Source organism: Calonectris borealis, chromosome 15 (genome assembly GCF_964195595.1).
Source record: "Calonectris borealis chromosome 15, bCalBor7.hap1.2, whole genome shotgun sequence".
Classification (NCBI taxonomy): domain Eukaryota; kingdom Metazoa; phylum Chordata; class Aves; order Procellariiformes; family Procellariidae; genus Calonectris; species Calonectris borealis.
Window position 1 is genome coordinate 16,327,257 of NC_134326.1, and position 144,179 is coordinate 16,471,435.

The 144,179-nt window shown below is 45.8% G+C and overlaps 1 protein-coding gene across 1 annotated transcript; it reads right to left on the reverse strand.

Annotated features, from left to right (window-relative positions):
• Nucleotides 1–1,917: 1,917 nt before the first annotated feature.
• On the reverse strand, nt 1,918–62,732 carry UBTD2 (ubiquitin domain containing 2). The gene is made up of 3 exons (XM_075164409.1): nt 62,624–62,732; nt 32,410–32,646; nt 1,918–8,687 (listed from the first exon to the last, which is right to left on the reverse strand). The coding sequence occupies exons 1-3, from the start codon at nt 62,691–62,693 to the stop codon at nt 8,290–8,292; spliced, it is 705 nt and encodes a 234-aa protein (XP_075020510.1). The 5' UTR covers nt 62,694–62,732; the 3' UTR covers nt 1,918–8,289.
• Nucleotides 62,733–144,179: the final 81,447 nt, after the last annotated feature.

Sequence of the window (144,179 nt, forward strand, 5' to 3'; positions counted from 1 at the left end):
AACACAACGAACCACTCTTTGCAAAGCTCAGTACCTTTTCCATAAGTTACCTTGATATTTTTAGCCCAGATTTGGAGGGACCAGCCACCCCGAGCTTTCAGCCAGATGCTCCCTACAGCATCCCCAGTGACTCTGGAGTTTCTGCACTGACCAGGGCTGTTATCCCAGTATAAGAAGCAGCAAAATCAGGTCTGCCATTAAAGACCATTTCCCTTAGTGCTGTCTCTGGAGCTCAGCACCAGGCATTAACACAGCACCGGTCCGGCAGGGGCACAGACCGAGCGGGTCGGGTGTGTTGAACAAACTGGGATGCAGCTTTAGCCAGCAGAAAGCAACCAGAGTCTGGCACGGGGCCAGGAGCAAGGGTGCAACATCCACCACAGGGCAGAAACCCCACGCTAGTCATAGCACGTTATGCAACGTCATATAGTGAGCTATAGGTCAATGGAATGTAAATATACGCACAATATAAACATTAATTATGTTATATGTTAATTAGGAATACGTAATATACGTAGCTCTGTAAATCATAGAGTCTTCTCCCCTAAGCTCTAGACTAGACTATTTCGGTTGGAAGGGACCTACAACGATCATCCAGTCCACCTGCCTGACCACTTCAGGGCTGACCAAAAGTTAAAGCAAATTATGAGGGGCATTGTCCAAATGCCTCTTAAACACTGACAGGCTTGGGCCATCGACCACCTCTCTAGGAAGCCTGTTCTAGTGTTTGACCACCCTCATGTAAAGAAATGCTTCCTCATGTCCAGTCTAAACCTCCCCTGGCGCAGCTTTGAACCATTCCCACACATCCATCACTGGATACCAGGGAGATGAGCACCTCCCTCTCCACCCTACAGCTCGTGGGCTGTGAAGCAGCACTCGATTTCACTGCTTGCAGCAGCGACTGAGCAAATTTCAACTCTTGTGCGCTTTTGACCTAGAATCCACGTCCTTTTGGGGTTTTGCTTAGGTCAACAGTCAGCCCAGAGTTCCCCAGTCCACTTCATACACCAGAACGTGCTACAGCTGCAGACCAAAGACAGCTCGGTGTGGGTATGCACACATGCGACAACACGAGACGGACGTCCCTCTTACTTCTTGACCAGGGACCACACTTTGGTCACCTAGAAGGTGGGTAAAGAAAGATCACACGTAGTTTTATAATCCTGGTGGTTGAGGACACCAGCTCTGAGAACTTCTCTGTCGATGCTGGGGAGGTGGAAGCAGGGTTGTCTCATGGGTCAGAACAAATGGCTACAAACAAGCCTTTGTACCTCTTATTTTACATATATATACACACACACAGAAGGGAGTATGTATATATAAAAGAGATTATATATACTCACACATATAAAAGGAATATATACATGTATATGAGAAAAAGTTCCAGGAAAATCACCTGCTTCTTTGTTTATAACTCACATCATAAATTCTACCATGAAATTACCCTAAGATAAAAAGAAAAAAAATTGAAATGTTTAGCTGTGATAACATTAGATCAAAGTGGCCTACAGAAAAATTATTCCTACTCCTCTGATACATGAGGTAGTTAATCAAGACTATAAAAGTGGTGACCTGAATTAAGACACGTCAGTTAATGTAATTATAAGACAATTACACAGATCCATTATTTTGCACTGTTCACCAAGGAGCCAGAAGCACATCTGCAGACGCGGGAGCCGGGAGCAGAGGAGGCTGACGCTGGATGTCTGAGCACATCTCCAGGCGCTGCATTCTCCACGGACTGCACACTTTATTTGCAACATAAAACATTGTCACACACCAAAATTATTACCAAAACATGTCTCTAGGGTATCAGGCAGGTAATGAAAAAGTTGTAGAGCTCCAGCTCAGAATTAAAAGCCCTATTGAAGAAATTTAAAAAGAAAAACAACACTGAGTTTATGTCTTAAGGCATGGCATTTCCAGGATTACTTTTATTTTTTCAATGCAGGGGAAAAAAAAGTTTCTCTTTTTTGTTTTAAATACAGGAAATTTTGTACAGCATTTCCAATAGAAATTCATGATGGTTTGCTCTCAATGGTTAAAAGATCTTCCCTAGGTTAAAAAAAAATAATCACATAATTTAACAGTCTAAAGACAACCTACTTGTGCTTTGCAGTTGATTAAAAAATATGTGCACACACTACTGCGATATGTCAACCAAGAAACAGAGGTACAACATAAAAAAATACATAATGCATTTTAAAAGTTACCTGATGTTCACAGCATCTTTATATTGGCCTAGAATTCTTCACTGACTGGAGGAGCCAGGGAGGGGAAAAAAGTTAAAAAGCATGTTTTACACAACTGGTATATTTGTTTCTAAAAGATTTTATAGAAGTTACAGGGGAAAAAAAAAGGTCACGTCACTGGAATCCCCTCGTCCTTGTTTCACTGTGCGCTGGAGCTGTGTATTTTCTGTGTCAGTACCAAATCTAGCACCGTACCCTACGTAACACGAATGTTTGTTACATGGCACACACAAACAAACCGCATACAAAAAGTTTTACCATAAAAATGAAGATATTTATTCAAGAAGTACAAATTTGATGGTACCAGCCATCTTTGAAAGCCATTACCATGAGGCAGAGAGGACACAAACCAAAGTCTCTTGCTCAGAGCATATGAAAGCAAGTGTCTCACAAATTGCCAGCTAATGCAGTCATTTCAATCATTGCTCAAAAGCCACCTCCACTTGTTAAACATTCCCTGGACTTAAGAGAGGCACAAACAGGGTTTTTAATACAAGACCAGTTAGTTATTTTAATAAAGCCATCAGCTAAAATTTATTTTATTTTAAATTTCCTTAAATTGTCTCCAGCCTTTGACTGGATTCAAATTTCCTAAAGAAAAAAAGGGACTTGGGAACGAGCAGGTGCAGAATTTTTGGAGCTCAAGATGAACTAAAAGTTTTAAGGCAGGAGTCAGGATTTTAAGTTCTCTATTTGCCCCATGGCTCTGATCAAATGGTCTTCATCTGTAAAATATACAAATACAGAGTTCTGCCGGATAAAAACCCAACAAGTGGTCCTGCTTGGAGGGCAGGAACGTTACTTCTTCAGAGAGTCCAGTGGACACGTTTATTAATAGTCTCAAAATCCACGGTAAGAAGCCCGCTGGTTGAAACATCTCATCTTCCAACAATTTGACTTTTGTAGGCTCAGTGGCATGTATCTCCCTTGGAAGGAGAGCTATAGCTCCATCTCCTATGAACAAGAGCAAGACACACGTGGCTACGGAGTATCTAAGCGGATGAAATATGGAAGAGGAGAGCCATTTGCAGAACAGAGCAATCAAAACCACTTTATGAGAAGGAAAAGTCTTAAAGCAGGCAGACTTGTATATACAGTCATTAACCAACAGAAGTGTTTGTAGCTGCAGATATAATAGCAGGACATTCATCTTCTTTGGGAGAAGACAGAAGCACGGTTGCTGGAGAGTTTAACTCAAAGGCTTCCTAGATCTGTTCACTTGCAAGGCAGACCACCAACATCTAGTGGGTTTGAAGCAGATTTTTTTTCTTTTTCCAAGAAAGTTGCAGAGCATACGAAGCTCATCCCCCCACCCAAAGCAAGTTTTCAAAAACGACTTTCTCAAATACCTCTACATCCTACTGCAGGAGGGTGCAAGCTGTCCAAGAGCTGCCAGCCATCATCCAGGAGGGAGTCAGAATCACAAGGGAAGTGGTGAAGGGCAAAGGAAAAAAAGCCCCTTTTTCTAACAGAGACTACTTTCATTTCAACGTAACAGGATCTGAGCAGCGCAGCATAAAAGCCAACAAAAATCTTTTTTTTTTTTTTTAAAATGTAAACATTCTCTGCATAAGGTGCAGGGTCTTGGATGTATTTACAGTGATACAGAAAAGAGTTTGTAAAATAGAGATCAAGAGTCAGAAATGTAGCTACCACTTACGCTTCTGAAGAAGATAGAAATGGAGAAACGTACAGCATTCAATTCCTCAACACTTAAACGGCTAAAATGCTTTCAAAACTCCATGGCGAAAAGCATCCCACCATTGTAACAAACTAAGGGTTTTTTTTAATAGTTTTTCAAAAGTTCTTACATTATTTACTAACAACAGATATATATGCAGAAGCATGTCATACTACAGCAATATTTTATCAATCGGCCATCTGCGTTACCAAAGGTTATGCACATTGCCATGTGTTGCCTTGTTGCTTCAATGAACCCCTCTTTCCTCTCCTCCCCAAAGCAACTTAGGAACTTTCTGTGAAAGGCAAAGAGGAGCTGGGGTTTTGTTTGGTTGCTCCTGGGGTGAGTTTTTTTTTGTTGTTGTTTTTACTACTACTTTTAGCATTTTAGCATAGTATTAAAAAACCCAACTTACTACACTGCTGACTCGCATCATTTAGTTTTCCAAAATATTTCCCAGATTCAGAGAAGTAAAGGCTTTCAGAAAACAAAAAAAAGTTTTCGCAGTGCAGCTATTCCAAGCTGTGTTTTCTGCAGAGGACACCGATAAACCGTGATGCACAAAGGGTCAAGGTGGTCAATGAAAACCTGTGGGAGCCGGGTGCTCACTTGGTTGTGGAAGACGACCCTGAGCATCCTTCTGCAGGGCACCGAGCAACGTACCTACAGCATCTGCGGCTCTTCTGGAGCTCCCTCGCCCCAGCAGACCACGTGTGTTCATGCCTCTCTGCCTTTCAAGCTGTTCAGGAGTGTGGATTTTCACTAGGTTATTACTTCTGGGTCAGGCAGAAGCAACAATAGAGAGTATAAAAATTTGAATCACGTCAAACAGTCCTGTCACTAACATGGTAAAAAATGTCATCTACTGGCATCAGTTCATAGCCAGAGCTAATCAGGAATGACACAAAGGGCTGATGGGTCTAACAAATAAAAAATATCCTATTACTCCTCACTTGTCTGCGCTTGGCATTGCACTTCACGGCTGCATGCATTACAAAAGCCATTGCATTACTTTGTTTCTAACCAAGCCACCGCAGAGCGTGGGCAGCACGCCAACCAGCACGCCAAAACCCAGCCCAGGCCCTGTTGCCAGGGACGTGCAGCTCAACGTGCACCCACGCTGCAAAATGAAGGTGCGCACACCAGCGGGCTGCTTCTATCTATCCCCCCCCCGTGAGCAGCCACTTGCGTCGGCCACACAGACCTGCACCGGTCCTGCCTTCTCCCCGGGGCGGCCAGCTGAACAGCGCTTTGGTACTTTGTTAGTCTCACTTCAGCCATGCCTACTCTGCTCTGCAATTAAACCAGCCTTACCTCCCTCCCTCCTCCAGGCACCCGGGGAGCCCTGCTCTGCCCTGGGAACCCGCACGGGAGCCCCAGCCTGGTGTCCTGCACTGGCGTTTGCACCACAGACCATCTCGTAGGACAAAACCAAGGCATTTCGGAAACAGAAACGACTGTTCTCTCAATGGGTATTGCAACTCTAGTTATATACATGGGATATGTTAGTCAACATGCTGTATGCCTGTATGCCTTCATTACCGATTTTTTTTTAATATATATATTTTTTTTTTTTTTGAAACTTAGAATTCTTTCCTAATACAAATCTTGTAAAATTTGTTTCCAGCAGGGTATGTGCTTAGCACATCTGTCATTTTATACAGAAGAGGTTGAAAAATCTTCACTTTCACCTAGAAAAGCATTTTACTATTGAATTTTTTCAGTTTTAGGTATGTGCTTAAGGGACAGGAGAGGAGAAGAGGCTGTTAGAGAACAGAGTATTTTCATGAACCAATTCTCTGTTCTACTCAAAGCCCACTGGCAACATGGCCTTCAGATCATCACCTTGCTCCCCGACATAAAAACAATTAATATAGAAGATGGTAATCTATTATGGCATAATAAAACTGAATCTTTTCCAACTAAGAGGAGGGAGAGGGAAAGAAGGAGCTCTCCCAGCCCCTACACGCGGTAATCTCAAAAACAGGACATGGTGACAATTGCCCAAATGAAAATAGGAAAAGGAAACAAAAATCAACAAAATGTTCCTACAAAAAAAAGTAGTGTTTTAGTGTTCACAGTTACAGAACTGTCACCCTGGTTTGCTCCTCCTTAATCTATCACAATTTCCTCCCTTCCAGAAGGGACTGCAGGGAAATTACGTCTTAAAGACCATTTATGCAGAGATGTAAGTTATGCCTTACAAGACAAGTGGTGTCTTCCTGGCATGAAACCATCCATTGCCCAGCGAAAATCCAAGAGATTTTTGAATTGTTTATAGATCAAATATTTTTTTCCCCTCTGGAATGCAAAAGTTCTGGCTACAAAAACCCAGTATAGTAAATCATATTTGTCTTAAAAAACCTCCACAATAGAAAACTTTTGTTATAGATTAGTATTTATCAGCTTTGATTTCATCTTTAAAAAAAAAAAAGAAAAAAGAAAACCAAGTCACTTTGGTGTTTATGAGAACAGGGAACTAATTTTTCTTTGCACAGGGGCTAAAGGAGCTGTCAGAAAACCATAGGCTTAATACAACAGGGACAATACAATATGGGGACCAAAAAGAAAGCTATATTTATTTGGGGTAGGGTGGGAAATGCATATAAAATGTGGATCTGTTTTCCAACCATCAATGTAAATTCTGCACCTGCTTCCACCTGCTGGGAAAAACTCGATGTTGTACAAGCGACCTCTGCTCATTCTGGCTCTATGCTGACACTCGCGGAGCAAGAACTTCCTTTGAGTCCGAGAAACTGGGTTCTATGGAATTAATGAAGGAGCAAAAGTAATAAGTTTAAAATTGTCAATGTAACCCACCAGTTTCACTGGTAGATGAGAAAGAGCTGGGACAACTGTAGCTTTAGACCATTGATTCAGAGAGGGAAGACGGAAACCAATAAAAATATACTATTCATACCCAAATAGCACATTTGACTTTGGAAGAAATGAAGTCATTTCAATGATGGCTGAAAAAACAAGCAAACTAGAAGTCATGTTTGAAAGGAACAGGGCATTTGATCTCGACCAAAGGCATTACCAGACAGGGGTGCAGAGCAGCCAAAGGAACACAGAGAGCATCGCTAACTCAGGGAACAAGCAATTAGATTCCCACCCCCCACCCCCAAAATACGCTCCGATTCAGATTTTTGAGACTACAAAAGGATTTGTCATTTGCCAAAAGGGCTCCTCTTACATTCTGAAGGGAAAGCACTGGCTCTGCAACTCCACTGTCACCGCTCTGGGCCGTGGGTGCGTGTCGGTGAGGATACCTCCAGTTGTCCTGGCTGGAGAGTCACCAGAGCTAGCTTCAAATGACACTCACATCAAAAGCTGAAAATCGTGTGCTGTCGTGTCCTCCTTACCATTTTCCATGCTTTGTGCCCTCTAGAAACCGAGCAGGGGAAGTTGCAATCCATTGCATCTGGGTGTAACTGCAGTTTAACCTGCACCTATAACACCGGTGCCATTTGACCTAGGTGAGGCACTAACGCTTCAGCGCAGACCAGCGCATCACTCAGCTAGCCTGATAAAAATTTGTTTTAATGTTCTGAGTGAGATACAGTAATTTGGCAGGCACGTACTCAGGTGCCGGTGAGCCAGTAAACTTCAGGCTAAGTCAGTCTTGTAGCAAGTAAGTTTACAGTACAGTACGTGAGAGTATATATTGACTAAGTTATTGCCTAAGGTTCCCAGCTCGGGAGCCAGCAATGGCACAGGACTGCGTTGCCATCTTGGAATGTACAATTGCTTGGTCTGAGCATCGCCAGGAGCCACCCGCGCAGGACTGAGACCGAGCCCCCAGCCCAGCTCCGCAGTGCCTGGGCAAAGCAGGCAAGTTAGGTCAAACCAGAAAGGATCCCCGTCAACACGCAGCGCGGGACCTACCCAGAGTAGCTGCGATTCTTGCATGAACTGTATGTGGTGCTGATACGAAATTTTACAAATTGATTAATTTTTTAATTTTTGTTTTTTTAAATAAAAGTGCTCTCTGTTGCTCTGGCTCCATGGATAACGACACCACCTACAGTTTCAAGAATCATTACCTTTTTTTATTAAGTGTACTACAATCTCTTCCCTCCTTCCTTGTACCTTCTCCCTTCCCCTTCCTGCTCCTTCCTTTACCCTTGCCCTGTCTTGCTTGCTGTTGTGTTAAATATGAGATCAGGCAACCCCCAAAGGCCAGTTTACATTTTTATGTTTTGTTTTTGCAGATCTCCATCACAGATGGAATTTTTGCTGGTCATTTCTTGGAACCAATCCATTAGCAGGACAAACCAAAAGAAGAGAGGGCAGTGAAAACAAACCCCATGACAGAGACGGAGGAAAGAAGAATCAATAAACAAGCAGAAATCAGTTTTCCACCGGGGTGGGATTTGCTAAGGGCTGGCTCACGATGACTTGCACCACGTAGTCTTTTGGGATTTTCAGCTCCTCCAGTTTCATTTTGTCTGCCAGCGGCCTGCCCGAGAAGAACCAGCGCTGGCTGCCCGGCTCCACTCCCTCCACTGCGTGCAGCCGCCTCTTCATGTGGTACACCGTGTCCATGCTGCGGACCATCAGTTTGAGGTCTTTGCCTGTGGACAGGCGCAAACGAAGCTGGCATTCGTGCCCTGAATTGGGTGGGGGATCAGGAATATCCAGAGTCTCCAGGTCACCCTTCTCCTCTATCATGTTGATAGGTGGGGCGAGGCAGTAGACGGGAAGCTGGTACCGGTTGCCCAGTTCATCGTAACACTCTGTAAGAGCACCTTTAGGAGATAAGAGGGAAAAAAAATGAATACGAATGCATTTCACATTTAACATTGAAGCGGTCACGCTCAGAAGAGCTGACCCCGCTGTTAAACCACCTGAACAATGAGGTCGATTCAGGCTTTAAAGGATTGATACAAAAAATCTGAAGTTTTCATTAAAAATTGCTTCACCTTGTTTTCATATGGAAACTTGGGGTTGACTTAAAAGCCCCCCCTAAAAGTCAAACGCACCTCTCCCTCCAGATAAACCAGGATAAACTTCAAAAGCAGCAGGAAGGAAGAGACGAGGGAGGACGATGTTCTCCCCATGTCTTGTTTAAAAGAGGAGCATTTCACCAGCAGCACGGCCTGAGGTTCAGGGCACGCGTGCACCCAGAAAATGCCACTTGGAGGAATTACACGATCCTGAACGTGAGCTCTGAAAAGCCAAAATGGCAAAGTCCAAAGGCCTTTGAAAGAAAGATTTTGTAACTTCTCAAACATTCAAAAATTGCTGAAACGGTTTCATATAGGACTCATGTTTTAGCAAGCACTGCCAGAACAAACACGACCACCCAAGTCAGACAACTCTGCGGCTCCGTATGGAGCACGGTGTCACCGCCACAGCAACGATACCCAGCACAGACTTTACATTTGCACAGCGTCTGTAACTCCCATATTCAAAGCCCTGAAGTTTCAGGAGGGATTTTTATTTCCCTAGACTCCCAAGAGGTTCCTTGGGATAATCTGGATGTTCGTGTTAAAGCGGACCGGGCAGCGGTGTGTGTACGGCATTCCTTCTTATCAAAATGGTACAACGCGCACAGAACAGCTCAAGAATTGTAACACTGAACTTACAAATGCAAGCTGACTTTTTCACAGTATGAGACATGCTTTATAAAGGTATTTCAAGAACTACCCTGGAAAAACAGCAGCACATTTTTCATAATGTTTTAAGAGTTAAAGTAAGAGAAGGCTGAAAGCAGAGTCCTGCTGCATACAGCGCACGTCACCCCTTGCAGCAAGCCAGGGAGCCAAGATGCAGAGGAAGCTGCATCCTAAATCGCAGCCGAAATCCCTTCCCACTGTGGTTAAAAAACCCCAGATATTCACACTCCAAGCAAACGCTTCTCCCCTGTTTTGAATTTACCTGCTACAACAAATTTCCACATTTTTGCCCCTAGAGGGGGTACATTCACTTGCAAGATTACCCATCCTTTTGTAGTTGGAAATGTTTGAAGAAGAGCCAAGTCCTTGAGCTACAGAATATTTAAAAAACTCTTTGACTCGGCAGTTCTGCACACAACACCCAACTGCTCCTTGTTAGAAACTAAAGGTGGTTTTTTTAGTTGGAGGTTTTTTCATGCTGACAGTGAGTTGTCTTAAACTTTGCTGTTTGATCAGCAAAATTACTGCAATATAAAATTATAATTTGGGGACATACTGTGTCACTCAGCCCACTGTGACAGCAGCATCTTGTGCTGGAAATCTTTCTTTTAGACAGAAGGCCCCCTTTTTTAAGGATAATTTGTGTTGATGAAAACACACAGAGGAAATCTTTGGCTAAAAGATCAATGTTTAGGTGCAGTTGCTTTTGAGACTTTTCTGTTTGTAGGCTGCTATGCCCTGAGATTTATTGAGAAAACAAAACAAAAAGGGGAAATCCAGAAAATATAGTTATTCAACTCATTACAGTCTTGTATCGTTTATGAATCCCAGAGCAAACCAGCTTTTATCAAAACTGTATTGGATCCATACCTTTCACGGTACTTTGTCTGTGATTTACAGAGCAAGGCCTGAAGCTCCCGTACTTCAGTTTTGTTTTACAATGTTCATTTCATTCTGTACGCCTGATCTATTTAGTAAATGTCACAGTACTAAATTCTGGATCACAGTTCATAGAAACAAGTAGATGTAGTTTGCTGCTAAAAAAAAGAAAAATCCAAACTTCAACAGCCTTTAAATTCAGCAAGAGCAACTAAACTTGTATCTTTCTTTAAAAGCTCCTATTTTAGAATAGCATATCAAAGAGTTAATTTTAAATACAATGGGGTAAGCTTGCTAAAGAATTTCTTTATCATTTATATCCTTGCCCAGCTGAACTAACATCAAGGTCAAAGCATATGCTATAAACACCAACTTGCTTAATCATAATCAGATAAGCAATATTAAAAAAATCCTCTGAAACACCAGCTAACTTGGAGGTCTGTGTTTAAAAAAAAAAAAAAAGAAAAAAAAGAAAAAAGACACAGTAGAGGAAACCTCTTGCTGATAGAAACTGCACAGTCCCATCCCAGACTGAGAAACTCTTTATGACAAATTGTTAATATAACAACAGGTTACCATAAACCTCACCGGTAATCCCATTCTTCCACTTGTACTGGTAAAAACATCTCTAAGACTCTCAAGTCCTATTACGTACCACTCAATGACTCTCAAGACTGGATATATTGATTAAAGCACAGAAGACGACTATTGTGAGCAGAAGAGACTTTACGACGGCACCACCTCCTCACCAGCACACCGCGCCTGCCGAAGGCCAAGCCGGAGCTCCAGGGAGGAGACGGGGAGGTGTTGGTCCTCACCTCCAAAGAGACATGGAGCTGTGCACACACAGCCTGGTCCTCTTCAGCCAGCTAATTCCCGCTGGGCTTTACGAGGCTTTCAGTGAAGTGATCTTTGGAGAGGGTCAGGCTCTGCTACAAGCTTCAAGATGTCATAAGCAGCAACAAACTCAAAGGCAGAGCGTGAAGGGCTGTCAGGTTGGTGGGAGCTCAGAAGTGAAACGATGGCTGAATGCGTTAACCAAAGGCGCGGTGAGTTTGGAGCTGTTTTAAGCGATGCCGAAAAACACAAGTTAATCAGAGAGGAAGACAGAAAGTGGTTGAATTACCCGCAGCCACCACGGCAAGGCCTATCTCACCAGCCAGATGGCAGCTCTTCACCGAGGCACTCGCTGCAGCGTCCCTTACGCAGCGCAAAGCACGCAGGAAATTAAACACCCGAACTACAAAGCCCTTCGTCATTTTGCTGTTATAATTGAAAACCATGTTTCTGATCCTTCCTGCAAGATACATTGGGCCACAGAAGTTATTCAGCAGGAAGAGGCATTAAAAGAATGTCAAAAACACAGAGAAAAAAAAAAATAATTCTGGGGGGGTGTTTCCCCGTTACCTAGGCAACAAGCGTCCTCACCAGCCAGTTACGGCATAGGAAGGATGCAGCCCCCCGTAAACCGGAGAAGGAAAAAGCAACGCAAAGAGAGGTTTCGCCGTTCAGGCAGGCAGCCCTGCGCCCTCCCGGCCAGCGCCGCACTCCACCAGCGGGCAGGTGCTCGGAGCCGCGCGAGGACAGGCTTCCCCTTCCCTGCTTCCCCTTCCTTCCCCAGACGCTGCAGCTGGATGCTGCATCCGGCAACCAGACCAGGTTCAGACGCCAAAGCCTAGGGGGTGAGTCAGTACTTTGAATTTTCACTGCTGGATCATACAAAGAAACCACGTAGAAGGGGCAGATTTCAGGAAGAAAGCAGCAGAGAGGACGGGTGGCAGGCGTGCAGGTCTAGGCGAAGGATTCTGAACTGGACATGAAAGACCAAGATATTATAAAAAGATCTTACAACAACATTGAGGAGAGGACAAATTAAGCTTATGAATACTTCATATACTTGAGTATTCTTTCTGTATTTAAATACTCCTTTAGATGTTGACATGACTTTAATAAACTCAGACACAAAACATCCTGGTAGCAACCTGAAGAACTGCCTTTGAGTAAAGCCAATGACTGAACCAACAAACCCACCCACCCAAACCTTAATCCTCTCCGACTTTCTATCATTCAGAATTAAGGTGCCATGGCACGTGATCTAAGGAGTGCTTTGAGGATCTCATTGACCAATTCATTACTCTGAGATTCCCCGTTAAAGACTTACACTGTCAAGCAAGCTCTAGAGTCATTCAGTATCGATGCTCCAACACAGTTATGGAGTTAACCTTATAGGCTTGATTCAAGTCAGACGGAACAGAAGATTCAATGCTAGAACCACAGCGGATGGGATTATTTTAATATTTCAAAAGTAGTATCAATGTGAAGACTAGAGAATTCTGGAAGGAGCTGCGAGGCAGAGCTTCTTGTTGGTCGTTATCCAGGTGGGAGACAGCTTGAGAGTTTTGGGCAGAAAAATAAGCAGATGTGATCATCAAGCATACAGAATTGAAACATATTGAAATGAATTGCCCTAATAGCCCTGCAGGCCACAAAACTTTGTTTTATTGAGATTATTAGGATGAAGATATTTCTGTGGATTGGTAAGGGAAAACACTAAAAAAGAACTAGTTGAGATACTGCTTCCACCCCTAAGCAGTTCAGAGTTTGGACTTGCTTGTCCTTCCACACATGAAAGGACGAACAATTTATGAGACCTAAATGACACAACGGTAAACTTTTGCAATCAGGCGTATATGACCACACTCATCCGAAAACATAAAAAGTTTTAATGCATTTTGGCATTTCTTTAAAGCTGCATACCATTCTCTTCAGAAAAAGCAGCAAATTTCTTGTTTTCTGTTCATGACGTGCCTTCTATTTCTTTAAGATTTCGAGCAGCTTTGAGGAGGATTGCTCATTAACGCCCAGAACTTAAAAACCGAGCAGATTTCCATCTCTTCTTCCCTTCCCCCAGACAGACTTGCTGCAGGAAAAAAAATTAAGACGACACAAACCAAAATCTAGCATTGCAATGAGACTAGCTAATTTAAGGAGCTCAAGTGTCTGTGTATAACACATTTGCCCAAGGAACAGCTGGTTCATTTGTTTTTCTTACTGAAAAGCTCCATTCCAAACCCAAGCTGAGCCTGGATTGCTGAATAAATTGGCAATAGTAGAGCTTTTACCTGTAGACTATTGGTTCGAATCCAATATAGGTCACTAATGCCTGAAACTCATTATGAGCATCAGAAAACAAGTGGGTCTTCTTCTGGGTCCTACAGTACAACAATTCCTAGAGAGCAATGACTGAGGCAGAAAAGCTGAACTATCTCTTCATCTTTATTAGTCGCTGATTCCAGGTCATGGCTGGGAAACACAGGATCTTATACGAAAAAAAAATGTGTACTGACGTCAACGGCATGCGAGAGTGGTGAAGGGTGACTTTGCTCAGTACATGAACAGGATTGAGACAAACAAGTGAAAACATGCAGTGCTTGTTCCAGTTCACCTACATCCATCACAAACTGGGAGGAGTTAAAAGAAAAAAAAGCTCTTTCACATTAAACCCTATATAACTTAATAACGACTGAAACGGCTTAATGCTGCAGTTAACAACTGTAGCTCTCCCATTTTCTGGAGGGCAATGCGTGGGAGTACTCATGCAAGCCTGTGCCTTGCACCACATAGGGAAAACAATAAACTGGCTATAATCATTAATGGTGTGGATGAAGCACTTGATAATAAACCACATATATAAGCCCCCTCCCATGCTTCTTCCACACTAAACTTCCATGGGCTATGCAAATTTAAACTACCATAAAGCTACTGTACAAAGCCTTTATAAAGGTACAAGTTTGTCTCCTAAGCCACAGCACAACTGCTCACACAACACAGCTCTGCTTTCATCCTCAGCCTCCCTTTATAATAAAGAACTTACTCCAGCTCCTTAAAGAATGGGTTTTGTAGATAATAAGTGTTACACATTTAATAATTCTCATTTTAAATTCACTGAAAAACAGCTCTTCCATTATGGGAACATTATCGGTCTGGCTCTTCCCCACAACGGAGAACGACTCCCAGAGCCAGCAGGAGATCCCAGTGCTTCAGGAGCTGCTTGGTGAGCAGGGACCAGCTCACTCCCGCCTGCGGCAACTGGCACAAGACAGGCTGGAATTGTGCTTAGTGCATTACAACAAGGGAAAGGAAGAGAAAATTAAGACACTCTGCTACTGCCTTTGTAATCCTCCCACCCCGTTCTTTGGCAGGAGAACTAGCTCATAGCTGGTTCACTGAATGAGCTATCGCACTGCTCATGCTCATCTCCTAGCTTGGATGTTCTTCAGAAAACCCGGCTCACCCGGGCTCCAAGATTGCCGATAAAATAACGTACACTCAGCTGTCTGAAAAGGCTCTGCAAGGCAATAACCTGAGACACACTTGCAGCAGAAGGTTGGACTAGACAGCCTCTTGAGGCCCCTTCCAACCTGAATGATCCTAACTGGCTGCTTTTGCTGTAGTAATACTCTGAAGAGCAGATCTCAGTATCTAGCCAAAGATCCCCCATGTGTATCTAAGTCACCCTGCTTCAAACTAAGCACACCTTACCCTAGTGCGGGGCAGGTTTGCGAATCAGGCTGGCGATCTCATGCGTAAACCATTCTTAAAACCAGTTTTGCAACTCACGCCTGCACAGGGGAGGAAAACCCAAACCGCTATCACCGAATCAGCGGCGCCTGGTACCTACTGAAACCACAGGGCAGCAGTACTGCAGAGAGCGAAGCTTGCGCTCTGGGATGGCATCGCCTGAACGCTCACCTGCCAAAGAAACCGAGATGCATCTGAACAGCGAAGCGAGACAAGGGGTTTGTGCAGCTCCTTCTGCACTGATTGCTGGCTAAGAGGGACGTGCCATCATCACCCAGCCTGAGGTATGTCTCGTCCATGTGTTGTAACTGAAAGCCAATCTGCCTGCATGCCATTGCTACCTATGTTTGTTAGAAAGCTTTGGTTTGGGTTGGAATTTGGCGAGGGGGGGGGCAGGGAAGCAGCAGGGGGGGTTTATTTTGGGAAAAGGCTGGTGCAGATATGCAAGGTGCATCGCTGGGCACGGTGATCCTCTCCCTTTATCACAGCAGAGCACCAGCATCAGTTAATTCATTAGCACTAATTAACTAGGCTGAAGGTGAAAGATAATTAAGATTAACAGAGTCTTCTGAAAGACAGAAATTTCTGCACTAGATAAGCAAGCCACTTTTCTTCGAATTTTAGCCGCAGTTAGTTGGTGTGCATCCCTTACTGTCCCCCTGTGCTGGAGGGGGGGAGAGCAGGGCAGGGAGAAGAGAGGGATTAGCTGCCCTGGGAGGATGGACAAGTAGGGAGAGAATGATTTGGGAAGGAGAATGCTTGTGGGAAAGGGGGGCTCAAGGCCCTGAACCAAGTCCCGCAAAATTCCTCTTAAAAATCCTCACTAATGCCAACAGCAGCAGTGGCAATCCTGTCAGAAGAACTGGGATCTGCAGCTCCACTGTGCTCGTCTGCCAGAGAAAGAGGGGAAGCCAGGGAAGAGGGGACCTATGCCAGAATGCTCAAAACTTGACAGCGGTGTAACTTACTGAACAGAGCTAATTCTTCCTTAATCCTGTTTTACAAGAGCACAAATACCTACAGTCTATGCAGTTCATTGGCTTTTCATCTGCTCTGGTTGTGGCAGACAACCAGACACCCATCAGGCTGGTACACACCTGTAATCCACAGCATGGCTAAGGACTGCCAGTTACTAGACCAGGATATGAATAACATCTATGAACTAAACAATGCAAGAACATAGTGAATTTTAACCACAACCATGGGTTCAGATGCTGGTTAACCAATCACCCAGTCATGGCAGCCTTTATGACAAGTTTCCCCTTCCCTCTCCTTACAGGCTTTTGTCATGATAAAAACTCTAGAACAATCCGATTCATCAGTGAGTTGTTCTTTACCCAAACGAGGTTTGATAGAGAAAGTCAATTATGTATCAATGCTCGGTAGTTGTCGTGTTAGCAATACCATATGTACTGCCACTTCTATATCACTCTGTAAAACTTGGATCTAATATTGCAAGAAGGTAACAGCTTCCAAGAAACATTACATCAGGGTTCAAAGATGACAAGTCTTTTCACTAATGAAGTATTCATGTACTATTCTGCTTCGCATGTCATTAAAATAGATGCCTGTCTAGACAGTCTTCTTAGATAAAAATAAAAAAAAAAATCTGGTTGGTGAAAGAGGTTTTCGGTATACCCTCTTCATTTACATTTGCTGTTCTCCATTATCCATCTTCTCAAAGGGGGAGGGGGGATTTGGAGAAAAAAAAGAAAGCATAGTACCACAATCCTCTGAGCCTGCACCATATCCCTCCATGGATGGCTAACTTGGCAATGTTTAAAGTGACCAGGTTATCTGTTCAGTGTGAGGATGCACAGAAGCTGAACTCAGACTTATAGAAGTTGTCACTGCCTTTGTTACCACTGAATTTTTAACTAGTCTGTTGTTCCCGTGAACCCAGAGTGAATACCTACCACTCAGCATCCAAAATCCTATGACTCACACGGTTAAAATGGAAAACCAAATGAGAGGTTAACAATAGCATTTTATACAACTGATAGAGATTTTCCTTTTTCTTGCCAACCACAAAAACTTAAGCGGTTTTTGCTTTCTTTGGAGGTCTACAGAGCTTTTCCTCTGCTCTCCTAAAACAGACTTGTAAAAGTCTCCTTCTGATGCAGAAGTCATGAATGTTTGACTATGATGTTGCAGAAAGGCCACCATAAAACATAGCATACTGGCTCTTGAGGTACAAACGCTTTATTCTTTCACAAAACAGGAGACGAGAAGATGCCATTTGGACTGCAGAAGTTCCGTTAATCCTAAAGTAGACCCCTACGTTTACAAAGACTCCATCACCCTATGAAACGCAACAGGCTTTGCGAGCACTGTTTTTGGTGAGCAGAGAAAAAAGTCTTCATCCATTACAGTGGGACTTTTTATGTAATAACCATATACAAAACATAACTATTCAGTCTCACTTTCCTAATATGACAGACTACTTTGCTATTTCCAGTTACTTTTGGAAGACAAAGTAACTACTATGCTATTTGCATTTTACTTTAAGAGGATTATCCTTTAGCTAAGATCAGCAGGACACTAGTGATCAACACTGTGGACCACTACATCATCCAACAAATACGCCAGAGCCTGCTGCACTCCTTTCCAAATAGGACAAAAGACAAAGATAAAGTTATCTTTGCTCGAGATTAATCTCATTAAGTACAATCCACTTGTCCTTAACCGCTTGTTCTACCTTGGACTGACTCTTGTAGCCACCCCAAGAAAAAGCATGTCCTTTTGCTTCTCAGGTGGCGAAGGCACGGTCTGACCACGCTAAGAAGTCCTGCCCTACGCAGGGAGGTTCAGTTAGCAACCAGTGACTGCAGTCGCTGCAGTGCTCCATCTCCATTGCATGACCAGTGCGCTTAACCTTCGAACAATCCCCTGCCCACCACAATGCCCTCTCTGGGCAGCAAAATGGTGTTTGAGACTCAGTTTAATCCAAGCTAGAACTGGATATGGGTAGAAATTCAGCTCAAGACAGCACTTATAGCTTCAGTTAACACAGCAGTGGAGACAACCCCTTAGACCGAACACAAAAGCCAATGTTGGCTTTTATGGAGTGCGGAGAAGTCCCACATCAGTTTGCAATGAGAAAAGGATGTGGAAAACTCCTACCTTCTATGAGGGAACAACAACCCTCCCCTCGACCTACCTATATACAAGAGGGGATAGAAACAAAGCACAGAATGACCTAGACAAAAGTTTGCCCTGATCATTTTTCTCTTACTGCTCCCAAACTTGCTTGTATCCCTGTGTTGACATTCAAAGACCTGTTAATGAGCATGGAAGTCATTCATTTGCATGTTCAGTCTCCAAGGATAACCAGCAAAAATGTTAAAGGCTCCAGGGAGGTCAAGCAAACTGACACAATCCCACATTAATACCTACGTCCTAAAATAAAACTACGACACAAGGCTGTTTAAAAAGGTGGGGGCGGAGAGGATTACAGAAGGTTGCAGGAAAGATGTGAAGCAACAGGAGCCTGCAGTATTGCTTTATCCCATGTAGTGTGCTCTTCACCTCTAGGATGCTGTTCCTTCAGAGTTACCTTATTTATAATAACAAAGAAAAAAATGTATTGATTAAGCATAAACGTAGAAGATTGCATGTTAGTCAGAGCTACATCGCGCCCTAAACGTGCACCTAGCAGAGGCTTTGGGGATCTGCACAGACGGTGAGAACCCAGACAGGTTAAAAATTCAAGGCCTTGCTGCAGCTATGACCTTCCACAAAAAACTTGCGTGATCGCTATGGAACAAATAAAGGCAGCTCTGAGATTTCATGATTTCTGTATAACGACTAATAGTCAAAATGTGTATGGAAAGACACACTTTATTTTGTTGCAAGTTTTTTTTGCAATAACACTACAAAACAAACATTGCTTACTCCATACTAGGCTTTGCATTAGGCTCAGACGTATATCAGCAAAAAAGGAAAGCCCACTCCGCCTCTCAGTGATAACTGTCAGCAAAAAGCAACTACCAGCTCTAGGTCTGAACAAACTCAGCCTCTTTCAAGTTATGATTTAGAAGTCCCTTCTTATTTTAACCTTTTCAAGCTATACTATCACAAGGCACTCTAGTGCTAAGGAAAAAAAATGAATTTCTTAGAAATTAGTATTTTTCCCCTTACTGGCAAATCTGGATTTCACCAGATGAAGCCAGTGTCTATCACATGCTTTCATCAGGCTCCAATGCACCCTTAGCAGCCTGCTAAGTCTGCTAAGTGCTGAAGATATTCAGGAGTTTTCTCCTCCATTTCCAGAGGTGAATCTGTTCTGTAACACATTCACTGAAGTCCAGTAATGACTTGAAGTTACCATCCCAAGGTATTTATTGAAAGAGGTTGTGGAGGATTTAAAAGTACTACAATACCTCCTTTTGGCTCACTACCAGGCTAGCGAGTACTGCCCGGGCTCTCTGTAACGCACCCAGGTACGACCTTCCTCAGCCATTACCTGGTCCTGAAAAGTTGCGCTAGGGAGAAGCCTTCTCCTGCGACTATCTTGCCTTGGTCTTGCAGAAGTTACCATCTTCCTATTATTTAAATACCTGAAGCCAAAACAGGGAATAACGACAAATGTCATGGCCGCTGTCAACTGGAGATCGTGGAGGAGGAGCAGGGTGCATCCATGGGCAAGGAGCAAGCGAGACACCCAGGTCTAGCTGAGCTCCTCATTTACCGAACCAAGGCACTCTGAAGGACACCAGTTCCTTCAGGAACACCAATTTTAGGGCAAAACACTCTGTGTCAATTACAGAAGCAAGCAATACCACCTCTGCAGATCACCTTTTCACACAGAAGGCAGCGTCTAGGACGCTCTCATTGGCTTACACTGAAATTTTCAATAAGGAATACATTTTAAACACTTCATATTTCTTTTTCTCATTTTACTAGCAGACAGCAAGGCAGATGAAGCAGATACCCAGTTTCACCGCTGTAAGCAGCCAATGATGGAATAAATGTCCACTCCTGTGAAGTATCTAATAAACTAGACATCATGTCCTGACCACTATCAGATACCAGAGGAATATTATTCACTTAAAACAGACATACTCCCGTCTGGAAGATCTGCAACATGCTGATCAACAAGCAGTCTGCCGCTTCTTATATGAAGAATTTGAGATGTTCTTTTGTCATGAGTCCGGGTTTATTTTGAGCATTTAATGGCCATCATGTAGAGTCAGTCTTGGTTTGTGGTGGGGTTTTTTTATTTGTTTGTTTTTGGGTTTCGTTTTGTTTTTTCCCCTTAAAGGAGTTAGCTGCACCCTCTTGGTCACACATTAATGGTTAAAAAAAACCCCTGCAGTTCTGAAAACAGTGTTGTACAGTCGTCCTCATCGCACCAGAAAAGGCAAATTGAAACCAAAGACAGGAAACAGACGGGCATATGCTACCAGGGGAAGAGACTTGAGAACGAGTCCAAGCAATTATGTTGATGAAGCTCCTCAAAATACCTTTAAAAAAAAGAGCAGCCGTTAAAAATATTTAAGGAAAACAACTGTAGGATGTAGCCATAAGTGGGTTTTTATTTGAAGGGTTGATAGTTTCTAACCTGCACTTAGATATATAAATATTTCAGCCAGCCATAACTGCTTTACACCCTGATGATTTGATTCAACACTCCATTTGAAGAAAACATGGAAATCCAGCGTCCCTCAGAAAGGATGTTGTGCATCTATTTTAAAAATATTAATCACAGCAGAAATGACGGAGAGCATCATCTTAATTGCAGCTCCGGACTGAAGAGGTTTTTGAGAAAATAGACTCTGTTTCAAGGTTAAGAGGAGTCCAGTGAAGCACAACAGTGTAAGGCGTCCTTCGCTAGCGCCAACGTGCTGCACCCCGGACGGCAGAGAGAGCTTGTACCATTCCCACGGAAAACACCCGACACGAGCCAGCAGCCACAGAATCACACACGTCCCAGTGCTGCAAGCACTAATGAAGGCTACAAGGGGGTAAGGAAATTAAAGCAATTCCCAAATACGGATGGGTCTTCTCACCATCTTCCACAATAGCCCTTTGCTTTAAAGCAGCACAAAGTGCATTTTATATTGTGAATACTTGTACTTACTCCTCTAGAGTCTGTGTACTGGCCCAAGCATGTTCACTTTAAGCGAACGTGAGGACGGAGTAACAGATCCCACATAATGATCTGGAATTTTCAACAGGACGGAAAACAAAATTAAAACAACAGAAAGGGGTGCACCATTAGAATAAAAGCACCTCCAGGAGTGATACGCTAACCCAATTCCAACAATTATCTTTAATGGCCTCACTGATTAGCTATTGTCATTTTCCCTTCATGCTCTCCTCAGAAATCTCTGTGCTCAGCTTTCCAACACACACTATGCACAGTGGTTGCAATGCAGAAAGAACACGAATATTGGCCAAATGTTAGCCTGGCTGTTATTTCCCTCCTTGAAAACAAGAGAAACACCAACTCTGTGGAGCCCTGCCTGGTAGGCGCTGCAGACGCAGCCTTCTCGCATGGAATTCACCAATTACAGAGGAATTTATTGGCATTTCTCTAATTTTCAGTCAGGGGATCTCTTCAACAGCTCCCTTTTACAAGAAGCATTTCTCTAATGAAAAATACCATACAAACCACACAGTTTTAATTCAGCCACAAGCTGCATGGTGACAGCCTAGCAATGGATGATACTCCAAGCACCTCCACCTCTCACTTCTAACCACATCCCAGTGGAGCACAGTCCTCCCAGGATGCAAGGGCTACACCCCAGTGCTCTTCAGAAACCTGGAGTCACTCTCAGCCTAGGGGACGGATATGAATAACCCATTTAATGGTGCTGTTAAGAGTCACTTTACTACGTGGTAGACGAGGGTCCCTCTGCAGTGCATTGCATTTTAAAATCACTGCTGGTTTACATCCTTCTCTTTCTAAAATGCATCCTAGCCACTGGTTGTGAAAGTAAAGCCCATTCATAAACGGTCCCTTCCCACCACTTCTGAGGCTGTGGATACATGGATGTTTTTCTGAGCAGCAAAACGATCCCAGCAGTTGCCCGAATCTCAGCTCCTGCTTGTTCCTGCTGTTGCAATACCCATCGAGTCGCCCTGCTATAGGTGCTTGCAGCTGTCCTATAAACTGGACGGGGGAAATGATGACTGTCAAAAGCAACCCAACGTTGTTGCAAAGGACATTTTAAACTTAGATGTGTTCACTGACCCTGCTCAGCATCCTGCTGCCCCGTGAAGAGATATGGAGGGGGAACAAGGAGGTTGTGTAAAGAGAAGCAGGCAACCTGCCCATCTTGCTCTGCTGCTTAAAGCATTCAGGGTCCACAGTCCTAGTCAGTATGGGGAAGCCAATTACCAAATTGAAAATACGCATTCTGCTTTTTTCCATGCTGTGCATCATATCTGAACGAAATGCTGAACACACCCACACACTCCAAAGTCACTAGTTCTCAGTACTTCTCCTGCGAGGATGCACACTCTCCCCTCCAAAGTGCCAACAGCTCTAAACAAGGGACTTGGCAAAGCGGGAGCCCCATCCTGCTGTACAGCATTGCCTCCCTGCTCCCTTGCATCCTGCCTCTGACTCAAGCAAAAACAATCCAAGGCATTACATCAAATGAAAGAAACCAGCAACAGCTAGCTTTGCTATTTAGGAAAGCAATCGTTTACACCACTTCACATAAAAACAAGGGTTTTCTTCCTCTGTTTATTTTGTGCTTTATGGGCACTTTCACAGTAACACTCCGCTTTGCATGGGTCCTTTCAGAGTAAAAACCAGAGCAAAGACAGGAGAAAACACCACTGAAGAGCAAAAACAACTGGCTGTGAGACTCCAGGTCAATGCAGGATGGGGTTATTCGCATTAATTCCCTGCCCCTCTCCCCTAGAAGTCTTTCAAAAGGGAAATGGGAAAAGTACTCAAGAGCGTCAGCATTCACAACTCCACTTAAACATAAAAATCAAATCAAAGGTTTCTCCAAAGCTTTCAACTCCCAACTCTGAAGTGGTGACTATGAGAGAAGGTGTTTCTACTGCACTACGGTCTATAAATTAATGCTGCAAACTTGCCCTTTTTCAGTGTGAAGGTAAACAAATGGATTGCTTTCAGCATCCAGGAACTGAAACGCTGTATTTTCATCCGGGAAGAGCTGTTTTCTCACTCATATTTATAAACTGAGTATCTCCTCGTTGAAGTTCCAGTTTAAAAAGAAAAATGCAGCTAAAGCTGCCAATTGTGCAACAGTCATGTGATGAGGCTTTACGGACTCGACAGCGCTGTTAAACCAAACGACAACAGAAAGTGGTAAAAGAGAACGTGAAACAAGGCTTTAGAAAAGATTTAAATATTTTGCAGTTCGCATCTACATTTTGAATCCTCAGTTCCTTTTCCAAATGGAAAACGGGAAAGTAAACGTTGAAGTAATTGGTGTAATAATTGACTTTTGTCTTTTTAAATTTCACATGGATCAAATGCAAAAATGAAACAATTCTCTTCCTTTTACCAGACAACTTGCTAGACCTTCTAAGTATCTGGCCAGTCTTCAGCTGCGACAGCTACAGAGCAAAGGGACCTCTCTTGATTTGAGTGTAACGTCTGTAAGGACTTTGCTCATGCAGCAGGGCAGCACTGCATCTGCCCTTCCCCAGCACTGTGCGTGCGTGCCCCCCGGGAAAAAGGCAATTCCCAAGAGCAATAAGCCATCCTTCCAGGCGTGCCAGCTCAACTACGGACAGAGAAAACACCAACAAACACAGAGGCAAGAGACAGCAGAGGAAGAGAAGCTGCCACCAGGAAGCCACCGGGAAGCGGGTTGGAGCAGGCTGAATTCGGTGTCCGAGCAGGGAGCGCACAGCCTGGAGGCCGCTGGTTGAAGATGCCTAATTTAGATGAAGTCTTCTAATGAAAATGCAATTACTGTGCTTGAGCAGAAGCAAAACAGCCAGAGCATTTCCGAGATTTCTCATCAGCAGGAGGTACTTTCTGAGGACAGAGAGGACAGAAGGAGCATGCACAAAGTTGCTCCATGAAATGTATTTTGAAGATGAGTTGGTCTCCCTCAACGCTTTGCGGGAATTTCCTTAACTTTTACGGCCTGCATGCTCACCTCAGTACTACTGCTGATCATATTGACAGATACGCTTTGATAGTCAGACCTCCCAAAGCTTTCATAACTCTGCTGAAATCTTAAATGAGACAGCCACAGTCACCAAAATACCATTCACTATAACTTTTAAAGAGACATCAGAAAAACCTGACCGAGCATTCTGTATCCACATACAAAAACACATTGTTCAACAACGTGTTGTTTCACGTGTGTGTAGACAATGTAATACTCTACAGAAAAAATATTTTATCAATGACAATTAAAAAGTCTCTTCAGACAAATGAGCCACTGAGAAAGCAATTCCTACAGCCTTAACCCTCTAGAACAAAGGCTAAGCAATGGTAGCTTGCAGGCAAGGGTAGGAGAAAAAACACAAGGATCTTGTGGCTTAACGGGCAGCAGTTTACAAAAGCAGATTCAATTTAAAATGCTAAACATACCATGGCGAAGTTTACTGTACAGACTCTCTCAACCACAGATTCATCAATACAACAGTTAAGTCCAATATAGCCATCACACAAAAAGCACTGCAAAAATTACAGAGTTCCACTTCTGGAGCTACTTATTTTAAGGGAGATGTATATTAAATGGTCAGTGTTAAACATCTACTATATAATTTTGTTGTAGATATTTCCGAATTATTGTACAAATTTAAAGACTAACTCCTGAAAGCCTGTCGACTACCTTCCACTGCTTCCTTTCCCATCTACGTCTGGCATTTAGTGATTACCGTTTTGGGAGCCTGGAAAATCAGTATACGAGATGGATACACAGGGCCCATTGCAGAAAGTTCACTTGCAGTAGCATCCACATGCAGCACCTCCTGGATGTTAACAGAAGTCAGGCATGTGACATGAGGAGCCTTAACAGTCACGAAGGAGCAGGGTTTGGCAGATATTCCCATTTAATAGGTAAAAACACTGCAACAGATGTATTTTCTAAAAGGTGATACACAAAGCCTGCAACAGAATAAAATTCATACCTAATCATTTGAATTAGAGACCATACTTCAACTTCACTTAGAAAGAGTAAGTCTGATATCACTCCTGGATGGTATAAAGAAACCGTCTTCTGATATAGGATCTGGCTTTAATACAAACCAGTTTATATGTTTGTGATATATAAGACCTTTTATTAAATTCATACAAAGTGGCACAGCCACTAATGGCCGATACAGACTGCTGGCACTTGGCTGCTAACTCTCCCTCTCCAGGACAGAGAACTGTCTGGTTCCTTTTCAGTAAAAGCATTGAATGCTATTTTCATCCTTAGTTACTGTTTCCACAAAAATAAGCTACCGTGATCACTCTTCCCTTCCCTCACTTCAAGTCATATGCAACCTTGGGCAGTTTTGTCGTGCAAAGGAGGGTCTGTACACCCTCTTCTCTCCTTATAAGCAAGGATGAGGCTGGTTGGGATGACTAACTTACATCGATGGCATATACTGCTCAGCTTTTCCATCATTATTGTGCTCCTCAGCCCTGCAAGGAAGAAGAAAATGGTATTTTGCTTATGGTTTGCCCCTACCACCAGTACAGACTATGTTGTCCATCCCACCTCAAACTGGGGAAAACTGCTTTAGGCAAATCCTGTTTTTCTTGCACCAGCATGATCTTGCTATGTAAACTTTTCATAAAACTATTGCAGAAAAGAAGTTAGAGAAAGGCAAAACCTGGCAGCCTGAAATTTCCCCAAACATCAGAATAAACTCAAAAAGGATGGAAACAAGGTAATACCATCCACTGAACGAAGTTAATAAAACACCATCCTAATAAAGGTAATATATGAACAGTCCATCAGTGCTAGGCAGCAATAAAGCACACTGATGCCCACCATCAATAACTCATGTGCCCGTCCAACACTTCTGAGCACAGACACAGCTTTCACTTCCAAAAAAACTTGAATAATTCTTCTGATTTACTTCGAGACCAACAAGAGAAGGTGAAATACCAGATGCAGCAGGGAGCAGAAATTTTCCAACGCTCCCAGTGATTTACCTAAGCACTGTAAAAACCTCCTCGGGACTTCTTGCACAATGAATGCAATCAACGCTAAAAGCAACACTGACATCTTGCCAAATCCACCCGTGCTATGGGCTGCTCTCCCGTTTACCCTAAATCATACTGTTCGGTCAGCTGTAGCTATTGCCTTCTCTCCCCTTCCCCTTGCACTCCCAAGCTCTTGAGCAACAGTGCTAAATCCTTCATTTACAAAGAAAAATGGAGTTTTCAACATAGCAGGGGGTAACTTTCTTTATCAAGTACAACTAATAAGTGCTCATATAGTACTGGCTAAGTACTAAAAAAAAAAAAAAAAACCAAACCCAACCCAACCCCAACCTGATCACTCAGGAGTCTTGACGGGTCTATTGAACTGCAGTACCGCACCGAGACGCGGGTGAGCACTAAAGGACGGCAGGAACCTGAAGCGATGTAACGTGTCCTCTCAGACGGCGAGAGTCTCCTGAACCCCAGCACACACACGGGGAGGCAGCACAGAGGGATGCCGGACTGCAGGCACCGCCGTTAAAAGCTGCTCTTTAGCGCAGGGAAACATCAGGCCCAAAGGCAGCAAATATCACAGTATGATGCATGGTTACAGCTCAATAGGGAAAAAAGGGTTTTGCTGGAATTAGGAATTTGTGTTGGGCTGGGATGGGGTAAACAGTGGAGGCGAAGCGTGCTTTCCTCTACGCCGCTGCTGTTGGCTTTGCGTTTTTTTTGGTTTGGGTTTTTTTTATGGTTTTCTGTTGAATAGTTCACTCAAAGGGGAAGAAAACGCTCTATTCACGGCGAGAACATTTCAGTAATTTCACCTACTTTTCCCCAGCATTTAAGTTAAATACTCACATCCCCACTTTTCATGATCTCAAGTGTTACACACAGTAAATGTGACAGTTCTGCTTGCACACAAAGAGCCAGCACTGCAAGACTGCTCATGGAAAAAGCATGCTGCGAGCTACAGGAGCTGTATTTTAAGGCACAGAGAAGTTGACTGCTCCTGAGTATAAAGCCACTGGGCTTAACAGGGAGGCCGTTTTATTGTTCAAATAGTATTAAAGGAGTTAAATTCAATATACTGGTAACTATGCTACAGTGGATTAAGTGTCCATCCTGAAATTTAAAAACTCCACTTAACCCCAGACAGATTCCAATTAATATTAACTACTTTCAGGACAAGTTCAGCTCAACACTAACATTTGGTGCAGACCCTAATAAAATACTACACTCTCCAACATTTCCTTTTTGATAGCTGAGAAGTAGTAAAAGTGTTCTTCATTAAATTTAAATGGACTCATTAATAAAATATTGAGGATGTACTACTTTAAGACATCAGAAAAAAAAATGTATAAATTGGCAATAATGTTATTTCTATTTTTAAATACATCCCACAGAGGCACCCAAGATAGATGAGAAGTGCTAAGCCCATCCCACAAGCTTATTTATTTATTTAATACTTCGTACGTGCTATTTTTAACCGCAGAAGACAGCAAAAGGCATCCATTAGAAAAATTATATTGGTTAGAGTTTTCCTCACACAGGTTAGACAAGTGAAATATCTGGCTGAACGCAGCATTAAGAAGAGGTGAGTTTTTTCCTCACTTTCTTATAGGTTTCTGGAATAAAAAAGCAATTTTATTTTTGCAGCATCAGCTAGGCCAGAATTTGTATCTGCAAACCTCAGTCAGTCCCTACTCCCTCCCCAGCCCCCTCTTTCCACTCCTCCACTTCCCACAAGGTTTAATTTTGTAACTAATACAGGGTTTTGAATACGTACACAACAGGCTTACCACACAGGGGCAGTTAAAATGGAGATGTATGGGTTTGGTTTGGTTTTTTTAAGCCTCAGTTGTGCACATAGAAAAGAAGTGAGAGGAAATGCCATAGTCTCATAGTATTGCATCATTTTGCAGAAGACCTATTCCTTCAGGAGAAGAAAAAAATTTAAAGTTTTCCATATTTTCAACAGAGTTAAAGGAACTTATCTTAGTTAATGTTGGTTTTCCTTAGGGTTCAAGATTCCTTGGCCAGCTAAGAAATCAAAGGAAGAATGTCCCATCCTTGTCTGTCCCATCACAAATACAAGTTTTCACGTACCAAAATGCCAGAGCTACACTGTCAAATTATTTACTTAGGGGAAAAAAAAAAATCTTGACTTGATTTCTGCATGTCATCTTCCTAAATGGTTGCTTTCTTTGGGGAAATACAGAGTGTTTTCATGCACAGCCTGAGCAGCAAATTCTCCCTTTTCCTCCCATTTGAAGGAACAAAGCCTGAACTCCAAGGCGGTATGGTGGCACTCCCTAGCATTTTCTATCAGGGTTTCTGATGGGCCAGAAGACAAAATTGCACATAGGCATTTAGGTGTTATTTCAGGAGGCTCTGCAAGCATTTTAAGTCTCTCCTAACTTCGTTACAGAAGACACAGCCTGAACTGGATGTGTATTTGCTGCCTGGCCAGGAAAACAGCTACAGACAATAAAAAGGGTATAAAAGATGAAATTTCAGAGGTGACGCAGGTCCCCTGCCATGCTCCAGATCCCAGCGCAGAGCCCGGGGCAGGGTGGGAGGACAGACGACCCCGTGCAGGGCACAGCACTGCTCAGCGGTTACATGGGTAAGTCTGGGTGTTCGTGTAAATCAGGTAAGCACAGGACTGGGTAGTTAATGCGTGTGCAGCAGCTGGATTTCTTAACAGCTGTTTTCCCTTCTTTTTAAATTTTGGATAAAGTGAGTTTTTATAAACACAAACATGGGGGTTTTTGGTGTCACTCAGAACAAGGGCAGTTTGTTTGTTCTACCTGCCTGGAGATAAGCTCCATTTGCTGATAAGAGGCCCTACTGAGCCCATTACGTGGAAGGCTTTTATTCATAATCTATTCATACATGGCACTAACAATGCTTGATGACTAAGAAATACCTGAATCTCTAAAAGAAGTGGCTTTCTCTGTAGCGGAAAGGTCACATTGCACAGAGCGCTATGCAAGCAGCTGATGCACAAGAGAAGTGTCACCAGCAGAAAGTTGGATAAAAAGCAAGTAATGCAATTTTGTGGGTACAAAACTCACTACTAAACTTGAGATCCTGGATAAATATTCAAAATATTCTCTGTATTTGGAATCTGGCCTCAGGCCAGGCCTGGCTTGGGCAACAGAGCCTCTGATACAAGTTTGATTCTGGACTTATTTCTGAAATATTCTGAATATTCTGCACGTGGGCCTTAGAAAGCAGACTACAGTCTGCCAGTAGCAGGCAGGACCCCAAGCAAATTGTCTGCTGAAAAGCCAAATTTAAGAATTCACATACTTTCTCCCCCTTAAGTATTACATTCAATGGCATTAAAAGGGCTAATTTCCAGGGCACGCCATCCATCCTACATTCCTTAGACTGCCCAAAGAGAAGAAATGTGAGTTATCTGCCCAGTTTCAGATTTTTGCTTGCAACCAGAAACTGCTGGGACTTAAAGCCTTAAATTCTGAATAAGCTTAATAAGCAGTTATTTAAGAAACTAAGAAACGCTATTTTCAAAATTTGGGAGTATCGAAACTATACATCACCCATGCCCTCTTCTCGTGAGCGAGGAGCACGGACACACAAGCGACTCCATCCCAGAACCCAAAGACACATTCCTCCAGGCAGACTGAAACTTTCCCACTTGAATAAAATCCTCCTCCACAATTACAAGTTGTTACCCCACTCTAACGAGAAGCAGCAGAGACCTAAAATGTCAAACGGCTTCTTTGCATGACATGATGCCATAAATTTAACATTTCCCCTGGAAGTACTCTTCATATGTACACTTGTGCAACATTTAAACTGAACACATAATCCAATGCTGTCAAAATAGCTCATTACCAGGGTCTCGTCAAATTCCATAACCACATTATACAAATAATATCCCTCTCACTGCAAAAGCATGCTCGTGATTCAACTTTTCATTTACTAAAAGAATTATATTTCTATCAGTCTTCTGTGTATGGTCACAAGCAGACTCAGACCCTCATTGCAGAGAGTGAGCATTCACACTCTAAGAGACAATTCTTTACGCTAAGCTAAAGTCTGATCTGGAGAGCAACTCGCATAAGCAGTAAGAGACCACAGTGGAAGGTAATCTATATTTTGTTAAACCTGTCCCATAGATAACATTGAGTTTTCCTGACCTCTACTAGTTTTATTTTAGCAACTAAGCAAAACAACGCAGTGACTACCTTAGGTCTGCCAATACTCAATCTCCGAGATATAAATTATTTCCATTTATCTAAATGGGGACTTAAAATTATCAGTAACTTCTGTTATCAATTTTGCCAGACCGCTCTCACCTATATAATTCTCTCCAGCTCACAAGCTGCCTAAACACCCAGATGCTTCTGGGATATTTTCAGCAATGTAGATGTTTTGGAAGGATAAAAATCCAGCAACACTATCGATTTACCAGGAGAATATTCTGTTGTTTTCTGGACACAGAATAAATATGCTATTTAAAGTACATCATGGATATATAAAATCAAGAAGCCTGGTAGGTAATTTAGGATTTCCAGATTCTGACCAGTTTTATGAACTAGTGCAAGGAAAGAAACACGGTACAACAAGCACAGGAAGAAAGAGGTTTTCTGACACCAGTTCCACACTAGACAACCTGACTTCTTTCTCTATCTTTTGAAAATAACACTAACTTATAGCAGGGAAATTATTTTTCTCTCTCCAATGGATTGGGCCTAGAATGTATACAGACTTCCAACAGGTCTGTCAAAGAGAAGACCTGAGATCTCCTTGGCATTGGCAGGTTCTGGAAATAATCGACAAATTTCTCTTTAAAACTACAGAAATCATTTCCGTAGGTGTAACTGCCCTTGACAAAAACCTCACTCATTATCAGTCAAACCAGCAAAACACAAACCTCCTTGAAAACAAACAATGATCCGGAGGACCACAAAAGATCGCCCATGAATTATGGAAAAGCCGAGTCGTATTGCAGCACTGGCAGTTTCCACCTCTCAGCGATGCTGCAGAGATCCTGACTGCTGAACAGGAGAGGGGAGAACAACACGCTGAGCCCCAGCAACTAGTCATGTTTCACACTTTAGTATGGGAGAAGACAGACAGACCCCCAAATCCACCCCTTCCAAACTAAGTACATGATCAACTGTGACTTCTTAAGGAAATTGAGGTCCTAAACACCACCAATAAAAGAAAAAGAAAAAAAAAAAATATGAGTAGTCAATCTCATGAAGACTAGTCACCCTGGAAAGCAAGGTACACAATCTTCCACATCATCCTTCTTCTCTTCCCAGGAGACCCTAATCAGCACGTATATAATGTCTTTTATACAGCATTCGGCTCCACGTGTCTGGAACAAGTTCATTACTTGATGCAAGCCTCTTCATGCCCCTTCTGGAAGGGAGGACCCCAAGCAGAGCCTACCCAGAACACGTGCCTGCTTCAGTTCAGTGTGTTTGGTTAGGGGTTGGTGGTGGGTTATTTTGGTGTGGGTTGTTTTGGTTGTGATTTGTTTTGGCTTTTTTTATTTCATCCTGATTCTTTCAGGTTACTGAAACTACAAATCCGTTCAATTTTTTTTTTTTTTTAAATGCAGAACTTGAACTGTTTTTCTTGGGAATAAAGGGGAGTGATTAATTTCAGAGGGTGGAGTGAGGGAGGACAGAGCTTGGAAAAAATCAGAATTCAGAAAAACAGAGTGAAAGGGAAAGTACCTGAAATAAGTGCTTACAGTTTATCTTGTACGAGACCTTATAGCAGATTGCCAGCACCAAGTTTCTGGGAAAGTTTTTCATACTCTTCAGAAAAGAAATTAAAACAAAAAAAAACCCAAACACAACAAATAAACAAAAAACAAACAAAAAACCCCACAACAAAGCAATTCAAGTGCCAAAGAAACCTGTTAAGATCAGGAGGAAAAAAAAGAAAAAAAAAATCTACTCCCTTACAAAGGGAGGCTGGAAAAAAATTAACAAAACTGTACCTTCAAGCATGCAGGTGTTCCAAGAGATTACACAAAGTCACAAATGTTGCCTATAGAGATCAGACTTAAATTGTGTATTACACCATGTACCTGATCATACATTCAAATTTAGGTAACGATAGAAAGGTTGCTTTTCTTGGTCCCTCTACACACTAATGTAATTTTGCTCTGAAACACCAAATAGGAAGACATTGTGCATACTGAAATACAAGTATTTAAAACTATTGCATATATGTCTCAATTGATTTTCAGGTTAAAAAACCATTTGCCTTAAACTACTGTGATACTTAAGCCACATCCATCTTAGATGAACCTACCATGTGGTAGTGTTATATTTGCACCATCAATGATTGCTTGTGCCAGTTCGTGATCATTGCTCTCGAAAGCATGTGCAGCAGCCTTGAGGGCATCCCAAATCTCCTTGCGACCTTCGAAAGCTGGTGCTGTGTCCCAAAACTCGTCTCTCTTACTGCGCAACTGTCCGTCTGTCATGGGGTAATCACTTTTCCATTTCGGTTTCTCTTTTCTCAAGGGCTGATTACGACCGAGAGCAACTGTGAAGGAGAAAGAGGAAGGGAAGTTAAAAAATGGTAAAAGCACAACATTACTGAAGTGCCCTTTATTCTGTTTAGGATCTACAGAGCTAAAGTTTACTTTCGGGCAATCCTGATCCTTTTTTTCCATCTCCTCTGAGGCATCACCCCTGGGCTCCAAGTTGGTTTTACCTCTTTGAAAAGTTGAGGGGCTACCTCCTGAGCACCCCACAACTTCTCCCCAAGCTCCCCGGTAACTCCACATCCCTCCACCTGTGCCGCGTGTGCCTGGCTGGGAGGCTCACACCCGACACAGACATCTTCCAAAGGCTGTAGCAGTGCTACAGCCAGACGTGCGTTATCCCAACACCGGGGTGCAGTGAGACCAGAACGCATCTGATCTCTGCTCTACGCTGCTAGCGACGCTCTCTGCTCAACGAATGTGATACTCCGTTAATACAAGAGTTTTAAGATGCTATAGATATTTTTTTTTTTAATCACCTCCTTTTAAACAGTTTTAATTCAGAGTAAGTATATGTAGAAAGGCAAGTAAGATCCAAAAAGGCTAGAATTGTCGGAGACAGAAATCCCTAAAGAATAACCCAGGAATCCATCAAGCTTTAAAAAGTGGTTACCTCATTCACAATAAACACGAAAGCATTTGTTTCATTTTAACTACAGCTATTTTTGTGTAATAGCCAGTTATGATAATCACTTAGGTATAATGTTGGTGGATTAAAACTACTTGCTCACTTCAATTACAGCACTGCTAAGACTGTGCTAAACCCTTCTCTTCCATTTGTGTGAGTAAGGGGTTATTTCAACTTCTGTTGAAAGGAAAAGGAAAAAGAAGGGAGCAAACTTCAGTGCACACCGGGAAGAATTCCTCCCTGCAAGTTAAACCCCCATTGCCTTCAGCCCCCTCCTGGCAGCAAGAAGCTCGCTGCACCAGGACCCCGCGAGGACAGGACGGGGAAGAGAGCGGTGACAAACCACGAAAACGGTTCTCGCCACGGCTCAATACCGCAAAACCTTGAATATATAGTTTAAATGTCTCCAGAGGAAATCAAGTGTCCTTCAACAGTTAAACTAAAGTCAAGCGTGTTTGCAGCTGAAAATAAGCAGCCCCTCCACGGGACAGTTCATAGAAACTGGGCGATGAGTACTGAAGGCTCTTGAAAGACAGGTACGCTACACAGGACTGAAGTCAGTTAAGGATCCCACCACGTATGATCCGGAGAGCCATCCCTACGCTCCCCGTGAAGAGCCCTTGCCGTCCCAAGAGAGCAGAGGAACCCCAGCTGCCATCAGGCCAGGGAAGCATGGAGAGACGCAGTCTGTCACCCCACGTTACCAAGGCTGAAATATCTCTTACAGGAACGAGACACCATAGCTGCTGCGATATCAAAGCCTGCAGAGCAAAGCTGCTGCTTATCAGGTGCTCCTGGCTAGTCTGCAAGGATGGGAGAGCACCAGGACAAACACAAGGGTTTACATTTAGCCCTCTGTATCCCATGTACATCCTTAGAGATAGTAAGAAACATTTCCTTTCTCCAGACCCTCTTATTTTTCTAGCAGAAAGTTGACAATAGCTGACAAAAAACCTTATATCTCTCCTCAATCTTACTCCAGCATTCAATTTTCAATGGAAGAATAATGTAATGTCTAAATATTTTTTATAGTTCTTAATCTAGACTTATGGTGTATCTCTGCAGTTAACTACAAACCATATTTATGGCAAAGAGTGTGTGGGGGGGTGAGGGACATGACTGAGAAGACTACGTGTCAATATGTCAGAAATACTCATTTCAGGTAAGCTGTAACTTTGCAAAAATAGTATTTAGTCCAAATATTCCCTCTCCTTCCTTGATTTTTTTTCTGCCACAGATGCACTCAGCTGTTTTCAGAACAGCACTCGACACCGAGCATTGGCTCTCAGGGTTGACCATCAGTGCCTGGTGTTGCAGCAGGCATTTCAACTTCACACAGGCTTTAAGGAGACCAAAACACATAAACGAGGTTAAACCTTGTGCCCTTATACAACCTGACTTTATATGACCAAAGAACTACCTACTTCAGTTCATAACTCAGAATCACATTCACACTTAAGAAGCTGAGACTTAAGTCATTGAAAATAGGATATTTAAAAGAACTCCTGATGGTAAAGTGACATTGCCAACTATGTGAAGGCACCAGCCTTCTTCAGATTAAAAAAAACATAGTAGAAGATATATTTGCATGCAAACAAAGTCAGATCATAATTAAAAGTAGCAAATGACAATTGCATGGCACACATGCAATGACTCCAGCTGTTATTCTGTATCCCATGCAGAAACTAACAATAATAAACTTCTGAATCCTTTCAAGTGACCACAAACATTTATTGCTTTTTGTTTCCATGGGATTGCTTCCATGAGATTGCTTCCATTTGATTTTCAAAGAAGTGCTGACCATTTAACAGATTTCAGAACAGCAAACCCAAGTGTTTACAAAACACCAAGTTTCCTGGCAAAGCCCAGCCATTACCAGTCCAAGTCTCAGCTGAGCAGACACAAGCTGGGAGCCGATGATGGTCCAGCCTAGAACAATGGTGAAGGAGGCAGCCCAGCCAAGATGGACTGCATGCATTGAACAGTATATTATGAAATTGTAAAAACATATGTGGTAGAACACTTAAACAAGGAATTGTTTCCTTATGAAGGCTTAGCAGTCAGAGCATGAACATTTCAGACAGACTGAACAGGACACCGTCAGAAATTTGGGTCAGTGGGCATCTTCCATTCTACTTTGGCTAACATCTGTTTGCATGTACATTCAATGAATGCTAACTTATCCCACAGGGCCCTCTCCCTCTCCCCAAACGTTAATTATGAAAGCGGGCTAAAGGCGCTTCCCGCAGTCCCTGAGCACGGCAGCATTTCCTGCACGCAGCCCTGCCTGCCTGTTATCCAGCACCGCCGCAGAAACTGCAACAGGCCACTTCTCTCCCTTGCTTCCCCCTTTGCTTAAGACAGCATCCGAATATATTGCTCTTCACTAGACCAGAATAGCAGGGGAGAGACTAAAAAGACAGAGATCCTAAGAGTCTCACATAACTTCTCCCTGGAGATACAATCCTTCCTACACAGACAGGAGTGATGATAAACCCAGTGATAATTTCTTTTTTCAAGTTGGGAAGAAGGATAGTGGAAGAAAGTGACTCTACAAATGCCTCTAAAGCCAAATGCTCTCTAACAAGCCATCCATTCCAGTACTAAGCCTTTAAACACAACTTGGCTTCACAAGCCAGTATTTAAAAAGGTCTTTCGCACTGTTTACCATTTATTAGAAGTGTTTCAAGAATCCCCTAGAAGCTTTATGCCCCCCACCCCGAAGAAATACTAGTCTCTCTTTAGCTGTGTGGACAGATAGAGCAGAAGGGATACACGAAACTTAAGACATGTAAAAAACCTAATGTGTCAAAGGGCCCAAATCTCTTACTTTCCACCTCATGTTTTAGTCACTGAAGAGAAACATCGTTACATGAATTTCTACAGTCAAAGTTTTGGACCACATCAAAGGACTTTCCCTTTTATCTAGTGAGGCTGATAAAGACTAGTCAGAATAGGCAATGAAACACACATCAGCAGTCTGAAAACACTTTGTCAGGTATTTACAGTGTCAGTTTTATATTCCTCACTTCGGAAGTAAACTAGAACTCAAAAGAAAATGTTGACTTCATTTAAGGCCACGCACATCAGAGGCAGAGGCACAAGCAGCCTGCAAGATCTGGAAGAGAAAGCAACATCCACATCAATTTTTCATCTTACATCACTTCAACGTAAGTAAGAAATTATTAATATCCTGCTTGAAAATATGAATAGTTTTATAAATGCCAAAAAGGCATGTTCTCTCTGAAGCAATACTGAAAGTTGCATCTCAATAGTTGATATTTTTGGCAAGAGATTTATTTAGAATGAAATCTGAAGACCATTAACAGTCTGCTTTTCAAAAATAAAAAAATTGGCACATTAGTGACACTTCAAAATAATTCAGGCTGTTCTTGCTCCAATAGCTCACAGATATTCAGGTGGTGCTGTGCATCCCAAAAGAGGGGTAAGAAGTTGCTGACAACCTGCAGGATCTTGCTTGAGAGCAGCTTTTCTCAGGGAGGAGTAACTATACAGGCCACTATGTGGCCTTACAAAGGCTTTTCCCCGGCTAGTCAGAGGGGTTACTGTGAAGAGATTACAGATGCTTTTTATCCTCCTGGATACTGGACCTGTTCTAGCCAGAGAGTTGCCTTAAAGATGCCTTCTGCACCTTTTCTGATCCCCTCCAGTCTGAATTGCACCTACTACTTGCATGGTACGCAGAGCACAAACTCCAAACATCATTTTTAGGACTTGCTAAGGTCCACTCAGATTAACAGCAGCAGAAGCAATAGCTAAGAAGGTAAGAAGTCCTGATAATTACTAGCTGCATAATGAACTTCCTCGGGCTCAGCATGCTTAAGAGCAGAAGCCCAAACCTATCTAGTTAGGCACTCTGGGATACAGCGCGAGGCCGGGGCAGGAGAGGGGATCGCAATGATGTGCAGCAGGCTGGAGAAGCAGGCGAGGAGAGAGGCAAGTCTCATCCGAACTCAGCATCCACCCGTCCGGCACGTCTGCCACGCGGGTGTCCCTACACCTGCGAAATCCAAGCACTGAGCAAGCCCCCTTCCCTAGTCAAGAGTCCCTTATTAGACTGCTTAATACCTCAAAGAGACCTAAAAACAGCGGCAGACGAGCAGTTGGCTCTTTCTGTCCCGTCGGTAGGATTTAGCAGCATATAGTGTGTTTTCCCTTCACAGGTAAGCGAGTACCCCGGGATCCTCGCCAGAGCTACTACTGTCTGCCCCACTAACCTTAGCTCCTGGCAAACTATAAAGTCATGTTTTTCAGAAGGAAAAATGTATTTCTCCAGTCCTTGCAGATTATTGTATAACCGAATTATGAAGGTTTGTTTCCCTTCCCCGCAGCTTCCCATCAAAGCAATGGAATCAGTAAGGTTACCTACACTTCTTTTGAGTGAGCTTATGCAGATAAATCCAGATATTTAAATCAGTTTCTTAACAGAATGTCAAAAAATGTCTATGTAGAACTTTTTTTTTTTTTTAACAGCTGTTGTGTTTGTTACATCGCTATCACTGTGGATCACAGTATTGCCGCCTCCTCCAAAGCGGACCAGATGAGTAGGAGCAGCTGGTAACAGAAGAGTCTCGTACTAAAAGCCAATATCCAGCTAAAGCATTCATAATTCCTAGTTTATACACCCATGAACTGTAGCACCCGATAATCAAATTGGATAGCATTTCTGCCCCAAAGGGCTTACTGTCAAATCAAATAACGCAAATGCAACAGCTGAGTGAGACATCAGACAGCTTATAGCCTCTGGAGAAGGACAGGTGAACCTCTGCTTCAGTCGTGAATTAGATTTTCCTCCTTCCCAGTTATTGACCACACAGGTAATCCTGTAAAAGAGGCCACAGGATTTGACCCCCTGTTACAGCCCAGAGTTACCTCCAGCAACTGAGCTAAAACTTAAGCATTTGGGGAAATGTCTCCTTTGCTGTCAGTCAGCCTTACGTGAGCTTTTCCCTCCCACCCCGTTTCCTCAAGTATCTTTCACCTATTTCTTAAAATAACGTTAGGAATAAAATTTGGCATGTTAAATTCATGCAAGCGCTCCACAGTGCATTTCTCCTTTTTCCTTTGAAACAGAAGCATATGTTGCTTGTAGCATTAGTCTTTTGCTGCTCTTGGAAGAGGCAGGAGAAACTGTCCCAGTTTGGCCAAAGCATGTGTTGGAAAAGTCTCCGTGCACACACAACCCACCCAGGGCACGGAGAGGCCGGCAGTGCAGCTCCCAGGAGGAGACATTTGGGTTAGACATGCTCCATTTTAGGACTGGAGGCCCAAAGCTGTTGATCTCCATGCATCCACCAGCAGCTGTGTGTTGGAGCTGCAAGAAGAGGACCTGTCTGTGCTTCCACATCTCTGCAGATGTGTATGAAGACCAACACGCAACAAGAAACAAGCACTGGGGAAGGCTGGCATGGAGGTACCCTCAACCTGTGGAGCAGATACAGGGACATGTAAGAAGATAACATCAAAGTGTTGAAATGACACTACTATCAGGAGAATCTAGCAAGATCTGGTAATATTTTCATTGGGTTTTTTCTTTGTTTTGTTTAGGAAAATAGCTAAAAGACGAAGACAACTGCTTAAGTGTTGAGAGATGAAAAAGATTTTGAATGAACTGTGAGGAGAGGAGCAGGAGCACCCAACAGAAGTGCTAAAGGAAGGACAGAAAAATCACCAAAACAGTCTATCTGAATGGGAAGGATGAGACAGATTTTCAGAAACTGTTCTCAGTGGAAAAGATGGGATTTGACGACTGTCAGGCTCCATGGGAGGAGGACAGAAATGATAAGCCATCAAGGAAACAACACAGACCAAGACTTGCAGAGGCTGAGGCCAGCGAGGAGAACGTGGCACGCAGGTACTGTTTGGTTTGCTTAAACTGTAGACATGCACAGCTTCGACAGGGGAAGCGATATCCTCCCAGGGAGACGCAATTTGATAAACAGCAATGGGTAGTTATTTGAAGACAGTCAGGAGAAGCTAACTAAATATTATACAAATTGAACTAATGATCAAAAATATTTTCTTTACAAAATTGCTTCCCTGTTGAGGATCAGTTGCTAACAACGTATTTTTCTAAGACAAATGAAATGCAAAGTAACAGTTTATTACCCATAAAGTTTCTTTTAGTAATAGTCCCAAGGGTTCCCCTCCCCACAATCAGTGAGTAGTACTCTATCAAATGAGTCTCATTTTAAATCTATTTTGCTCCAATTTCCTCATAAGGTGTCTTGTAATTTGGTATCAATATCTAGATATAGTTCATCCTAATAATTTTCTTTGCATTGTTCTCTAGTGTAATTCTTCCAGTAGTTGAATTACAATAGTGTTTGGAAGAAGAGCCGGTACAAAGGAGAGGTGCAGAAAAACAGTGAAACCGGGGAGGGGGCAGGGGGAAATGTATTGCATCTAAGTAGACAATTCGAATTACATTAAGTAGCCCAGGCTTACACAACTGAAATTACATTAAGTAGCACAGGCTTACACAATAACGGGGAAATGGCAGAATCTTATCCATTTATTGTTAGTTTTCAGCGTTTTTACTTCTTAAGAAGGTTACATTTTTGCAAGGCAAGAATTGGAAAGGAAGCGTCCCTGGACAGTAGTAAAAGAACTTCCAAATGAAATAATTCACTGAACAGTTAAATTTTCCTAACAAGGAAATGAAAGAGCACCAAGACTTCATATGAAAACTAAAGGAAATATCTATTAGCAGAGTCCTGAGAGTATTCAGAGCCGGGTAACATTTCTGGGGACCCTGTGAGGCTAAGAAAGTCATGAGCTTTTCCAGCTTGTAGGGAAACAGATACAAAGAATGCTTGAAACTAAATTAAATTTTAGCCTTTTTCATGAAGGGAGATTGTAGGGGTAAAATGAACACTACAAGAAAAACTACATTTCCTGATAGAAATTCAAGTTATATATTTAAACAGATGTGTCATAAAACATCAAGCTACAGACTCAAATCCCTGTTATAAAGGTGTGGGCAAAACAGTTAATTTTGAGCCAAACTTGTGGTGTGAAGCTTTTTAAAGCAGCAAACCTAGCAAAGACAAACCTGCGCACAAGTAGTAAACCCACCAAGTAAACCCCTGGGGCTATTTCCCCTTTCTTCTACCTGAAAGGGGGTGAAGGAGGGAAGAAAAAAAAAAGAAAAAACATATCAAGAAGGGGCAGAACCAGCGGGGGACAGCAGACCGATCACCATCACTCAAAGCCAGGCTTGCGCTCCTATGTGAGCAGCCTCCAGACACGACACACGCTGGTGCTACATGATGTATGTGGTCCCTCGGGGGAAGGGGGGTGCCATCAATCACCTGTGCCACCCCGCCGCTCAAAGCCAAGCAGGCAAACAGCGGTGCGTCCCCCAGACGGCTGTTCACCTGTGCCGGCACTACGGATGTCGCCAAGCATTGCTCAAAGCAGGAGCAGGGAATATGCCTTCCCTGTTTCTCAGGTCTCTCCTCAACTCTTACCTAACACCTTCCTGCAAAAGGAGTTAATTGCACAGAAGAAACTGTAGTGAATAAAATGCAAGTTACACTGGTAATTACAGGCAGCTTTGGACAAGTCATACATGCACAATGCTTCCCTGCCTCTCCCCATACACAAGGCACTAAATCTTTGCTGAGTCAATCCAGAGGCTTCACAGTATGAGATATAAAACACATGAGAGGGTGAGGCGTATGAATGTGCTGGACAAAGAGAAAAATTGACTCTAATTACCAGCTATTACACTGTATTTTCCATTTCTCCCATCATTTTCAACAGGAACAGAAGAAGTAGTCAAGAGAGCCTGGTATTTCCAAGCAGCTCATCACTCATCACCCCTTACATTTCAAAGAAACTAGCAGTATTGCAGCGAGAAATAAAAGCCTTAAAGTTCTGAGATCTGCTCCCTGGTGGTATACCAGATCCAAACATCCCACCTCATCCCAACACACGCAGGATCTACCCAGATCACCGACAGCCTAGATGCGTGCTTCGCGCTGGGACACGCTGCGATAACGTAGGTGGCCCTTCACAGAAATTTAAACGGAATCAGTGTATTTTGTCTAACGTGAGGTGCAATTCACAGTCGAGAGCCAGCTGGCAAGAGGTGAACTTCAGCCTCCCATCCGTTTGTGCAGGTTTTATGAGGACAATTCCTCTGCTCCCAGAGCTGCAAGAGCAGGATGGTGAACCCCGACGGTTACAAACGCTCTGGATAAGCGGTGTTGGATAGAACAATAATGCAAACAAAGCCACTGTGAAGTTCTCTACTGTTATTTGCCTCAACATTTCAAACAATATTTTTCAAAGGAAATTTTTCACATTGGTCTCCCACCAAAAGCTCAGCACTATTTCCTAGTATTAATTCTATGGCATTATTATTAGTTTACAAAAGCTTTGTCGTTACTCCTGAGCCCTGCCTGCCCACCCAGCTCCCCGCTGGAAGCACAAGCAGAATACTTCTCGATCATCTTGATTAAGCTTATGACGCAACACCTCTTCCCCGACAGATAAAAATGTCTAAAGGGAGTGAACACCTCTGTAGAGTCACCGCTGCAAACCCTTAGTGCCTCATTAGTGCCGTGGTCAAGGGGTGACCATGGATGAACCAGGAACACTGCCAGGCAGGGCAAAGGCCGTATGACTCCCACCTGGCTCTATCCCACCCCATCAGAGGCATCTTGGAGCCACAAATTCTGCTTCCACAGCTGGTAGGAAGAACAGCACTAGCTATACTGGCTGCTCAGCGTTAGCTTCAGCCTCACAGTGAAGTTCTGGTAGTGCCATGGTGGAACAGCTTCAAGGGACAGACATTATCAACGCAATAACCTGTCAGCACTGTTTACACTAGAATTTAAACTGCTCCTATCTCTGGTAGATGCATGTTTTCAGCTGGATGCAGAACAGGATAAAGATTTACCCGTTCCCAAATCACAGTGCGTAAGCACCAAGACCTTTAATCTGTACCATCTACAGTGCACAACTAGACTATCTTTTTGGAAACCTATCACAAGAACCATTAAGGAAGCTGTCAGCAACATGAAAAAGATTCTATTTGAGATAGGCTGCATAAAGTACATGCTTCTTTTGACTTCTGCAAAGCATAGCTTAAGTTAAAACTCAATCACAGCTGAGAGCTTGGCACCAATGCAGCCTCTCACATGCAAAACAAAATAAGCACGGTATGCAGCACAGCGGAGCTGGAAACAGTTGTGGGAATGCAGTGGGAAGCTGCACAGAGCTTACCTAAAAAAAAAAAAACCAACAACGCAGTGCTTTCTGTGTCCCATCACGAGGAATAATGCAACTCAGCAACTTCACTTTTAAAGTACTGAAACCCTTTTGTATCTTCCCCTTGATTCAGTTAACAGGGGAACTTTAGACACATCAGATAAAACCGCAAAGGGTTCCTCCGACTGGTCACCTCCACACCCATGTATCGCTGTGACGCGGGCACCTGCCTGCTGCTCCAGCCAGCAGCACGGACCAGTCTCACCTGCTAGCATGGGTTTAATACAAGGAAAGATCTAGCGTTCCCACCTGCAAATGAACATTGTCCTGGCTCAGAAGCCCCCTTCCTCCTCGGTAATGTTCTCCCTCTGACCACTGCATAACAAGCATCTATACAAACTGCTAAGGAAAGATTTAAAGACATTTACTGGAGGCTGACATCACTCCTGTCAAAAAACTAACAACTGGAAGTGCTGCAAGTGCTTCTCCGCATGCTAACAGTCAAGTTCTGCACGCTTTGAGCAAGACACACATCAGGGTCTGGCTCAGCGGCGTTTAAACCAAAGCTTTGCTTTTATGTTGGCCTAAGCCATGGCAGCAGCGTGGCTGCAGACTGACCACACAAGGTCATCACAAATTCTCCGAGTTCACGAAGTGACAGACAGGGACATCCGCTGTACATCTGGTCTGTGTTTAACGCACCACGTTTAATGCTAGTACTTCCAACACTAGCACAATTTTCATTTTTTTAAAAAAAAAAAAAAAATTCAAAGGCAGCCTTATCTTTCATCCTGCCAGAATTATAAAAAATATTAAGCTGATAATTTTCTTTAAACAATGCAGCCGGCTCCACCCTGATTAGGTGCGCCCGTGCTGAAAGCCAGCCGGCACACCCTCCTCAGCAGACCCGCGTGCAGTGTGTGTATACATGAAGCTGCAGCTTCTGAAGACTTTCTGGACAATGCCACCGGTGAATTTACTTTATTACAACAAGTAAACCAGACTTCTGCAGCTCTTAGCCCATTCACTGGGGCAGGAGGAAGGCCAGCAAGGGTAGAGCTGGGGCACTTCAGAAACAAGCTCTGCCAGCACCACAGAGATTCAGAACTAGTTTCAACATAACGTAAACCTTTTTAGGTCACCACTACGGCTCAATGCTATCTAGGAAAATTTTAAAACCAACAGAGATCCTAGAAATCCATAGGGTTCCTTAAAGTAAAATTGCTTAGGGGGAGCTGCAGAATTCAGCATAATTTTCAGATCCCATCTCACCACAGTCTTAGTTTGCATTGGGCTATGTTGCATTAAACCCTTCCACCAAAATTTGAAATTTAACACAGTCTGTGTAATATAAGGTATAACGCACAAGACAGACGACCAACTTAATGTTCCTAATGAATACTTAGGTGAACACGGCATTGCTTGCCACGTCACTTCTGCCATGCACAGCCGTCACAAATTCCGGAAGGGAGAGAACAAAAAAGCCTCCAAGTTGGTAACTGTTTTTACAATGACCAATGATTAAATTAGCTTAGTTACAGGATCTAACACCATGTCTTGAATTTATTCCAGTGTCACAGTTATTGGCAGGGATAAAGTTTCACATTAGCCAATTAACTAAATGCACTATTACTGTATCTCAGCTACTTAAGCTCATCAGTTAATTAAGAGCTCAGTATAAGCTGAAAATAGGAATCTTACCTGACACACATACCAAACATACATTATCTTAATGATTTAATTTTACAGTTCCGTATTACGTTCCATAGGTGCCATCTGGAAAACGGAAAGGCAATTGCTCAGTTTAAGGAACAGGTGAAAGACGCATAAGCAAACATTTAAAGATTTAATCTAAGAAATTGTATTTCTTAGAATGATACTTGCTGCTTTAGTAAGCTCTATTTTACAAGGTAGTTTTTCATGATAAAATTACCGTTTCACACTCATTACAAATTACTTCTGTATCAATTTTTAGATGCTTTCAACTTGGTTCCCATTTAAGAAGTGTTTTATCTTAATGTCTAACTGAAAACTACCACCCATTTTCCTAGGGACTATGCCCTGGTAATTTCTGAGAAGTGCAAGCTGAACAAGGCAGACCTGCAGGCACACAGTCGTGCTAAGCACCTGCAGCTGCGGACAGATGTGTAACAGTAGGATAATGCATCCTCGATGCTCCTCAGATGTCAAGCTTCTTTCTGCAAAGTAATCTCTCCATCAGCTCTTAACAGTAGGTGGTAACATCTTCTTTAATAGCTGTCAAGTCAGTCCTGCCATACACAGCACCAGCACACCAGTGATTTAGGAGCAGAAAATCGAGTACCCCACTTGTTGATGTTTATCCTTTAAGGTCACACAGCACAAGTCATGACACCACAGCATCACTCAAGACTCCCCCAGAACATGGACCTGTTCTACCACCAAGCCCATCTTTTTGGAGTACTTGTCCTTCCTGGCAAGTTTACAGCCATAGGATAAAAAAACCCCAAGGCCTTGCAAGGGTGAGACTTCATTTATGCAACAGGTTGATTAAAAACAAAACAAAAAAACCCCAACCTAACAAAAACCCCTCTGTATTTCAGCTGCCCTTAGCACAAAAGGCTCTTGATCCACAGAGAAGGTTTCTACATGCTACGGTATTTTAACTAGCACAACTCATCCTCCTCCCCTACTGTCCTTTGTTTCCCCATCAGTAAGAAGCAATTTGTCATAATATTAACAAATCGGTATGACCACAGAAGCTAAATGATCACATCAGTGAGCCTCCAGGTGCTCCCAAAGTGAGGTACCAAAAGAACTAGGTCCATTTTACGTTCATACATTTGACTGTGCCCACTGAACGTCTGCAGGGCAGAAGTCTGACAGACTGATGGCTTAACGCCCCAGAGAAAACCAAAAACATTCATTTACTTCTCTTCTATAGTCAATAATTTCTGGATCCACAATCCAGTTAATAAGCTTGAAAATTTATTCATGGAAGTACATATGCTCACAGCCTAAGCAAACTCAAGCCTTGAGTTCAACAGCATGTCATCTAAAATGAGCCAGGAAAAAAAACACTAAGGAAAAATGATGATGCATGTTAGATTTTTAAATAAGCAATTTTGAAACAAAACTCCTACCTGTTCTTCTGGACAACCATTTTCCAAGAAAATCCAGTACCCAAGACCGGAGAAAGCTCAGCAGCTGGAAGGTCTACAAATGGGTGTAAAGGCCAAGCAGCATCAATGGCTCAAAGGTGCAACGGTCTTCCCAGACAAGAGTGATATGGAGCGATCAGCAGTTGTCTTGGGATGCTGAGAAAGTCTACTGCTCCCCACATCCCCACCAGAGGGTAGAACATACGGTAAAGAACAACTGAAGATAAATTTGGAACTATCTGCTTGAAAATTAACTCCTGCCAAAAACTCTGGTGAGTCCAACCCTACGTTTGATTTTCACTCCATGTGAAGGATAGGAATTTGCCTTAAAACAATGTGTAAGAGAGCCACAGAATCTAAAGAGGACACTGCAATCTGCTTAAGTGACTGCATTAAGCGATAAAATGAAAGCAGTTACTTACAGGAGCTGTGGGGACCCAGGAGCAGGTCACAGGAATGGACTGACAGCTCTGTTCTCCAGCTGCAGATGCTGGAGATTACAAAACACAGGAGGAAAACAAAAACTAAACCCTGAAAGGAGAGCAGTTCAGAGAGAGAGAGAGAGAAACAGAAGCTCTGTATTAAGATCACCTGAGAGCACGGAAACAGGATAAAGACTACCTTCTTCCAAGTCAAAGCAAAGTTGGATCATTTCCCCATCACCCATCCATGCGTCCCACCCCGAGTCTCACAGCATATGCAGTTCCTCTCCTGTGCTATAAGGTGCCACATCTCTTCTGGAGACTGCTACTCTACACTGACAGGGTGACATCCATCCTCTTGCCCCTGGTTTCCATAGACATTTCATTATGCAGATCTTGGAAGAAAGGCTAAAACACACCATGAGTTGAGTTTTCATAGTTAAAACTTGTTTTCAACTGCAATCTCCACGGTAAAAGATTTTAGGGAGAGAACATCACGCAGAAGCAGAGGGTTCATCACACAGGTTGAACAAAGCTCCCATTTGTTTTCCAATATTTACGAAGGAAGGGAAACAAATCATACCCAAGAATTAAAAAAAAAAAAAAAAATTTCCACTAACTATTCTTCTGTAACCAGATTAAGGACTTACCTTCTATACTGTTTTGTTACATACTTTAATAAGTAACAATAGTTTAATGATAATAATTACATAATTAATTAGCACAATTATCTTTCAATAATCCTTCTTTTGATGGTAAATGCAAAGAATTTCCTCTTTTGTGCACTCCTTGTGTATAATGCGAGATGGCAAGAACCAGGAGCATAAGAGGATGATGTGAACACAAACTCTGCGTTCAAGGGTTTGGGGTGGGTTTTTGTTTAGTTGGTTTTTTTAGCAGAGGACAAGTTGGGCATATTCTACAAGTTTAGTCACTTCTCAGTGTTGTTCAGATCAATACTGATATAGGGTACAGGACAGGCTGGATATTAAAAAGCCTTTAAAAATTTCTTAACAGATGGTGCTTCAGAACCACTCAATATAGGGCAGTTATTAACTTTCATCTGCAAGCAGGATTTCTTTAGAATTGCAGAAAGTGTATCTACAATATTTTATGTACTATTTACTAATAATGCCCAGGCAACTTCAGAAGACCAAGCTGCCTTTTGAAAAACATGTATGTCTAGCTATTTTATACATACCAACATCTTAGCCATAAGGAACTCCTACCTTTCAAGTACACCTTTTATTAAGAAAACCATATTTATCGCAGAGTTAGAGACAGGTAATAATACATAAGGACACTAGTGCATAGCTTAGATAATTAGAAAGCCATCATCTACCTTCCTAAGCTAAAATGAAAAATATGCAAGCCTTTGTTGCAACCTGTATATACATCTGTATCTCATACATCTAGGCAAAATAAAATTCTCCTGCTAGATGGGAGCACTTGAACAAAGTAGCCTTAAAACTACATCTTTTCAAGGCCATTTTAACCCCCTGTGAATATACTCAGGGAAAAAAATAGACCTGTTATAGCCTATGGTCAAGGATTATTGATGCGATCCAACTTCAAGCATTTAACCGAAGGTGCCCGAATTAGGAGCATAAACAAGGCAGCCTCCTCCGGGCAACGCTGAGCACAGATGTCAGCTTCTGCTGAGAACCTCCTTCTGCAGGAGCCTGCTACTCTCCATGAGATGGAAGAACTGTGGAGTAGGCACAGGAAACTGCCCTCTTCATTTAAATTGCTCAAATGAAGATAGATTAAACTAGCCAGAGCCTTTCCACCTTTAGCAAATTCATTTGATCGCTTTCAAAAGTCCCTGAGCACAGAAGTCTTCACCTCTATTAATGGATTGAGCGACGCTTGTTCTGTACCGACGGGCAGCGTTTCCAACGGACACAACAGCACATCCCTTAAGTAACTCCTCTTCCTTCCAAACGAAGGGATCACTACGGACCATAATTTGATTTAAAATGCATTTAATTCTCAACAACTCAAGAGCAAGCTAAAAACTGGCAGTGCAATGATTATGTTGGCAATGGTATCAGCTGTTACATATCCAGTAATAGCTGAAGTAAGGTCTTGACCATGGGCTACGCTTGTCTTTTTAAAAAAGGTACTCACCATAATGCTCGAAGGAGCCTATTTCTCCAGGATCATCGTCTTCTCATAAGCAAAAGTAGTATCGTTTGTCAGGACAGATACACTTTTCCTACTTTTTCACGTAATATAAGACATAAGTGCTGCAATAGCAGATTAAAATAAGTGTATATTGATTCTGGACCTGAGAGTTAAGTTTCTGTAAAAGTCTGTGGTTCTGAGTTAAGGCAGAACTCTAGAGTATTAGACAGACCCTCTTCTCACCCCTTCTCCCCTTACTTGAAGGGAAAATAAGCCCAGCTTCAAATTTAAGGCTGAGAATGGCTTGGTAATGAGTGAGAATGCATTAGCAAAAAGAGATTCTTATTTCAGCCATTTGAAAGTAAGAGCCCAGATCTCCCGTGGGTTTTCATACATTGTTGTGCAGGTAAAATTATTTTGTTTCGGACTCCATCATAGTAGCAATCAAATCATAAACATGAAAGAAACCCATTCAGATCCTCCAGCAAATAGAATAAATACACAAAGAAAGTATTTGAGTTTCCTTGCTTTTAAAAGCCTGTATCAAAACTAGGGATGGAAAGCATACGGCTGGGACTCCAGCAGACCCAGCAGCTCCGTTCAGCTCTAGCCAGGCCCCAGGCAGCAATTTCTTCCAACAGTAGTTTCTCTCCTGCTTACTTTTTAAGCGGCAGCTTTGATGCATAAAACCATGGCCAGTGTTCAGGACCTCCCTATTACAGCAATATTTAGGCACTACTAGCAACAGAGGCTATTAAAAATAATAATCAGAAAGGCAATAAGAAACAAGAGACTCCTTTGCTGTGGGCAGAGTAATCTTTGCTGGAGTACGTCCAAGATGAATACCAACTACTTAGAGACGGTTGGAAAAATCAAGTAGGAAGAATAATCCTCTTTGCATGTTCTCTTCATACTAAACCTGGCAGTTTGATCTCTAGTATTCTGAACCAAGCCCTACTTTTATGACAGGGCTGTAATTTCCCCTCCCTGAAGCACAGCATTTTCCTCTTGGCTATCACAGCAGAGCTTGTGTTTTCCACTTTGTTAGATACCTACATCTGGAACAGCAGGAGCTGATCCAAACTGTCCCAAGCTCTCAATCCAAATTGCCACTCCAAGAAAACTATTGAAATATGTATGTTTTCAGCAATCACACTGCTTGGAAAAGCTAGTCCTAGGAACATTTAAAGACCGGTCAATAAAGGACCCGGTACTCAGTTAATCGGCCTCAGCTGTGTTTCCACAGAAAGAGCAGGCTGCAATATCAGCCGGGGGGGGGGGGAAGCTGTGTAATCCAAGGGGTTTGACCTGTGTAAAAGCTAAGGATGAGCATGAGAAAAATGCACCAGAAGACGTTCACGTCTGAGTAGCACTCACCTCAGCTCCCCCAGCTGAAAAGCGCTCATTCTAGGGACTCGTTATTTACATCAAAATTGACTTTAACACATAATAATCTGCACTGAAATATCTTGACAGAAAAATATTTGTTTTGTGAGAAAAATGGTTCCTTATTTATTAACCTTCAACATAAACAAGTGAAAGCTGGAAAGTTTCAAAATAAGAACAGGAAAAGAAGTGGTGCAGATACCTAAATCTGAATTGCACAGCAAGAGTTCCTTCAGCTGGAAAAAACCCCTCATATTAATTTACAATAATGAAATGAGACATGTGAAAGAAGGAAGGGTGACTGCACTGAGCAGCTAGAAGTGCCCTTTATCAATGGAAGATGAATTCAGCTTGGAAATTTGGCAGGCAGAGCAATCAGATAGCGACAGCATACTTGAGTAGGCAAACCTGGAAAGAGTTTTAAGACAAGATTAGATCAGTTGGTAGAATTTCTAAGACAGAATATTCTGTTTGACACGGCACTGAACTAGGAAATACAGAAGCCTTTGCCGGCACTGCCATCTTGGACTTTGCACAGCCTTGTTTTAAGCTGAATTGTCATTACTTTAAAAAAAAAAGCTATTTTATTAACAGGGTTGATAGATTTTATCAGGTTGATCAGATAGGAGCGCTCTGTTAATATCAGATAGATATTAACAGGTTGATCAGATAGGAGCGCTCTCAGCATCTCTGGATGTAGCCTGCCAAATATCTATAATATTTTCGTAACTAATGTGAAGCTCAATGCAAATTGGTAATAAGTTTCCCACCACAATAAGATAAAATGCTAATGTCGCTTCTTCCATAGTTCTGCGGCATACCATTTTCCCGGAATATAATCATCAGAAAGAACATAATTGGAGTAAAAAAATTGCACTTGCATTCCTAAGATAAAACACCTGTCTTCTCTGGGATGGATAAAGCCAGAAAAAAGTGAATTCCATTAGTGAACAGTTACATAGAACGCAAAAGAAATACTTTTTTATTTTCTAATGCAGTATTTTGAGGAAGCTGTGGCAACCACTGCTTTAAATATGTTTAATTATAAATTCTTGAGAAAAAGTTGCTCCCTGGGAACTGATCATGACTGATCATGTCCTGGGACGGATGAAGGCTGGGAATGGGGAGCGTTAAAGAGCCCACCCATTCTGGATGCGTAATCGCTACTCCAAGGTGAAGAGGACCTTCAGCGGGACACCATCAACAGGATGGGTACAAAGGATGTTTCATTTGGGGTTCGCCAACTAATGCACCCCCAAATTTCTACTCCCACTGGTTTGGTAAGCAATCTCCGCATAATCGACGTGTCAAAAGCACTTAGAAATCTCCACTGGCAGCACTAAGTGACACCCGCTATGTTAAAGATAAACAGGGATAAAGATAAAGGAACCCAAATTTCTCTTTTTTTCAAATGGGGTCACTGTGTTTTCCCCGCTGCTGGGCACTGACTCTCCAAAAACCAGTGCAGTATTTCACTTTTCAAGCTGCCTAAAAAGCTAGAGCAGTAATTTAATCACAAGCCATGACTTCTCCTCCTCCTCCCCAACTTAAACCTAATTACTAGAAGAATAGTATTTAGGAGAATTAGGTGCACAACAGACCAGCCATTCTGCTAGAAAGGGCATGAAATTTCCCAGGGAGACACAGCACACACAAGTCTCAAGATTCACCTCTACTAACACGACACTGGACTTTAGTGGGTGAAGGACTACAAAGCCAATCAATGCAGAAGTGAGATGGTACCTTACAAAATGTGGGTACCTCAGAGCATTAATTACTGCTAAATAGGCAAGGTAAAAACAGCAGCAAGATGGTAGGGTTAGGAGTCAAGAATTCCCTTCTGGTCAAGCTTACTTGACCAAAAAAACAGTTCAGAAAATGCAGAAGTTGCTTCCACCAAACCTGTAAGGGGCAGTTATCAGACTGTAAACTCTTCGGGGCCAGTATTGTTCCTTTGGTTCCATTTATTCAGTATTCATGAGCTAGCCCAACAGAGACCCAGACTACGAGTAGGACTCAGGAACAGCATGATTCCAGCTGTAAGCGCATCTCCCCCCCCAAAGAAATGTGATTTTAAGAAGAGACCAGCAGGACAGAACCCATGAGACACACAAGGTCACAAAACGCTGGAGTTTTCCTTTAACTCTAAAAAGTGTATTTTGGTAATGTTTCTCTCCAACAAAAGGTTGAAAAGCTTTTGGAAACCTGTATCTGGACACATGGCATTATTTACATCATGATCTCTCCAAGGCGGTGGTGGCCCAGGCAGCTCTGTCACAGTCGAGAAGAACCTGCTATGTTTCCTAAGGGTTCATGCCATTCAGAAGAAAAAAAAATACCCCAAATACAGTTAAACTGTTTTTAGACGTTTACAGGAAAATAATCTTTCTGTATGGTGGATTGTTTTTTCCCATTTTGAGAGAAAGCGCACTGGTTTAGAAAGTCTCTATCATAAGCCAGAGTTCAAGAACTAGAAGATTATTTACACCTAAAGGATTCTCATTCCAGTATTGCCTTCCAATACCACACCACAATATCCACGCTCGCTTGTTCTGACAACACTGCTGCTCGTTTTCTCTCCCAGAGGAGACCCCTAAAACTGTGTATTCCCTCTTGTTCCATTCTGAAAGAGTTTCAGTTAAAGCCAAAAACCGAGCCTGTAGTATTTTTGGAGTTATTTTTGTGCTGTAAGATCAGTGCAGCAGTTGGAGTGTCCTGGATACGTACAACGAACGCGCTTGTTTCGGTTGCGTTAAGGCAGCAATGGGACATTGCATTAAGTAACATCAGCGTGAGGCTATACAATACATGACTGATTTAAAGCATGTGACTTTAATCGAGCAATGTGATTTCAATACTCGTGGTTTTCTTTTGCAATTCAAGCCGTTTTGGCACCAGAACTAGTTTTAGATTTGGATAAAGATACAATGGAGAACTACAGATGTGAAAAACCAACACATCTGAGAACTTATCTCAAACGAGCATTTAAACCCATCTTAGAATAATATCCGATATTGATAAGCACTTTACAGAACATATTTTTATTCGATAATTGCTTGTATTTATAGCAACCCATGTTCTTTTAATGTACTTCTGTAGGCATATAGCAAAAAAAAAAAGTTAAAAAAAAAATCAGTCTGTTATGTATTTTACTGAGCCAAGTCATCAACATGCAATTCACAAGTGAGTTCCAACTCTTTAAAAAAAAAAAAAGTTTAAATAGATATTTGACAGCTTTCCCCTTCTTCACCCCTCAAAGTGCTAACCCTCAGTTGGGACCTGTGATTTACCACCCGTTCAGCAGGTTTGCTCATTACATGCACTGGATGTATGTAATGCACAGGCAAAGGAAGAGATTCGCTCACCCGCAGCAAGCAGGGCATTCGCATCACGTCCCAAACAGGCAACCAGACCAAATCCGGGAACAGCGAAGGATGATGCTACTCAGAGGTGTGAAGGACTGGAGTGCTAAGCTTCATCTGAACGTATGTTTAACTACTGCCACCACCAAATATAGCCTCCTTGCAAATACATCCAGCAAGAGTTAGTGAAATTGTTAGCCCAACCTTCAGATAACGTTTATGGTTTCCAAACTATTTAACACATATGCTACACTTTGCTTCCCATTAACACTTCCAAACGGCTTATTGCCCATGTCTTCTCACCCTTGCTTCAGTCCCTATGTTAACAAGCTTGGAGCATCCAGAGCCTGCAATTAGTAGAAACAGGACTTGTACCTACACCAAAAAAGTATCTAAAACATGCTTCCACGTTCAGAGACATTGAGTGTCCCCTCCCCACTTCCAGCATGGCCCTGCAGGTCCTTCTTGTCCCCTATGGGGGACAGGGATGCAATGCAATGACTCAGGCAAGAGAGGTTCAGAAGCGTTTGGTGGGTGAGAGCCCAACTGAAAGCTAAGCATCCTGCATTAAAGGCATTATTTTGCTGTACACAGCTTTTACTTGCACCAGAGATGAAGCAAATGCATCTGAAAACACTCTGAAGGCATTAAGAAGTCCAGCATATATGACACAGGCAATGCTTTGCTATACCTTTGCCAAGAAATACTTTGTGCAGTACATACTAAGCCTATAAATTAGCAATTTTTACTTAAATCATTTACCTTTTCACCAGCCAGCCATTATCCTGTGATTGCCGATGCTCTACAGTACGCTCAGGCACTCAAGCAGCAGCGTGTTGCCGAAAAAAAAATTGGCAGGAGAAAATGGCATTCACCAGCTGCAGGTACTATCCGCTATTTTGTAGGTACTCTTTTATAAAAAGACTGCATTTACCCATACAGACAAGAAATCACAGGAGATGATAGTTCTGTGGTGGAAAAATAAAGTGACAAAGTAAATGCCACAAGAGATCCTTCTCCTGAATCCAGAGTGCCCTTGATCACAGCGTGAGAGCAGAAATTGAGCTCCGCGACTGAATTTTAAAAATACAAAGGCAACGAGCTTCCAACCCCATACTGTACTCTGCTCCCGATGCCATCTCAGGCCCTGAGAGCGTTCTCAAAGAGCACGCATCTCTAGTGGGAAAAGGTGAAAAATGCCTTCCTTCATCATATGTTGTCTGAACTAAGAGAATTATTTATAGTTGCTACACTTATTAGAGATTATTATAAACTGGAAATTGCTGTGAACTATAAAATGTTTATAGTTTCATTTTATGAAAAATATTTTAGCTATTTATAGAAAAGTGTCAATAATGGTACGTTGAATATATATATGAGGATAAACTTTCCCTATTAAACATGTACAAAGATAACATGCAATCTGCAGCGCTGTATGATACATTTTCACATTTTAGCCTCTAATCTTTTCCCTGGGCAGCACCTGTTCTTGCTGAAAACTATGAAGCACTCTTCACTACTGCTTGTAAAGTACCTTTTCTTTCATGTTTGAGAATGTGAGAAAACCACACAATAGATCATGCAGAAACTCCCCAAAACCCCCTCCCTTCTACCTAATCTTCAGCACAAGGATGTCTTTTTATATACATACATATATAAAAAAGTCCTTCAGCACATCTGAGTTTCTACAGAAGCGAAGAATCATTTCTTCAGAACTGTGCCCATCTCCGCCCACAAATGGCTTTCAAACAGGGCTTTGAATTTTTCCTTTTAAATCATGTTCGCTAAGGAGGGGGAGAGATGGGAAGAGAAAAGGACATTGAGAAAAGGATGAAGGGAGGAGCTGTTAAAGTGATCTAATACGCAAGCACAGCAGCAAGGATCCCCATCCCCACCAGTGTTTCTACTTTATGAAATACAATTTTCAAATGCTTTACATTAGGTCCTAATAGGTCAACCGGATGTAGAACAGCTCCTGCAAATTGATAGCATGTAGTAATTGCTCGTGCACTTACTACCTGCAGAACCTGCAGTGCCCCTGCACCTCTCAGTACCATGAAGTCTCAGGATGACAGGCTACTTATGTAATTTTAAATATTTAAGGTAACTTAAGAAACTCTAGCCCCATTCAGCATTTAAGACATAGTCTCTAATATACTTCAAAGGTGGGAAACAGAACAAAAGCCCTTTACGCAGTTTGCACTGCCCCATCTTTTGCCCATCTCTCATTTGCACAAACCTAACCTGAGTGTGCCAGGAGAGAAAGCTACTACCGGGCTAACAGCTGTGGGATCGGCCCAGGGTCAGCAGAAGGCAGCAACTGCAAAATTCAGGTTTCAGCTGAACCTTAAATAAACCACATTAGACAACCTGCATATTTTACTGCGTACAGGTCAAGACAGTAAAATATCAAGTTACATACTGTGCTATAGGTGTTTTCCATCGACTGTACAAGCAGCGCAGAGAGCACTCATGCTGCTTTTGGATGCGTCACTCTGCTGCTGCTATCGGTAACTCAGTATTAAACACTGAATTAGATTCTGCACTTTTCACACTGGAAATACAATCACAATGTGATGGAAAAGCTTTTCTTTTTTTCTAAAAAAACCAAAACAAATAAACAAACACAAAACAAAAACCAAAAAAACCCACACTTCTTTTGCTTCCCAAGTAGGAGAACATTTCTCTTTCTTCAAATCTTAGATTTCAGCCAGACAACATATAGGCAGCACATTAAGTTCTAACTGAAAACCTCAGAGCGCAAGTGTTTCATTCAACAGCCAGAAAACAGGTTACTAACTTCAGCTTTTTTATTCCTCCTTGTACTCCACCTGCTTCACAGAACGGGTCACTTCAGAGCCTTTCCCTTCTGATTTCGGGTAATTAAGCCTCGTCGCTCCTGCCACGCTCCCATGCCGAGCGATGCCAGGCACCAGCCTCCCACCAGCGGGACCAGCAGCCGTGGCACAGGCGCTTCCCCAGCAACCAGATCCGATGGGCCTCGCGCGCTCGCTCCCGACATGCGGATTCACCAGCCCTGCCAAGTCGCAATACAAACGCCAAAGGCTTAGCATCGCTGTGAGCAAACGGAGCCCGTAGGTTCTCAGCAAACAAAGCAAGCAGATGCCTCTGAAAGCCCACCGTACTCATGCAACACTCGCATCGCCCTGGCGTCCACCCAAGGTCAGCGCTTTTCCACATGTTGAAATTTAGCATCCCAAACTGGCAAGACATCCCTGAGGACCACCTCATCGCCTGCTTACTCTATTTTTTGATGACTACAACTGTCTAAATGGAGCAGCTTTTAAAACTAGAATTAGGAAGATTTAGAAAGGCTCAACTTCATAATGTGACTTTTGCAAAAGAAGAGTCCTACAGAGCTTCCAGCTGGAAGAAAAATAAAACCCACAAATCTCTACAAACTCCACTTGAAGGACCTGCATGGTGGAAAGATGAAGGTGAACCAATGGCTCCTGCCCTTAAGCTGCCGCTTAGGCGCTACGCACCCAAGAGATGCCACACGCAGACTTCCCTGCTTCATCCTGGGTGGCAGAACTCCCCCATGGAAATGCTCTTCCCTTCCCAAGGCAGGGATGCCACCAGCTCTAGGAAGGCAAAGCTTGCGGCCACACACCCAGCTGCGCATCTTCTCAGGGAACACCCCACGGGAAGGAAAACCGAGCCCTTCCCGCGTTTTCTTTCAGAGCAGTATTTGGGAAAGCCAAGCCGCGGACGCACTGGGATCTGGCTTGTCTGCAGGAGAGGATGGATGTATTGCACCAGCCACGCTCAAAAAGTCATTCTGAATCTGCTTAGAAAGAACTGGGAGGACCATGAAGCACCTACCGGCCAGTACAGCGTACTTTCCTGTAGCAGGCATATGCAATTTGGGGGGAAAAAAAAAAAAAAAAAAAATTAAACACTAAGAGGAAAGAAAAACCTGAAGTATTTGCATCAAAGGAGTCTGAATTTTAAGGCAGTGAAGCAGAGGTAACACATTGGAAACAAATGCTTAAAAATGTAACTGACTTTTATACACAGCGTTTGTCTACAAGACAGGGTGAAAGCGCTTTTTATATCAAACCCTCTAAGTATCTAGGTCCTTTTTTGCTTATAAAACAGCAAAGGAGCAGTTGTATTCATTTCTCAAACATGGTCATCTGGTGAGAAGTTTTTCAGATACCTATTTTCTTTCTTTTTTTCAGGAGCTGGGTAACCAGACCAGCTGTGGCCAACTTGATCCTTCTTTGTACCTGCAAGAAGACTTGCAGGAATTGGCAAGACTTAACTATAAGGCAAATCTTTATTTCTGGCTTCAACTGCATTATAATTTGTGACTCATGAATTATATTATTCAACATTCACATGAAAAATAATAGCTATCGTATTACCTACTGCAATAAGAGTGGATCGCTGCTTTTTAGAGTTTATTCAAACAGGCAACTAATAATATTTTCTATTTATCAAAAATCTCCAAAGCACAATGAATGTTCAATTTATTATATTTAATATTCAGCCAAGGAGGACTTTGTTGCTTTCAACACTGAAATCCCAAATAGAGAAATTAAAACAAATCACTTCATCTAGAAACCAAACAAACAATTACACAGAGGAACAACGCCAAAAAGGAAACCCAACAGCTGCGTTTGTCAGCCCTTATTAACAGTAAAAATAACACCTTATTTCATTTTCTAAGAGTTACTTATTATCACCTGAAAAACAAAACAAAGTCTATTAGTTTACAAATAAAAAGCGTCATACCATCAAAGTGATATTCCAGTAGGAAAATACTTGGGACTGAATTATCAGGCGTTCTCAGTACAACATCCGCAGATCCTAATAATCTCAAGGAGGCCATGGGTGCCCAGCCCTCAGGAAACCGAGTCATTAAAGGCTACTTTTATTACAAAGCCCTGATAAAAACCACACGTACTCTTGCGGACATCATGAGAGACTTAGAGCAAGTTGTAAGAGCCACGCTAAGCTTTTCTTATTATTCCTTTTTTTTTTTTTTTCAAAAGCCACAGTAAGACCTAACAGCTAATGCCAGCTCTGATTTAATATTACTTTTGCAAATACATGTCCAGCACTGTATTTCAGGGTTGCATTACAAAACAGCAGGAACTACGTGAAGCCTAGAGCTACCTCCTTTAGGCGGCAATGAAGCCCCAGAAAGGTGCTGCGTGCAGGCACGCACCACCACAGCTTGCAACCAACAGCTATAACATGCTGCAAAATGCAGTCTGGAAGTGGGAGATTCTTTGTATGCTCTGATACAAGGGGTAGGCACCAAATGCTATTAACTGCTCAGTCATGAGATGCTTGTTTAACCCCCCCGTGCAAGCCGTGCATAGCCCTACTGTATTAGTCCAATTGTGAGCAACAAATCTGACTACTTAATATGCAAATTCCCTTGGTCAGTCTTCCATAGAAGCACCATGAAAGCAGTTATTGTAACTTCAAATTAGACATGTGATATGCAGCACTGCACAACACTCTAAAGAAAACATTTAAGAAACTTGTTGTCCGGTTATCAAAAGCAGAGGTTGAGCACAATATTTGGCCGTCTAGAAGTTAACGAAGCTCTAGCACTGCATCAAATACTGCAGGAGGAATTTATACTTTTAATAATCTCCTGGTTTAGCATGTCAGTCAAATGTGCAGCCCCATTTCCACTTGTCCCTATTATCACTGCTGGGTGATAGGGGCAGCAGTAAAGAAGACAAATTTCAAACAGAATCACCGTCTTTTATAACAAAGAAGGGCGATAAGAACTCCAGCAGGCAAGCGAACATCATGTCAAGGAGAGCGCAGCAGCAATCAGACAGCTGCAGCCAAAAGGCTTAATCTGTAATGACTTGTCATGCCCGTACTTCTAGACACTGGATTTCCTGCCCTTTCATTATTCCACACAAATAACTGTCTCAGTGAACTTTACCAAGTAAGACAAAGTAATATGCAACTTCTAATAGCGTTAAGAGTTTGCCAGAAGAAAATGAACGGGATCCTGTTTCTCCTTTTCCTTCCCACTTGCTCCCCTCCAAAGAAAGAAAAGAAATTTAAGAGGAGCTCTCCAAAAAGGACTTGCCCATGGGGAGGGCAAGTTGGCAATGCAAGTTCTCCTCTTCGTGCTAAACCGAACATACCTGATAAACTATTAAACCTTACTTAGAAGTGCAGAGTTTTCCAGCAGTTAACTTCAAACCCAATGCTCTTCTGAACACACAACTGAAGAAGTCACATAACCTGCAAGTGGCCAGAGAACAGCTATTTCTACCCCCGTCTCACCATCCTGCAGAAACTCAGTTACCTTTGACAAGACACAGCATGAAGAAATGTGGTGCTCAGCTCCTGAAAGCTTGGAATATCTGATGGGAGACAGCTGAGCTAAAGGGATGGGGGGGGGGGGGGGAAAACCCTGTGTCTATAAATCACTTAACGATCATCATTTATTCTTCTTTGTACCTCCTTTAAAAAGAGTCACCAATAAATCCATCTCACCATCCAGGACACCCACCCACCACAATACAGCTCTGCTGGACTACAACACACCAAGCGTTGAGACAGGAACTTTTTCCTAAATACGACAAGCAATATTCTGTTGAAATGAAAACTTGCTAAAAAGAGCAGTGATAATGAAACAGCTGGTACCAATCTGCAAAGACCATTTCATTTCCAGCAGGATGGGCAGAGCAGCATCTGTTTAATTCTTGTTAAGGAACAGACTCCTCCTGCTTCGGTCAATGTGAACAGAAACGTGCAATAAGCTGGTATACACGTAGCAGAGCTGATATTTTTTATTATCTCAATCTTACACATGGAGACACATCCGAGTATATGCAGTGGCTCTCTGGATAAATGCGAGCATCTTGACCTTGAAAAATACCAATAGGAAAAGACAAAGGAAGGGCACGCGCTCAGGGCACGTTGTCAGCTTTGCCGAGCAGCAGAGAAGTAACGGGAAGTGCCAGTGATTGACAAAAGGACTGAGGAGAATACAGGGGTGTGACAAATCCTCATCTCAACCCCAGTGGTACAATCGAGCAAGATTTTGCCAGGTCCACACAGCACTGTAATAGACTGAGACCGGTATGAATTAGACTTGAGATCTGGCTCCCACTTTTATGCAGCATCAAGTGCTGCTCTTACTGTCTAATCAATTTCTTGACCACTCGTGTGGAAGACCACTCGTAATTCTCCAAGAAAGTTCGCCATTCTGGGGAAAAGACAAAGCCTCCCCAAAGTGACTCTATCACTGGCAACGCTCTGGTTAGAACCGAGATGTTTCTGTTCCAAAATACCTTCCTGAGATTTATAAATGATCTGGCCTTGCTCATTGACACTAATCTGAAAGCGAACATACCAGAGTAGGTCACAGCCCAGGAGCTGGAGGAAATGAGCCTTATGTGGGAAACAGGAATAAGTCACCTTTCTGCACAGGGCTAGTCTCCAAATCGTGTTCGCTTGTGCTTCAGCTGGTTCGCTTGCTGATGCCTCAAGACATAAGCTCCCTCGAGAGAGCAAGTCAGATTTCATAGTTGGCATGGGCACGTCTGGAGAATTTGTAAAGCTAAGAATTAGTGCAGGCTGGACTTTGACATCTCAGGAGTTAGATTTACAAAAGATATTCTGAGGTTCTTTCAGCTTAACCTGCACCCCCTTTTTTTCTTGTTGAGAGGCAGGAACAGATACGTAATGTTACAAAACAGGCTATTGCACACTGTAGCTGATTGTTTAAGACAGTCCTAAGAAGCTTATAATTCAACTGAAATTTCATCACTTCTCACTTCAGCGAGACAACCTTAAGGAACATTATCCTTAGAGCATGAATCAACACGAGCCAGCTGACATGCATTTCGCATCTCTTACATCTTGAAAAACCCAGCTGCTGTTCTAATGCACCACGCACAATAGGTTATTTAACCCCAAAGCAGCAGTGTGTCATGCCGTGCAAACACCAAGCAGGAACGTGCTCCCAGTAAGTCCATCTGGGACAGCAATCTGTAGACAACTTGGAGGGAGACTGCCCACCTCACGCACTGCTACTGGGCGTGTAATAAGACTATTTTATAATATCAGCCAAACTCTGATAATTTTATTTTTTTCTTGTATCTTATTCATTTGAAATCACAGGCAAGATAAGAGCGAGGAAATTAAACCAAGGCTATTTCTGTGACATGATCTCACCTCATAACACCTAGCTACTGAAGCAGGTCTCAGAACAAATGTCAGCATAACTTTTAATGTGCTTTTTTGGTCAAGATTTTTTGGGTATATGATGATTCCTGCCATTCTTTTTCTTTGGCTTTTAGTATGCTCTGGTGCTTTCCGCACTGATACTCTTGCTTTTTTTACTAGTTGGTACGTCTGCTTAGTACAAAAGCATTTCTTAGATAACTCACTTCTTCCCCCCCCTTTTTTTTTTTTTAACAGAGGAGAAGAGTAAGGAAGACTCATACTAGCCAAAGCTATAAAGTTCCTTTTAATGACAATGATGTGATTAAATCCTACACAATTCTTAGCAGATGGACTTTCTGGTATTTCTGTGAACTATGTATCTGGCATTAATCAGCAGGTGGCTGCTTCAGATATAATTGCAAGAGCTGCATTTTTTTATATTATGGAATAACAGCAAAGTCACCAATATGACTGAATGACCCATCAGCTGGGACATTCGAAATAAAACCAGACTGATAAATAATATTCCATAAGGCACAGCAGAAAATGTAGATCTAGATCAGCAATTTTCAACCTGAATCTGTGGACCCTGCATGCATGAGGACTACTTATAAGCCAAGTGTCCTGTTGGTAGGTTGACTTTAAATGACTATAAAGCACATACAGCTCAGCTGGAGAACATCAGGGGTCCATAAACCCAAGAACGTTGAAAAAGCAATCGTTCAGACATCTAGGTAGAGAAAAATATAAGGGTAAAGGCCGTTTACACTGCAGCAGTGTTTCCACATAAGCTGCACTTGCTAAGTAGGTGTGCGCTTGCACATGAGTGAGACACGCTGTTCCAGCATCCGAAGTCGCTGAAAATTGATTATTTAGCATGGGTGATTTAGACTGGAGGAAAGCATCCATCTTTCTTGGAGAGAATAAAAAGCAAAATACAACCCAAACTCGCAGCAGTGCCAGGATCTAAGTTATCTGAAGAATTATTTTCCGCACACCACAAGGAGCTAAGCCCAAGGAAAACAAAGTTTGGGAGCCCCAGGCAGGCCCTTTCCCCAGCCTGTCTTTATTTCATCAGCCGCCTGCCCCCGGGCCGCGCCGCGGAGCCCCCCGCCACGGGGCCGCGTCCGCGGGGCGGGGGGCTCTGCCCGCCGGGGGTGCGCCCACCCGCGCCCACCCGGGCACCCGGCCGAGCTCCCGGGGGCTGTAAGCCGGCCGGGGGTGCCCAGCACGCCCCCCGCACACCCCCGCCGCCCCGGGAAAGTTGCGGCCCGGGCGGCCACGCCGGGGCCGGGTGCGGGGCGGGGAGGGGGGGAAGCCGGGCGCGGCGCCCCGAGGCCGGCGAGGGCAGCGCGGCTCCCCCGCCCGGCGCCGGCCCCGGGCTCGTCCCCGCCGCAGGCCCCGGCCCGCAGCGCCCGCCCCGGGGTCCCCCCACAGCGCCGGGGGCGGCCCGTCGGCCCCCCCCCCGCCCAGCCCCGGGGCCCGGCGCTCACCTCCGGTGCCGTCCGAGTTCTCGTTGAGGCTGCCCGAGGAGTCGTGGTGGGAGCCCACACACCCGCCCATGGGGCCCGCCCGGCCCGCAGACCCGCCGCCGAGCCGCCCCCCCACCCCCCTCCCCCTGCAGCCGAGCTCCGCCGCCGGCCGGGCAGGCGCGATGGCTCCGGAGCCGCCTCCTCGGTCTGCAACACCGCCCCCGAGGCGCGGCCTCCTCCCGCCGCCCGGCTCCGCCTCCGGCCCGCCGGGCCCGCCCCAGCCCCGGGCTCGCCCCGGCCTCGGCCCCCGGCCCCGGCCGGCGCCGGGCGGGGTCAGCCCGCCGCCTCGCCTGGCCTTGCGCCGCGGTGGCCCGCAGGCCGGGACGGGCCTGGCTGCGGCCCGGCGCGCCGAGCCCGAGGCCGCCCCTCGCCCCGCGGCCGGCAGCGGCGGGGACGGCGGGCGGCGGCCCCGCGGGGCAGGGCGAAGCCCCGGTGGAAGTTGGCGGCCGGCCCCGGGGTGCCGCGATCGGCCCCGCCTCAGGGCCCGGGCGCAGCGCGGACGGGGGAGAAGGTCGAGGGCCGCGGGCTTTGTCTGGGGGATGCGGGGCCAACCCCCCCCCGGCCGCGGGCAGCGCTGCGGCTCGGCTTCCAGGCTCGGAGGGTGCAGGGGTCGGGCGAGCAGGGCCCGCCCGGCTGGGTCGGCTGGGCCGCCGGGGCCGTAGGTGGCGAGGTGTATTTGTTTTTAATTACTGTGCAGTCCGGGGCTTTCCCGGGCTTCCCTATGTCTGCACACGAAAAGAAAGTACACGCACACTCGGAGATAAACCTGTATCCCACTAATCATCCAACCACCTTTAACAGAGTGCCCGTTTAAATTAAAATAAAAACTAAGAAAAATCAGTGCTGCTTGGTCAATCAAGACCAATCTTCTCTGAAAAGAAGTTTGACTTTTGTGCGCTTAATGCCTGGAGGGGTTATCTTATTTCAGTAGCAATGTCGCTGTGGGTTCGGGGAGTTACGGTTCATACACTATCAGATGCGCTGTAGGTCTTTGAAACAACCAGCAATAAGTCAGAACATTGAAAAATTGAAGCAGACAGTGCAAAAAATAAAGCATGGTAACAGACTGTGCACTGGGTTCCCCATACGCTCTGCTATACATGGCAGCTTAATGTTCTGATACACAAAATAGCAGAAAACAAAACTCAAGCTGAGCATATTTTACCTCCTTAAAGATGACATTGCAAATGTATTTTTTAGAATTAAAATAGCGTATCTGTTTGTAGAGCTCATAGTCACCACAGTGAAAGGAATGGATGGACAAACCCATTTTTCTACCATTAATTTTCCTACATAATCTTCATACCGAAAGACCAGCCAGCCTTTGGGAAGGCGCTTGTGTCGATAATTAAAATCCCAAATGTATGAGATAAGCTGAGTGCCAAATGCCGAGCACTTCATCATCTGAGAACAAAAAGACACAGAGCTGGTCTGCCTTATGGATCCAAACAGGAAGGTCAAGACTGGTAAGAAAACCTAAGGAAAGATTATTGAGAGTCTGAACACATGCACGCTTATTACAAGAAAAGCAAAAATTCCTTGTCTGTGCAGAAGTTTAAACCAGATAAAGGAATCACACAGAGCTCAGTTGTTCTAGTTTTCTTTCCAGGCTGTATTTGAGGGCCACACGGGGGTTTGCCTGAACATACACAGGTATAATCAAAGGTATGCCGGGTATATTTTTTTTTATTTTGGATTGAACGTAATTTGTTCAAAATTGTAGAAGTACAGAAGAAAGTTAAGGATGTTTGCAAATTTTCATGAGAGTAAGTGTTGATGTGGGTATATCATCATCAGAGTATGGTAATTCTGCAGAGAGCGCACGGGTTGCGGTGAGGCCCTTGGGATGCACGCTGAGACAGCTTCCACCTCTGGATATCATCCTGCCCAGTGAGATCCCAAAAATGCCCATCAGCGAGGCTGAGGGGGGTTAAATACAACGTGACTCTGTTCCGTAACGGGGCGGCTGCAGGACCGCGAGCTGGCGTGGGAAAGTATGTCCACACTGAGACAGCAGTCTGCCTGCGGAGCTTTGCAATAACACATCGACGCTTGTTATTCTGCATATTTGGTACTAAACTCTTTCGTTAGATATCTTGTTGTTCTCACACATGCGCTGTCTATAATACATATATATATATTTGTGTGTGTATAAACACTCAAGACAGGCCAAAGTCAATATTTACAGCCTGACCCCATGTATCAGGATGTACTTGCAATGCACTAATAAAGTACAGAAGACAAACCAGGACTTTTTCTAAATGGATGATTTATTTCGAAGATTATATTCCTCCTCAAAATAAGTTTCATGAGAGGCAAGTTTGCAATCAGAGCTGCTGCACTCTGATCTTGGCTCTGCCCTAGATACCCACTGTGGCCTTGGACAAGTCACACAACCTCGGTTGCTCTATTTCTATCGGTAGATTAATGTTTGTCTACGTATCTCTTGGGGATATGGCTAGGATTAATTAATTCTTACTCTTTATTACTTGTTAACTGCCTGCAATGTGTGGGATGTAAAACACTTTGAAGATCAGAAGTGTCATTTCACAAATTAAATGGTGTAATGAATTGACTATTCCATATAGGTACAACTACCCTATATGGCTGGAAATGATTCTTTGTGGGTCATAAACCCTACAGTGCTAACAGCTGAAGGGCTTTTTTTTGGCACAAGACACTACTGGACTGCGTGTTGTACCAGGAGGGCCAGAGCGATGGGGTTCGTGGCCCGAGGAATGCAGCATGTAGAAAAGCCCTAAGTGGATCTACATTTGCATTGTCAAGATTATTTCCTATATATTCCTGTATATTAAAATATTTTGTATACTTCACCAGTTTTTCTCTCCAACTGGGATCTCACTGTTTGCTTGCAGTCAATGGTGGTGATTTTTGCCATCACATGATACAGTATGATAAATCCCTCTTCTCTGATGATTCATCTTTGTGTGGGAACAAGAATGAGATGCTGACAAATTGCAGCAGTGCTGAAACTTCTGTCTCAGGCATCAACATTTTGATTTTTATCAGTGCTACCCGGGACTGTAGTATCAAAGTCTTATCACTGTAAGTGAAAGTCTACCCAGATCTCTTTCATCCTCCTTCGACAGATGGGAGAGGGAGACACGAGAGATGCGGTTATTTGCCAAAGGTCCCACAGGAAGCAGAAGCAGGAAAGAACCGTGGAGTCCAACCATCGTGTGATGCTGAGCCCATCTTCCTCCTCGGAGAGTCTGAAGAAATTTAGCAAGTTGCTATTTTCAGATTTACTTCCACATGGCGTTCTTCCTGAAAGCTAATGAGGCTGTAGCCTCATTTTCACAGGCGACGTGATGGAGGTTTCCCTGCCCCGTATGATGCTCAATGTGTTTTTGAGGAACACAGGCTCCCATGCCAAAATTCCCACCAGCCATTTTTAGGCTGACTCCAAACTAAAATAATCCGTTCCTTAGAAAGCCATACCAAAGCGACTGGTATCAATCTCCACCACCTACAGACCGCAAAGCGGTGTCGAAACGATGTTAAACCGGGCAGAGTTTGTTTTCCTGGCATGACCAAGGGAAAGAAATCGACTGCATAGAGGGGTCCCTGTGGTTGAGAAACCATCAGACCTCAGGATGTCCAGAGCTGGCCAAGTATAAACAGACAGTGAATGTCTGCCTAGTCCTGCCTGTGCCTCCCTGTGCCCTCTGGCAGTGCACGTCCTTCAGCAGATCTCCAGGAGCACAAACACCTCGCTCCCGACGCCTTGGCACACATCTCTGCTGCAGGAAATGCTGGGATGGGAAGATTGAGCTTCTGAGGGAACTTCCATCAATTGGAAAGTATATTGCTGTGAAGAGCAGGTTACATTTCTCTCCTGACCTCTGCAAAGCCCAACGCCTACTCCTGTGGACTACGTCGGCAGGCTCTTTATGTCTTCTCTGTTAATAACAGAAGGAATGGTGATGCTTCAGCTTTCTTTTATACGTTTCTGCAAAGCTCTGCGGTTTCTATCCTCAATTGCTGTAGAAAAGGGGGTCACTGGAAAGGCTAAAAATCGCTATTTAATGTGCAGCGTCATAGATGATGGTAGGAATCTCCAGGGGTGGTGGATTCTACTGCAGGAACCCACAGAATTCCCCCCAATATTCCTTGCTGGCAGTTTCACTTTGCAGGAGTCCCAGATGCCCAGAACGCCCCAGTGGCACTACCTCTGCCGCCAGGCAGTCTGTTGAGGAAAGGCTCATTTTTCGTTGAGCATTTCAGCACCGATGTTATTTTACAGGGACCGTGGAAATATTTTGCTTTTTAGCCTGAAAACCTCGAAAATGGATAAATGAATCAGTCCAGAGTTTATTCAGATATTTCTCCCTTCATTCACATCTTTAAAACTAGAACTTCGTGAAGTTACGTTTCTCAAAGACAATTTCTGTGGGAAGAAACTTCAGGCTATAGGTGATAAGCAATTCCACTACAAGTTCCATCTCTTGTCTGCACTGGAAATCAAGAATTTACAAATCCATTTTTTTAACTGGGTAGAGGAACCATATATCTTAAAGTACCAGCTGTTGGCCCGCAGGTACCGTTGTGACAGGCACACATGGAGGCAGCTGGCAAGTGAGCTGTCCACTTCCATTTTCTGTTTCATGACAGCTTTATTGCTGCTTCTCCCTTTAAACATGCTTCTCATTTTTAATAAATTCTGAATTCTGCAAGCTGTTCTGAAAGCAGGGGGGGTTTAACCCACTGTCCCAACCAGCTCCTGTCAACTTAAATTCTCTGAATCTTACCGGTTGATATTTATTGCTTTGTCACATCAGGGAGGTTTTTCTAATGGTCTAAATATACTACTTTTCTTTTTTTTAAATTAGCCTTGAATACTAAAGAAACAAAAGTGAAACGCTGCTTCCCTCCTGTGGTGACCTTCCTGATTGCACACCAAAATGCTGTATTTGTACAGACAGAATAAATGGCACATTTTAAGTGATTTTTTAATTATTATTATTCTGACAACATTCGAAGAGTATCGTTTTCTTGCTGATCTGCAGCCAAGCAGTCATTCGCATCCCGCTGTTACCGTTACAGCGCTGGATTTAAGTTTTCTCTTCAAAGCTGAACGGTGCTGCTGATGCATACGAAGTGCCAGCTCGTGCTAATCGGCTGCGGTAGGAGCCGTGAGAACCTTATCTCATTACGACCTGCTATTCGTGGACAAGTTCTCCTCCTCTTTCAGCTGCATCTGAATTGATTCTCTGCCTGGGTGGGTGCGGGAGTGTTACGTATCGCTGTGCTAAATAATGAAGGGGATTAGCAGCAGCGGAACAAAGAGAGCAAGCGCGGATGGGGGCCCTGAGCCCACCTGCGAACTGCGCTGGTGCAGCAGGAGCTGTTTTACAGGCTGCTGGGGTCGCTGAGCCCGCACGGAAGGACAGGCCACACACCGGTTATGTTATTACCATTTCTGCATTTGCTACTATTATCAATATTGTATTAGTATCTGGAGGGCTCACTCAGGATCCCGTATCTCCACCCGAAAGGACACTGAAGTTTCAAAGGGAAGACACGGGGATGTAGGATGTGGTTTACCTTAGAAAAGGAACATAGCAGGGGGCATGACAAAAATATCTGTGGGCATGAATAAGTGAGAAGAAACCGGGCAAGAGATTTGGATTTCCTTTTTTTTTTCTTTTTTGTCATGCAAGAATGAAGGCATATACTAGAATGGTAACAGGGTACGTCAGGGCTGATTAAGGAACATTTTTTTCACGGAGCGTGTAATTGAGTAGAGAGTGGAAGAAATGCATGACACCCAGGACCCATTGCTTCTCTCTTGGCTTTGCGCTAGTGAACACCAAAAATTCCTTTAGGAAAGAAGTTTGAGAGTTCCCTTGTTCCTGGATTTTAGCTCTGCTTCCCAAATGCAAAGCATTTGAAATCAAAGAGCTGTTTCCTAGACAGAATATACAGACAACCTTCTCGCACAGGACCAAAAATTGGGTTCATTTGAGGAGAAATCATACAGTTTTTGGCGGGAGGAGAAGGAGGGGTGGAAAAGGAAAGATGCTACCTCCTGTAAAAATGCTTTTGATAAAATTAAAGCTGAGCCAGATGGTAATGGTACAGCTAATGTTACCATATGGCAGGATCAGTCATGCAAGAAATATGCTACTTTAAGGAACGTGTGAAACTGATAGATGTTAATATTCCAAATATTTGAGATTTGTATCTTGAGCATTCTCCTGGGCTGCGGAGCTGGAAGAAGATGCACGTGCTCAGGAAGCGTTGGCTTGGACTGCAGTCGTTCTCTGGTGGGATATTCATTCCTCCTCTGCTCTCCTCAGCGCTAGGAAACATCTGGCCAAGCTATTGCTTTGCTGTCCCCACTCAGCGCTGGGAGCACGTCACAGCAGTGTCTGTGTCTGGGCAGGTGCTTGCCCGGAAGGGGAATGGAGACAGGGAAAGGGACAAGGGCTCACTGCAGACGTGGGGCAGGTCAGGGACGCCGGCACCGCCCGTCCGGGGTTCGCAGGACGTCCGGGGGAGAGGCACCGCAGGCCACAGCCACGGGGGTCGGGACCTCCCGCACCGTCCCTGCGGCAGTGGAGGGGAGGGAGAGGAAAAGGGCGAGGGGAGAGTGAGCATAAGCCCCAGACCTGTTCACTTCTATATGGAGAAAACCAGAAATCATGACAGTGACAAGGGCAGTTATCGCTGGCCAGATGCTACCAAGAAGAGGAATGATACAACTTCTCCGCTCCCAGATTCTTGCCAGCTCTTAGTTCCTAATAGTGACATGTAGTATTCAGAGGTTAAATATTTTGTTCTCTGTTATATGATTGAGCTTTGCATATAAAGGGAAAAAAAAAAAACCTGAACAAGGTCCCCAGCATGGCAGGATACATTCACTGAATTGTTGGATGACTTTGCCTGGATATATGTCAAAAGCTTGTCTCTTCTTATCACTATTGTCTCTGAGGAGAAGCTTATTTCATATATACTGTAACTCTATTCAGTTGGTGGAATTGTATCAGGGATGATAAACTTGGCTGAAAATCTGTTTTGAACTTTTGATGATGATATTAAAAAAACCAATAATAACAACAAGAGATCTTGGCTCATGACGACTGTTGTTTGTCCCCCATGCTGTATACTGCCTCGGGATTTAGAATAGGATCCTATTGTTATATTTCCAATAAACAAAGAGGCAGTTTCTCCTCCTGCCTTATTAGATAGTCTTTGTATGAATCGAGGAAAATAACACGTCTGTGTGAGATGGAGCACGGTGTAAGCGACCCTCCTTGGCCTGCCCTGGTGGAGACGTGGCCTCCAGTGCATGCGGCGAACCCAGTGAGGGACAAACAGAGCCAAGTTTAAAAATTCATGAATTCAGATAAATGAGAGTTGCTTTAATTTCCACTTCAGCACTCTGCACTCTTCTGTGAAGCATTTCCAGCAATTTAAACTGAAGGGACGCAGGGATTGGAGCGCATCTGGCAGGGTTGGAAACCTCGAAGGAAGCCAGTTCAGCAGAAGTGGTGCTAAGGAGTGATCTCCAGTATTTCTGCCGGGAAACATCCTCCCTTGTCTTATGATTAACACTGCAGCCTGGAGTCATGTCACCTCACGTCACCCCTGCAATCTGCTGACCAAAGATACTCGTGATAGGAAAAACCTGAAGAGATGGAAAAATGGTTTAAATATTGATATTAGTAAATGGGAGCATCCTATTACTGGGTATGGAAACATGAAGGAGCTCTTAAACTTGTGCTTCAGGACCCTTGCTGCTGGATCTATCAGGAAACACTTTTCTGGGAATGGTAACTGATAAGTGACCATTTCTGAGGTTTCCTCTGTCTTTTGGCTTAACCAGCGTGCAGTGCTAGGTACAGAGGCCGAACTGGATGAGTACGGCGAGCTCCGTCCTTCGGGTGGGGAGAGTCCAGGGCTCGGAGGGCTCGTGGGCACACGCCGGCACACTGCAAAACTCTGCCTTAAACGAGACAATGTGCAACATAGCTTTTTTCTCCACTTAAGCTCCCCCCCAAAAAGTTACTTTTTAATGAATAAACCTTGGAAAAAGAAATTTTCTTTGCCAAAAATAAGAAAGTGTGAACTTCCACCAGCTCTGTCAACGTCAACAGTATCTGTACACAGCAGTAAATTCTAGGTTAACCATTGTAATCAGAAAAGAAATACTCTGCACACAGACAGAAGTGATAAAGTAATTGATATCATCATCCTTTCAGCGATGCTTTGTTAGGTATTTCTCATTTTGTATTCGTACATTCGATTTTTCCTGCCTAAGCATGGTATTTTGCATTTGTCCTCATTGAGTTTCAGCTTACAGATTGCGTCCCATTATCTAGATCAATTTGAATTCAGATCCTGTCCTCCGTATTGTTTACAATACCTCCCAGCTTATAAAACTCTATTATCTTTGCTATCATACAAATCAGTTATTAACGGACACGATGAACAAACCAGGCCCCTCTGTCCCCACTTGAAATGGCCTGTTTGGCCAAGTGTTTTTTTCTCCTGCTTATGCATCCAAATTATGGTGGTTTTTTTATGTTCCTATTTTGCTCACATGCCCCTAATTTGCTCATGAGGCCATCATGTAATACTGAGTACAGAGTCTTTTTACAGTCAGGATATATCACATCTGCTTCTCCCTTTCCACCAGGCCTGTTATTATTCTGTCAGAGGAGGAAATTAGCTTGATTTGATGTGATTTGTTCTTGAGAAATCCATGCTGGCTCTTTCTTGTCATTTTATTATCTTCTAGGTGTTTATATTGATTATTTAATAAGTTGTTCCAGTATCTTTCCAAGAAACAGAGTTAGGCAGGCTGGTGGATAACTCCTGGGGCCTCTTCTTCTCCTTTTTAAAGCTAGGGCACCGTTCGCTTCTCCTGTCCCCTGGGGCCTGCCACCATCGCTTTTCGGGGATATTCACTAATGCGTTAGAAATTTCCTTGGCTGGTTCACAAGTGCTCCGGGATGAATTCCATTAGCTCTGCTGACTTAAGGACATCCACACATTTCCACACATGCTCTTCCCTTATTCTAGCCTGCATGTGCAGCTCCTTTCTAGCCCATGCACCAGGTGGTGCTTTGGGTCAGGGAGGACATCATGATGGAGCAGAGCAGCATCTTTCCGAAATGGAGCCCAGACGCAGACAGACAAGTGCCGAGGCAGGGAGCTGGGAAGTCCTGGTCTCCACAGCACAGGCATGGTCTGGCCGATCATAACGAACCTCTGAGCTGCTTTCCCCGCACCTGCTCTTTTCAACCTGCAGAAGAAATAAGACCGTGGTTTTGCAGCAATTATCTCTAAAACTCATGCTACCGAACAGGGATTATTTCCTGATCATGTCTTTGCTCATCTGAGCTGCAGAACACTATTGTAAGGCTACTGAATTATAAGATGGATTGTGAAACTCTCTAAAATGTTGTTTATACATCCAAACTGGTCTGTGAGGACATCTATGACCCAGAGAAGGATGCAGACGTTTCCAGAGTTTCTGGCAGTTTTGAACTTGCAACTGTAACTTTGAAAAGGAATTGGAGCATGAGAGCACAGACCTTCCGCTGCGCTGGGGACGTTGGTACTCTTCTCTTGCTGATTCAGTCATGGTCCAGATGGTAGCTCATGTCTTTGGGCTGTTGTTTTGCCACGTCGTGACCTGCAAGAAGGACCAGGCATTTTCTGCATCTTTATTTGGGTGCATTTTTGCCCAGGTCTGAACCCAGCAAACTCACACTAGTGCAGCTTTACAAATACGAGAGACCCCACTGGTGCCAAAGGCACAGGCACAGTCACGACGACGTGAATGCACGGGACACTCCACATCGTTATTTGGGTAGTGCAGCTGGTTACACCGGACCACAGAGGCATCGGGGCATCTGACTTAAACATGAAATTGTTAATTATCATTGGCCAGGCAGGTGGGAACAGCACGGTGTAAGCTTGATGTTTCCAAGTTATTTATTTCATTTATGAATTATTAACCCTCGGTCTGTTAGGAGTACATTTACAAGGTTTAGGAATAAAAGCGAGCAAGATTAGATCATGCTCATACCTTTCACAACAATTCAGCTTTTTATTAAATTTCCGTCCAGGAGGAGACTTTATGCTGATGAAATTATTTGAGGAACTATTAAAAAGAACCATAAAAATCCAAATTACATTCAGTGCAGCAGAAAGAGGAGGTTTTATGAGATTTTTTAAAAAGCACTTATCACCTGGAAACACACCATAGTTAGAAAAATCCAGTTTGCTTTTAATTTAACTGCTCAAAAGTGACTGGATGACTTTTTGTTAATACTTAAATCACCCAAAGCAATTACAGAGCATTACATAGATCCCGTTAAGCTTCAGACCACTAGGGTGAGCCAGACTATAGCCAATGCCAACTGTTGTGTAGCGTGGAATGGAAATGACATATCAGATCATGAGATTCAGAACAAATAAGTCAAAATGTGTGATTAGAGCTGGTGCCCATCATCTCAGGACCAAGGTACTTCACCTTTCCCCTTGCCCTACGGGCCAAGGGCGGCATACCGCCCTTGAAAGGCTGGCTCCACCTGTGATGAACGGTTGAAACGGCTCCTGCAAGTGCTTTGGAAATTCTACCCTCTTTGTGCATAAGGCACGTTGGCTGCCCAACATCACCTTGTCCTGGGCCTCTCAAGGTGCTAAATTTCATTCTGTGTCTAAAGAGCTCTCTAATGTCATATGCAACTGTGCCAGAAAAAAATCTTTTAAAAGGTTTTAACACAGCTCTTAACTAAGCAAAGTTAATGTCGCCTAACTTGTACAAGGGCAAAAATCCTACGCACCGAAGTTCCCCTTTGCCCCCTCAGTCTGGGGTGGATAGGAAGTGCTGTGCTCGCGGGGTTAATGTGAAGAGCAAATGAGGAACATTTCAATTTAGATTTGGAGTCAACTGCCCCGTGTAAGGGCATGTTTTTGTGGCTGGTGTAAGGAGCCTGGTTTGCCCGCGATCTGAGCCACTCAGCTGTAAGCCAGCTCCAATCTGGGACTCGCATTATGGCACTGAGTTGACACTGAGCCAGAACTTACATAGCCTGCCTTTGGCCAGGACGAGCACACGGCTGGCAGTCCCCTAATAAAGAATCAGCCTTGTCCACTGGCAGGATAAACTGTGCTAAATCAAGTTTGGGAAATAAATGGAGAAACTCAGTGGTACTACAAAAGTCAAGGCATGAATGGTTAGTAGTAAAGTCTGTATAAGTAATATTGATGGTTTAAGGGTATGAGTGAGAGAAAGTTGGCAAAGAAAAATAATAACGTTTATTAGATTGATATCATGCGGAAAGAAAAGCAGATGAACTCTTGGATGCGCAGTGGAAGTCTGGAAGAGAAAGAGCAAATTTAATGCCATATACAGGTTGAGATCAGTGGCTCTAAGTTTAACTTAATCAGCAGGACAAGTGGAGAGAAAGGATGGGTGGTGCACCTCTACCTCTGCATTCCCAGCGGCTCCTCCCTGGACCTTGCAGAGCTGCTCAAAGGAGCCTTGTGGGCTGCATGTGTGTGTAAATGAGAGAGAGAGGTTCTCCCCCGTGGCCACCTCCTGGCCCCTACGTTGTCTGATGTGATACATATGTGCGTGGTGTGAACTTGTGCTCCCCGGGGGCTGTCCCCTGTTTTGGGACCCAGCACAGATGTGTGACTTACTGTGGCAATGAGTGTTGGGGGCTTTGTCCCTTGTTGACATTAGGGCTGCATCTGACCAGCTGCTTTCGAAAGACGGCTACCTCTCCTTAGACAACTGCCTGCCTGATTTCGTGGGAAAAGGTGGCAGCAACAAATATGAAGCAATGAAAATACATGAAGTAAAACAGTGCCCCTTCCTCCTCTTTTTTCCATGCTGGGTGTCTAGGTGATTTGTAATAACCTTCAGTGGAGAAGATCTATGAATACTTGCAATACAGAACATTGCAAAGGACAGTGGGATTCTCTTATTTAAGGAAAAACTTCTTGAAGTAGTTTGCAAAAAGTATGCCAAATACTTGTGTATAGTATTGCTGGATAAACAAACAGGGCTCCGTGGACTAGCGCAGTCAGCTGGGCATCATTTAAGTTAAACGGTCACATAATTCTCCCTCTTCATGTTCTTCCAACACCAGAAAACAAAGCTGCAGTTTGCTATTATTTATCCCCTGCATTCATTGATGTCAGTGACTGAATAGCCCTTCAGGGGGTTTTACTGCCCTGAACAAACTGCAGAAAATGTGGTCTATTATCTCAGAGCAGGTTGAGTCCATGGATACTGTAGGACAGTACTCCAGCTCTTGAAGATCTCCCCTGGCAGCAGCGTGTCCTTGTAAACGGGGTTTTTGTATAGACCCCGGGGTGGCTGAACTGTGATTGCCTTTCTTTCCTGAAGCTTAACTCAAAAGTCTCTGCTTTGCTGTAGTCAAACAGAGCTTGGAGACTCCTTTCCGTGCAGGCGCTGGCTCCTGTTACAGTGAGAAATGATACTGGAAGCTTGTGGTTTAGGCAGGTACTTGGTGGACCGTGCGCTGCAGCACATTTTCTCTGCTTGACTCATCTCCTGCGCTGTAAGCATCCAATTCATAACTGAATAGTAGAGCTCTTAGATTTGCAAAATGAGAGATTTCAAGCAATTTTAGGAGTTGGGATTCCAAACCCTTTTCTGCTATTTTGTGACAGTGGGGATGGAAAGGACTGAGACCCTCTATCACATTGAAATAAATCTTAAGGGAATCCTGCCTCATAGCCACATTTTCCACCTGTGTCACATGTGTCTTCAGAGCACACTGCAATCCAGGATGGAGATTAGCAAACTCATTCTAAAGAAATTTGCTTGTCCAAGAGGCTGTGTAGCTACATTAACGTAGCCAGAGTTAACTCATATATCCCACGACATCCTGCGCAGACCTATCCTGCTCATGTATCTATGCACAGCAAATGAGCTGTGGAGGGGAGATGTGCACCAAGAGCAAACTGAGCTCTTCAGGTTGGCTTTGTGTTTAAGCTGGCACTGCGGCTGTGGAAAGCAGTGACTGCTGCCCCGCAGCCTGGCCATTCTCTACAGCCACCGTGCCACCCCCTCTGCTCTGCGGCTGGGAACGGGCCCCAGTAACCCAGCATGAAGGAAAGGTTAACAGCCAGCTGGATCGAATCACTGTAAACCTCCTCTTAGAGAGACCTTGCTGCAATTCTTTCCATGGGTACATGGGTATTCGTGCCTGCAGAGTACAGGAGGCATCACTGGAGGGTGCCTGCAAGTGAATGAATGCGGGATGAAGAACGCTGGGACTTTGATGGCTCAGCCAATTTAAATGTATATCAAAGTATGGCCTGATTTTGATTCCTCTGCTTGTGTTGCTTCTTACTCCCTCACTTCCCATGGTAGAGGATGTTTGACACACTTTGACCACGTGTGCATCATCTTTGCATAGGGGGAACAGTCATCTTCTCTGTATCTTTCCAGTCTGCCTGCCTGGGCTGACGCAGATCCCACCAGCGAGGCTGATGTCCTCCGAGATGTTTGCTCCGTCGTTTGTACCCACTCCCTCACTGTGTTTGTGAGCAATGCCCACTGCTGCTTTCAGCAGCCCCTTCTCCTGGAGTGCTCTGGCACATCCTTCTTAACAGTTTAATTCTGTTGCTTCTTTTCAAAGCAAAATACTGGGGGAAATGGACACATTTTCCTCCATAGCCAACACCCCACAGATCCACCAATTACCAAATGAGAGAAAGTAAAAATATGCACTCATCTTCTTGCATGGCCATCTCCAAGTCCAGCTTGTGGTGGTCCTCGAAGCTGCAAATAGATAAATCTCAGCAGAGGGCAGCTGGTACAACTTTATTCTTGTTACAGTTTTTAGTGTTTCTGACAAGACCCACAGTTCAGTTTAAACACCTCAAGTGTTTTAAACCTTCCTGTCAGCATAATGGTACACAATTTTCTTGCTAACTTGATTTAAGCAGAGACGTCACCCCAGGAAAAAACCAGCAATAACAGCAGGCCCGTGCAAGTTTTTCACTCGTAAAACAGTATTTACTCATAAGTGCTGGCTGACAACTCCAGGAAAGCGCGATCATAAACAACTTTTCTTCGGCAGAGCCATTTCATTCTGTTTTATGGCTCTGGCTTTGAACAGCTCCATCATTGTCAAGGAAGTGACACTTGGTGCAAGATGACAAACATGGGACATGTTAAATAGCAGCACACGCCTGTAACAGTGAGCTTTTGGGGAGCCTATTTTCAAGAGCAAGCCATCTGATTTGCTTCCCGAGGGAGGGAAACATACATCAGAAGAGCAGACACCCGTAAAATCATCAGCGTTTGGCTTTCTTGGACAACAAGAGGCCACAGGGCCATTCTGCATGTCCTGGATGATGAACTATGAATGATGAGGGATACAAATTGCCCTTTGTAGTGCACTTTTCTCAGATTGCTGTTACACAGCAATAAAAGCCATTTAAAAGGTCTTTCCTTCCCTCCATGCTCCCCATTCCTCATGTCTGTCTGCAGGAGGGTGCTCCCCATCTCAGATGCTTTCAGTGCTCTCCAAACAGCCTCCATGTTGCATCTGCAGCATTGAGGTGACAGCAAAGCGGACCAAGGGGAGAGGTGGACAAGTACCTCCACAGCTGCCTTCACTGCTGAAGGGAGTGTTTATGTGATAGAAACATAGAATCATAGAATCATTTAGGTTGGAAAAGTCCTTTAAGATCATCAAGTCCAACCGTTGACATCCTTGATCTCCTCAGGTCTCTTTTTCTTATTTTTCTGTGTAAGTTTGTGTTTCCTTTCTTGAACACCTTCCAGTTCCCACCCCACAAACTCCTCTTGCATTTCTTATCTCCTTCCATTCATTATAAACTTCAGCACAGAAATAATTTTGACAAAAACTGTTTCATTAGACTTTGGAGTGAATTCTTCAGGGAGTTTGAAAAAATAGACAATTTGTAATTTGGAGCCACTCTTCAAGGCTGGCCTGAGACTGCAAGAAAGACCGAGGCTGTCCTGCTCTCTGGAGTCGCTTCCATCTCCCAGTTTCTCAATCACATTGTGCGGAGATGGTTAAACTCCCGAGCTGATAAACAGGCTGCTGAAGAATGTTTTTTCCACTTTGCCAGGCAGCGGAGAAAAGGCTCTCCTGACGCTCCTGGTGCCACGCAGCGCCGTGCTGCACCGCTCTGTCAATGCACTTAGTGGGCTTTTGGGAACAAAGCATAAATATTTCAGAAGGGTGCTTTAATAAGTGTTTGTTTGCTCAAAAGCTGTGGATTCCTTCTTTGGTAGTTGCTATGGTAAAACACGTTGATTTAAACAGGAATAATGAACACAGACTGGAGAGACTCACTCCTCATGTCTGTATATACGTTAGCTCTTGAAACCCATCTCACCAGCGAAAAGGACGGCTCTGAGAAGGTGGCGATGAAACTCTGGATGTGGCTTCAGCTGGGCAGTTGGTTCAGTGGTTTACCCCCGGCAAAATACTGCGTTAGCGCACAAATTGCATTCATCCGACTTTGAAAGTGAGGTTTGCTGAGTGGCCTGAAGAGTGGTGTGATCTCTCTCATGCCCCTGTCATCTCCACTGCTTCTCTGCTGCTGGAGAAGGACCTCTCTGGCCATAGCAGCATGGCTGGGCATGAGCATGGTCTTGGGGATGCTCCTTGTAGATAATGAAGACAACCCCAGTGTTTACCACCATTAAAAATCATCCACACACTCCTTTTTGGCCTAAAGAATAGAGCTGAAGTGGAAAGGAATTTTTTGGGGACGGTCTGGACAAAGGATTCTGCTACGTTTGCTGCAATATGAGCAATAAGCCACAAGGAGTTTCCACTGTTTCCCTGCTGCAGAACAGCAAAACAAGCACAAAGCACCAGCAAAGTGCGACGTGCCTCAAGTTTGCCAAGGCCAACAGCATCCTTCCAGCCACACGCAGCGAATAAACAACGAGTGCAACTGAGTCAACAAGGCCAACACAGAGAAGGGAGAAAGCCACCACGGCCTCCTGCAGCCCTCTGACCCATCACCCTGCTGCGAGGGCGGGAAGGTGGATTTTGATCAGAGCGTGATTCTTCTTCTTCCAGGTGCAGAGGGCGAGAAAGCCGTGAGCTGACCGGTGGCATTCCCGGGTGGCTCTTCGTGCAACTCCTGGAGAAAGGCCACTGAAGACCTCTGCTCTGGCAGGTCCCATTCCCCACTGGGAGAGGGCCCTGCAGATTTCATTTATTTTGCAATACTTCGCAAGTGGTGCTCAAGGTCAGAGCCGCCGGGCTGGGAGGAGGCTGGGCTCTCGTCTGATGGGGTCCTCCATGCCCTTCCTCGTGCGGGACCCAAGCTCCACACGGATTTAGGTTCTCCAAGTACAAATGACTAATTAAACACCCGCCTCCCCTCCTCGCAGCCCGGGCGGTGGGGCTGGGCTGAGCTGTGCAGGGCTGGGATTTGAAGCTTGGTGTTACGGTGCACTCACCCTATGCTCAGACCATGGAGTGATCTGAGAGGACACATGGTTGTCTCCGTCTCCAAGACTTTAAATATCACAGTTTTAAACCTCTGAAGTAAATCCATTCCTCCAGCCTTCTGGCTCAAGAGGCTCATCATTAAGGGCCCCAACTTTTAAGTACTGAGTCTCTGCTAGCACCTTCTTATTTACTATTCTCCCTGTTCACACTGTGATATTCAGGACAGTGATACATGTGGGGGCTCAGCTGTCATGCCCAGGTAGAAAGGAAGCATAAAATTTCATAAACCAGCCCATCCAGAGTACCCCAGGAGTCCGAGAGACAGGCAGCATTTTTCTGCATACTTTCCCCGTGATGTAGATGACGTGCTATTTCAGCTCAGAATTAATACTACAATTAGACTGATTGGGGCTTTAATAGCATCGCTGGACTATGAACTTTTGAAGCATGCTGTGTGCACTAAGATATCAGGGTAACAAAACCAGCTATTATTGTTGTTGTTGTTATTACATCGCCAAGAAGCCCTCGTGAGAGCGGGACTCCTCCGGGAGAGCACTGTGCTGACGCAAGGTAAACCCGGCGCGGGCAGCCAGGGCAGAGCACAACCAAGAGAGAAGCAGTAGATAATGGCAGGGACTGAATGTATTTCCCTCTACTCTGGCCCAGGGCTCTTCATATAATGGGTTTTTTTAGTTGCAGAAAGATCAGGAAGCTTTGCAGCAGCCTTAGACCCAGCTCAGCAGCATGGCAGTGCTTTGCGCAGAAAAACTTCACGGGGCGCTTTGGAAAGCTCCTGGAAGGACAGACCGTGTCTAATTCTCTGAGGCACATTGCGGTGCTGCCTGTCCCAGCCCTTGTGTCAGAGAAGAACTAAGGCATCAAAACTCCCCGCTGTCTCCCTTTCTGCAGGCGAGTGTCCAGGACAAAGGACTTTGAATTTCATCCTCACAGCATGTTATTTTTGGATCTAAAGAAGACCCATTGCTGTGAATCGCTCAGGCTGCAGCGATGAGGGGCGTCATCTCTCGGTGTGTTAAAGCACCTTTAGGAAGGGAGCTGGAGTCGAAGCTAGAGAACTACTGCCAAAAAGCACAATACAAATAAAGAAAACATGCTACAGCAAAGAAACAAAAATGGAAAGGCTAACTTAGATAAGGCCCTGACAGGGCACTAGATGGACTGTGCCACTTCAGCTGTGCTTGTTTAAACCTGTCTTTCTGTATTTACTTAATAGATTCCAGCATCTCTCACTTGGAATCTGCTTCAGAAGTGCTGGCTGATTTCTGTTCAGCAGGAGCACACAACCCCGTGTCTTCAACAACAACAGCAGCGCTTAGCAAAGAAGCGTTAAGTGTGACCTGGACAGGGGAAGAAGTGTCCTTTCTGATGCTTTTGGGTTGTTGACATGGGAACGGTAGCTCACCATACAGCATGTTCCTTCTTTTAAACCAGCAGGGAGCTTTAATTATTCAGATTGGGAAACAGGCTGAAGGAACTGCTCAAAATGCTTTGTGCTGAGGCCAGTCCGTTCCCTTTGGTGATCAGATGTTTGGTGTCTCTCTTCCCCATTTGAATTCCTGCTCCATGCCAGAGAAGAACGGGGGCTGGCACATGCATCCTCGGCAGGGTAGATGCTTGCTGAGATCTTCTGCTGAACCTCTGTGTATGCTACGGGAAACCCAGCTTGGTGCTCCCCCCCACCTCCTCTCTGCTGCTCTGCGATACTTGTGCTCATGGGATCCATCTAGTGAGCTGCTGGCTAGTTTAGAGGCGATAAAAACATATTGGGTTCAAAAACTTTCACACCAGATATCAGGGTCCTGCAGCGCCTTGGGGATCCTGTGAAGCCTCAGAACCCGTCGGCGCTTACTGCAAACACGCACTGAAATAGCAGCCTGCCTTGCAAACATCCTTCCTGAGAAATGATAATATTCAACATTTCATCTTCAACATTTCATCTTCACCGCCAGTTCTCTCTCCGCTATATGCTAAAGCCCTATTAACAATAATGTGACACCTACGAGATTCTAATAAACCCCCCTAAAGTTTAGATCGATAGTTAATTAGCTGGGGACTTCTGGCAGACAGTACAGTCGGATGGAGTTGTCAGAGCGTAGCAGTCTCCTGTATTAAGTCTTGTCATCTCTGCATTACTGAAAATTTGAGAAGGAGATGGCACTGTGAGCTTGCTGTACATACAGGAATCCCATCCAGACATCTATACGTGGATACAAGGGACTATTAGGTGGTCTCAGAGGGAGCTGAGATAATGCCTTTGTTACATCCCTGCATCTCCTTAATTTTAGCTTTGCAAAATGGCATGTGTGCTTTAAAGCAAATTATAAAATTCATGTGGGTCTGCCTTGCAACTGCTAAGGTTTGATCAAATTATATTGTCAGAAGTGAAAACAACCAAACCCAGTGAACGCCCCATAGAAAGATGCAATAATCCTTTTACTGAAACCCTTTTCATAATCCGTACAATATAAAACGTTATATTTTCAGTGATTTCTTTCTCTCTCTTTATGTGGGTTGCAAATTAACTCAGAAATAAACACTGCAAAAAATCAATAAATACTTCATCCTTTGGCCTTTGGGCTTATTTATTCACCAATAACTTACACTGCATAGCCAAAGAAAAACAATTCTCTCTTCATTATTTTCTGGTTGAACAACTCTGAAGTAGCAGAAGAGGACACACTCCTCTATTGTTTTCCTCTGCTGCAGTAGCCAAAATTGCCCCTGATCTGTTCAAGGCAGAGCTGGGCAAACAATTTGCAAGTGATGCCAGGAACATAACAGAGTAAGATGTCCTCAGGGTTTTCAACTTGTACAGGCTGTTAGCGGCTGAGACAACGGAGAATTTTCTGAAATTCTTCTTCAGAAATAGCTTTTTTTTTGCCAGAAAATGCCTATTTACTCAAATGGGAACATTTGTGGGAAAGGTTCTGAAGGGGATACTAGAAGCATTGCTAAACTTCAGGTTTTCAGCTAGGGATGCTGAGAGAGAGGATCCTCTAAGGGATTTGCTGATTACATCCATCCCAGATAGGCATTCAGGGATTTTAGCCTTCCCCGGTGAGTGCCCTGCTGCCCACCAGCCTCCTCCTTTCCCGCAGTGCCCTGACAGTGAGCAAAAAGAACCACTGGGAAACCTGGAAGTGTTTTCCATCATGGAAAAAAACTCCCTCCCACCTCTATTTCTGAGAACGGCCACCTGGCTTTAAGCTGAGAACAGCACAAAAAATGGGGTCACCAAGGAGGTGGGGGCAGGATAGGGATGGGAGGGGGCTTTTGGGGAGATCCTGGGGCTGGCTTCGAGGGCAGGAGCCTTGCTGAGGACTCGGTGCTTCCTCGGCATCTCTGCCGGTAGAGGCACTTTGGCAATGAGGAGAGGAGCTCGATTTACCAGGAAATCTCTTTTTGGGTTTCCTCCCTGCAGCGGGAGGTCAGGCTCAGGTGGAATATTGTTCAGTATTTCATACCCTGAGATGGCCAGGGAGAGTCCCCGCTTCCTTCAACAGAGCTTGGAACTGGTTTGGGAAATTAAATAAAGCATGAAAAAAACCCCCGCCATACAACTTGTCTGGGAGCAGGGCTTGGCTGCTGACTTTGCAGGCGCTATTTTTACACCTGAAGTGTTTCCAAGCTCCCAAGGGCTTAACAGAGCAGGTCCAGGGGAGACATTCGCTGGGCAAGGGCTCTGCTGACCAGAAGAGGTTTCCTCCTGTTTGTTAGCTGGAGACATTCTGTTTAAAAGCAGAGTGACTTTGTCTCTCTATCTGCTGCATGAGGAAGCCCTGGACGCAGAGCATTTCCCTTGCCCTGTTTACTGGCCAGTGAAAACAATTGCAAAAAAACCCCACACCCCCCCCAAAGCCCCCAAAGAGCAGATTCCTGCCCTTGGGGCCGTACACTGGGTTTGGTTGGGGGATGGGGAAAGACGTGCATTCAGGTCCCAGTGTGGGCCCCGTCCCAGTCCTGTCTGAGGGCTGCTCTGCACTGGAGATGGTGTTCCTCATGACTTGTGTACGCTGGTCATGGTAAGCCCATCTCTTGAGGCAGCCCAACCCACCTATTGCTCACAGGAGCCCTCCCCAGTCTGTGCCGCAAAACATCCACGTGGTCTGAACTGGCGCAAGCAGTCACTTGCGCCACAGAACGGCTATTTCAAGGGGTATGAGGACCATGACCAACACTTGGGCAGTTTTAATTCTAGCTGGCAGATTGTCACTGGTCCTCAAAAACCAGGTGACAAGCCACCTACTGCTGGGTGTCCAGTGAGAAATACCCAAGCAGTTCCAGCCGGACCCAGCACGAGACAGCGCTGCCCAGGCAGCGGGGCCGGTGCTGCACGCCGCGGGGGTGTTTGCCGAGCAGTTCTGGAGTGAAGTCAGTGTTGAGAAACCTCCACAGCCCACCATAATAATGTGGGCTGAGGGAAAAATGCATGAGATAATCGATAGGAAACAGGGTATGAGATGACACAGAGCCCTGTAGCCTGCACTTAGGAGAATTACGCTGGGAGCCCTGTAGCCACAGCTGATCCCCATGCACATACTGATTGATACAGCAAAGAGCTCATCTTGGAAAAGGAATTTGCGATTCGCTTTATAAATCACAGTCTAAGCAAATATGAAAATGCCGCCAAGTGGGAATGTTTACCAACTTTGTAGCTTCCATTGTAAGCTCTGAAATATCAAAAAGAGAGAAGCCTTCCTGATCCCAGTGGCTGGGAAGGCTGTTCCCACTCCAGGGCACTGCTTGGGCTTTCCATTAACTCTTTCAGGGAAAAATATTTTGTTTGGTATCATAGTGTCAAAGAGCACGTGTTGTAAACACAGCATTGAAGAAAGAAAAAGGAAGAACATTTTCAGGGCTTAATGAACATGAGGCTTAATGAACTGGCTGCAATGGTATCCTATGGGATCCTCTTCATTGCCTCCCCTCTTTGACAGATATTTGGGCCAAAAGCTCCTGTGGTATATACAGTAGTCAGGAAGAACCAGAAGATAAAGGAAGGGGGTGTCTGTGCAATTTTTGCATATTGCATTTGTGTGCAGCACCATGACCACTGGGTACACGCAGCATGTACCTTCTCCCCAGTATAGTTGAAACTGCCCAAACAAGCTATAACCCTGTGCAGCTAGAGAGTTTTAACTCACATGTCTAAAGGCCAGTGATATACATAGGTATATTTTTATATTTGTGTGTGCATCTATGCACCCACTTGGGTATACATCTATATATTGGAACAGCCTGGACAAGCACTGAGTGATTTTGGTCTAGCAAGCAAGAAACTGTCTTTATGAAAGCTTGCAGAAGGAGGTGGGATGTACTGGAAAGGGGAAAATGATGGTGCTGGCCTGGTCACGGCTGTCAGCCAAGCCCTGCCGTGCGGCAGGAGGGGTGACCGCACTGACTTGCAGCGAAGGGCACTGCTGGGCTGCCCATGGGAAGGTGGGTTTGAAATGTTGATCTCAACTGCTGCTTTTTGCTTCTGAAGAGGAAACAACACCAAATTTAGCACCAACGTCAGATGGCGTCCAAAGCAGATTGATGTGAGTTATTCTGTTCACACCACAGGGCGAGGCATCACCCCATCACCTCTCTACAGAAAAGGCCCAGTGTTACTCAGCGAGAGCAGGCTGGGGTGCAGGAGCAGCCTGATGTGCAAAGGGACATGCTGGGGTGAAGGACCAGCCTGCAACGACGGGGAGCTGCAGGGGGGCACGGGAGAGACAAATGGGGGGAGAGGTGCGAAAGTCTCCGCCGCCGTGACTAGCGGGGATGACCTGACAGGGCAGTGCAGACCCCAACCACATGGCGAGAGCGACCAAGTGCAGTAGAGACAACTCCACGCTGCAATTTTCCCCTCCTTTTCTTCCCAGAAAGCAGGTGGCCGTCATTCCCCCTCCGCAGCTGGGTGGGAACTGCAGCCTTACAGAGCGGAGTGGTGATTTCAAGCATTTAAAAATAATGCACTCTTTCTTTTCTCCAAAGGCAGAAACATCTGAGGGTCAATCAGCTCATTCTATTCCTTTCCCAGAAGCCATGGAGGAGTTTCTGAAGTGCTCCCAAACTCATCAAGATGATGCCTTGACAAAGTGCTCTATCTCTGTAATTGTTCAGGGCCTGGTACGAGCAGCCCGAAACGAGCAGAACAAAAACCTCCTCAGTGGAGGGCTACGGCCTTGCACCGCTTACGCTGCCGCACATCACGCATCTGTTCACCCGGCGGGGGGTTGGCAGAAAAAATTTTTTCTCTCACCAGCTGCAAAATAATAATTTCCCCCCAGTCCAAAGTAAAGGAGGAGATATCTTTTTCTGGCTCCAAAATGCTCCATGTTTCTATTCACTCTACTCCTTCCAGTGGAGAAGGACAGGGTGTGCGTGTCTGGCAGTCGCATCCTTCTTGCCTCTCTGATGTGCTATGTTCCCTGTTTTCCAGCCAAAGCCAGGGCGGACGCAGCCGGGAGGTGATGGTGGGGATGTGCAGCCACGTGGGTGCTCTCCTGGTACCCGCCGGCTGCCAGGCACTGCTGATGGGGAGCCCACAGCCTCCTCTGCTGAGCTCTTAAATCCACACCTGGCCACCGCTCACTGAAATCAAGCAGTCGAGTCGTCACTGCTTTCCTGGAGCACCTTTCCTGGAGCACCCTTCCTGGAGCACCCTTCCTGGAGCACCTTTCCTGGAGCAGCAGGCTCTCCCAGCAGGCTGGTGCTGTATAAATGCACACGCTATTCCTGATAGCGCTGCACCACTGCATCCTTCGGGTACCAGCATGGGAAAAGTTTGGGTTTGCTTAGGACGATGTGCACAAGTGTCGCAGGGCAGAGGCTGCACCATCCACAGGCACCGCAGCTCAGAGGTCCTGCTGAGGGAGCGGGGAGGGGACTGCAGAGCACGCCACGTGTGCATTAGCTTTTCAGGTTTTGGACACTGCAAATGAAGAGGGAATAACTCGGCTCAGCTCTCCAACCAGCCTTCGGAGAGCTGCAGAATGACTTCAGCCCAGGCAGTCTGCTGGAGCCGAGCAGGGGGCCAGTAGCTCCATCAAGACAAGGAAGCCAACCCGAAGATGCAGAGGGGTGCTCTGCGTGTGCAGCAATGTGCAGCACCCTGAAGGCTGCAGGGCAATGGTCCATCTTCCGTACGTGCTGGCTCGCATGTTTGGTGTCCTTTTGCTGAGCTTGCAAAGGATCGTGGAGGTAGTGCTGGCCAAACCCCACCCAGGGATGGTCTGCGGCGAAGCGAGGCCGGGATTGCAGCCTGGGACCGTAGAGGCAGGACACCTCGGGACCACCACGAGTGCGTCTGTGTGTGCACGTGTGTGCGTGTTAGTGCCTGTGTGTGCACGTGTGTGCGGGTTAGTGCCTATGTGTGCACGTGTGTGCGTGTTAGTGCCTGTGTGTGCATGTGTGTGCGTGTTAGTGCCTGTGTGTGCACGTGTGCGCGTGTTAGTGCCTGTGTGTGCATGTGTGTGCGTGTTAGTGCCTGTGTGTGCACGTGTGCGCGTGTTAGTGCCTGTGTGTGCACGTGTGTGCGTGTTAGTGCCTGTGTGTGCATGTGTGTGCGTGTTAGTGCCTATGTGTGCACGTGTGTGCGTGTTAGTGCCTGTGTGTGCACGTGTGTGCGTGTTAGTGCCCGTATGCCGACCGAGTACCTTGGTAAAAGGCTGAAGGCTCGTTTGCTCACTCTCTCTCAGATTTTGGTGGGGTGCAGGAAATTAAATCTGAGGAGGAGTGGTGCCTTCCCTGCCCACTCTCAGGGGAGACCTTATCGCTCTCTACAACTACCTGGAAGGAGGCTGTAGCGAGGTGGGGGTCAGTCTTCTTTCCCAAGTAACAAGCGATAGAACGAGAGGAAACGGCCTCAAGTTGCGCCAGGGGAGGTTTAGATTAGATATTAGGAAGAAGTTCTTCACCGAAAGGGTTATCAAGCATTGGAACAGGCTGCCCAGGGCAGTGGTTGAGTCACCATCCCTGGAGGTATTTAAAAGACGCGTAGATGTGGTGCTTAGGGACATGGTTTAGTGGTGGACTTGGCAGTGTTAGGTTTACGGTTGGACTCGATGATCTTAAAGGTCTTTTCCAATGTAAATGATTCTGATTCTCCCCCAGACAAACTTTTCATCCGGGAAACAGCTCTGTTACCTTGCTATTTCCTAGTTTTCCTCAGCAAACTCACAGTTTTCATTTATGAAAATTTAGGTAGGTAAAGCAATAGAGAAAAAGTAATACCCAGAAAGAGCTCCATGACATTATCGGCATGGTGTCGTGTTATCAGACCTAAGTGCTTGCACTGCTTTGCACTGGCATTGCTGGGCTGCAGTGGGAAGCTGAATAAATGGGAATTGGTTCTAGCCTTAAACTCTTCCTGCATTTTCCCCTGCATTCCTTTCCTTTGCTCATCTGGACTGATAAAATGCTAATCCAGACTGTCTTTTGTGCTGCAAGGCTTTATTACTGCTTACAGAGCTGATGATAGGGAGTATAATTATGCTACAATAACCGAGTGCCAGAAGTCTGTAGAGCACAGGGAGGGACAAGCTTCACTTTGTGCAATTTGCCACCTAAATAAGAAACAGACTTTGCAGGCGCAGCTGGAAGATCTTGTGACAGTCCCACCACCGTCTGAGCCCCTCCCAACCTTGTGAGGGATGGAGGACGCTGCTGGCATGCACCGAGGAACGAGGAATGGGTGCAGCCAAAAGTGCCGGTGGGGCTGGTCCTGCAGAGCAGGGCAGGATTGTGCATCGGGCAGGGCAGCGAGGAGGAGCGAGGAAGAGCCATGGTCTCTGCACCAGGCTCAGGAGTTTTCCCATCCCCTCTAGAGGAAACATTTCAAAACATGAGAGAGGAGACCAGGAAAAAAAAAATCTCTTTTTCCTTCCAGGCAACCAAGCAGAATTACTAACACAGGATGCCACCTGTTTCGGAGGTGGGTCCTGTGCAAGGAACAGCACCGGTACAGCGAGGCCTGTCCAAAACCCACGTGAGGAAGGGGAAGATGTCAGGAACAGTCAGATGTCTCCTGCACCATTATGTGGCACTGAGTTGCCAGGAATGGAGCAGCGCAGCAGCCCTGGGAACCCACAGGGTAGCAAGGAGGCTAAGGAAGGGAAAAACCGGGGTGTGCCTAACACAGGAAGGCTGATAAAGAAGATGAAAGGAAAACACAGGCAGTGATGGGCCAGACCAGAATAAACTCTAAATAAAGCAAAGAGATGAATCTCCGAGTGGTGCTCGGTCACTGCAAGACAAGGGCCAGCTCTGGGCTTTGAGAGCATGTTTATAGCAGCCCAGGGGCACTGATGCTTAAAGGAGAACTCCCCAGACTGGGAAGGAGCCACCCGAGTGCAGGGACGGGTTCCCTCCATTTGCCTCCCCAGCACCCTGGGTCCCTCCTTCCTGCTGCAGAGGAAGGATGAAACCTTGCTACTGTTTGCTCCCCATTTTTCCAGGGTTGAGGAATTCCCCAGGCCATTTACTGGACACACCACAAAGGATGTCACCTGCCTGCCCAGGAAGAGGGACAAGATGTCCTGGTTCTGGAAGCCTTCTTTCTGGGGCTGCAGGGATCTATTACCACCAGGAATAACAGACATCCTATTTTCCTGTTACGGACATGTCCCTCATCCCTCCCGTGAAGCCCTGTGACTGCCTCCATTTCCTGGCATGGAAACCCAATCCGCCACCCCAAACAAGGTGTTCTTTCACCAAGTGGTGAGAAAGCCAGGTGGCCTCACGGTACGTGACACGGGTGGCTGGCGGAGCGGTTGTCTTCTCGGGCAGAGGTCTTCTCTGTAGAGACAGGCAGTGAGCTGTAAGAATTAATATATAGGCAAACAAAGTGGAAACAATCAGGAGGGAACACGATATCTGGAGTGCGTCACAAGCAAATATGCTTTCCAATTAAATGACTGAAAGAAATGGAGGGGACTACAGGAGAGGAGGGGAGGGGGGAAGGGAGGGCTGCTTTCTTCATCGCTTTTTTCCCTGTGGGTCATCTTTTATACCTGCGGAAAATGACTGCAAGAAGCAAGTACATCAAAATGGTAACCTTGCACTCTCATTCCAAACAAGTGAGATGCTGACTCTGGGAGCAAGGAGATTGCAGCCTGGCTGGTTTCACCTTGGAGGCCACATCTTCAGCCTAGTCCTGCTCCTTGGTCTTACCCCTCGCAGGAGAGAATATGGCATTAAACCTGTGGCGTTGGAGGGCTAGCTGGTGCTTTGGACTGAGAGTTAAGTTTACACTTGATTGCAGGATTATTTTGCAGACTAGAACCCCCTTCTGGTTAAATGTTTGTGTTTGAGGTTGTTTTGGAAAATCCTGTTACTAAGAAAAGCAAGGATAAGAGTTTCATAACAGCTCATGCCAATGGTTACTGGTGTCAGGGAAGACTGCTTCTTTAATGAGCTGACAGGGGGGGTCAAGTACTCTTCTGAGATATCGTCAGTGTAAAATATCCAGTGTTTCCAAGAGAAAAAGAGCGTTTGTGTCCTACAGGATTCACTCTGTACTACACACTCCACATTCTGCTCTCCAGATTTGACATTTGGCTGAGTAATGACTCAGCCCCTCGCTCCCTCTGTGTTTGCACCCCTCCTTCATTCCAGCTCACACTGCCATGTTTGAATTATTCCCTGTCAGCATCCTATTTGGGGCATTTAAAACAAGTTTCACGCTAGAGACAGAAAGACTTAAACCTGAAGGCTCCCATGGGAGCCAAAAGCTGAACTCTCTGTGCCTGCAGCATCATCCCCGTGGGAATGGCTGCTTCCAGCCATTTGTCCATTTGTCCATTCATCTTCCCAGCAATGTGAACAAGAAAATTCTCTGCACGGAATAAATCCATCTCTATTTGTCATCTGGAAGGCTTTGTTTGTAATGCTTGCTGGCCTTTTCCAAGCTGGAGGATTATGGAGCTGAAAGTATGCCTAAAATATATCCCCAAATCAGTACAGAAATGCCAATGAGTTAAAACGAATGCAGTATCAGAGAGGGGAAAACAGCCCTATTTGCTGCTCGCCTCTGTGCAGGGCAGGAGATCTTTGCATGCAGCATCCCTGTGTCCTCACCAGCATGTCTCAGCTCTGCTGTCCCAGTCCTTGCTTGCCCACACCGCTCTTCAAAGCGCTTCTTTCCTGGCCCTCCTGCACCATCCCAGTTTCCTCTGGGAGGAATGTGCTAAACATGCCAAGTTATGGTTTGGTTAAGTGGAAAAATTATTCTCGGTATGACATGATGAAGCACAAATGCAAAGCTGGTTCTTGGGGCTGTACCCTCTCTGCTCTGCCTCCTGCCAAAAATGCACAGAGGAAAAAAGAGGGCTTTTTTTGATTGATGCCTGAATAGAAAAATCTACTAAAAATGTTAGCCCACACTGAATCAAAACATTTTTATTTCCTTCTGAAATGAAAAAAAGAAGAAAAATATTACTCTGGTTCAACTCAAAACCTTTCCTTTTTTTTTTAATTTTTGGATAATTTAACACTTTCAAACCTCTGATTTTGCTTTACGTTTTTCAAAGAACAGGTCGAAAACAAAGGGTATCTCAAAATTAAAATCTGACCACTTTGTTTTTAGCCCCTAAACAGACCATCTGATTTTAAAAATATTGAAACAATGTGTTTTGACTTTATCGAAATGCTTGTTTCTTCCACCTCAACTTTTGTGTCTGGAAGGATTCAAAGAGTTCAGACTTTTTCGGGGGAGAGGGTTGTAAATCTGCTGTTCCCCGAGAAACAATTCCCACAGCATTATCCTCAAGTTCCTTAATCTTTAGCTAGTCTTAGCTGACTCACTCTCAAATTCTACTATAATCACATGCTTTTCACACAATAATTATTTACAGCCAACTTCTACCCATTTCCATCTGTGCTTTATCAGTAGCCACTGCTTAAACAGTATTTTCTGTCAATAGCTGTCATGAGTTCCCAGGATACTAATGTGTTTGGGCCACGCAGATGCTGAGAAGCTCACAAACTGTTGGGAGAAGAATCAACCATCCAAAAGTTCCTTCCAAGAGGAAAAAAGGCCCCGAAAAGAAGATTCAAAGGTCAGAGGAGGGGAAGTGTCACCAAAAAAGTGGGGGCAGTCCACTCTGCTGTTGGTCCTTCACACCATCAGAGAACCTGCTTCCCAGCCTGGAGGACCCTCCACTGCCCATGGTCCCTCCAGGGTGCAGAGGCGATGGGGCAGCTCCGCCGGGAGCAGATGGGGAGGAAGAAGGAAGAGTTAAAGTAATCCCAGCCGTCGTGGCCGTATCCAGGTTAGGGTTGGCCTTACAGGCACCCCCAGGAAAACAGGGGGGAGCACAGGGACCTGCTCCTGAATCCTGCGCTAGCTTGGCACAAAGATGAAGGCAGTCCCCCAACCTCCGCTCGCTGCGTGACATTGAACAAGTTGCTTCCCTTCCTTCTGAAATGGGGAGTCTGAGCCCAGCTGCCTGCGGGGCTGAGGATGAGAAGCGGGATGGCCGGGGAAAGCATCACGGTTCAGTTCAAGCCCTCCCGAGGGCAGCCGGCTGCCTCTGAATCTTCTAAATCAATAACTGCAGTGCCCTGCAAATCCTCTTCAGGCGATGAATCCCCTTTTACTCAAGAGGTTTATTCAGTTACTCTCTGCTATTTTCAGTAGGGAAGGCATTTTTATTGCTGCAATTCAATAAATTAGCAGGGATTGGTGTCAGTAACCTCCTTGTAACGTCAGAAATGCTAAGCTTCATGTGGCACCAATCCTATTACGGGCCTAATCTCATCTACTGCTCTACAGATAACTGTGTGATAAGGGGTCAGATTTCCTTGGCTGCCTTTGTGAGTGTGCTAAGCTTATTATCCTCTCCTCATCCCCTACAGGAGACAGGCTTTCACCTCCTAACCCCTCTCGTAATTATTCACTCTCTGTTAGCGGAGCATGGCAGGTCTGGCTCTTGAATTCTGCTTAATATTATTTATCTAGTCAATATTCTCCTCTCAGTGGGTTTCCACTGATGGCTTTTCTCTCTGCTGCTTTCCCCCCTCTCTCTCCGCAGTTCTTCCCACTGCGTAGTTTGACCTTTTAAAGTATTTCAAAGGCCATAAGGATCCTCCTGAAGAAACAGGATTTACAAGGAAAGAGGATAAGAGAGGAACCCTCTTTGCCAGGTTGTGTTGATTCTAGTGACATGAACGACTCCCAGCACAGCCCAGCCTGAGTTACTACCAGTTGCCTCCCTCTCCTCTCGCTCCCCACCGGTGATAAATATTTGCTTTCTCTTCCTGAGGCTGGATCATGTCAGGTTTCATTTTCAGAAAGCCCTTTTATAAGAAGACTTTCAATTTCTGCCCTCAGCTATATTTAGTTTATAGGAATTTATGGGATGAATACACTTTTGTTAGCGCAGGGGTGGTTACAAATGGCATCGGCTGGCAAAAATGGTAACTCTCCTGTCAGCGGTTTGCAGGATGGGGAGGGGAGGCATGCATTGGCAGACTCCTATTAATCGTGATAAGAAATGTGTTAGAAACACCCTTCCACAGAAGGGAGCTCAGCAACAGGTCCCAATTACATGGTGAACTACACAGGCTGTTTTGTAATAGATCATTCCTCACCAGCCTTGCTGCTGTCAGCGGCGAAGCACTGCTTTCTTCTGAGAGGTGCAGATTAACACCGTCACCATCACACATCTGCAAAGCAAATGTACCGGTGGGCACTGCCTGCATGCAGAGTACAAACCCACATTTTTCCTGCTCACATCCTCTCCTTTCATCTGTCTGCGTGTTAGTTTTCATCACAGCTCTCCTGATACAATTATTTTCATCGCCTGAACTGGTGGGGGAGAAAGTCGGGATGCTCAGTTTGGCCATCTGTATGCAGGATGTGTATGGATGGGAAAGCAACCGGCAGCAGAACGAGCGTGTCTAAAGGTCGCTGCTGATGCTTCAGATGCCAAAGATCCTGCTCAGGTTGGGGTGATCTGAACACAACGGCAAAGCAGAGGGGCAAATCCCAAAGCTCCTTCTCTCAAGGCTGAGCTCTGGGGCCCGTGTTGGTGAGCATTTCTCCTTTTCAGATGAATGCTTAAGCTAAAATACAGATGTGGCGGCTGTTCTAGCTCTCACAGCCCTGATCTGAAGGCATCAGGTAACAAAATGACGGTGCTTGGGACATTTTACTATTTCTGAGAGCAAGGGTTTCCTCCTTTCCCTGCTGAATCCCTGAGAGCCGGACCCTTCCTCTCCAAAGAGACGCGCCTGGAGACAGAGCTGAGCTGCCCTCCGGGAGATGCCTCCATTGATGGTGGAGGGAACTTGATGCCTGACTTCCAGACAACTAACGCTAGCTGAGAAGAATCCCTCCCTTCACATCTTCATGTCTGCAGCACTTCACGCTCCAAGACAGCCTTGACATAGAGCTACTGCTGACTCCAATGCCCCTTGTCTTCTCTTCTTCTAGCCTGGAGGTATCTAGCAGGTTTGCCCTTGGCTGCCTTCCCATCCTTATCCCAGAGGCAGCCAGTGCTCACTGCATACCCAGCTTGTACGTTGAGTCTAGATATTGGTTATTCAGCTGAAATTATGTTCTCTCTTCTGGGGAGCTGTGTCCTTTCCTATGAATTGGGAAACGCACCAGGAATGAAACCCTCCATCCTTTGTCTCTATTGCTGCTCTCCTTGGCACAGAGGAGCTGACCAAGAGAGCAGAACAAAGGAACAGAGGACAAATCCATTTCTTAGGAGGCACCTCAAATCCACAGTGTGCTCTGAAATCACTGCTGGAGCTCTTCTAAGTCCATAAACAAGAAACTAAAAATGGATCTCAAAATGGTCTACAAATATTAACAAACAACTTCCTAGTGCTCCACGCTGTTATTTTACTGTTACTGATGAGAAAATGGATAGAGAGCAGTCAGGAAACCTGGCCAAGCCTGCATATTAGTGTCAAATTAATAATAGAGCTAAGCTTAAAACTTGAGAGTCTTGACGTGCAGTGCCTGAATCTAACCACAGCACAGTTTAATATTTTCCTATCTGCATCTACTTTTATAAAATTAAGTTTTATTTCTCTACCTTTATTTAATTTTGGAGCCCAGCTATATTCTCAATGGGTATCAGAGGCAGAGGCAGTAAGAGGGAGAATGTCATCCCCATGGAGACTCTTAGGGTGCCTTAAACATACCTCGAACAGAGAGAGGGGGATCAAAGCAGCGCACCTCCGTAGCCCTTCATGTGCCTCTGACCACGACCTGCCCTGCAGAAAGCGGGAGCAGGAGACTTTACTGGCAACTGCCAAAGCTACAATAAATGATCCCAAGAGCCCGATATTTAATTTTCACTCGGTGCAGAGGCTGGCTCCTGTTGAAAATGAGAGACCTCTTACCCCAGCAACACCAAGGGAATTAGTAGGCTGACTCCTTATCCTTCCACTCATTTTTTAATGAAGTGTGATGGCATGTTGGGGGAACCTGGAGGCCGTATGGCATCCTCAGTCCTCAGTGACCCACAAACGGGGCTGTTTACGAAAGTGAGATGAAATGAAAGGAAAACAGCGCGGCCGTGCCAATAAATGAACGTTCTGTCCTGCACATGCTTCCTCCGGGACACGGGGAGGAGGAGGATTGCTAATCGACCAGCTGTTTCTCACCATATATTATTTGCGGTTGCAGGATTGCTCATTTAAAGCCGCTGTGCCTGCAGACGGTTTGGACTTGAGTTTGGCCGAGGAGATCCTACGTTACCAAGAGCTGTCTCTTTTAAAGCATTTGAAACAACAACAGATTGGAAAGGCTGCTCCTACCCAGTTAGTCTCAAAGTTCCTTTGAGAATACGGTGTGTATTCCTCTGCTCTGGAGGCTACATGGACTGTGTAAAATCAATTCCTACAGTTTGAAAAAGGATCATTAAGCTCCTATCATCGCAGCTCACCAGCAGGGGAGGAGGGTAACTGTATAAATTAACACTGCAGGGTTTTTTGTTCATTCTCTAAGCAATGCCAGATAATCTTTTTCTCCAACTACAAATTAAAAGCTGATTTTCCTATTTACTCTTACCCCAGACTCAGCCTTGGGATGTTGAGCCTTATAGATCATTCCTGCCTCTTAATGATCACCCCAATGAGATGTGTCCCAGGATTTAGCTGGTGGTGTCGGGGCTTTGCTGGCTGTGCAGCATTAGGCAGACGGAGAAGTCGGGGCACAAACATGCATTTGCTGAGCCATTGCATTAGTGCTGCAGACGTGGCTGCCTCCTGCTGCTCACAGCTACCTTCCCACCGTGGGCGAGCGCTGCAGCAGAGGGACAGAGGATTTGCCTGGACCGGGGATGCTCCGTTTCACAATCCAACACCTTTCGGTGGCTTTGGGTGGGATGCCGGGCTCGGAGCTGGGGGAGGCCCTGGCAAGGGGTCTGTTCTGCAGAGCGTGTGACACGGGTGGAAACCTCCTGCGGTGCTACAGGAGAGGCAGCCTGGGGCTCCTGTGTCTGAGACACCGCACCAAAGCTCACCGGGGTGCAGCTGGTGCAGATCCCCTGAGCCAAACGTTCTTCAGCATTGCCCTGCAAACCCTGCTACATCCAACACCTCCCTTTTCAGCCAGGTACTGCCAAATCTCATTCAGCCCACTGGAGGAGGCAGCAGGAGGGTGGCTTGAGGGATGTCAGCAGCGGAAAGAAATCACCAGTTTTGCAGTTTTGGCTCCTGAGTCACTTCCCCAGTTGCAGCCTGTTCTGGTAAGGAGGCCAGAGCAGCAGGACAGGCAGTAATAGTAAAAAACATGGTGTGCGGGCAAACACAGGTGAGCAGGATTTACCATCACAGTTCTCCCTCTCCTCCTCTGTACCAAACAGGACAACTTAATCATTTTTTAAATGCTCTTCTGGCAAGCTGGGCCACTGGGATGTGCTGGGTGGCTCTTTAGCAGGCTCAGGGACTGGGAAGCATCTGCTCCAAGCCCCAGCCTGGGTCGCGATGCCCCGAGGTGCTGCCTGGGAGAGACCTCGAGGTCGGACACCAGCAGCATCACGGCAGGTTGGAGTCCCTCCAGGTCCTGCCCGGCCGCGGTCCCCTCCCAGTATGGCAGCTGGGACTCCCTCCAGTGTTTACTGGAATAACTAGATAATGGATCTGACTTCAAAGTTTGTTAAGTTAGAAGAAGCAGTGCAGGCTCTGGGTTGCACCGAGCATTTTGTCTCTTCAATCGTGTTTGAAATGTATCTTGTGACATTAGATTTCATATCCTAAGATGTGCCCTTCAGCACAGCATATAGGAAATGGAGAGTTTTGCTTTACCTATCAGTACCCTTTTGCCATGGAGCAAAGGGCTGGTGATTACACTTCGGCAAAGCAGTCTGTGAATGGGGAAAACAGCTTTTTCAGAGGGTGAAGGGGAAAATAGCTTTTTCCCCTCAGAAGAGAAGCTACCATCCCAGGTGAGGGAGGGAGGAGGTACGGTGTGGTGCCACTCCAAGCCCAAGTGTGCAGCTGTGTAAATGCAAATGAGTAGAAAAGGCCAAACAATCTTCCACAAGTTTTGGTACAGAGAAAAAAATGTGACCTTTTGCCCAGCCTGTTCCACAGGGAATCACTCCCAATCACTTGCCCGAGCCGTTTATCACAGACCTCACAAGACGCTGCTTGCCCTGTAACGATGTTCTCCAGCCACCCTTCCTGCTGCTGTATCCCACCGTGTCAGGCTTCTCAGGGAGCTTTGTAACAATAATCTAAGTGTGGTGGAAAATAAAAATCGCTCTGTTCCCTCTGTATGCTTGCGAATATAGCCCCAGCAGCTCTTCATAAACTTTCCTCATTTTTCTAGCTCATGAAATGTTTTATTGCCTTCAGGGAAGGGTACACCCTGGGCAGGCAACACAATGAGGCAGGATCAATTAACAGGGATGCAGCAAGGCTTTCCCCACGCTCTCCCCCATCTATAGCATTCTATTTCTACGTATCCTTTATTGCCCCACGCAACTTTGCCCAAAGCTGTTGTAACCAAGGGACTGCAGCACTCAGCAGCTGAAAAATATGAAGCTCGTGTTTGGTGAGACATTAAGCAGGCAGGCAGCACCAAAGCAGAAAAGGCAAAGGCAGCATCCCAGCCTGCGCCCAGGCTATCTGTGCCGGAGCACGATGCCTGCAAGCGGATGGATGCCCTCTGTCCGGGGGCTGGAGTTACGTCCAGCCACAGGCCAGCTGGAACAGCCAAGATACAGGCAGGGCTGAAGTGTTTTAAGAGCTGTGCCATCAACTATTGTATTCTCCTGTCTTTCTGACACTGACGGCAGTGGGCAGAGGTATCGAAATAAATGCAAATTAAGAGCTAGGAAAGCCTGAATTCTTGGTGCAATTCTGACAGCCAAGTATGGACCCTTGGCAAGTTGTTTGTTGCCTTTTTTTTTTGTCCATTAGCTCCATCAACAGTAACAGAGAAATGCCTGTGAAGTGCTTTCAACACAAGTATCTCTGGGGTTAATAAATCTTGTTAAGCAAGTGCTGCTGAGACAGCTGCCCTCATCAGGTGCTGCAGAGTGAAAGGCAGTGTGGCAGGGCTGGGACAGGCACTTTCCTATCAGAAAACATGGAAGACGATAGTCTGTAATTCAGTGGGAGACGACACAGGATGGGGAGGGTGCTACAATACCTAGTTGTTTGCCATCTCCTTACTTTTTGGTGACCACGCAGTGTTCTTGGATTGGACAAGAAGCCAAGAGCATCGCAGGCACAGGAGCTTGGAAAGTTGGAAAGCACATTAACCACGCACTGGATGTGGGACAGACAGACCATGACTGTGGCTGTATTTTATCTTTCAGGGTTTTGAGCTGTGTGCCAGATGCTGCAGTCAATGTAAGCAGCAGGGTGAGGGCAAACCAGGCTGGACCCACGGAAAACAGCATGGCATTTAATGTACTGCCATTATTAATTCATTACAGCACCTGAATGTGAAATGAGAGAGGGATTCAACTTGTGGGCGACCCGGAGCTGATCCCTGGGTCTAAGCAAGGGCCTTTCATTAGGGGAGGTTACTCCAGCTGCTGTCTCTGTGATGGATGCTGGGGCAGAGCCTCCTGTGCCACAGTGATTATCCAACTATCACAACAATCCTGCCTCCTGCAGGGCCAGGTCTTTCCAGGCACCAGGCAGGCAGGGTTTCTCACTCTCAAACCCCAAATACCCATGCCGAGCAGCCGGGGAACCAGGCTCCTGGTTGACTGTGTGGCTATTCACCCTCCCACTTTCCACACCGGGCATAAAACAAACCACCCAGTGTACCAGGGCTGGAGGTTTGCCGCCAGGACCAGGGTCTGGAAAGCTCTTTCGTTCCACGTTGATCTTCTTGCTTTTCCATCCATCACAGAAAGGTCTCCTTGCTTCATTGCCAGGATTAGTGCTGGCGTCGGTCCTGCTTTGGTCTGAATGCCCTCCTCTGAGAGCAGTTCGCTCCTGTCCAGGACAGACACACGTGGAGATAGTCAGACTTCTATTTTATGGCCAAGAGGAGAGAGCGTGTGGCCAGGTACATCTCACTGGTCAGGCAAATGCCTGGAAAGGGCCTGGCATCACCTTTCTGGGTACCCAAGAGAGGTTCAGGACCCAGGTCTGAGCGGCCGGAGTGACACTCAGCACGGCCTCGGGCTATTCCTCATTGTCAGCTGAATGCAGCTGTAATAAATATATCCAGTAATTTCAGGTTGGGGGATAAACAACACAGAAAAGGCTTTTTTGTCTCCTGTTTTAAGGGAACAAGGCTTACATGGTTTTTCGCTGTCTCTCCTCATCCCGCTAATAACTTTGAACTTGTTGGTTAAATTCCACCAAACTTAACAGAGGGACAGAGGTGCCAAAGAGAATGAAATTCCTAAAAATATTGTGAAAAATGATATCTGAGCAGCAGAAAGCAAATCTATCAATATCCTCTTTAAGGAAGAGGTTGCAGCATCAGCACAACCTTTCCGAGGGCTTGGAGGACTGGCATGGGCATGAGATGTAGGAAAGTCTCCAGCAGTGGAGTTGCTGGTAGGAGATTGTGTCTTATTAGACATCAGCGATTCCAGTCCTCCAGCAAGGCTGGTCTCCCAGGCATGCTCCATGGTGCCCCGTGCAGGGAGACTCAGCCCCAGTGACAGAAAGGCAGGGCAAGCTGAGGTGCTTCTGGCTTTTTGCACCTTGGTCTTTGCTGACAGCCCCTTTCCCTGCCTGTCCTTCAGGCCAACAGCAGTCCCACTCCAGACCCCTTCTTTGACCGACTACGTCGTGCTTATCCATGCTTCCACTTCTTATCAGAGCCATCTGTCTTCCTGCACGCTGGAGGCTTTCTTGGAGGCAACCGCCTGTGTGCACACCTCGGGGAGCGGGACGCGTGCTAGCAGGCACTTAGCTTATGAAGGCAGCAAGTCCCTGCTCTCTCTGGTGACCCTTGGCAGATTAACGTGCCGGCTTAATGGGAGTAAAACTCCATTAGTCATCAGCAACCTGACACATCTATCTCTGGGCTGCAAACGCTTCACTCCCAGCAGGTGAATAAGGACCAAGTGTTGTCAGAGGATGCAAAGCTACAAACAGGCAGGTTGTGGATGCTGGCAGAGCTCTGGAAACCCTCTAGAAGTGACTGGGGACTTGGGAGAATACGGGTCATTTTGGTCAAGATTTACCCGAGTTTGACTTTTAGGACTGCTTTTGGAGCAAACATGACCAGGGAATGTTCAAGTTCAGGCTTGGAGTCTGGGATACACTGTACACCCAATTTTGTGGTCCAGCTCTGGTTCAGTGTTTCCAGAGCTCCAGAAATCAAGCTGTAGACTAAAATTTTAAGAAAGCAAAAGTCTTTTACAGAACAGATGTGCTAAGACACATTTTGGACCTTGAGAACACCTTAAGGCGTCTGTTAGGATGCAGGCTTTGTAACTCGCTGTCCATCACTGAGCAGGTTCTCCTCTCTGAATTCATCAAACAGATGGATACTAGCGAGTAAAACTAAAAGGTCTGATCCCTAATTTGTTGCACAAAGTGAACTGCTTGGGAAAACTTATCGGTTCAGGGCCGTATTTATTCTGTGGACAAGCTGCCTCGAGCAGTCTCTGGAACCCAGACACAAGTGTGCCAAGGTCCCTGCACCCGTGCTGCACACAGAGGGCAGTGTGAGAGAGGCTACAGAGCTGGCAGCGCTGAAGAGGCAGAGCTGACACGCTTCAGAAGCAAACAAGCCATCCCAGAAACCAAGCACAATTGTAAAGGTGTGGGTTTACGTGGCCAGTGATGCCCAACGTACTGAAACTTATTTCCCTCGCTGTCTGCCAACAGCACAGCTGAGTTTCTAACTCTGTTCCTCCCTTGCAGTGTTGTCAGATTTCATGGATGTATTTTACATCGCTTAGCCTCAGCTCCACAGCGCTACAGATCTGCAATGCCTTTTCATTACCTTTAAAGCAGAATGAGAAGAAGAATGGTCCCCATATTTCTTTGTGCCTCCGGCGACCGATAGATATGTTTTTATCTGTGGCACTCAGGAGACTTGGGTGGGCAGGTCCTACCTTCTGGTTAGAACTGACGGAGTTTTAAAGATCTTTCTCTACATTGGTGTTGATGCTGTCTGGCTTTCAGGGCAACACTGCTGCTCCTTTGTTTTCATAGGGTTGCTCACGCCAAAACCGCGGGCATTGCCTGCCTGCCCTAAGGCAATCAAGATATCTGCACTTCGGCATCCAGACTCCGCAGTTACATGCCAGGCTCCCACATCCCTGCATACATCTTATTTATTACTGCACCACAGGGATTCTGGAAACCTTAGCCAACATCGTTGCTTCTTTTGTAAGAGGTTTCACGTTCCGAGTGAAACACACTGTGATTATATAGACCATTAAGAATCACGTGGCATTTCCAAATCAAGAGGGGGTGAAAAATCACTGGATCATATTTCTTGCCTTTTTTCTCTGTCTTAGACCAGGTGTCCTCTGTCCCATCCTGCTGACCCAGCCGGCTTGGCTTGCCATGCCCGTAAAGCTGGGCGATAAACAGAGATATCTGACAAGAGAGAGCTTTTGCTGGCTCAGCATCTGTGGTATGGACAACATCTGCTGCCATTCAAGGGCTCTTCTTGTGCTCTTGTGAGGGAGGGTCTGCAGCACAGACTTGCCCAAGTGCAGCTCCTCCATGTCTCTGGCTCCTGTCCCCCCCTCTGACTCGCAGGAGGCTAAAAATATAACCTGGTTCATAGATGCTATTTTGGGGGCTCTGTAGTTTTCCTTGCTTTAGCTCCCCAAGCATGCGCTGCTATTTTTTCCAGTAATGATCAGCATTACCCTATACATTTCTCTTTAGAATATATAATTTTAGACCTGATTATGCAATTATTACCACTCTCAATCATTTGCTATGTGAATTGGTTTTCTTAATTAAAAACAATAACAAATTTGGCTTCATTTATAGCAGTGCTAAGCAGTTAGCCCCAGGATTAGAGTGGGCTTCTCCAGGGACTGTATGTTTCCCAACACACATCACTCCTATCAATGTGTTTCAGTTTTGTGTTCCCTGCAGAAAATCACCAAACTGTGCCAGCTTTCATACTCTTGTACAAAATATTTATAGGAAAGGAGGACAAGACCGTTTATAACTGTAGGCACAATTACAACATTATTACCAAACTGGGGGGTTTGAAAACAGATCACCAGAAGCAAAGTAACTTCATTGTCTTAGTAAGTTGTGATCTTGTAAAAGCAACATGGCATAAGTTTTTTCTATCTGAGGGAATGAGAGTATCAGAGATGCACTGGAAGCACTAAAATGTTCAGTATTAATAAAGGAAATGTTACAAGTTATTTATCTTTTTGTCCCAGGGCTGGCAGGTCCCAAATGCTTTGACCAACAAGAACATTCTCAGCATTTCTCAGAGAGAAGCAAAATGAAGGCTAATGAACACAAAAGAGCAAGACACCCTGCAAACCCCATTTCCCCCTGCGAGTGAGGCAGCAAAGTCCATCAGGAGCTTCAGGTGAGGCCCTTTGCCATCCTCATGCCTTAATGCCCTCTGTGCCTCCTGCTCTGAGGAGCAATCCAGCCTCGTATCCAGCATTTTCAATTGTGCTTCTGTGCTCACAAGGGGATGGCTTAGTCTGGAAGGCTGTCAAGAGCTGGGAGGGGTGGCTGGAGAGCCTGGGCAGCAAGCGTCCCTTGGGACTGTTTAAGGAAAAGCTGAACCTGCCTCAGAGCAAGGGAAAAGCCTAGCTGGCTTTTGCAGTCTCTTCCAGCTCTGTTTTTTATGATGTTATTTATTTCTTGCATATCTCTTTTTGTCCCCTTCCTCTGATTCCGGTCATAATCTACAATTTGCTGCTATTAGTGTGAAAATGATTCTCATCTTCACCCCATGCTTGTGCAATCCACCCACCCTTAGCAAAGACTTAAACTGAAAATGGCACAAGTGACAGTATGTGGCATCCTACAATGTTCAGGGAGCAAACCCTTCATCTGGGTTAACCTCTTCCTCTCCTTGCCAGTGTCAGGCAATACACTTGAGTAAATAAGTCTTTTTTACTAGCAGAGCTGCTATTCTCTGCAAATCCTCTAAGCTACAGACAGTCTGGATCTGGAGAGCTTGCAGTACGTGTTTCTTTAATAGATAAAGTCTGTGAGATCTTTTTTGGTGCTATTTCTCTTTCAGCAGTTTTAAACATTCAGCCTTTTTCCTTGCGGCACAGGCTCCCCTCTGCCTCTGCTCTCATCAGCTCTGCAGTGAGCCCATCCAAGAGGAGGACTTGCTGGGTCACTTCTGTCCCTTTACTATCACATGAGGTGTCACCTGCAGGGTGGGAGGCTGCAACCCTGCTTTTCTGCAGAGCAGCACCTATTTCTCTGGGTTCAGGATAGAAGGGGTGCAAGACCATGCAAGTGCTGCCATCAGCTGTGATGCTTTGATTTGTGCCAAGTGGAGTTTGCTGCATCAGGATTGTGTGGGTACATGTATGCGGGGGTCATTTGGCTTTACACTCGATTGGAGATGTGACACAAGGCAAAGGGAAACACCTCCTGGGAACTTTGGTGCCTTGGGGACCCTCGAGACCCAGAGATAGGAGCAAGCTTTGGGTGAAGCCAGGAGCCCCATGCAGAACAATGCAACCAATTTCTGTGCATGGTCAGTGTTTTCCCCAGTGCTGGAACCCAGATTAGTGGCTGTCCTCCTAAAAAAGGAGTAAAACACGGCCAGGGAGTGTGTGTGTGGCCCTGTCTACCAGCTGCCAGCTCCACCATTTCATTTTCCTTTAGATGCCCGTTCAGCAGCGTGGGGCTCTCTGGCCTGGCTGGGCTCGGCGCCGGGGCTGGCTGCAGCCGCGCCTGCCTGCAGGGCTGCCCAGGGGCACCCTGACGCCCTGAGGGAAGCAGGGACATCACAGCACGCTGCCCACGCTCCGCTTCAGCTCCAGACCTTCTCCCAAATCAGGCTTTTAACCACTTTTCCCCACTTGGTTGCAGAGAATGATGGAAAGTAAGAATCTCCTACTGCGAGTCCTATACACTGAGAGCTGGCCAGAGGACAATTTGTGGGTGTTTTGGAGATGCCTAAAAAAAAAAAAGAGAAAGCTTCCAGGGTTATCTTCGTTTCCGCTGATGCTTCTGGGATGCTTTCTGGGTCTTTGCCGCTCGTGCTCTGCAGGACCAGAGGTCCCAGCAGCTGACCATAGCACCAGTGCCTCTGTGGGCCAGGAGCTCAGCAGCTCACCGAGTGTGTGCCCAACCTGAGACACCATGGCCTCCTGTGGTCCAGCAGCTTGTCAGTTTGGCTTCTCCAGCCTCCTCCAGCTGACAGGGTTCCCAAGCACTTCCCAAGTGTCCTTCCAACTCCAAATACCAACATCAATAGCTGTTCTCTCTTCCATTTTGGTTGGGATCAGCAGCTTTGTGGTTCCAGTGCTGTGCTTGCTGCCATGCATTGAGGTGGACCCAGAGGGACAGAGTCTGCTTCGGCTTTTGGTGGTGGAGGAACAGTCTCCAAGCCCTGTGTGGGTTTGGTCAGAGTGGCAGAAGCTGAGCCACTTGGGACACTTTTGTTACTACCTACAGCCCCTGGAGACAGGTCCAGGGGAACCGCTGTCTACTGGTACGGAGTAGAGAGGGGATAGGAACTTCGGCGTAGTCACCAGCTGGTGGATTGGATGTCTCTGAGGAGACTGATCATGATCCAGGGTGCTGACAGCTGGCACATGGTCCTGAACGGAGGTGTCTCCTCCTTCCTGGGGATCAGAGGACGAGGGGGAAAGTGAGGGCAGGAGGGTGCTTGTGCATCGTTATCACCCAGGATAGAAGCCAACATGTGTCATTGACGTCAAATCTGACCCCCGTCAAAGCTGAGTGTCCTCTTACAGTCAAGTAGCATTTCGCTTTGGGAAAATGCCTCCGTGCTGAAGCTATTACTAATGTGATAAATGCCAGAGCTCCCGGGAGACTGAATAATTACAAAGTCCTCAAAGGAAAACAGCACAGACCTCCTTTAAAGTAAAGACAAGATAAAACTTCAAAGCTAGGAGAAGTGAACTGGTTCTAAATATGTTGTAAACTCCAGAGTTAAATCTGCCTCCCCACCCTCCCTGGTCTCACATAACCACTGTGTTAAGAGGCTCAGAAGCTGGCACTAAGAAATCTGCAGGGCTATTTATCCAGACATGGAAATGATGATACTACCCCATGAAAGACGTGTTTGTGCTTGGAGGTTTGTGGAGCAAGGCCAGCAGCCGCAGCCCCAGTGTGCCGCAGCACAGTGTGTTGCTTCTCAGACGCGGGCAGTTTGCTCTGGTACCCGGATGGAGCTAAGCCAACAGGACAGGAGATGCTGCTCAAAGCCTGCGTAATCCAGCCAGCCCTTTACATCCCAATGCATGGCTGTCTATATATCTTAAAGCTTGATGTCAGGTCAGGGGAAAATACAGAAGTTTTCGTGTAGGGCTGGGGTTCGGCTGTGATATCCAGGACCAGGAGTGCTTGTGCAGGGATGCTCGCTAGACAAGCCAGTCCTCTTCCAGCCAGAACTGGAGGTGAGCAGCCAGGGCTGTGCTCTCTGTCTGGATGTGCCTGGTGCTGGGGAAGGTCTTTATGGCAAAAGAAAAGAAATTACATTTCAGGCTGTCCAAGCCATAGCATGAGGATGTCTGGGAGAGCTGCTTGGAGCCACCTCTAGCTCCTGTGCACTTTCTTGGTGCCAATGGGTGTGACATCCACTGCGAGAAGGAAAGTACATTTGACCTGCACCAAACTGCACCTTTCTTCCTTTTTTCTTACTGTCTCTTGCCTTCGCACCAGAATGCACTTTCAGCCCTTTAAAGACTCTTTTCTGGGAGAGGGGTGATGTGCCAGGGAGGTGCTGGGTACTGTCCACCCCATCCTGGCTGCCAGCAAATTCAGCATGGTTATATATAGGCTCTAAGCTGAGGCCTTCAAAGTAGCACTTGGACCTGAGTTCCTCGAACACGGCTGGAAAAATTCCACTTGGCATCAGGTAATTTACCATATGCTGCTGTTCCCTTCTGCTTTTATCCGGACAGTACCTCCATGCTCTCTGCTGTGGAATAGCTGCTATTTTGGGGGAAGCATTTGATATCTTTCCATTCCCTAACCATTCTTGAAGGGGCTTTCTCTCCTCTTCCAGGCTGGGACACAAACAAACTTCCCAACTCACTGCAGCAGCCCAATGTCACTGGATTGCAATGGTGCGTGACCAACAGCTGGACCGTGGGGGCTCTGAGAGGGCTGACGGTCTCTCTTTGTCATGTGCCTACATGTTGGGAGGCTGAGGCTAGCAGGTACCAGAATATTCACCATCTGCATGGGGTCTTCTCAGATACAACCTGGAGGGCCAGTAACTTTCATGCACAACTTCCACGTTCAAAGAGCAAGACTTCTGCATTTCTATTTTGAACTGCTGGTTTTCTGTGAAGTTGTCTAGGAAGGAACTCTTGTACCTTCTATTTCCACCCAATGTCTATGGCTTTTTTTTAAAATTTTTGCTCTCAGAAGGAGAAAGTGCTTTGAACATCTATTCTAATCACACACCAAATCACACACAAAGTCAATATACACCTAAATCACCAAAACATGTTTGATTCACCGAGTGAGTTTGGCCTGGGATTGCTAAGTGGAGAACATGGGTTTCATAGTAGGGCTGATGCAAAGGTGGTGTAGGCAACCTGCCGCAAATCTTGGGGGGACCCTCTAGCTGGGTCTTCACTGTAAACCTTTCCTTGCCCATCACTGCCAGGCAGTTGCAAGGCAGGGTGAGCTCTGCTCAATGCAGGCATGCAGTACAAAAGTCCTTAATTTAGAAGCAGTAGGACAACTCTGCTTGGCAAGTCTGGAATAAGGCTCTCCAGACAAATATAGCTTTCTTGAAAGAGAGGAGAAAGGTGCCTCCCTGCAGAAGTGTGAGAGGTGCCTGAACATTTCTTTTGGTGACCTGTACACTATGATCCCCCCAAAGTTTGACACGCTTGCAAAGATCCTGATGCTTTTGTCTGAGCTGCCTCCCATCGCTAGACTTGATCCTCATTGCTGTTAACTCACACACCTATAATCATGAGTGAGAGTAAGGAGATGGAGATGACCTAGCAAACATCAGCTGACTTTTTTAGGAGATTCATATAAGTGAGTTTGTGTGTTGTAAAGCTGTCAGGAGGGAGAAACATGCAGATCTGAGGAGCTACGCATTGCTCCACCATACTAGCCAAGCTGCTGTCCTGTACTAGTGTCACTGGCAGTTTTGGAGACAGGACCTGGCTGGGGTCTCCCACGCTCTTCTATTTATTTGCCTGGACGCCTGACACTTCCCCAGCTGACCATGCAAAAAACGACTGTCTGTTCCCCAAAGAGCTTTCCAAACTCATCATTGCAGGGGCTGCATCTGGGAAGAAATTAACTTTATCCAGACTTTCCACCCCTCACTCCCCAAATGAGGACAAGCTAGTACACCTCTCATTCATGCCTGCATAGCATCCCTCTCCTCTTGCTTACATGGAAAATAGTATCGGGAGAGCATTTGTGTATTTTTAGCTACTTTTAATTGAAGTAGCAGCTGGAAACAAGGAGGAGAGCCAGCACCATGTTGCCAGCCAGCTCTTCAGAGGCGTCCAGCAGTTGCCACACAGCCCTGCGCCCACAGTCACTTGGCGATTCGGGAGAGGTCCATGGGCACCTGGGGACATGTTTGGAGCAGCTCTGAGAAATGACACAGAAGCCAGGAGCTGTAAATACTGCATGTCCTCCCATACACAAAGCTGGGCTAGAGGTAGTTCAGGTTATCGCCCCTGCAATCATCAGCTTCAGCAGCACAACCAGCACTTGTCTCCCATGCTGCTGGAGGCTTGACAAGTTTACAGCAATGAGACTCAATATTTACCACATCTTGTGTTTGTTAGTGTTAAGAAAGCATCTCACCCAGAGATGCTTCCTTGACTAATCCACGTAAATGCTTCTTTCTTAATGAGGGAGAGTGATAAATAGGTGGCAGGGAGAAGGTGACAAAATAGCAATGGGTGTCACCCGTGGCAAGAAACAAGAAGAGAAACTGCACACTGCTGTCAAGAGATCAGGTGGGTTTGGAGAAGCAAAAGAAGAAAAGTCAGTGAGTGAGACATCCAGATGACTCTGAGACCCTGTGAGAAGTTCAGCTGCAAAATTCTTAATGGGCAACGTGTCATCCTCCTTCACTGGTGGTTTCAGCAAACACAGTACATAATTCCTTGTGTATGAAATGCCACCTAATGTACATGCACTTGTGTGCACGCTATATGGACTGGAAACCAGTCAAGGCACCTCTCCCTGTTTGCAGCCCACCTGAGGAGGGTAAGCAGGGCAGGACGTGGAGAGCAGGGTCCGGGCTGCCGGTGGGTGCAATGTGCAGGGTCCTGCTGGCTGCCCAGGGGCTCACAGCCTTCCCGGGGTGAAGTGGGGTGGGAAATCAGGTCTGTGAGGATGGACTTCTGCTGCAGCCTGCTTCACAGATCTTTGCATTTCTGAAAGCAAGACATGCTTCTGTTCACATAGCAAAGCAACATGTGGACTCCATCGTCTCTTCTTTGGCCTGATATCAGGAATTTAGTCCAAAATCCACATTTTGATCATCTTATTTTTATGCAGAAAGGCAGCTAGGCTAAAAGAAACGGACCCTAAGGCACTTCCATGCCCCCAGTCACAAGGAGTCTACTACCACAATAAAAATCGCGCAACTTTCACTAAAGACATTAAAATCTACAACCCCTTTAGATAACAAAACAGGCCAATTTTCTTAGAAATCCTCCTTTTGCTTGAACTGCTTCCCCACACAGCTCTGCCTCCAGAGTGAGTAGGGCTGGAGCCACAGCAGCAAGCCCGTACCCCTTCCCTGAGTGCTGCCAGGCTCTCAGGCTCTCTCCATCACAGCCCCTCAGCCGAGAGGGTGAATACCAGCCGAGACCATGAAATCTGCACTTGACACTGTGCTAAATTCATGCTTAACAGCCACTTCACAGAAAAGAGAAGCCCAGTTAACTTTCAGTACACCAATTGGAGGGCTGGCTCTCATCCCAACCCTCTTCATCTTCCCCTGTTTCAGTGCGAAAGGTCCATGAGAGAAACCTTTGCCACCGGGGATTTGTCAGCCTGCCATTTTTATTCCCATGTAAACACCTCCTACAACTACCAGATTTAGCGGCTGGCAGGAATAAATAATTTCTGCAAGGCAGGAACACAGAGCAGGCTGGCAATTAGGAAAATCCAACTCCAGCCGAGGAAACACGCTCTGCAGGCAAAACATCTGGCAGCACAGGAGGGGGCTGCACATCTGGCGAAGGCAGGCAGCAGGCTGGCCAGCATACAGCTTCAGGAAACATCTGGGTGAGTGCGGCCTGCAGATGGGATTTGGGCTGTATCTTTGAGTAAAGCAGATCCTAGCTAATCTGCACTCCTTAGCCTATGTGCACTGCAAAATCCACAGGGAAATTCGTATACATTCATGTGGCTTTTTTTCCCCCTTTGCAGAGGCTTTTCTCTCTCTGCGTTGCTGCTGTGATTTCCTGCATTGCTGTGGATTGTATGGGGACACCCACAGCAGCTGCAATGAGGGGACAATTGACACTTTGAGATCCTTTCTTGCCGTCAGAGGATACCAGGTTTGTTTTCTCCTTGCTCTTCCCAAGTCAGTCTTGAATGGGTCCTTGGGAATGGTCTGCAAGTGCAGCAGCTCAGCATCACCCCGTTCAGCCACTAGCAGGTCGGGCAGAGAGGAGACCTGGGAGGAGGTGGTGAGATGTTTCGTTGTCCTTGGAAGTGAGGTGGCCCTTGAATGCCATATAAGCCAGCCAGCAATGAGAGCTCTGCCCAGTGCAGCCCTGCTGTCTCTCCAAAACCCCAACCATGTCAGCATCCACTATTTGCCCCATGGAGGAAGACCATTGCTGCAGAGCTGCTGTCCCCCCCGATGGGTAGTGCCAGCAATGGCTCCCTTTCACACCCGGAGGTGGGCTGCGGCAGCTCTGTTCTTGCCTGTGTCACCCATCTGAAAAGGGTCTGGCAAGTTGTTCAGGGATTTGGTACACCTCCCCAAACATGTTCTTGGGACTGGGTACCCACCCTATCACCAAAGTCCTGGTGAGAACACGTGTAACCATTCCTGACTGCTCCCTGGCCGACCACCTATTTCTTTGCTGGGCTCAGTGCCGTTCTCTGCTGTGACATTGAAGGTAGCAGAGCTTTTACTGCTGGTAGGGATGTGATGAGCATGAAGCATCCAGCTGGACTCCTTATGTTTGCAAAATGAGTAGGCTCAATCTGGAAACAATTTGGAAGAAAACAAACGGGAATCATTGCAATGGCTTGTATGTGATTTTACCTTGAAGGGGAAAATGTCCTTTCCCAGTTCTGCAAGGTACAAGGGAAGTATTCCCAGACACACCTTTGAAATAGGGTGGTAAACATGGTAATCTAAGAACTACCAGCCACAATTAATTCTCTCTGCAGTTTCTAGTAGCTGGAGAGGCTTTAATCTAGCAGGATATATCCATTTCAAGGCAATTTCCTTTATTATTCAAGCCTGCAAATTGCCTGTTTCTATTGGCCTCCAATGCAAGTCTTTCAAAGTTTAACACATCTGCAATTTTATAAAGTCATTAGTTTTAATTAATAGATAAAGCTCCTCCATTATTCTCAGAATTAACTCCAACTGAGAAGAAGATACAGAGCCAATACGTGTCACTAGGAAATTTTTTTGAAATGCTGTTATTAAAGGTAGAGAAAGGGATTTGGGCTTTATTTGGCAGATAAATGGAAACGCAGAGCAAAGTGTTCTTGCCAAATTCTATAGGGTTTAAGCAATCTCAGATGCGCTATGATTTGCTGCCAAAATGTTTTGTGTTCTCCTCTTTATGCACGTCCAGAAGGAGTGACCAGTGGGTTACATCTATGTGTCTGCAGGAGGTGGAGGGGATGCAGGCTGGGAGTCAGCAGTCAGCATGGGCAGCGGAGCTTCCAGTGCCAGCCGCCGGCGAGGCACACGGTGCCATCCTGCTGGGCTCCCGACGGACAAAGTGGGTGAAATGTCAGATGTTTCCTCTGCAGGAAAGTGTCCTGGGAACGGCAGTGACCTTTCTCTTGGGAGCACTGGTGAGCTGTCTCTCTCCTGCTCCCCACCTCTGGACCCTTGCCACCAGCCTGAGCTTGATCTGGATACAGAGCAGCTTTGCCTCTGAGGTCTGAAGATACACACAAAGGCTTGAGAAGAAGGAGGAGGTAGAATAAGGATGGATTTACTGAAGATAAAGCATCGGGTCAAATACATCACCCTCAGCCCCAAAACCTGGAGCTGCTCTCCTCAATGAGTATATCTAAGCTGGGATGTGTGGGAGTGCTTCCATTTGGTGGTCCACCCTGGACAGGAGCTGGGTGTGCAATTTTTTTCTCTCTCTCCTGTGCTGGTTTGGCAGTATTTAACCCCAAGAAGCCACACCACAGGTACAGCTGAGCAGCAAATAGCTTTCCCATCCTACAAAAGGTCCTGAGCTTTCAAGAATTCAACCCTGCTCTTAAAAGGGGACATACAAGACTGTTTATCACTGTGGAATGACAGACTGGGGCTTGCTTCGTGTCTGTTGAACCTTTCTGTAAAAAACTGTGCTTTTTAACAACAGCAGCATTTCCCTATCTGCAGAGCAGATCATCAGGAATCGTTCCTTCTCCCTGATCCCAGCTGGATTTGTCCTCTTCAAGCCTGAACCCCAGGGTGCAGCATGAACTGAGGCCCTGAAGGGCCATGCAGAAGAGACGCCCGCACGGAGCAGAACAAGAAATCTTGGCACTTTCCAGCACAGCCAGCAGCTGCTGCCACGCAGGTCAGCTCAGCCAAAGTCTGCCCATTCGCTCCTTTGTTCAGCATAAGCCAAAGATACAAGAATGGCCTGAACATAATGGGATCAGCTGTTCCTCTGGTGGGATAAGGCTGGAAAATTCAAGTAGTGCAGGAAGGCTGGGGCAGACCTAGAAGAGTGGCTGTGGAGCAAGGGGACCATCTCTACTCCCGTACCAGTACAAGGTCCTGTGTGACATCCACATTCAGGAAACAGGCTGACCTTGCTGCACTAGTGTATGAATTTATGGGCAGAGAATACAGCAAAACAAGTAAATGCCACAAGGCTTAAGTGGGAATTAGTTCTGCAGAGCAAAAGGCAACATGGTGATGACAACTCAGCTGACAGGTCTGAACTGTGAGTGGCAGCATCGTATCGCTTTGGGCTGAATGTGGCAGTTCCAGTTCAAAGCAGAAGTCAGTGGAGCTGTCAGCAGCTTTGGTGGAATAAAAAATGGTGCTCTGCAATTTTTATGCTCCATTAAATGAATACAAAGAAGCTCCTGGGCTATGGTAAATCAAGATAAGAGTGGTGTAAGAAACGGGCCTCTGTGACACAGAAAGGAGAGGATGCAAGGAGGCAGTTTGCAAATGTCTGAATTTCCACTGAACTGAAGTCACTTTTGGCTCCTCAGGTCCTTTCCATTTCTACAGTGGCAAAATTCAAGGACAGTTGAAAGGGACTGTATTAGTCAGAAATGGCTGGCTGGCTCAGAAAGAAGCTGCCTCTTCTCAGCAGCTTGCAGAGTCCCTGGCATTACTCAAAAGCCACAAAACCACGGCTCTGCCCCAGCGAGCGAGGTGTGATGCACCCCAGCCGTGCTCCCAGCAGCGCCGGGCAGTGCTGTGTGGCGCTCGGCTCATGGGGCTGGGGGCAGCTTTCAGAAGCAAACTAGAGCTGCTGGTTGGAACACGCTCTTCCCTGCCTCTCCAGGGATGGAAAAGGGCAGTGGAAGGTGCCCAGGAGTTGAATTTCTTCACTGCAGTGCCTCATCCTGCGAGTCACTGCCACCCTTCAACTCTCACTGGCTTTAGTGAGCATGACAAAAAGCCGCTTACACGGACATGGGGCAACGCAAGGGCAAAAGTGTTTCCCAGGCTCTACAGATCCCAGAACACGTGATTCCCAATGGGATGGCCTTGCCTAGAGCTTGCCAATAGTGGTGCAACGGGGTTGGGATGCAGATCCTGGCACCTGCAAGCCTGGGAGCTTGCCCGAGTGCGACACCCCGTGCTCTTGTAAAGAAGAGGAGACATGGTTTCTGAGAAGGGTGGGCCACTAGCTCTGTGGGGTTTGCAGGACATAACAAGTACCCGCAATAATATAAAAAAATTAAGAGTTGCTTGGTGTGCTCCCTGGGTTAGCGGGAGGTGTGGGGGGAAGCTAGAGCTGGCACAGGGGAGGCATGTCTCATCCAACGTGGAGGCAGAACATCACATAGCAACTGCACGCCCCAACGTAACAAGGAATGAGGCGGGTTAAGGCTTTCCACAGGTCAATTTGTCAGCGCTCAAAGAGGTTTTTGCCATGCTCGTGTTGGACATGGACACAGATGCAATGCTTCACTGCTCTCCATTTCTGTGCTGTCCCATTGCTCCTCAAATAGCAACCAGAGATATCTGGGACATAGCAGAGATCTCGGACATACGGGAAATAACGTATGGACCATGGTTTTCTGTAGAACTACAGGAGCTTATATGTAAGCTCGAGCAAGCGTAGTCTGACCTCTTAGGAGACAGGAGAGCCACTGTGCCGACTCTTAGGAGGTTGCGAGTGCCTTCCATTGCTGTTCTGAGCCATTTGAGCTCATGGAAGGCGTTCACCCAGTGCTGAATGCTATTAACCTGGGTTGTTTCCTTGCTGTGCTCTCATTTCCAGAACATCAAAAGCTCAATCAAGTCCTGCGGTGCGGGTTGCATTCATTGGCTCTTCAGATGAGTTTGCAAAAGCCCAGCAGCTCCCCAAGTTGCCCTGAGCGATGAATGCCAAGAGGGCTAGTCATGCAGAACAGACAGGGAGGACGTGCGATCTGCAAGGAGCCAGCGGTGCCCAAGGCGATTTGGGGCTCCAAAAGCGCACACAAGAAAAATGCAGGAATATTTAATCACAGCTCCATAAGGTGCTGCCAGCCACCAAAGAACAGAAGCAGCCGTAATGAGGGTGCCACCCATCAGGGATTAGAGAGCTGGAAATGGCTTTTAGACTGTGACTGCCAGACCCCATGTGTGAGCTCGAACGGTCCAAAGCAGAGATATTAAAGCCCTGTGGTCCCACAAGCACCTTCCACTCGGTGAGCTCCCACGAGGCTGGTTTCAGCTGAACCCCTATTGCAGTGGGCATGCACCATGCTGCTCCTCCTGCCCCCAGACTCAGAGCAACTCTTGGTCTATATTATGTAGAGGACACAGAAGGCACCTGGCACTGAGAAAATTAAGACCAAAATCTCCAGCTATGAATAAGAAGTGTGAAAATTTGAAAAACAGCCGGTCTGGAGCAGGTGTAAAGCGGCATCAGCAAACCTGAGGCAGCAGCACTGTAATACTTTACACCGCTGAGGATCTGGCCCCGGGGGGGTTGTTCTCTGAATGTGCAGGGTGGGGAGGTTTGCACAGGGCTGATAAATAGCACTAACAAGAAGGAAATGTAGTTAATGTTTGGGTTCTCAGAACTCAAAAACCAGTGCTTTTATTTTTAACATTCTTGATAAAGAATGGTCCATGGTGATTTCCTCTGCTGACATTCAGCCTCTGCTGCCATGTTACCCTTCCTGCCCCCGTACTGAATACTTAGAGCCCAAGGCCTGTTGTGAAATGAGCACGAATGAGGGCTGCAGGGACAAAACCAGGATGCTCACAGCACTCGGCTCTCATCAGGGGAAACCGGGCTGGGGAAAGGAGGCCAAGATATGCAAGTGTGGGGAAGGAAAGGATGAGAACTGGAGTAATAAAGGGTGAGGATGAGGATGTAGAAGCCCTTAGACAAGTGTGGTATGGGGCAGAGAGGCATCTCTCCTTGGACTGTTTTTCATATCACTAACCCCAAGTATCCAGACTTACAGGTCTCTTTCTGTTCTGTCCTTCCTTCTTTCTTCTTGCAAGAAAGGACTTTTTCAGAGGCATTGGGGCCTCACTTCATGTCTGACTTTTAGCATTTGCATGCTTTGAATTTTTAAGCTTTGCAAATGCCTAGAACCTTATTTTTCCCAAAGAAAGCTGAGGTCCTGATGCAACTTTTCTATTGCTGTAACTGAGGCCATAATCTCTAAACAGCAAGGAAATCACAGACAGGTAACTTGGCATATGCCTTCTCAGCTAGAAAGCGTGGCTGGGAATGGCTGTGCCTCTGCAGCTGCTGTAGTTGATAGCTGTTGCCTGCGTGTTGTCACTGCCCTGCTGGTGGCTTACACCCTCGCAGGGGCCTCGAAAGGAGCAGATGAGCACCCCATCCTCTCTGCAGGGCTAAACCAGCCTCCCAGGCTGGTTTAAATCAGCCCTGCATGGCAGCACCTAAGCAGCACCCGCACAGCCCATTCTGCAGGCTCTGTGGAGCGGCACGTGCAACACAGCCAGCCGCTGCTGCAATCGGTGGTGCTTTGAAGAGGGTAACATGCCGGCAAAGCCAATCTGGATTTAAGCCTAAATCCAACACCTTTGGCTGCCCTGCAGGTCTGCTCCTCCACTCAACTGCAAGGGACGACTTCATCAGCGGACAAGAGAGAAAAGGCAAAGTGAAGCAACCTCAACCTATTGTTAGACAGTATCAGATGTAGCTCGTGGTGATTGATCACCCTGATGAGTACTGTTCATGCAGATCTGGAGGCATTTTGGACATTATTACTGCCATAATCCCCTTCTTGCTGGAGTTTTGGATTACAGATCCGGTTGAGATGCCTGCTCTGAAACTCCCGTTACGTGTGGCTGATTTAACTGCAGCAGTTGGGCAGTCGGGTGAGCAGCCTGCGAGTTGCTGGGGGCCTTGTAAGCACTGTCCAAGCACAACAGCAAGGGCTTGGAAAATTTTGGGAACCTTTGCGGGGCTGAAGGCCGGATTAAATGGTCTTTCCAGTGCAGACCGAAGGAGAAAGCACCGGACGGGAAGCACGGCCACCGCCACCCGCCTAAGGCCCAGCGGCCGCCTGTTCTGCGACGTGGATCATCCTGATTGGCCCGGGCGCCCGGGACCCCTTTAAAGGAGAAGCGGGTACGTGACCAGCTCGCCCAAAGCTAATGGCGGGCTGCCCCACAAGATGGCGCCCGGGGGTGGGGAGTAGGGGCAGCGGTGATACTGGAGGCTGGCTGATCAGCGTATCTCCCCCCGTGCAGCCCGCGCTGGGGCCCGGGGGGGATGGCAGAGAGGGGCAGTTAGCTGCAGCGTTAGGAAGCAGAGGCGTGCCTTGAACCCCAGGTGGCCGGTTGCCTAGGGACAGCGAGCTCCCATGTGGTGCACTATGTCTGAGTGTGTGAGGGAGGTCTGTAAGACATCGCTGAGAGGGTTTCAGAGGGCCCACGAAGAGATGAATTGCAGAAGTGGGGTTTTTTTGAGATGACCTTTTCCAAGACCTCTGTTTTTTCTGAAGCCCTTCCTCAACATTTTGACCCTCAGATACTTGGCTTTCGTTCAGGCTACACCTCTTGTACAGGTCTCCAGGTGTGCAGGCCTCCCAGCATTTTGGTGTTACAAATGCTTTTAAGGAGAGTAGTTTGGAAGTGGGACGCCCACCGTTGTGCTGTTCATTCCTGGAGGATTCTGGAAGACTATTCTGACTCCTTCAGGGCTCTTGTGATTGCAGAGGTCCCCTTCACCTGGCAGACTTGCTGTTTGTGGGAAGAAGATCAAATTTAGGACAAAGAGATTTATACAATTATGTGTCTAATCAGTGGGGCAGAAGCTGAAGGATAAGCTGCATACTCACCTTGGAGCGCTCTGCCAAGTACATTATACATCAGAATAATTTCTGAGTCTTCGTATGCTCTGGGTTAGCTTCACAGCTTGCTCTCTTTCTTGTTCCCAGTCCCTAACTTTGCCTGCCAAAGATTTCTCTTGTACCTCAAAACTCAGCTTCACTTTCCCCATTGGTAAAGCAAGAGGACCTCTTGTGAATCCTGGGAAGGGCAGACCACAGCCTAGTGTTTTTCGGAATCCCTTGGACTCTCTTGCCCACACGTACCCCAGCAGCTACAGCTTCCTTTGCGGGCTGGAGCCAGCTTTGCATGCGCGTTCCTCACGCATTCGCAGCATTTTTGCTCTTCCTCACCCAGTGCCTTGTGGCCAAGGTTATTTTACTCAGTAAGAGCAAGTGGTTTTCTTCACCCTTCTCAGCCCCAGAGGCATGAGGAGAGTAAGGAAGCATTTTGTCATGAGGAAGACCTCTTTATGGGAAACCCAGCAGTAGGCTGGGCCCTGCACACTCTGCTGTGGTGCAACTATTGCACCTTGCCTGGCTGCAGCCTTGAAAGTGCTTCTGCATTGACCTGGGGCTGAGGCACGATGTGCCACACATGCAGCCTAGTCATGCCAGCCCTTTGGAAACCTCCGCCCTGAAGTCCCGTGTCCCATCTAGGACCAGATGACCTCCAGCTTTCAGCTCTCAGCCCCAGGGAATGGATTAAAGCGGAGTCCTTGCAGATGTGATGTCCTGGGCACCTACTCACTGGAGACAGCCCTGGGCGAGGAGTGGCCTGTGCTGCAGTCTGGATTTGCTCTCCCCCTGTTTGGGCTTTCATGTGCTTGCCAAGCTGCAGCTAGGAATGTGGGCCAAAGCTGAGCTCCTTGGGAGCTGTGTATCAGAGCCTCTTTTACAAGGATCTCTGGAGATGATCTCATCTCATATATGTTGTCCCTGCTACCTAGCAGGCCTGATGGAAAACAAGACGGTTAAAGTAGCTTTGACACAAGCAAGGCAAAAATACCATGCCAGAGCCTTTTCCTTCAGCCGCCTGAGAGTACTGGCTGCTAGGAAACTATAAGCCTTGGGCCAAGCTTGCAGTCTGTCTGTCCCCCTTGAATGGCTCTGGTGAAAAAGAAATAACTAAATCCTGATCTAAACCCCAGCTGAGTGTCATCCTTTGTGTGTGAGAGGCATTAGAAGGACTGGTCTAAACAGCAGAACGTAGCCAGGGTCACTCAAGCGAGAGGGGAAAAACACGGGTGAGTAAGAAAAAGGTTACTATGCGAGGAGGGCTCCAGAAATAGGAAATGTGAGCCTTTCTACCCATGCAGCGGTGTGCCAAGAGGCTCTGCCCCTTGGAGGGAGGCAAACTGCCTGATAAAGCTGCCCAGCAAAGCCCTTTCTCAGCGTAAATGTAAACTCAGTCTCACATTTCCTTAATAACTGAAAAGTTTGTCAGTGTCTTCAGTGTCTTACTGGCTCCAGACAATGAGAAGTGGTTGTGCTGTTTGATATAGCTGAGCTGCTGATAGCAGCACATGATGAAATTCAGCATCTTCATAGAAAGGGTTGTTCCCCAGGAATAACGCTGTGTCCTGGGTTCAGAAGGAGAGATCACAAAGGTGAAGAGATAGGGGAGGAGCTCCCAAAAGTCCAAGTGCAGAAGACAGGGTGTTGGCAGGCACTATAGCACCTTGTAACATTCAGTCTCATGGGGAAGTGGGAGGCAAGAAGGAAAAAAGCAAATTAAAAAAACAGTGAAAAGCTGGCAAGTCAAAGTCAAATAAGCATCACTCAAAACATGAAAATCTCGCCCAAGCACAGCCACCTCTAAGGAAATCACATTGGCAAGTCAAATATAAGACAAAAATGAGATTGTTTACTTGGCATCAAATTGTACCTTTCAGGGTATTCTTTTCAAGTAATAAAGATGAAGAAATTGTCTAAAATTGTAGCGACCAAAGAAAGGAATGCTATTAACAGTTCATGTCTTGGTTCAGCAAAGGACTCCAACCAATGTGAGAGCTTCCATGGACTGGACAAGCTGGATTACCCTTAAGAGCAGAGGCTGTTTCCCCAGATGTTCATGGAGTGTTACATCGGCTCACAATTTTACAGATTTTAAAGCCAGAAGAAACCGCTGATTATCATTTGGTTTTCAGTGTAAGGCTTGAAGTTTCACATGACGCTTTCCAGTTTTGTTCCCTTATGCTCTGGTTACACTGCAGAAGAAGTTTTCAGGCTGAGGGCTGCAGATAACTGGAGCCCACAAAAGGTTACTAAGGAAGGCAGCTTCACACATTCTTCACAGCTAACCACATATGTGAAATTGATAAAAAAGTCCCTATCTTCACTGGGAAATTTTTAGCTGTCCCTAAATGAAAACAGTCAAAAAGCACTTGGAAAGACATCAAAGTTTAAGCTAAAGGCTAAAAATGGATAGTTTTCTTTGTAGCTATAAAAGGTGAAGTAGCCAAGGCACAGACAAGGAAAGGCTGTCACTAAACTATCTCAGAAGACCACATGGTGGCAAAGCGCCTGTCTTTGGCCCTACAAGTTGCCTGCGATGAAGCTGGAGATTAGGCCTATGAATGTTTTTTGGTGTTATGAAGTTATATGTGTTGGTTTTATGAAGTTATATATTTTTATATATTTTTGGTTTTATGAAGTTATAAAACCCCAAATAGATACGGCACAAGAAGGAAAAACAATTTTGATTTCTATAAAGGAAGTTCATGCGCTTCTAATCTACCATAATTATTTGACTATGATGATAAAAGTATAGATATTGGAGAAAAAGAAATCATTTGGATTTCAAAAATTAATTTAAATTAGTCAGGCCAGGAAAGATACTGATAAATTTCTAGAGGATGTCAGACTCTCAGATGAATAAGCAGCACAATGTCATATCTTATGCCAAATACTAGGTCACATTGGAAGGAATGGATTGAACACATCGTTAGAGCATTGCTGAACTCCAAATTAACGGTATCCATAAAGGGAATGGATCTGGGCATATGCACACAGCTAAATAAAGAGCAAGGCTCCCTGTGCAGGACTAGTCTGAAGAGTAAACAAAATGTTAGCATGCCTGAAGGTTGGGGTAGGAAATATTGTGCTGCTACTGTATAACTTGATGGAGCCCTGACCTCTCTAACCTTGCTTAGCTCTGATTATCCTTTCCCAGAAAGGCACACGCCGGGAGGAAGCACATCTGAAAACGTTCAGAGGCTGACGAACCCTCCTTGTGAAAACAAACTGAGGAGACTGGGACTGTTTGTGAGGGCCCTGAGTGCACTAATAGGCCTTGGAATACAATAGAGATATACTGGGAAGCAAGTTAATTTATCTTTTTTATAAATACAAGGCAAGAGAGGAATCAACAGAATCAGAGCAGTGTATTTTAAATTGATAATAGGCTTTTTATATGATGATTCACAGTTAATCTGTGGAACTCACTGTTGCACTATATCATAGGGGCCAAGAAGGATGAAAAATCAGGTCTCTTCAAAACTTCCATACTGTATTAAAACCCTGATGGTGTGACCTGGGGAATTATTTTACAACTGTCCTAATTCTGACAGGCATGTGATGATCTTGAAAGTACTGAAACTCTGATCCCAAACATGCAATGGCATTTGCAGTGCAATTCAGTGTAATTTGTAGTGTAATTCAAGCCATGGATACTCAAGGCTTGGAGCACAGATCAGAAGGAAAGGCACCATTTGGGTCTCTTCTCACGTGAGACACTTTTGCCGTGAATCCGCAAGGAGCTCTGCGAGCCAGCCTCCCTCTGATTAGGATTAACTAGACCTTTGCTGTTTGCCAGACAATTTAACTTCCTGGTTAACTTCCTAGCCCTAGGAGCCAGTGGCACGCCAAGGAAATGCCAGCTCTTGCACCAGGAGCTCCCCACCAGCATAAACTGAAAGGCCAAGCATCAGTCAGCTGTTCATCCACTATCTCTTGTGACATCCTTCTGCAGAGAGAGCAGTAAAAGTAGCGACTGTTTATACATTTGGAATGTGCTACTGTCTATAACATCTACATGCAGCCTTGGAATTGCGTATCTCCACTTTGTTTATCTGTTTTCCCTATAAACATCATGCATAAAGCCCCCTCAAACTGGAAACTTTTCTGAACAGCTTCCAGCCTGACCAAGATCTTTATGTAACATGTCCGAGGATGAGTGCTGGGGCAGCTTAAGAGCAAAGCACCGTTTAGGGACAGGACAAAGCCAGCTCTGTGGCTGTAAAGGGCTTGTTGTGAACACGCTACAAGCATGAAATCTGAGAAGAGATTTATGGTGTACTGGTATATGGTATATGGATCTGGTGTTTAAGGGAGCTGTTGCATTAGCATCCCTGGGTCTCTGCGGGATGTACCTGAATTCTGAAGCCATCTCCTGGGTTTGGAGCAATTTTTCAGGTGTCCTTGGGGGAAATTCAGGGAAGAGATGGTAAATGGAGTCAATCCTGAAGAAGAGCAAGAGTGTTGTGAAAGCTTGGAGAGAGGATGGGAATTGCTGAAGCGCTGGAGTTAATTCACAGCACACTGCTCACAGTTTCACTTCAATCCACCCTTCTCCAGATGTTTGTCTATAAAATGTTCATTCAAGCTTCATTTCTTAGCTAAAAAGGTTGATAGCAAAGATCCTTATCCTCTGGTTGGCTACTATTCTGATGACCAAAACAGACAAGCACTGCCGGAGAAGAGCCTGTTCTCTGTGCTATATTTGTAGCTGTGAGAACACAAAAAGATATGCCTTTGGAATATAATTGCCTGATTTCTCAGATGTCCTTCTGGATCCTGGCCTGGCAGCTAATTTTCCTATCTCCAGTTTTAATCTCCAGATTCTTCCAGTTGGGTACCCTGAGTTTTTGAATACAGGCACTGACACTACAAGTTCTTACTGCTCTGAAGAAATATATCCTCAGTATTATTAATCACTGAAGTTACTATCTGGCAAATGGGGGAAGGGACGGAGGAGGCTGAATGGCTTCTTGTACCTGGTGCAGAACCTGAGTAATCAGGGGAGCCTGGACTGAGCTCACCTCTTTAAAGCGGAGATAGGGCTTGCTTTAAGGCACCATAGAGGCAAAGTTCTTAAAAGTGTGCAGCTGAAATCCTGCACAGAGGCTCTGTGGCCTGAGGAGCATGGATGAGACGTACCCATGGCACACTGTCCTGTCTCCAACCACTGCTTTTTGGAGGGAGATGGACGTGTAGCCCTGTTTAGAAAAGAACAGGAGTGACTACATTTGAGGGCCAGCACATGCTGGGTATGCTGTCTCTCTTCCTACCCTGTTGTATTGTAATTCCCCAACAGCCAACCTAGCCCTCATTTCCCCATCAGGCAACCAGCACCCACAGATCTGGGCAATCCTCAAAACAGCTCCTCCTTTCTATCAGCTTGAACGTTTTGTACCAAAGCCCCAGACTGGCAGCCCAAGAGAGAACCTTCTTGGTTTGTTTTTTTTTCTTGCCTCAGCAGAATACAAGGCTTTCTGCCCTCTTTCTTCCACTTCTTATTGTGAGAAAAACAACAACCGAAGGAAACCAAAGAAATCAAGCTGATGACACAGATGTAGCAATGGGGATGGAGCAGCATGCCGGGGCTGTGCACATGAAGAGCTGAGGCAGCACTTTCCCAAGCCCAGAGCACTGAAAAGGGGCCAGAGTAAATGAAACCTACGGGCTGAAAAATGATGCTGAGAAGACTAGTTAGCTGTCTGCATTACATGGTGCTGGGTAACAGGGGGTGATCACACGCTGGGCAGGCGGTGAGGAAACCTCCCCCTCCTGCAAACAGATTAGATGTCTGCTCCTGATCCAGTGTTTTTCCACTTTGCATGTACCTGGCTCCCAGCTGTAAGCGTGAGGGAGTGGATGGCTACTGCTGGCCCCAGCCAGAGGTAAGCAGACAGGGACAGCCAGGGAACCTCTGTCCATGGGGAGTGGTTCGGAACACTGAACTCAAGCCACTGTGTTCACTCGCACTCTGCAGCAACCTGCTAGGAGAGCAGCCAGGAAGAACTTGTTCTCCCGAGATGAGCCAGGAGTGAAGATACAGGGAAGAGAGGTGCAGTGATGACAGAAGAAGAGACATGAAATACTGGCAGCCTGCAGGAATGGGCCAGAAAGCCCAGCAATGCAGGAACCTGCAGAGGGAAAGCAGCTGGATGAGAGGGGCCCCAAGGTGGACATCTCAGGAAGATCTGGAAGAGCACTGCCTGGAGTGTGTCCCTCCTTCTGCACAGAGTGAGATGATGTGTGCCCATCACCGGGGGATGGTCCCAGAGCAAGTACCAGAAGATGGTACTCCTGGATGTGCAACCACACTGGAGATGCACTGGACTGACATGCTGGGGATGTGCTCCAGACTGGTCATACAGGGGATGTGCACCATGAATCCCATTGAGACTGCCATCAAATGTAACTCCTGCCCAGTCCCTGGGGAATACATAGCCTTGGGGCTATGTGGGGTCTGGTCCTGAGGCAGTGGAAGCCGTGGTGGCAAAAGCATAGCCATGCTTCTCCTAACTGTGCCTAATTCTGACACATCCGCCCCAGGAGTGGGGCTGTATCTTGGCACTGTCCATGACTCTTCCCTCTGCTGTAGAGTTTAACGCAGGGCATGAGACTCTTCGCCATCCTGAGTTGTCTTTCAGGCCTAGAGAGTTGAAGGAGCATTGAAGGCTCTGAGCCTCCCGTGAGTTGCTGGCTCCCAGAGCATTGCCAGGGCTCGCTTGGTGGGAACTGACATTTGAGGCTTTGAGGTTTAAGCCTGGTGGCTCAGACTCACCACGCCACTCCACACAGGACAAGAAAAGAGGGAGCAAAACGGGGAAAATGCAAATGAACAATAAGATGTCAGCAGAGGAAGAAAGAGGAAAAAATCTCCAGTGAATATAGGGCAAAGTGAAAAACAGATCCAAAGAAAATCTGAAAAATGGAGCAGAGAGTGAGTTCTCTTGAAAACTGTTTTGTATACAGGGCAAACTGTAGGCAGGCTACATTTGGGCCACATAACATAGGCTTTCTTCTAGCAAGAAAAACGATTGCAAACCAAATACTGAATCACTCTTGGAAAAACAAAATCCACAAAACTTTCATTTACAGGAGTGGAAGGTCTCTGAGCTTTGGTGAGATCTGCAGATGTCAGAAAAATACCTCGCGAGGTTCAAGTGAAGCTTGTCCCGGCGTGGCCAGGTCCGGGCTTGGCAGGAGTGGGAACCGGGCTCGGGAAGGAGGAGGAGGAGGGTTTGCAAAAGCCCAGGCAGGCAAAGTGAGAGCGCAGCAGCCTCAGGAAGGCGATGCGCCTCTCCCCTCTAGGGGTCATGGTGACTTCACTAAACGAGCCTCGCTGGGCCAAGCCTTGGTGTCGAGCCGCCTGTCCCTGAGCGTCAGTTTGCAAAGCTCTTGGGACAAAAGAGAGGTGGATAGGCCCTCTCTGGGGACATGCTCAAAGAGGAAATGTCATTCTGTGGCTTCCCAGCATCTTTAGCTCAGCAAACAGCACAGCAAGGAGCTGTCGGGCTTTGCTGCACCAGTCAGAAACGTGCACTGCTTCGCTTTGCTTTGCCCGAGCAGTGAGGTGGTGCCGAGCTGCTGGCAGCCATACCCAGTGAGGATCCTGCAGGTTCATCTAAAGAGGTGCTTTGAAACAAAAGAGGGGCCCGAGCTCTCGTTTCAGCCTGACAGACCCAGGCACACATGACAATGAGGACACAAAGGCAGGTGGTACGGAAATAAATAACCTCTGCCAGCAGCCAAATTTGGGCAGTGACAGGGAAAATCTGTTTTGGAAGAGCGAGATGAGTTTTAATCAACACACCATCCTTGCTGGGAACGCCAGACTGAGGAGCAGCAGAAATCCCTTGTGTTTGATCCCAGCATAGTGAGACCTCTCAAAGCCTGCGGACTTGCTGCCAGTATTTTCAGGGTCACAAGTGCCCCCCTTTGCGGGTGACAGCTGCTCTTGCTGGCCAGCAGAGAGTGGCTGGAGGAAGCTATTAATTTGTTTTTCCATTGAAGTTTAAAAAAAAAAGTTTTTTGCAACCATGACCAAGAAAGGAGGCAACAGCACAAGGCAAATAAACAGTCATTAATGTGCCTCAGAGATATGTTTATGCTTCGTTCCTGAAAAACACAGCTTCTTGGTAGTGCAATGCTCTGGGCTAGAATTGGGGAAAGGGTGAGAGCTGGGGAAAATAGCCCAGATGGAGCAAGAGAGGTCCCTGTCACTGCCTGCCCATGCAAGGGGACAGCCACCGTGAGCAAGCGTGGAGTCACATTCAGCTGGGGAGAGATGTCGTGCAAAAGGGCGATGGTCAGATGTGGGGTTGCACTTCTGTTTTCCCTTCGGTTTGATGGTGGGGCTTAACACAGGGCTCGCATGCATCCCCAGCATCCCCTGCCAGGGAGTATTTTGCCCTGAATAGCCATCCTCAGGAGAGGAATGTGTCATCTTTAGTAGGAGTGAAGTCCAAGCTTGGAAGGGCCTACAACGTTTCGTCAACATTTTATCTTACTTCCCGCTTCCACTCAGAGCCTGGATGCCTCTGGCCTCTATCACAGCGGCAGAGAGCTCGCCCCGCAGGGAGGACATGTGCAGTTCCAGCTTGGTGATCTGAGAGCAGGTGTGAAATGGCCAAGCCACAACCCAGCATGTCACTCTCCATGTCCCCAAGCAGTGAATGCACCAGGGAAAGAGAGTGAGTGCTGAGCCCAGGCTGGGCTGAGAGGGAGGGACGAGGGCCAGGGCCACATGCATGACCTGAGCAGGGAGGTTTCTGGAGCGAGTCCTGTTTGCAGTGAAGTGCTCCCTTATTCTGTGTGCTGGGACCCAGTCAGACAATATTTATCCCATTGGAGATTAAGTGATAAATGGTGACATCTGTAGCTGTGGTCTATGTAACCTGCGTCGTATAAAACCCACCCCAAAAAGCTGGGCTGAGATTCCTTCCTGGGCTTTGTTTGTTTGCAGCTCTTGCCTGGTTCTAGCGGCTGCCTGGAGCACAGCACAGGCAGGTGCTGGGCATCTCTGCGCAGGGTCGGGGCTCTCCTGGCTGGCTTCGAGTTTCTCTTCCGTGGCCTGGGTGCAGAGTATACATGAAGAAGATCATTTCGCGGAACTATGGGAGAATCAGTGACTGCACTAGACCATTTCTGAGCGACAAGGTTCCCAACGACTCTGGTTCTAACCCCCAAGGGCAATTTACAGAGAGATTTGGCAGTGCTGGATCATTTTGGAAGAGCTGTGATGTTTGTCAGAGAGACAAAAATCATGGTCCTAACCAGCAGCACTCATCAAACAGCCCTGCATTTCTCATAAGAGACACTGGGCCCCAGCCTGCTTGAATTCCCATTAGGTCAAATATGTTCTTCTTCCCCCAAACTGTGATGTCCACTCTTTGGATATGAAACCTCCCACTTCCTGACTTGAACTTTCAAAGCACTCTTTCCATACCCTGCTCCTTCTCACTTACAAAGTTGTTGTGTTTCAGTGATGAGTAAAGTAATCCCCGCTCATAAATTATGTTTATAGCATGCTTTTGGATCTTATGGTCAGTTATTATTTTTCTCATCAGTTCAGAGTTCAATCCCCTTTAGGAAACTCTTCTCCATAATTAGGAAAATGTCACGGTAACTGTTTATCTTAGTCAGCGAGTCTAGAACTGTGAATGCTGTGAACACTGCAAGCTCCCCCACAGACAGGCTGAGCTTGTCTGAGATCCCTGATGAGATTTAGCAGTGATCAGGGGACCGAGGGAGGGTTGTGTAGCACAGCAACTGAGTCCTCAGCTCACCTGCTGTTTGTGGAAGAAGGCAAAGGCAGATGGAGCTGCTTTGATGCCACTGGTCTTGCAAGGATAGTGCTTTGCCAGTCCCAAGGGTAAAAGTCCAGCTCAGCACTATGGCTCCTTGTCCCTGATAAGAAGCCAAACTCAAGAGTTTTGTTGGCGTAGTGGACATGTTTGTTTAGGTCACACATTCAGGAAAGCGACTGAGAACAAAGTAAAAAATAATGTGCTGTATAGATGTGGGGGGTGCTGCGTGCAGCCTTGGGCACCCCACCTCCATCGCAGACCAAAGGTGCAAGTGGGTTCAACAGGGACATAGAGAATATCACGAAGAAGCTCAACTACTGGTTATTAAACATGAAGGTTTGAAGTTCACCTCTTTCAGCTCAGGAAAATCCTGAACTGCTGGTTGCCAAAGGCTGGATGGGATATTAGGGGAATGACCCATGTGTTGCATAGCCAGTTTCTTGCTCTCTCTCCCTCTTTCTGCTTGCTGGCTGTTAGAGAAGCAGGCAGATGTGCAGCACACCTTTGGAGAGCCATTCTCCTGCTTTTAAACAGTCAGTGAAGGACGTAGCACGGCTGAGGTCCAAAATAGGCTCCAGTGCTGGAACTTGCACAACCAAGAACTGTCCCCGTGGCAGCTGCAGTCGCCTGTTTTCTGCGGTGTGCTGTTGGTGGCTGAGTGGGTGTTTGGGGTCATTTCCGCTGGTCATTGCAGTGAATTTTTCAGGGGGGAGCTGGTTCCCTTGCACACAGGGACAGAGGTGCAGTGAGCCCAAGCCTTGATGGGCCTAGGGGTGTCCCACAGCCATGCCCACTGCTGTCCAAACACTCAGTTTTGGGTCACCTCTGTGCTCCCTGTTGATTATATAGAAACAGGACAGCCACACAGGGTAAGGGCAGAGATGCAGGTAGCACAGTAAGTCTGTAGTAGTTGATAAAACATAAAGAAAATGCATCAGGGTAGCAAAGGGACCACTAGAGGCCACGGTTACTGTTTGAGTGTCATTTTAGTTGAGGAATGTGCCAGACTTGTTATTTGTATTCCCTGTAACTGTAATTTTGGTTTTTGGGAGCTTTCATCAAAGCAATTAAGGGCCAATTGCTGCACCACTTCGGCGTCTTCAACCCTTCCTTGCCCCTGCAGAGCACAAGTCACCCTCACGGACATCACTGAACAGTGACAGGAGGTGGCTGAAGAAAGATGGAAGTATCCCAAGCAGATGGGATCGTGCTTGCTTTTTTTTTTTTCCTGGCATCACAAATGGATCCTGGAAGCAAAAGGTGGAAAAACAAGCCTGCAGAGCACAAACAGGAAAAGCAAACACGGGGATGCTTGGTTTCTAGCGATGGGAGGCTGGTGCTGCCGATGGGCTGAGTCATTGCCCCGGCCAGCAAGGGACACATGGTGGGACAGGCGGAGGTGGGGAGGTGGCAGATGGCCTCTCCAGACCAGCTGGCAAGTGGCCTGGTGGGGAAGGTGAGGCCTTTCCGAGTCAAGTTAGTGTGAAAAGGCTCTGGCCCTCAGGATGTAGCTCAGGGAATGGCGTGACCGTGGCCACCTCAGGGACTCAGCGATGCTTGTGTCATGCCAGGCACCAAGCCCAGTGCCTCTGTGAGCTGGTTCCATGTGCTACAACACCCCAGTGGCTCCTATTTAAAGCTATCCTGTGCCTCTATGCCAGCTTCGTGCTCCAGGATTGCTCTTTGGAGAGCCGTTCCAAGGAGCAATCCCACCTCAGGGATGCATGAGTCCTTGCTTGGCTGATGCAGATGTATTCAAACATGTTTTTGGCCCTTTTATTTTATTGCTATTTGTCAGACCAGGATAACCACCTCATTAAATCCAACCCTGCCTTGACAAAGCATTGGCAGGAAGACTGCAGAGATCAGCTTTGTCCCTGGGACAACTTAATCTGCCTTCAGGCTGTAGCTGTTATGGAATAACAAAGCTCCCCTGCTCGGATGTGCTCTACAAAAGGTCACATCCTTTCCCAACACCCTCTACAGTAGCCCTGGGCTGTTGTGGGAGGGTAAGGGAGTTCCTCTCCCCACTAAGAGATGTGCTTCCAGTCCCCTGCTCCCATTTCAGCATGTTCCCCCTGCCCTGCCCTGCAAGCTTTCAGACTGATACAATTTTGGACGGGCTCCACTGCTGGATGAGTGTCGGCCCAGTCTGAACACCCACAGCGTCGCTGAGGCTGGATGGTTCTTGCTGGCCATTTTGTATGTGTTCCTCAGGTCGTGCTTCTCCCCATCATGTGCATCCATGCACTCTCTGGAAGATGCTGCTGCGAGGGCTGGTGAACGGTGCTGCTGTGGGCATAGCAGAGCCTGTAATGGATAGCAGTGTCTGAGGTGTGGAAGGGCACTGCTCTCCTGGGTGCGCTTGTGTGGCTGTGTATGAGCTTTGGTAAAACTGGTCATGAAATGGTATTCGCTCCTGCATATAATGTTGATGAAAGAAAAGAAAACAAGGCATGATCTTGCTGAAGTTTGCTGTGGAAAACATCATCATTTCATTCTCCAAACTGAAAGTTACTAATCAAAAATGCTAATATGTTTTTTTTCCCCAATCTTCCTGTAAATATTTCCAATACATAAGAATTCACCTTTCCTTTTGGAAAACTGACAACATTTATTTTGGCCAAATACCCATTTTTTCAATGGAAAATAATTTCAGTGAGTGCATGAACTTTTCATTGCACATTGAAATTTCATGCACTTGTTGAAGTATTTCCCCTTGTGATAGCCAATTGCTGATCTGACAAAAAAATGGACTCCAGAGGAACTACAAGCTATAGTACAATTGTTGCAATGAAGCTGCTGCTGCTATGACCCAGATCCACTTGCTTTTTCTCTGTTTTTGATAATCAACTTCTAAGAGCTGGGCTGACTTTCACTCTGCTCTTCATATGGCCTTGATTTGTTTCTCAGCTCTGCAACACATCTATCTCCTTTGCAATGCTACTACTTCTGCTTTGATCTGCCTTTGCAAAGTTTAATTGCCCAGAGAATAATTAATTTGAGCTTCTCTCCCCATTGCGTAACAGAAAGGCTTGTAAGACCAGCCTGAGCTCTGGCACTGGGTTTCGTTACAATCCCATCCCTATACTACACACCTGACTGCAGTGGTGTTGCAGCTCAGGGTTCCTGGCACTGGTCCCTTCTTCCCAAAGGAGATCTTTTGCTCCTCACTCTAGGGCAGGAATGATGGCAAAACTGCAGCTGCAGAAAGACACTTCCACACCCTGATGGTCAATACTGAATTTGAGAGGGGAAAGACCTTCTTCTAACCCTGTTTCTGAGAAATGTGGCCTGGACCACCTTGAGGTGGATCACCATCCCTTGCTGGTGAGGTCCTTTCTTTGTAAACTATCAAAAACCTCTGTGTCAACCTGCAGTTGGGGAGGGGACTGTTCGCTGGTCACAGCCTTTGAGGTGACTTGCACTTCAGACTACAGCGGCATGATGCAGCAGATGAAATTTTTTAAAAGTAGGAGGCAGCAGACCTGCATCAGGATCCTCCTACAGCTCTATGCCAGGGAAGTATTTTGTTTGCCGTTCAACTTACTTCTCCCTTTCTTTTCTTCAACTTTGTCAAGGCTCAGAGAGGGATCTGGAAGCTGTCCTGGGCTCCTCCTGACAGCCGGCACTACATAGCCGTTAATTATCAGGGACGACTGTGCTGGGAACTTCACCTGGCGTGGTACAAAAACACTGCTTGTTGGCTGTGCGGCTGGCTGAGGGTAAAGCCTGAATGGGTAAACAATATCCCCAGTAATGAGAAGTCCACATAGCTGAAACCTGGCCAACCCAGTGAGAAAAACACTGACAGACTGGCTTGGACATGAAGGGCCTGACACCTTGGGCCACAGAGACCAAACTCTGATGCTGCTGATCAGATGGGTATTACTGCAGGAATTAGGACTGTGGTTTGAAGCAAAGCTGTGGAAGGGAATGCTTCAAAAACCCTGCAACGCTGAATTTCCAGCTTGCTTGGATCTGACAGGAAATGTCATACGTCCCCCATATGTCTTCCATACGTGTCCTGAGCTAACTGTTCCAGACCTCAAGACAATACCTGCCCCTCAAGGCGTTTGCTACATACCCCAAAGCTGCCTGGCCCATCTGAGAGTCCAGACCCATGTGCTGCACCGTGCAATGACTTTGTGATGGGAGGAGGTGGCACTGAGGGCTAAGCTGTCCCCTGTATTCACCTCAGAGCCTCTTGGTCTCTGAAACATCATAGTTGGCTTGAAAGGGACATTGGACACAGCTTCTACTTAGTCACAGCTTAGGCCACAAGGGTGGATGTGTTTGGTCTTCTCGATGGAGGAGGTGGTTAGACCAAGACTTTTCCTTCAATGTAATGCATAGTAAGTTTTATTTGGGAACCCTTAAATTCTGCACCATATTTAAGGCACTTGCTCCCAAGGACCCATTGTGTCAGCAAGAAATGAAGGCTGTAGAAAGGCAATCACCATTTTTCAGCTTTGAAATACTGTCCCTGGCTTTTTGATGGATTTCTGATAATATCTGTGACTTAGGTACTCTGAGTGCCATCCTTCCAGAAAATGGTTAGGGTGGTTACTGTGAAAGCATGAAGATTTGGGGGACACAAGATTTGGGTTTGAGAGAAATAGGACATCAGAGGTTCTTTCTTCAGCCTCAGTGAAGAACATGAGCTAGCTAACAAAGATACTTCTGGAGAACTGAGTCATCTATTTTATAAGGTTTCTTGGAGGGCGGTAGGGCACTTCTGCTTTAAAACATTATTTCATTGTGAAAAACCCTGCCTTTTCTCTGCAAAGTTGGTATTTCCATGAATATTTAATGTGAGCCAGAAGAAGTAGCAATGTACAGTCAGCTTGTGATTTCATCCACAGGAAATGTGATCATATTAGAAAACACATGTAACATGTCGCTTCTTATTAATTATGTAGTACCTAATAAATTGCTAGATACAGACTGAGCTCAATAGTTTCATTTTTCCCATGCACAACAGAGTGGAACTAAGCTCTGCCAGGTTGGGGTTTCTTATGTTTTAATTCCTCTGGGGGGAGTTTTTGAAGATTTCTTATCAGAAACTTAGAAGCAGAGTGAGAAATAACCCTCCACGCTTATCACTGACTCCTGGACCCTAATCAAAGGATATTCGCTGTGGCATAAAGTTCAGTAATGCCTGACTTAGAAGGAAACTCGTTTCCTGCCATGAGTTCTTCCATGCCTTGTTCTTGAATGCACTTGGATCTCCATGTCTTTATATCAAGGATTTTCTCCTTTGTTCAGGTTTATCCCTTACTCCCGGGTAGTGCTGCAAAGGAGACTTAACTGTGAAATTGGGTATTTGTCCTCAGTGGATTGGAAATTTTGGGAAGAATGCAGTTCATGGGAGAAGGAAATTATTTGCACATTTTGGGTCAAGTTTTCTGAAAAATCCCCCCCTCCAAGATTTCCCTTCCCCCAAAGGTGCTGAAGTTCTTCATTTTGACATTTTGAATGAAGCCTTTCGGCCTGATTTTTCAGATTTTTTCTTTTGAAACATGACCCATTTTTTGAGAAAAAGAGTGAAAAAGAAGAATCAATGCTTCCCAACAAAACAAGTCTCTTGTTTTGGGTCTAGTTCATCTTCTTCGTCATTGTTGTTTTGCAAAACAACTGGGGGAAAAATGCAGTTCTGCTGGAACTGGGCTAATTAATTTTTCTGATTTCTTTGTTCACCAACCAAACTGAAAAATCGGCTGTTCCTACAGCTCTATTTGCAAATGAGCTGGAAAAGCTCCTTATTCAAACAGTAAGACTGTAAGAAATATCCAAGGGATCTCAGGAGGAATAGCACCAGGGGACAGCATTTTGTTTAGCAGCATTTCTCTTATTCTTCAGTGTAAAATTCCACCTTTTGCGAAAGAGAAACACAATGCCTGTGATTTAGAAATGGCAAAGACTGCTTTTTAAGAAGCAGGCTTTGAGCAGGGCAATATAAACCATCTGATGCGCCAAAGATGGTTCCTGTGGTCCTGGTAATATCATCATGCTCGTGGGTGCAAAAGAAGTAATGGACTGTGCAGGCAGGGCGGAAGGGAGGGACCTTGGGATGGCTCGGGCTGATCAAGAAACAGCCCGAACAACTGAGGGACTCCATGACAGGGCTTTGGCTCTGTTTTTCCAGAGTTATTTTTACTCCTAATGAACCCTTGGTCCTGGTGGAAATGAGCTCAGTAGAACAATGCTTCCTGTGGTTACCTGCCAAGCCAGAGGCGCCTGTCCCATCCCACCCAGCCCCGCTAACCCTGGGGTGCTGCAGGACCCTGCCTAGGGATGGCAGCCACCACAAGACCCACCACACTTCCCCGCTGGTACCTGTGGCAGAGTGTGTCCGCGGGCTGGGCAGGGGGACATGATGCAGATGGAGGGCAGGCGGAGGGGACAGTCTCCCCCCATCTAGCTCGGAGGACCAGTGCCAGAAGGCAGGCTCCGCACCGCAGCCCAACACGGTGGCTGCTGCCCCATCTCCCGAGTCACAGCCGGTGTCCGGCTCTAGGACAGAACTGCATGTCTCTTCCCGCACTGCCGGTACTGCCCAGGGCTCTGCCAGCCTCCCCAAAAACACAGTAAGCATGTCTGTGCATCCTCCCAGAGGACATTCACACTCCCAAGGGAACACTTTTCTTTTTCCTAAATTGCTGAGTGGATTTGAGAGCAATTTCACAGAAAGCCTGGAATAACTGAAGCCTTTCCACTGGTATTTGGACTACATTCAACTGTCGGGACATTGAACTCGTGGGAGGTTTCAGCTATTTGCAGCTGGTGATGCATCAGAGGACCTTGGTAAATGGAGATGGCTTAGCAAGCCATGCCCTACCTTCCCTGTGGATAACATGCAGGTAGATATTGCAAGTGGATGTGCTACTGGCAATAGACCAGCAAAGGTGGAGAACAGATCCCTCTCACCTATGCGGTGTCCTCCTCTTCCTTCCCACCAGCTCATAGTTTCAGCTCCCACCCTTGGGAACATGCCCAGTAGGTCTCTCCAGGAACAAGATGAATGCAGCGTCCTATCACTGGCCTGAGGATTTCTGCCTATTTCTGTCTAGGGATGGGAAAATGAGGAGCAGTTCATTATCTTAATCTTTCCCAATGAACCTGTAAAGTGCTGGGTGTGGGAGGGCAGAGGAATCAGGTCAGTGCTTTTGGGCCGCAGCAAAATTCCTCTGTAATTCCCATGGTCCCAGGAACATTGCAGCCCTTATCCTGGAGCACCATTTCCAGCAGGGACAGTATAAACAAGTCAGCCTTAATCTCATTAGCTCAATGATGCTCTTTATTAGCCTAAATCAGCCTGGCATCCTTTTGATGTCTGTCCAAGATGGATTGTATCTCTCTCTCATTGGAAAGGCCATCAAGAACTCTATTCCTGGGCTGTAAATAGAAAGAAAAAAAATTCCTTATTGATGAACTGTTTTACTGGCAAGCCAGCAGCTAGCACAAGGGAAGCTGCTGAGAAAGCACAATGATCAGAGGTCAAACTTTCTGCTAACGGAGGCTGACTTTTGGGAGGGCAAAGCCCCTGCACCAGTGATGAAACCCCATTACCTCTGCCAAACCTCCAGTCCTGGGTGAGCCTGGTGTTATGGGCTGGGAACGGCTGAGAGACCTGACTGCTGTGACCTCTGTTTTGTATCTGCCCATGGGTGACTTTCTTGCCAGCCACTTCGGAGCAGAAGAGGATGCAAGGCAAGGAGAAAGGAGCAGAAGAATCAACAGAGGAGGGGGACAAAGGAATTAAGGCAAGGCAGGAAGGGACTGGATGTGGGGTATCATTATCCTGGGTTTGGCTACTGGTCCATCCCATCCACTGTCCTCATTATCCTGGCAAGATGCATTATAGGAAACATTGTTAGGGATGGCACCCCTTAGCAGGAGTTTCTTCACCCCCAACACTGCATGTCCTGTTGAATGCAGTTTTGTGCGTGTGTGTGGTTACTTAGAATAATGAAGGAGCTAGTGCCATTGGCATGTCCTACATGGTGGAAGACTTCCCAGGCATCTCCTTCCCTCTTCTCTCCCAGTACAATCCCAGCTGCATCTAAGCCTGGCCAGGAGACTTAGCTCACAAAAATGCACGTCAGAATGGTTCTACAAATGCCTTTTTTTTTTCATGTGCAAGAAGGATGGAGAAGAAAATTAATGTGTATTAATATATTAATGACAGGCCTATTGTTTTTGTACTGGCTGTCTCAGTGGTAAAGAAGCTGATGTTCACAGGAGTCCATACCTTCAGCCTGAGACATCCGTGATGATAGGTAGCAGCTTTTCTCTTTCTTCTGCCAAAAAGAGTTGAATAAAAGACCTGCATTATTCCAGGGTGTGGTGGGTGACACCACGCATGATATCACCGCCTCGGCAGTGCCAGCACCTTGGTCTCATGGCATAGCCCAGTGTCTTTCCAGGTGTGGCAGCAGGAGATGGTATCTCCCCTGCCTTGCCGTGTCCTGCCTGAACATCACAACATGACACTGACTCTTTGCCCAGACCTCGGTTATTATGGGGAGAGGAGCTAGTCTTGGCTTCAGCTCCGCATTTCAGACTGATGTCGGCAGTGCCGTTGTATAAGTCTTTTTTATTTTTTTAAAGACACTGATTTGATATGGTTATTTTGATCAGCCTTTTCCCTGTTATATTTGCTGTCTCCACAAAGCTTGAGCCAAAAAGGGAGATGGACCAGAAAGCAGGGGGAACCTGCTCAGGTCACAGTACTAAAAGTAAGAGAGAGAGGAAACAGGGGAAGGTGAATGAGATTTTCAGAAGTCTTTCCATGTCATGAGCACTGCTATCAATGGACACTGATAAAGGAAATATTTTTTTTTTCAATAATCAGGATTTCTATCTTGAGCACTCCCTTTAAGGCTCATTTTGCTTCACCAATGCAAGACACATCCTTTGGCTGAGAAAACCCCTTTGTAAGAGGCACTCAGTTCCTGTGGGGTTACATCTGGCTTCCCAGCCCTAAACACAGGTGTTGAGGCTGTGCAGAGGGTTGGGTCTGCTGGGTCCAGGTTTCCACCCAGGAGAGTTGAAGGCTGTGGGTGAGGAGAGGAGCCTTGCAGGAAACGAAAAATAGGCAGGGCAATCCAGGCCGTATTCTTGCACATATGGTGGCTGACAGCTGATAGAAACTCCAGATGACATAAGCCAGCTCCCTCTCCCGGGATGCAGCCAGACATAGCATTTACTATATAGGCTGGGTAAGAAGAGCTAAGCCCAGCCTGTAGCATGCCTGGTGGATCGCACGTGCATTGGCTTCCTGGGCTTGCTGGGTAGCCAGCAGCTATCGCCTTTCTGTGCACCTCAGTTTCCCCATCTGCAAAATGGGGATAATGAAACTAATCTTCTTTGGAAAGTGGGTTGAGATTTACCTGTACAAAACGCTGGGTGAGACCCCCCGGCACTTCTGGGGAAAGCTGCAATGCTCGCATGAAGTGTGAGCTTTGAGACGAGTGCGGTGAGATGTAACTCTGACAGTCTCTTCCATAGTCACAGGGAAGATACCGTGCAACGGCCTTAAATTAGAACTTAACGGGATCGTTTTAGTACATAGAAATGAGTTGCTTCCAAGGAGCCAAGATTTCTCATGTGCCATTGCTGAAAAGGTTGAGTCCCTTTGTTGCATCCTGCTGCAGCCTGGGAAAAGGCAGCGTGGAAGAGGCAGAAACCACTTCTTGCTTACGCTGCCGCACATCCAGAGTAGGTGAGGGGCTTGTCCTGGGTTTTACCCCAGAGCCGGTGGGTAGGGTATAATTTGGCTTTGTTTGCAAGGGGAATAAATTTCCAGGAATTCTAGGCTTTAGGGCAAGATTATAATTTTCTTGGTTTTCTACAGACTAGTATCTCTGAGCGTCCTCAAAAAGTTTCGGTGCTGTGAATGCTGCCTGCGGGCCTCTGTCTCAGAGCTGTGCCTCTCTTTTTGTTGTAATTAACTCAGACAGCAAGATGGTTAATGACGACACATCACTGCCTCGGCGCCTGGAGAGCAGTTGGCAGTGGGCTGTCCACGAGGGAAAAGGGAGATGCTGGCACAGACCGTCCCACGGTACCAGGTCCTTTTGCTATCGATTGTCAGCTTTACTGGGGCACTGATTTGCCGTAAATTCAGGAGCCTGCTGGGCTCCGGAGTGGGGAAGGTTCCCTGGCACCACGGAAGCTTTATCCCTCAAGTGTGAAATTACTGCATGGGGGAAATGAAGAAGGAACATTAATTCATGCAATAGCTTTGCTGTGGAAAGATAATTCATATTTCCCCTATGCAAAATGCTCCAGGCATACTAATGGTCCTCAAGCGTAGGTACTGCTGTTAGATTTATGTTTTGTTGTTCGAATGAAAACGATGGACAGAACTTATCCTGGACACAAGCCAGTGGCCAGCAATGAGACTACCAGGAGCAGGTTATTTCAAGAAAAATATTCTGAATCTGACATTTGTCACATTATAGTAAAAATTTAAAAATTTCTAATACATGAAGATGCTCACTTGCATACCAGGTATCATCTCTCAAGCACTTTTGACAGAAAAGGAAAAATAAGCTGGTGCCGAGGCACCTTTTTTTTATAATTTTCTTTCATTGCATTAGATACAGACTAAATGGGGAGCTAGTTCTTCCTCTGCTTCCACTGTTCTGTCTCATTAAATCCCAGGAAAGTGAAAAATGCCACCACATTAAGAGTGTTTTCCATCAGTTAACGAGCAATCGCAATCAAAGCAGGAACAGGGGTGTCAGCAAAGAAGAAACACTTCACTGGAGGCAGCAAAGTCTCAGTCCCCTTTGGGGCTTTTAGGAGAATGGAGAGAAAAGCCAGCTCACTGCCTTATCTGATCTGTAATGCTGTGTGATGTTGGAATTATAAGGAATTAATGCAATAAATAAGTCTTTTGCACAAAATAATTACCTGAATTCTAGTTTGCTGCTCTCACTGCTCTGGGTTGGTTAGAAAGATGAAGTAACTTGGGTTTGAAGGGACTTCTGGAGGTTGTCTTGTCCAACCCCACACTCAAGACAAAGAACTGAAGGTCTTTTACTACCCTGCAAGACAAGTCAGTGGTTACAGTTTGATTTGGAATGGTTTGAGTGAAAATGCCTTCAGTGAGAGCATTATCGCTCCTCCGTCCAGTTGCAATTCATCCCTATCTCCTCTGCCCACGAAGCTGGTTGAGCCTGAGCTGACCCAGCCAGACCAAGCCAGGCATGAAGGTCAGAGGAAGAGGCAGAAAGTGCTGCCTTTGCCCACACAGCCCCGCGGCAGGAGGTAGCTGGATGTGACACAGTGAAGATCCAGCTCCCACGAGAAGTAAGTGTTTTCAGATCTGCTCACCTCATCAGAAAAGTTGGCCTCGTGATATCAGGCTGAGCTGACAGCAGTTCTCCTAAGCAGGAGGACATCAGCCACTTTACCAGTGTGGTTTTACTGCGGATCCATTTTGGGTGATTAACCAGCTTCTCTGAGGAACTTCTCTGAACCTCAAGCCTATTTCACAGGGACTGGTACATCTCAGAAACTGCTGTCCACCCTGGTGATCCAGGACTTCAGCATATAAAGTGCAGATCAGGTTTCAGTCTGAAACAGGAGCAAAACATCTCACTCTGGGTTCCTGCAGCCAACAGCCTATGCAAATAATAATTTATTGCCTGATAAAGGAATAAATGCCCAGTTTCTTGCTTGGCTCATGATGCTCTTCACTGAAAACTGACTACTCACAGTAATTGATATTCAGGTCAGATTGGACTCACATTTCTGTGTCCAGCAGCAGACATCTGTCTCCCACTCCTGCCACTGCGACTCAGTACCCCTTTCCACTCTTCGTAGCAGGGAGATCGTTCTGCATTTCCAGTCTCCTTCAGAGGTGCCTAAAGTTTTGCCAAGAAAATGCCCTTTCACTGAGCCATCGCTCAGCAAACTGGCTGACCTGAGAATCAAAGAATGCCATTTAGCACTGCACTGGGGAATTGCTAACGACTTCTGCACATTCAGTTATTGACACACAGAAGCGCAGCTGGACTGTTGATCCAGTGTGGGAAGTGAGTGGTACTAGTGCAGGTATCACAACTCCTGCACACCTGTGCATGAAAACCTTTATCATCACTCCGTAAGAAAAAATTATCCAGCAGCCAGGACCAATCTGAACAGTTAAACATCTGTAATATCCACTAATCTCTTTTCTGCAGGCAAGAGAAGTTTTATGAGCTTACCATCTACTAAGCAGAGGTCATAGGAGTCTTATAAATAGAATGATGGAAAACTGATAGGGGAATTTTCTATGCTATAAAAAATGACATAGTAATCTTAAGTGGAACATATGGAAATCTTCTAACAATCTAAAGTTTCAACTCACTTAGCAGAGAATAGCCTAGGGAACCTTCGGAGCACTGTGTAAAAAGGATCAGGACTTAACTTATAAGAAGTTTGCTCTGAAGTTTAACTTGAAGTCCTGGAGCTGAGATAGGGAATTGTATCAAATACAGGATTTTTTTTTTTTCTTAAGGAAAAGAATGCTTGCAGGTTCATGCTACACTGGAGACATGCATGTTTGTCCTAACAGCTGTTAGATGTTTACTAAAGATAAACTCAAAGTTTGGAAAGAACAATCTTTTCAAAGCAAACTCCGTACTAGCAGGTCTGGTAGAAAGACAAAAAAATTCAGGAACTTGAAAAATGGTTGAGTAACATTGTTAAATTAGCAGATAGTGATATTTTGATGTGAACAGTGGGTAGAATATATATATATATGTATGGTCCAAGTTATTTAAGGTCTTAGAGTATCCATGAATTGTTTGATATTTTATATATAGCACATGGTATTAAAAAAAAAAATCAATATCTGCCAGTAGAGCCCACACAATTGTATCTGGAAATAGCCCAGTTATTTTCCAGTGTATATATAAAGAGCACCTGGATGGTGATGGTCAGCAAATGTTGCCTTATTGATGGCAACTGTTGTCAACATTAACAAAAGTAGATGGAATAATGAAACATTTATGCTGACATTATCAGATACAAAATGTGCAGCCTCCATTTGACCACCCCTTGGCTGACAAATTAAGTTGGCTACAGCCTGAACAAATTTTTTAGGGAAAAATTAGCTGGTGAAAACATGCCAAAATTCACATTATTCTCTGCATTACTGCACTATTATGTTATTGTACATGTTACTGGCAGAAGATCCTTTTTTAACGTTGTCATGTTAATATTATATTTAATGATATTATTTTTTGTTCTAAGAAATAACAATAGATGAAAAAAAGCAATAGGGGCCAATATCTCTTCTTTCACTGTAAATTTTCGAAGTCATAAAGAAGTTCCAAGAGATCCATCATAAATATATGACATAAAAAAGATCTAATTACTGGTCCAACTGAACTGAGACCCAAAACCCTATGTACATGGGAGAATGAGCCTCTTCCCTGAACAATTTATACAAGTGTTGCAGTTATGTACACTGTGGCTGGAGGGGAAAGGAAACAGGGAATAAATTCTTTTTTTTTCCAACTATTTTATTCAACCAATCTTTCTCCCACGGTATTATTCTCAGAGGTGGTTGATTTGCGCTGGGTGAAATATGCCAAAATGCCATGGTTTCTCCCTTTATACACCATGGGAATTTGGTTCCTGTTGACAAGTTGCAAGTCATTAGCATAGACACTCCGCTTAGGAAATAAAAACATCCTGACCCCAGATAATTGTTCTGTAAGCTCTTGGTGTTCTGGGGAAAAAAAAAAAAAAAAAAAAAAGCCATTACAATAATTGGGCTCCTAATTTGCTTGATCAGAAGCAGCAACATGTATTTTATTCCCTAGGACAAAGTGTCCTACTTTGGAGAGGAGGGGACACTCATAGTCCCCATCCAGCGCAAGCTCCAGAGGAGCAGAATGGGTCAGTTTGGCTCAGGATGAACAACACGTCCTGCCCGTGAAGGTGCTGGTTATTTGTCCATAACCAAGGCTCAAGGAACTGATTGCTAAAGCCAACAGCCAAGCTGATGGAAATGCATCTTCCTGGCCTCAGGTATTTGTAAGGCAAAAAAAGCAGGTGCTTTTGTTACAGCTTTTGGGCAACGAGAGTTGCTGGTCCTTCAGAGTGTTTTTTTCTCCGCAGACAAGACCGGGTGCTCACAGTTACCCTGCCGGCCTCACAAGCTGGAATGTTGGCTTTTATATCAAGTAACCAGTCTCCAGCCAGAAACACTGTTTTCTACAGTTCAGAAACACTCTGCAATTAGGAGAAAGGAGCAAAATTAAAAACAGGAACTTCCAGATCTTAGATAGCTAAAAGAAATTAGCAACCTTCACAGTTTTGCTAACGGCAATCTCCAGGTCTCCTTAATTGACTATGATGTTGCTGCAATAGGAGCTCTGCTGGCAGCAGGCTTGCCTTTCTTAGCAACTCTGTGGAAGTACCTAAACCCTTCAGTCACCTGAATGCCAAGTTTGGAAAACCGAGCTATACAGTGCATAAAAAACCCCAAAAGCAACAAGGAAAAAAAAAACCCCAACATGATGAGATGCTGTCTGTACAACTGCCCAGCCTGGCTGGGGCTTGCAGAGCCCAGCCTGCCTTCTGCAAACCCAGCGGGTCTGGCTGCTTTCCTTGGATCCCACCTCACACCAGCTCCCCGAGCTGCCTCTCAACCACGGCAGGAATCGATGGCTCTTTGCAGGGGCTGTACCTAGGCATTTATTAGAACTTTAGGGTCCCCATCAGAAGCACACCATGTTTGAAGAGGGAAGAATATTTCACTATGTGCTGTTACAAGGTTCTGCTCTGATTCTTTTCCAGGGATGAGCTGCAGGGCTGCCTGGACAGCAGCAGCCCGTCCCTTGGGAAGCAGCTGGCCGCTGAGGCCCCGGAACGGCGCAGCTCTAAGCCCACCACCGTTGCCCATGCTGCTTTTACATCAGGAGCTTCAAATCCCAGGTTCCCAACTCAGCTCTCCTTTTCTGGAGGTTTGTTGCCCAGGCTCGGTAAGCCTTGCTGCAGGGTAGGATACACGCAATAAACAGCTTTTTAAGGTTGATTTAATGCCTCACCATCACTCCAGTTATTAATCTATTCACGGTGGAGGTTTATGGCTGTGTATACCACAAACCGATAAGATTATCGCGGAATTAATTCACAACTAGTGTGTTGTTAGGCTTGAAGCCAAATGCTCTGTGTTATCAGTGTGAATAAATACTCCAGAGTAATTTCTCAATGAGTCTATCTTAAATGGACTTCTAAAGCAAAACCTTTCGAAATAAACTATCATCTTGAAAGTAAAAAGAACAAACGCCACCATGTTCAGTGTGGCAAAACTTCTTGCATGACATTGTATGTATCTGACATGTTTGTTATAGGGGTCAGGGTGTCTGTTACCCAGTAATATTGCCCAGTTTCTCTAGACTGTGGCAGAGCTTCTTCCCTGGCCCCATCATCTGTGTCCTCTTTTAAGAAGGTGCATGCAGGGAGTGTGCATCCTTCCTGGTTCTTGAACATTGACCTTCAAGGACATTTCTGTTTCCCCACTTTCTGTCTTGTACTTTCTCAGCAGAGCATCGAGACTTCTCTTGCACTTTCAGTTTCTAACTATGGGCAGTGAAATGCTCTCCCTCGCTGCTGACTGTTTTGAAGGAGCAGACGGTTAAAAGCGATACTAAAGCTATAGGGGCTGGTGATGAGAATACAGTTCAAAAGAAGCCAGAAATATTTGGGCATTGGCCAGAATCATTTTATGTTTGTGCAAATGACAGAAAGTTTCCATCATCCATTGAAAATGATGCTAAAAATAACCTTCCCCAGAGTGCTGCATATCCAGAGACCTGAGCAGATGACATGGATGTTGGCAGCTTGGAGGCCTTCACCTGTGAGAGAAAGGGAGAGAGATTAAAAAATAGGGAAGGGCCAGGACCTTTTTGATACTTCAGTGTTGTCAGCTGGGTGATATTTAAGGCATATTTCATCTGAGAACAGGCAAGACAAACACATCTCACAGTGTTAGGGCTGTATTCTTGCTGTCCAGCTCCGTACTATAAGGTTTGGTATAGCATAGTCTTACATTGGAGGGGAAGAAATTTGCACCTTCTTTTAGTATGGGATATGCATGAGTGTATCTAACCCCTTTCCTTCCAGGAGTCACTCCCCTGGCACTACAGGGAGGTACCCCAGGAGACTGGAAGCAAACTTCCATGTGATATATAGCACAGGAGCATTTTGGAGACTTGGCAGCACCTCCAGCTTCTGTTTTAGCTAAAGGCTCTTTCATTTAAGATGCTGGAGCACCAGGGAGTGGGTGCTATCATTGTGCCTGCCTGGGTGCAACAGGGGATCCTCAGTGAGCAGCTGTAGGTTCATGGAGTGGTGGTTGCTTCAAGGCGCAGGGGTGCTGCTGGGTGTGAAGGTGCTGGGAGAGAGAAGTGTGTCCCTGGGCTAATGTTTTTTTTGCAGCAGTGCTTCACAAACAGTCTTACAAGTCAGCCGATGATTTATTAGGGGAAGGGAACTTGGCCTGCTTGCCTAGCTGGGTCCAGTCCCACTGTGGAACTGGCTTCTATATCTTAAACAAACCAGTTAAAGAAAAGCAACATGTCTCATCTTTGCATTGGAAGACATCCCAGCGCAAGGTCTGTTTGCCTTACTTTGGAAACTGTGGCTGAAAAGGAATTTGTGAAGGGGAGCAGCAAAAAAATAAATGTTTTGGAGCAGGATGGATCCAGCAGATACCTCCATCTGCCTGGCGGGTCAGGCCATGCTGACATGGGCCACTCTTGGCCAGGCCACCAGCTCCTGCTTCAGGGCGAGCACTCGTGCGCAGGGTAAAAGCAGTGCCCGGAGCTCCCTGTCCCCGCACAGGACATTAAGGGATGATGGAGGCACAGAGAGACAGATGAGATGTGGGATGTGGCATTCAAATCCTGGCACTGGCAGAGAGAGGAACTTATATTTGACCGATGAGGTTGTCCTGGTGTCCTCAGCATTTCGAGAGGGCAAGTGTCGATCTACCTACTTACTTTTAGGGGACAGCGTTAACTTGTACAACCGTACGCTTGGTAAATTTGGGCCCCTGAGGGAAAACTAAAGGCTGCTTTGTAAGGTACCACCTTGGAAACAGCCAGCAGGGAGTGGGGCAGGAATGAGGCTAAGAGATTTCAGAGCTGTCTCCTCCAACCTTTTCTTTGGAAGAGTAGCGTTATCCTTCTTAAAAAAAAAAACACCTCCTCATTTGGTACCATTTTTAGTTTGGATTCAAGAGGATAAGTTCCCTTCTGTGGGCTGAGCGTGGCTGGAAGATGTATTGCAGACTGATTGCTGAGGATGGCATAGCATGCTTTTTGGGACAGCAAGAAGTCATTTACTGTGGCTTGAGCCAGTAATGTGGCACCTCCATTGTGCCAATAATAACATGTCAAATAGGATCACTTCTAACTCCTGAACACAGCAGCAGGCTCACACGCTTGTATTAGAGATGGCAGCCTGAGTTCAAGTGGATTACTATGTTTGCAATTGTATTAGCCGTAAAAACATATTCATAGTCCTTTATGGAGCTGGACAGGGCAGCATTCGAGTTCGTTGACTTTCCTCACCTCTCCCAGTAGGAATGCCAGGACAGCACAGTGGCATCGCCAGCTCTGTCTCCCATTCCTGCCTAAGGGTATCCAGCATAGGCAAAACCAGAACAGCAACACATCTGCGTCATTTAGAAATCAACATTTGCCCTGGCTGGATCCCTGCTGGATCCTTGCTGGATCCATTCTCCCACTATTTCTTCTGCTCCCCAAGAAGACTTTGTGCTCCCTAAACTGTGTTTGAATTGAACGTGGTTGCCGGACAAGGGGATGGGCCTGAAGCCCGGCGGAGCGCGTGGCTCGGTCAGCCCTGCCTGCCTCTTTTCTGCACTGGATCACTCGTAACTGCTTGCATCTCCTGGGGGAATCGTGCTTGCTCTCACCTCTAGAGGAGACAGGATTCTGGTACCGGTTCCAGAGGCCC

Bases quoted from the DNA above. Each gene is read 5' to 3' on its own strand.
- UBTD2 (XM_075164409.1), bottom strand. From the start codon at position 62,693: ATGGGCGGGTGTGTGGGCTCCCACCACGACTCCTCGGGCAGCCTCAAC. The intron at 32,647-62,623 runs GTGAGCGCCGGG...TCTCCTTCACAG, and splicing joins GAACTCGGACGGCACCGGAG to TTGCTCTCGGTCGTAATCAG. The intron at 8,688-32,409 runs GTAGGTTCATCT...TATCTCCTAAAG, and splicing joins AAATATAACACTACCACATG to GTGCTCTTACAGAGTGTTAC.